We start from the raw sequence: 144,179 nt of genomic DNA, 5'->3' as shown, positions 1-144,179 counted from the left end.
CATTATAAATACGTTACTGGAATATGATAGAAAATGATGCCGTTTTCACAACCTTCGGTTTTATTGTCTGTAATTTTGGCAACAAGAGAATAACAGTTAAAATAGACTCATGTTAATTCCTAGGTTATAGTTCTCTTTACAAGCAAAAAAAGTGTCTACTGAGATAAATCTATGTTTAATAAAAAGTTCTGTCATTAAATTTTGAGCACACAGGATGATAAGCCATTTAAAATTGGCTCATGTGATTGGCTGATGAGGCGACAGCAGCCAATGAGCTTGCTCCTCAACATTTCAAGTCTCTATAAAATCAAAATGAAAGTTTTCGTTGATGTTATCTATTAGTCATCCATAATCTACAAAATTAGCACTTAAATGCTAAGATTTGAATCAAAATTTGCAAGGTGTTTCTGTCAGCAATATGCAGGATGTGTTTAAATACCTTCCACCCCAGCTCCACCTGTGTATGGATCCTTTATAGCACAGGTGTCAAACTCAGTTCCTAAAGGGCCGCAGCTTTGCACAGTTTAGTTCCAACCCTAATTAAACACACCTGATCAAACTAATTGAGTCCTTCAGGCTTGTTTGGAACCTACAGGTAAGTGTGTTGAAGCAGGGTTGGAACTTAACTGTGCAGGGCTTCGGCCCTCCAGCAATTGAGTTTGACACCCCTTAGTTATAGGTATGAGTTTGCAGCAGCCGTATGTGATATTCTTAGGGGCCTGATCACACAGAATCTGTATTTTTGTATTAAGAGGCGCATCTTTTGTATGGTTTCCTAATAGCCGCAAGTGTTTTGCTTATGCGCCCTGTGCGCCTCGCGTTTTAACCGCCTGTTGCACCTCGTATTTATGCCATTGCATGCTGTGTGCTCACTGTTTAAAAAAAGTTACTCTGGGGTGCGTTTCCGAAAACATCTTTGTCCAACTCAGGTTGCAAGTTGCAATGTTACAAACATAGTTCGCTGATTTGGCGTTTCCCAAATCCATCCTTCCAACAAACATTCGCAAACTGCATCGCAAACTACTATCCTTGCAACTACACCTTTGGAGCTGTAGTTAGAAACATAGTTCCTGGCTGTGCTCTATTTCCAGTTATCCCCCCTACGCCCTATTCCTTTAGAACATTCTAACATTTAAACTTGGAATTATTAAAAAAAAAAAAAAAAAAAAGTCATCTCTCTTAGGTTTAGGTTTGCTTTCACATTATTTTTACAAATCAGTTTTAGCAATCTTCATGTTTACAGTTGCGTTCCCTTCACAGTGCACTTGATGTCATTTTGAACAGAGCCGTGGCTCATAACTGAAGCTATAGGTGACCTATTATTTAAAAGTGGAATTTATGTTACGTCTCAAAAGCTGGTGAAAACAAAAAACAAAGCATACGTTAAAGCTTTGAATTTATAGTTATTAAGAAATGTGAAAATATGACTTTTTTTATATGTACATATATTTATTAATGAATTTATATATTAAGGAATGTATCTGTATATAACATGGGCCTGTTGGTTAGAACATTTCTGCAGTGGTTTGCATGTGTCAAAGTGTAAAGTAGACTCTTTAAAAAATAAATAAACTAATAAACAATATCCTACTTCAAATTAATAACTCATTATTTATTTATTTATAGGATTTCTGTATGATATTAGAATACGTTTTAGCTTTTGTAAGTGATTTTATGTTAATTTAGAATGGAATATGTAATGTTTTCAATAATATTTGTAAAGAAAACACAGGCCCTATATATGCCATTTACATATTTTCTAATTAATATGGAAAATGAGTGCATGTTTTTATCAAAACTAATATTGGATTTTTTTAATGCGTGTACATGTAAAACAATATAATTTGCACAAAGAAATGATGGGGTTCTTCTCTAAAGAAGTTGTTACTCCACCCTATTAAAGCATCATTATGAACGTTTTATGCTATAACTAACATGGTTCAAGCGATGGATCTGCGACAGAGAAACTACAAGTTTCTACAAACTACAAGAGAAACTACAAACACTCGTCAATACATCGTTCTTTTCCCAAACTAATTGTACTATGATAGTTCAGCTGCAAGTTACATCGTTGTTTGGAAAATACACCCCAGAGCATAAAAAGTGCATTACAGTACATCAGTGGCGTCTTTTTCATTCTCCAATCAAATGAAAGCACCTTTTTTTTTCCAAGATGTTGTGAGAGGGCTTGCATCTTCGTCTCCTGTTAGTCCATCTGAGGCATTTTTATCAGGCTCTCGTGTTTAGGTTTAGTTATTAGATGGTTACTGAAAAAACTAATTTCCATTCATGCCATTTGAGTGAAATCACTGAACCTAAATGTAAGAGCCTGAAAAAATGTTATTTTAAAACTGTGTGTAAAGTCTTCTCTCTTCATTTAAAGCTACAGTTTGTAAATGGATGAATGAATGGATGAATTAATGATTAAATGATTGATTGAATCAATAAATAAATGAATGAATGATTGCAAGGTTGAATTAATTAATTAATTATAATTATATACAGTAATATATATATATATATATATATATATATATATATATATATATATATATATATATATATAATTAATTAATTAATTAATAATTGAATATATGAATGGCTGAATGAATAATTGAATGAATGAATCGTTGAATGGATGAGATAATGAATAAATGGTTGGATGAATGAATTAACAAATAAATGAATGAATGAATGAATTATTGAATGAATAAATGAATGAATGAATGAATGAATGAATGAATTAGTGATTGAATGGTTGAATGATTTAATGGTTGAATGAATGGTTAAATGATTGAATGAATGAATGAATGAATGAATGAATGAATGAATGAATGAATGAATGAATGAATGAATGAATGAATGAATGATATAACTAACGAACTAAGAAACTAACGAACAAACAAACAAACAAACATTGCAATGTGGATCAAAATGGGCTCAGGCACTATTTGGTACAGGTAAGTAACAATTATAAACAAATAATAAATAGCTAAACAATATAAACAATAAAAACAGTAATAAACAGCACATAATATAAGCAGCACTGGACTATCGTCTAACAACAGTGAGATACATAAAGTGAGCGTAAAGACAGGCAGTCCATTCTAGCAGTATCAGTGTTGCATGTGTGTGCGCATAAATTATTAACACTGTTTGCAGTATAACTGTATATTGTAAACATTATGCAAAGTGAATCAAACACCACCACTTTAACAAAACAAACACGTGGTCTCATATATAATATAAATAGACAGTACGGGCCATGGGTTGATTAAAAAAATATATTGCAGATGTGCTTCTGTTGCTAAATGATTCGTTCTTTTGAACACTGTGATGAAGTGTTATTTACACTGATGATGTACTACACCATCCTAAATGAATCCACATACTGTAGTTCTTTAACAGCTAAAACAATTAACATTAGAAATGTATTTGAGGGTGGATTGGTGGCTCACAGCAAGAAGGTCCCTGGATCGAGTCCCAGCTGGGTCAGTTGGCATTTCATTGTGGAGTTCTCCCCGTGTTGGCTTAGGTTTCCATGTGGTGCTCCGGTTTCCCCCACAGCCCAAAGACATGCGCTATAGGTGAATTAAAGAAACTAAATTGGCTGTAATGTATAACTGTGTGTATGGGTGTTTCCCAGTATTGGAAACACCCATTCATATCCCAGTACATACGCTGGAATAGTTGGCGGTTCATTTCCCTGTGGCGACTTTTAATAAATAAGGGACTAAGCCAATGGAAAATAAATAAATAAAATGTATTTGGTGCATTCTTTGATTGCTAGAAGAAATAGTTGGTTTGTCTCAAATTTGATTACGTTTACTTCTTTCCTAAATACAAATTTAGGGGTTTCACCGGGACAATCTAGGCTTTTTTTTCTCCAAGAAGTTGTGAGAGGGCTTGCATATTTGTCACCTGTCTTTGGCATTTTTATCAGGCTCTCTTGTTTAGGTTTAGTCATTAGATGGTTACTGAAAAACCTCATTTTCATTCATGGCATTTGAGTGAAATTACTGAACCTAAACGTAAGAGCCTGATAAAAATGTCAGTTTAAAACTGCATATAAAGGGCTAACTTTAGAATATTGTCATCCTGTTGAGCATTATGCTCATTTTCTTACTATTATGTAAATAATCAAGCCATAATTAATGTTACACCAATTGATTGACTATGAGTGGAGCTGGGTTACCCTTTAAAAAAAAAATCTTGGTAACACTTTACAATAAGGTTCATTAGTTAATCCATTTACTAACATGAACTAATCATGAACAACACTTGTACAGCATTTATTAATCATAATTTAACATTTACATTCAAGTCCATGCTTGTTAACATTTGTTAATGCACCGTGAGTTAACATGAACTAACAATGAAAAACTGTATTTTCATTAACTAACGTTTATTAACATGAATAAATACAGTAGTAGACGTATTGTTCAATGTTTGTTTATGTTAGTAAATGCATTACTTAACATTAACTAATGAACCTTATTGTAAAGTGTGCCCAATATCTTTAAATTACAATGCAGGCATTTTCTTTTATACGTTTTAGTCCCACTTTATGTTAGGAGGCATTAACTACTCTGTACTTAAAAAAATAAAAATAAATAAATAAATACAATGCAATTACGTTGTTCATGATGTATTGCAGAGCACTTGCGGTGGGAAATGGGTGGGCTTATTCTGTGTTCACACCAGACACTGAACACACGGATAAATTGCGCTATTCGCATGTAAATAGACGCATGAACATTTTGAGAACTCGTTTAATTAGTGCATCAAATCTGCTTCATTCGCACATCACTTCTGTTCTGAAGTGAATTTGGATTTGTGTCATGGGCAGGGCTTCTGTCTGCCAGGTGCCTATAACTTTGTTGCAAAATGGCTAACATGGATTTTATTAAGAAAATTACAGTGTTTATGTGTTTTATGAAGGCTGAAAAACAGTGTTGATATGTTTGGAGCAATGGTCCACTAGATCCTTTCAGAGATGCACCCAGCTCTGTGAGCTCATAAACTCCTCCAGAAATTGAACCTGGATGACGGAGGCTTTCAGCGGTGCTTCTAAATGAGCCGAACCCAGTTTGATGAACTGTTGTCGGTGTGTGCAGGAGGATTTTCCCCCGGGACACCAACAACAGGCGCTACATCATAATCAAGCCCCCCACAAGCGCAAGCTCCTTCGCGCTGCGATTGTCCACTTAAGTTCAGTTTTTCTAATTCGAGTGATTGCATAGTGCGTTGCCGAGCGGAGTTTCTGGTGTATGAATTTATCATTTGCATGCATTTTAGAGTTTTGATTTAATAACAATACATTTGATTCATATTATTTATAGAATGAAGACACACTATACCGCTGAAAGTGCACATCACGTGACCAGGCCCAGATTAGGAATTCAGAGGCCCTTGGGCACATTGTCCTGTAGGGCCCCTACCCGGCAACCCCCAATAGTTAAATTTTAAAAAATTATATATATATATATATATATATATATATATATATATATATATATATATATATATATATATATATATATATATATATATATATATATATATATATATATATATATATATTTAATTAATTTTATCTCTATCAAACGACTCTACAGTCTTTTGAATCTATCAGGTGACGAGTCACAGCGTCAGTACACTGCTTCAATCTTTCGCTTTCACGCTTGTACTTAGTAATTTTAGCAAAAACCTCAGATACGGTTGGTTGGGCACGTTTTTTACCAACCGAGTTTGTCTGCGCCATTATAACAACACAGATCACTCTGCCTTTTCATGCCAGAGTCCCGCAGAAAAAGTAATTGACAGGTGGTAATTTGTGTATAACTTATTTTCATTTATTTATGATTTGGTTATGAGTAAAACAAAGACCATGAGGGTCAGGTAGTTAAAACAGTAGGCTACAAATAATAATTTTTATGAATTAATTAGTTCTTTATTAATAATTCATTTCATTGCTACCTACGATGTCTAATGTTTCACATTAGTCATCGTGCGATCCCAAATTCGTTGACCTGGCCCAACGCTTGTTTTTTTTTTAATTGTATTTATCTATGTCTAAATTGTTTCTTATATGTTTAGCATATGCACTCCCCTACGGAACCATCCCAATCAATCTAAAAAGATACATAAGGATATTTGTATTCAAATTAAATAACAAAATATTGCCATGTCATATTTTTCCAATCTCCTGCAGGCCTAAAGTACATTGTAACAAATAATTAATTTCAGTCTAAGCACATATTAGCTAAGGCCATCTAATATAAAGTGGGACCCTTTTAGTTTTTAAAGAAGGGTACTTAAGATTCCAGCATAACAACAGGAATGACCTAGCTAGACTAAAATTAAACACAGACTTTAATTCTTAGTCCTTAGTTTATCTTTAGAGCGGAGGATAAAAGCATGCACTGAGAGATGACAACTGAAATGAGAGCGAGATTTTCATGTGTAAGCTTGTATAAATTACTGTGTGTGTGTGTGTGCGAGTGTGTGTGTGTGTGTAAAAGCCGAGCTGATCAGCCCCAGCCTTGTCTCTGACAGGCCCGGGGAGGCAGTCAGTCAGCTTTTATGCAGCACCACGGCGTGACTGGAATCTTCAAGAGTTTCCAATTCAATATTTCATAGATGCCCAGATTTAATTGAGAGGTTATAATTCACTTCCTGCAGGCTTGGCCAGCTTCAGTCCCCAGCAAACCAACACATCATTGAATTACAAGTGCCCACTTTCCACCCAGCATGAGCATGGCTCTGTTCTCCAACCCTCACCACAAAGAACACTTCAGATCCAATTTGACCATGTACGATTAAATTAGCTCCATCAAATGGTTAAAGGATTTATTTGTGATTAGTCTTATAATATTTTCATAGTTAGCACTTGGACACAAAATAGGTGCCAAACATATATTTATGCAACCCTCAAAAACTTCACTCGCACTGAAAATATCAGATTCTGTATTTCCCGAACTGCATGATAATGCGGCTGATTTGCATTGAGATCCAGCATTTGGATTAACTCAGGAATAAAATTGTAAAGATCACTCTGGCTTCAAGTTTTGCACTTTTGCAAGTTTTAAAATGTTGAGCTTCAATATGCAAAGAATGCAAAATGACTTGTTTCGATTATGCATTATGATTTGAAATAGAAATAAATCATCCATAAACATCATTGAGCTAAGTAATGTGCTGACATTCTTGTGTGACGCATTTCAACAGTTTCAATGAGCTCTAAAATGCTATTAACTGAAAGAATTAAATGAAATGTCTTTAAAATGTATGTTTACACTAAAGATCAGTTCTCTTGTTTAATTTAGAGCAGTGGTCCTCAACCCCTGGGGGTCAGTCTGTTGATCAATTGGTACTGGGCCACAGAAGAAGCCATTAATTATTTCTGTTTTATTTATTATCTGAGTCTAAACAATCTTTTATATTGAAAAAATTATTTTATTTTGAAAAATGTTCTCTCTCTTACATCTCGGTCACTTGAGCGGGCAAATTTAACCCACAAGCAGCAAAATAAGTAAGAAACAGATGTCTTTGGAAAGTTTCTTTGCGAAGAGGAAAAGGCCCAGTGAAGGACCCACGAACAGCCAAGGAATATATCCGCAACCCATTTGTCAACAAATTTGATGAATCCAGCATGTCTGTGCAAGAAGATCAACTGCTGGAGATCACAAAAGACGGTGGTCATTCACATATTGCGTCTTTTTCACATATTGAGATTGAGCAAGTTTGTTATTTCCAATGGAGATGCGCTACTTGCCCTTACAAGCGGTGTAACGTGCTCGCACCTTCCAGACACACACAGTTGAATGAATGCCGGGAGTGCATCGTGAGTCTCCTGACAGAACTGACCTTTCAGCTTCAGCATGTATAGAATATATCAGCCTGATCTCACGAGGAAACGTAAGCATTTTACGTTTTGTCAGTTTAGTGGCTAATTTGTATGAATTTGTACGAGTTGAGTCGTACAAAAATGTACTATTTAAAAAAGGAGGCATGGCACTTAACCCCACCCCTAACCGTCATTGGGTGATGAGCAAATCGTACTAAATTGTACGACTTAGATCGTACGTATTCATACGATTTAGCCACTAAATCAAAAAGTTACAAATTGCTGTGAAATTGCGTTGAATATACACATTTCGGTAGACTAATTACTTAAGGTTTCTAACTAAACCGGGCGTAAATCTGATGGTTAACAGTTGGGTTATTATTACCGAAGTTACACTAACTGTTTGCGTTACCCAGCTGTTGGGTTAAGGCTGATTCATACTTCAGCGTCAAGTGCACATGTATGCTCCGGTGCAGCTTTCGCATGGTCGCATAGCCCTCTGACGCTGACACAAAGCTCTTAAAAAATTTAACTATACGTCACAACAACGTGTAGCGCAAGCTCTGTGATTAGTCAGCTTGGTAGCTGTGACCAGTGTGGGTGGGACCGAGAGCTGCACAAACCCGATGAAGCAAGTTTTTATAAGTGTTGAGTCCTGTGAAGTAGCTTTAAATGGAAACTATTGTTCCAGCCTCATCTCAAGAGGAAACGTACAGTAACTATTTTATATTTTGTCAGTATAGTGGTTAATTCAAATGAGTTTGTTTGTATTCAGAGGCACAAAATTGTACAATTTTAAAAAAAGGAGGCGTTGCACCAAACACTACCCCTAAACCCAACCATGATTGGGGGATAAGCCAATTGTACTAAATTGTGAGAACAAGACCATATGAATTCATATGAATTAGCCACTAAATCAAAAATTTACGAATTGCCATGAGATTATGTTGTCTCAGACAAAACAACCCAGCTGTGGGTTATTCAGTGAGCAGGTTTTTGAATAATGTTTGGCATTTCTGCCTTTCTCCTGTAAAATATATGTTTTTATAGGCTTTACTTCATTTGTAAGGTCTTTACTGTGCTGTAAATGATTTGTTTAATGAAACAGAAATGGTGAGATGTCAATCAGCTAAACACGTCTACAACAGCAATTTCACATTATGGAAATGGCTTTCACTTAGTCCTAAATAAACTGATTTTATTTGTTATAATAAAACTGAATTTAATTAACCTTGATGTTGAAATATGTACTCACGTCATGGCACTGTTTGTTTATGGCAGGTTATGAAAGCAGTCAAAGCATCTTTCGGGTATTAGTGCAATGTAAGGTGGTTTAAAGTTCAGATTTTAGACACACTGGCATGAAGAAAGATATGCGAATCCAGAAAATTCATAGACAATGCACGCTGTGATTTTTTGGCTTTAGTTCATCAACACTATATGTGACTGACTCATATAGGGAAATATACATTGTAACCCTACGTTGTTTTAAAAGCTGTATTAGAACTATTATAGAAGGTTCCAGAGCAGGGGTCACCAACCTTTTGGAAACTGAGAGCTACTGTACTTCTTGGGTATCGTTTAATATGAAGGGCTACCAGTTTGATACACACTTCCTAATAACAATTTTGCTCAATTTACTTTTAATTATATGTTATTAATAATTAATGATGTTCATCTATGTGAAGACACTGATCATGTTAATGATTTCTCACAATAGTTGTCAACAATGATTGGAACAGATGAATATCAACCAATGCAAGTGTGATTTAAAAAGAATAGCTACAAAAAAAAAAAATAGGTGGAGCTTACTGGTATGTGGTGCTATGGTAAGCTAATTTTATAACAGGTCCACGGGCAACTCATGTGATCCTCGCGGGCTACCTGGTGCCCGCGGGCACCATGTTGGTGACCCCTGTTCCAGAGTGTCAGACATTCTACTCATTTGAAAAAAGTTTTGAACTCAGTATTACAGTTAATTAAATACCTCATTACTTTAGCTTAAATGGAGTAAGTTCACAGTACTCATATAGATTAGTTTTTAGTTGCAATCTGTTTCCTCAAACGGTTTATGGTTGCCTTAACTTATTGGGTTTTACTGTACAAATCAAATTGCTTTGTTTAATCAAATGGATTAAGTTCACAGTACTCATTAGGATTAGTTTTTGAATTTAAATGGTTTGTTGCAATCGGTTTCCTCAAAAGGATTTGAGTTACCTTAACTTTTTTGAGTTTTACGGTGTAGCTCTAAAGTGACTTATGAAGCAGCAACAGTTCCTGCTGTTCTCACGTCAGCTGCAGATGTGTAGAAATGGCAGAAGAAAATACTTCCTTATACAATATGTTTTTATTAGTAATGGTTAAGTGCACCGACATATAAGGTAGCACCATGATTCGATTCCCGGCTCGAGGTCCTTTGCCGACCCTTACCCTCTCTCTGCTCCCATTACTTTCCTGTCTGCATCCTCTACTGTCCTTTCCAAATAAAGGTAAAAAAAAAAACCTAAAAATAATTATAAAAAAAAAAAAGGTTTTTAGACTCTCGTTTTTAATTTCCTTTTTATATACACGATTATGCCGTCGAACTGTTGTATTATACCAGTGCGATATGGCTGTATATCGTAACTGGGTGAACACTAAAGCCTGATTTATACTTCTGCGTCAAACACCGGCGTATGCTACGGCGCTGACGCATAGCCCTTCGCCGTGGCCATCGCCGTCACTGACGTGCACCTCTCAAAAAATGTAACTACACGTCGCAACGACGCGTAGCATAAGCTCTGTGATTGGTCGGCTTGGTAGCGCTGACGAGTCTGGGCGGGACCGAGAGGCGCGCGAATGGCGCGACGCCGTGCGAGCGATTGTTTACAAGTGTGGAGTCCCGTGAAGGAGCTCCGGATGGAAAGTTTTGTTTTGTGTTTACCTCATAGTTAAAGTTGTTGCACGTCCACCGGTTCCTGCCTCAAAATGAGCGAGTTTGAGCCCATTGTACATCCCGGAAGTGTTCAGGAAATGCAAAAAAGAAGCGAAGAAACTCGACACAGAGGAACATTTACACCTCACTGCCAACTAGCGTTTCGGAAGTGTTAATGCAGACCGGCAGAGACAGCGCGCAGAAGTATAAATGCACAGCCACGCGCGTTGCCTGCGCCGTGGGTTACGCCGGTCACCTGACGCAGAAGTATAAATCAGGCTTAAGGCACTCGCCCTGCAGCCTTGAGCCAATGCATGCCTCCCACCAGAACTGATATACAGTCACATTGCACTACTGTGCTACTACTGCAGGGCCGAAGTGGGACTCCTTTTCAGCCCTGGAGTTTCAAGCCTTAGACCGGCCCACCTCAGTTCACGACTGACTATATTAAAATAACGTCATTTCCAATTCAGTTTATCACTTATTACTATCAGGTCTTTTTCAAGGAAACAGCTGCTTTAGAACTTCAAATGTTTTTCATGAATATAAAACATTAAAGTGTAGCCAAATCTCCAACACTATTCTTTAAAACATCACAATGTGCTTTCATGCAATATCTGTATAGAAGTGTCTTAAAAAATATCTAGTCAAATGTTATTTACTGACATCATGGCAAAGATAAAATAAATTAGTTATTAGAAATTAGTTATTAAAACTATCATGTTTAGAAATGTGTTAAAAAAATTGTTTTCTCTAAAACAAAATTTGGGGAAAAAAAATTTACAGGGGGGCTATAATTCAGGGGGACTAATAATTCTGACTTCCACTGTATATATGTGTGTGTGTGTGTGTGTTTATGTACAATGCAGTTTGTAAGTAATATTTTCTGATTGTTAAATATATTGTATGAGAGATTGGTTCTAACTGGATTTGCATTTTAAAGACATTGTGTGAAAGTGTGTTTTAGATTTAGTAACTACACGCTCAAAATCATTGCGCGTAAATCTTCAGATTTTGTACAAAATATTGCACAGAAACAACAAAGGCCTGTCTGGCCCTGATTATCCCAATAAATACAGGAAAAAGGACATTTCAATATGAGCCTAATCTTCTTTTACCTTTTTCTTTTTCTTTTTTGTAAAATACTGCATAGTACTACTTTAAATAATAATGTGTTGGCAAGGAGAGAGGAAAAGAGAAGAATGATTTGCAGAAACTCAGATATAAATCCCCCACATATCTATATTTCTGTGGGAAAGAGTTTGATTGAGAGGAACCTCTGGCCTGTTTAAGTTATTGCTATTCATGGTGCCATCCCTACTGGCAAAGCTCACACAGATAGAATACTTCTTTTTTTTTTTTACTCTGCCATCTCAAACTTACACATTCAGTTACAGTATATTGCAAACCACATACAGCTTTGTACTATACAAGTATGTATTGCTAGTCATTGTCCCATAACACAGCAGATAACTAGTTTTGAAAAAATAAAAATAAAAATAAAAAAAATCACAGTATTGATCAAAAATATCTTAATTAGATTATTTCTAAAGTAGTTCAGCTCTAACACATGCACACACACACAGGCCGGTGCGGTTCATCCACACTGACTGCACCGTTTCAGCAGAGAGTCATTGATATTCCACAGAGATACTCACTCCATCCAGGAAATCAGGAGGCGCCTATAAAAAGTGCATTATGGGGTGCTGGCAGAAAAGCAGCCTGGACACACACATGCACACACACACCCTGTTTAGAACCAGCTCAGCTTAAATCCAGTCCGCTCCAGCTCATGCAGGCTCAGGTCCAGAGCGCATCTGGATGAGTCTGCCTCTCACTGGGGAGAGTCAATCAAAAGTGTAAATGGAAATGAATATATATAAAGTATTGATTAATACTCTGCAGCACAACAGTGCCGATGGAGCCAGCAGAGTTTGACTAATGGTTGGGTTTGGATTTTGTGCACAAATATGATCACTTAGTGTAAATGTACTTTAAATGCATAGCTGCTAAAGTAGTTAAATTATTTGCTTGTTTATGTCTGAATCTGGGTGGCATAGCCACTTTATAACCATTCCTAATTACATGTTATGATCCTTACTAATAATTAAAGATTAAGAGTATGATAAATAAATAAATTAATTAATAAATAAATAAAAGTTTAAAACAACCAAAAAAATAAATAAACAAATACATGAATTAATTAATAATTAAATATATTTTAAATAAATATATTTAAATAAAAAAGTTAAATACAAACATACAAATAAATAAATAAATAATAAAAAAACAAACAAATAAATTAATTAAAATAAGAAACATTTAAAATAAATAGATAAAGAAATAAATAAATACATTTAAAATAAACAATAATTTAATAAACAAAAAAATATTTAAAATAAATAAATACATTTAAATGAATAAATAAACAGATAAAAAAATTAAAAAATAAATAAATACATTTATTATAAATACTTTTAAAATAAATACATTTTAAATAAATAAACAGATAAACACATAAAAAATAAATAAATAAATAAATAAATAAATAAATAAATAAATAAATAAATAAATAAATAAATGCGGAAAACTACTGAGTCCACTTTAAAATTCTATAAATATGATTTAAAAATTTTAATTAAATTCTGATGACATTTCTTCCAAATGTACTATTCATCTTTATTATTTAGATTTGTTTTTATTGATTTTTTTTTTTTTTTTATGAAGGGTGCCCAAACTGAAAGTGGAACCCAGAAATATTAATATTTTACTCATCACCAATAAATTAAGTTTTTTGAGAGTTTCCTTGGTGGTTTTGGATCATTGTCTGAAAACTGAAATGTCCACTCTGGTTTCATCTTCATCATCCTGCTATTGTAGAGGTTGAACTGAAGCAGGTAATACTAATTTTAAATGAGGTAGGGCAGAGGGTTGCTGAATAACTTCTGATAAATTTCAGATGCTGTCTGGGCTTTTACTGCCTTTCTACACCTCCCTTTCTTCATAGTTCAATACTTTTCCCTGTGTCATTTTATTTGATTTCACATAACTTAATTTATATACTTAATATTGTTTTCTTTGGATATATGGATTTCTTTGGTTGTTGCCAACATCTGGTGAACATTTAAAGTCAACAGCGCCTTTAAAAATATGTTTTCTGAGAAAAATGGTGATGTGTTAGCATATGCCAGTTAATATGAACTAATGAATAAATGACTTTTATTACCATTAACTAACATTATAAGATGAATAAATATCGTAATAAATGTACCATGCATGTAAACATATTAACATTAAATATTGCAACGTTATTGTAAAGTGTTACCAAAAATAACAATAGAATATAAAATGATTAATTAAATACCACTAAAATAATTATTTTTAAATCATTAAATCTATTTTAAAAAGTCTTAAGCCATCTGAAAACTCCAACAAGTTTTCTGTTAGAAAGGCACTGCTTTGTGACCACAGGTGACATCAGATTTTACCTTAAAGAAACTATTTTAAGAAATATGCTAATGTGAACTCAAGTCTTGTCCTCAAAGAACCAATGAAATTGTGTGTAACTTCAAGTCTTTCAAGTGCTAGAGCAAGACCTGCCACTGGAATACATTATCCCTAATGAATAGAGCATTATTCAGTTTTGTTCAACAAAGACCATGTGGCCACCATGCCTACAAAAGCCCAAAGCGCTGCTCTCTATGTCTCTTTTATCTCTCTTCTTCTGGTCATCCATTCAACCTGTTCTTTTCTTCAGTTCCATGCATGCAGAATTCTCATCAGCATCTGTAACAATCATTCCTGTTCTTATCTTGTCATATTTCACCATGTATCGATATTGAAATGCCTGAAACAATACCTTTTTTTCCCACCAAATCAATCTCAGAGAACTTAACATTGACTCTTTCCGTTTGTGCTTCTCTCTTCTCAATGAAGAGACTAAATACTGCATGTCAAATTACATCTTTAAAACACCGGCAGTTACATCTAAGGCGAATGCTAAATATAGGAGGATAACATTTCTTAAAGTGACAGCAGCCTAAAATGGCTGTTGTCATTCATGAGATACAAACACACTTAGATCTACCAGAACAACATAGACCCACCGGCCACTTTATAAGGTACACCAGTCCAACTGGTCGTTAACAAATTTCTAATCAGCCAATCACATGGCAGCAACTCAATGCATTTTGGAATGTAGAGATGGTCAAGACGATCTGCTGCACAATACGTCCAGCCTTGCAAATTACATGCCAATTTGCACATAACAGCTGCACATAGAATATTGTATATAGTAATATAGCTCTACATACACTTGTCTATTTGTATATTTTGCATTTACTTCTTACTGCTTTTTTATATATTTGTTATCTGTTTATTGTCCTGTCTCTGTAATTCTGTTGCACTGTAGAAGCTCTGTCACAAAAACAAATTCCTCGTATGTGCGAACATACCTGGCAATAAAGCTCTTTCTGATTCTGATTCTGATTGAGGTGGATGGGCTACAGCAGCATGAAGACCACACCGTGTGCCACTCCTGTCAGCTAAGAACCTTTTTGTCATTCCATTTTTTTTTAAGTGTATTGTCACAACACAAATCCAACTCCCTCAGTCATATTCTAATTAGAACAATAATATCTTTCCTGAAATAAAACAACAGAAGAAATCCAAGCAAAGTGAGGACCCAAGTCTAGGTTTGACGACAGGACCTGAATGGATCTCTAAACAGCAATCCGGCATGTAAGTGATCCCCTTGTAGCCTTTCCTTTAGGACGGCTGATGGTTTCGGTCACAGTCAGAGGTCCCTCCTTTTCCAGTGTGACACCAAATTACGTATACGCAAAGCTGCATCAAAGAGCACATAAAAGCTCTGTAATGTGCTGTGACTCTGTGCCTTTCTCTCGCCTGGATGAGATTTAAATCGATTCTGAACACCCTCTCAGAAATGTCGCTTTAAGGACATTTTAGATAATTACACAGCTGTGGCTTAGCGTTTCTTCCCTTTTTCCCCCCATATAAAAAGGTTTTTACCACCCATCATGAAACTGATCCTGAACCTTTTAAAACAGTCAGCCAATATCCACAGCTGTTTGTAGTAATATGCCTTAAGGATTTGCTTTATTTAAATGCTGAATCCTTAAAATCCACATGAAATCATAATTTACAAAGTTTATTTTAATAGCACAAATCGTTACATTGTTATTGTTAAGCATAGTGTTAAACATAAACATATGTAATCTTTAATCAAAATCTAACCATTTGCTTGCTCTGGAATGGCAGTCCCTCTGTGATGGTGTCAGTTTGATGGTTTGGGTAAATTATGTTTATCCTTGCCATTTCAACTGTTAGTTTGCTGTGAGTAAAAGAAGAGAGAAGGGGGAAAAAAATAAAGCCCTGCCCAATATTCAGTTTGATTTGGAAATATGTCATCATACTTAATAAAAACCAAGTATTCCCCTTTTAATAAGATGTCAAATAATTCTCTGATGTCCTTAGAGTATGTAAATTTTCAGCTAAAAATACCATACAAATATATATTTTTTAACTCTTTGAAACTCTCCCTTTAGGCTTTGATCCAAATCGTGCCTTTTAGGGACTGTCACATTAAATTTGCTGTATGTTCTGACTCTAAAGAGGATAAAAATACCATAATATGTTTGCAGATATTTACGAAACATGCTAAGTGAACATTCTTGTTTATCTGAAAAGCTATGCTGAAGTCATTTTATTTAAAAAAACTGAAGTCAAGTTATTTTGCTTTGAAAATGTATGTTACATGCTGGAACATCTGTCTTTGTTTCAGTCATTTAATCTGCCCAATGCCTGTTTAGCCAATTATATTTCAGCACCCCAATTGCCTTAGTGGAAAACAGAATATTTAAGCAATTTGGCTGTTTGCACTAGACTAAACATGACAGAAATGTAAATACAGCCATTTAGATACACAAATTACTGCACACCAGCAAAATGGTGCTAATTAATACATATAAAACCTATTAAACATTATTTATCTGCCTTTGTTGGTGTTGTCAATCTGGCAACCTGCACTTGCATGCATTTTGAACCAGGGGTGCAATACCAAGTTCAACCATTGAACTAGGTATTGTACATACTGCACCTTTAAATTCCAATGAGATTGTGCTCTTTTCAAAACAGGGCAGGGCTACAAACAATGTGTCAGCACAGTGACAGCTTCAAAACTCTAATGGCAGAAGGCTGCTTCTCACTCAGGACTATAGATGCTAAAGAAGAGGGAGAGATTGTCTTTAGTGGACAGGCTTTTCCCCTCTGAGAATATCAATCGAAGTTTCTGCAGACTGTTTTTATGGTATTTAATTATATATATATATATATATATATATATATATATATATATATATATATATATATATATATATATATATATATATATATATATATATATATATATATATATTTGGATTGTGAAATAAGACATTTTAAGACCCTGCAGAAACCCTGAATAGAAGATAAAAAATAAAAATTAAAAAATGCAGAAACGGTTCTTTTTATCATCTTGTTTCCTCTCTTTTTGCAACACTGTCTGACTGAATTTTGCATGCTCAAACTCTAGTGTGATTGCAGCTTTAGAGTTGATGAGTGAGTGGGTGGGTGGGTCATTTGGTTGGTGTAGGGGTGGAGTTAAATTGATGTAATCCTAGGTCAGGGGTCACCAACCCTGTTCCTGGAGAGCTACCTTCCTGCAGATTTTAGTTGCAACCCTGACCAAACACACCTGTTTGTAATTATCAAGTGCTGCTTTAGGTACTATTAATTGGTTCAGGTGTGTTCGATCAGGGTTTGGACTGAATTCTGCAGGAAGGTAGCTCTCCAGGAACAGGGTTGGTGACCCTGTCCTAGGTACTGATTGTCTGTGAATTGTTTAATAATTGTTTACTAATGAAGTATGAGGTGAGTAAGTATTAGGGACGGGGCCAAACAAGTGATGTAGAAGTAGGTGTTAATTTTGTTCTGTGGAGATGAAGTTTATTCACACTATTATATAATAAAGTGACTCGTTCCAAAAGTGTTTGGGCAGATTAGCATCAATAGCAGTTTTTCGACTACAAATAAGTATTGAGTTCCAAATCTCCAGAATGCTTTTACAATACAATCTCCTCTCATCTGTCAAAAGATCAAGTTAATTTGAATGTCTCAGTTCATAATCCCTTTAATGCCAGGTGTAAAGGAGGCCTGTCTTCGAGGCTCAAAGGAAAATCAGACCATCTGACAGCTCTGAATTCTCCATGACTCCTATGCAAGAGTAACCAAGGCTTGCAGGTCAGACACACCAGATAACCTTTAAAAAGCTCACAGGTTCACATATCTGACAGTTAATTGACTGACATTCATTTCGGGTTCTTCATTACGGACCGTAAGTGCAACCATGCACAAAAACGTCAGACTCATCAACCTTAAATTGATTAATTGATTTAGAAATGATTAGTAGTATCTCACAAATCTTAGTGCTTAATTACTGGTGCATAATTTAAATATATTTGAAATTTCAAAGCAATCAAGGTAGAAACAAGACTGAGAAAGTCCTCGTATATTTGTACGGGTGTCTTGTTTAATACTTTTATTTTTACTTCATAAGCAAAAAATAAATCACAATTTTTCTGACTTGAAAAAATTTAATAAAGCAATAGCTTTTACAACAACAACGAAAAAAGAGTAAATGATTAGACTATTTCAAAATCATAACTTACAAATAGTTTTAAGCTCTCTTTAAATTTTTCTTTCCTTGAGTCTTTATGCATTGGCTCCTTTCTTCAAACCACCATTTTTTTCTACGTATTTATGAACAAGCCTTTTAATCAATTAACATAACAATATGTACACCTTTTAGTGATTAGAAATAAATAACAGTTTACCTAAATTAATCAGTTTAATTTATTAAAAGATCATTATTATTGTACCCTTCAAAAATCTGAAATGTTAAACCACTATACTTATGAATATTCTATGTCTATAAATTGTATTTAATTAATTTTCACAGTTTGTCTGATAATATTTTTTTTCTTCTGGAGAAAGTCTTATTTGTTTTATTTCGGCTAGAATAAATGCAGTTTTTAATTTTTTTATTAAACATTTTAGGGTCAAAATTATTAGCCCTTTTAAGCTATTATTATTATTATTATTATTATTATTATTATTATTATGTACAGAACAAACCATCATTATAAAATAACTTACCTCGTTAATATAACCTGTCTAGTTAACTTAATTAAACTAGTTTAGCCTTTAAATGTCACTTCAAGCTGTGTAGAAGTGTCTTGAAAAACATCTGGTCAAATATTATTTACTGTCATCATGGCAAATATAAAATAAATCAGTTATTATTATTAAAACTATATATACACACACACACACACCTCACTGACTACTAACACTTTATAATTGTTTTTGTATTTTTATTCCATATCTAATCAACAATCCATTTTGATTATATATATATATATATATATATATATATATATATATATATATATATATATATATATATATATATATATATATATATATATATATATATATATATATCTGTCCTTCTAACAATAGCACACTCTAATTTATTAGTTTTTATTAATATATTTTTTCTTCAATCTTCTATCAACAATTCTTTTTTTTAGCTCTATGAACAAAAAGTAATCTGACCATGTAACAATAACTTCATAAACTGAGGTTTGAGCTTCACGGCATTTTAGAATAAGGCTGTAACATAAAAAAACTGTTTAAAAAGTGAAGCTATGAATACTTACCGGATGCACTGTATCATTAATAAATCACAGTCTACTCAATAGTAAACTGTAAAAAAAAAAATAGTTACTAGTTTGCTTCATGAACACAAATGGTCGGACAACTTAGATGACTCACTTACAGAACCAGAATCCAGGTAATGTCTGAATAAAACTGTGATGTGAAAAGTTTGTTCTTGCATTTCAATAAAGTACTGCTAAAAATTTCATATTTCTAATCCAAGTAATTAAAGCTTAAAATCTGCATGAGCCGGAAGTTGCTAAGACTTTTATTTCAGTATGTTAATGTTCTTCATACTGAAATGGAATATTGAGTAGGGGGGTGGAGCTGTCTTTTTGCAAATTAGTCACTTGTAGCAAACTAACTCAAGACTAACAATATTGTCAACCTGAAGCAAATGCACTGATTTTGATTGAAGATTACCAAAACAAAACGTTTTATTTTTAATGGATTAACTTATAAATTGTTCCCCTAAAAGAATAACAATGAGCACTAGCAAAATAATCATAGTAAATGTTGTTTTCACACATTTTTAAAATCGCCCAAATTTCTTACTGCTTGTTCAATGACATTCAAATTAAACAATGATGCTATGTTTTTCTCTTCTGCAAAATGACAAGTAACCAATCCTCTCTTTTAAGCCAAACAAAATCCCACAACACTTTCAGGCCAACAATGATTCACTCCAGCCTTTAGTTTTTTTTAATAATCACACAAACAGTCCCACTGCAACCATTAAAAAGTACAGAACAATATCAACCCTCCAAAGACATTAGAATGACTGAGCACATTTCCTTTCTTCTAGTCTTTTTTTTTCCACCCTCAAAGTACACTTTCAAGTGTCACCGGTGTCGTCCGTCTTGATCTGCGCTTCCCTAAACTGCAGCGTCATAATTCACATCTGCTTTTTTTCTCGGCGCGGTGAGCCTGACAGGTGTAATAGATGAATACATCAGCTCAGATTGATTTATAACAGTTGTCCAGTCTGTGCGACAGCATCAAGGTCAGCGGCGATGGAGGCTTGTCAAGATTCTGACACACTGATGGACTCATTACCACAGCCGTGACACACTCATATCAGCACGTAGAAAGGAGAACACTCATCTGAATACAGTGAGCGATCTGTTTAAAATAACTTTTTTAAAATGGGGGTATATATATTTTTAAAGGTTTTCATAAAAAATACTAATATGTTTCCCATTTTTTTATTCAGTACTTTATACTTTAATCAAAAATCTAATTTCATTCGCAGGATAGAGATAAAAACAAAATGATAGTATTAGCCCTCCTGTGAAAGTTTAATTCTATTTAAAAATATTTCCTAAGTAACGTTTAACTGGGAGTGGATTTAAATACAACTTCTAATCATGCCTTTTTCCTTTGCCATAATTATTGAGAGTATATAACAAGTATATAGTCATTATATTAACAATATAAAATACTATTGTTCAGCTTAAAGTACAATTTAGCTTAATTAGGTTAAATGGTTTGACTAGCCAAATTAGCTTAGTTAGACAAGTCATTTGACAACAGATGCTTATTTTGTAATCAATTACAAACATATTGGGCCTATACCCTGTACACAGCAGATCTCACAACTCGACCTGCAATTAGAGGGATACAAAGTTAGCATTAGCTCTACTATAAAAGATCTGGGTCTTATATTAGAAAGCAATTTAACTTTTAAAAATCATATATCTCATGTCACAAAAACTACCTTCTTTCATCTGAGAAATATCGCTAAGTTACAAAGTATGCTATCCATCTCAGATGCAGAAAAGCTAGCCCATACTTTTATGACTTCTAGGCTGGATTACTGTAATGCTCTGCTCACTGGTTGCAGCTGCTAGAGTTCTTAGCAGGTCTGGAAAATATGATCATATCACCCTAATTTTATCCTCCTTACACTGGCTGCCTGTTGCTTCTTACCCATAAAGCTTTAAATAATCTAGCTCCTGTAACTCTAGCCAACCTTCTGTCTCGCTACAATCCAACCCGCTCTTTAAGATCTCAAAACTCAGGGCTTCTGGTATTACCTAGAATAGCAAAGTCGAGTAAAGGAGGTCGAGCCTTCTCATTTATGGCTCCTAAATTCCGGAAAAGCCTTCCTGATAATGTCCGAGGCTCAGACACACTCTCTCAGTAAGAGAGAGTAAAAAGACCTAAAAGATCTTTTTAGTAAAGCATACTCTTAATGCATCACATAGTGGTTTGATGCATGAATGTGCTCCATGCATCTCGTTTATATACACTATGAACAGCAGCTATGCTAATTAATCTCTTTATTCTCCATTTCCACCTGGGGATAATCATCTCGAGGCCCCCAGAGAAGACCTGTGAAAAGATGACCTCAAGGTTTCCACAATCCCGGACCAGGCCGTGTCCCCGAGCAGCTGCTGTGGCGGTCATGGAGGAGTAGAGAGCATGCGTCTGATTCTTGTGAGACTCCAGGGACAGACGAGTCTTCACTGAGGTCCACATACAACGACAAGCAGAGAACACTCTACAGTTTGACAAATATTCCTGCTATTGGGCAAAATAATGTAATTTAACAGCTTTTTTAGTCAAGAGTGTAGATGTTTACATTGCATTAAATTGTTTATTTATAAAGATTGTGCATTTTTCAAATTATTTATAATTTCTGAGAGACAGTACGTCGGCGTCAACTGGTAAGTGATATTCTAAGTCGATCTGTTTCTTTTGTATGTTGTATTGCTGTATTTATACCAATGACTGTAAAAAATATGGACGACGCGACAGTCCTTTTTCCCATTGAACGCCTTGAGGGCAAAACGCCTGCTTGACGGGCACAAACTGTCGCAAAAGACTGCTGAAATTGGAGCCTTGACATGCGCAGAAGGATTGTCTGATGGAGCCAGAGGAGGAGCCGCGAAAATAAGCAGAGTCGAGCTTCCAATCAAACGCTTTATGTAAAATCAACCACGCCCCCCGAACTTCTCAGCATGCGTTTGCTGTCACATCAACACAAATGGATGTAAAAACGTTAACAAATATGAGGGTTTTATATATTCAATCGCGCCAGCTCCAGGCCGCAGCGCATAACTTACTCGCGGCGTAGCAGACTGATTCCGGCTCGCATGCGGCAGCGCCTGCTCGCTCGGCCGCCGCATCTGGCTCGATTGACTCGGGCTGGAATTGGGTAGTGAGTCCAGGCATCCGGAGTAGGTCCAGCAGAGGTAACGTTAGTCAGTCTGCGCTCTAAGAGATAAGTCTCCGGCAGGCGAGAATCTAGCCGGAACTGTGTTTTGCTATCTGGGTGGCTAGGCGTGTATCAGCAAACTAATAAAGCCCGAAAAAAGCCCTGAACTTAGCGAATAAACAGTGTTCCACCAGGATCATGTATGTCAGAAACTATAGTTTACTGCTGAACTCATTTTGTCATGGTAAAAAAACACAGAAATCGAATAATAACATTTCAGTCTACTTCAGTCTCCTGCCGAAGCTCAGACGCCGCGCTTTGAGAAACTGTCAATCACAGCTGTCAATCACGATGACACGCCCAGCATTAAATTACTGCTAAAAACAAACTGTTTACAAAAATGAAGATCTGCACCTATTTCAGCACAATAACCAGTGCCTTAATCGACCAGAACTATCTTTCGGGACATTTTATTGCAAGTGTAATATTTTTTTTATTTGGGCTCAAGTCTCCTTCATTAACACGGAGGAGGCGGGCTTTATGACTTGTACTGCAGCCAGCCCCCAGGGGGCGATCTAACGGCGGAGACCCTCACTCAAACGCAGGCTTGCGGCACACTTGATTTATACCATATAATTGTAGTGTATTGAGTGTGAAATGAAACTTGCATATCAGGAATGTGTTAATATATGTATATATATATATATATATATATATATATATATATATATATATATATATATATATATATATATATATATATATATATATGTATATATATATGTATATATATATATATATATATATATATATATATATATATATATATATAGAGAGAGAGAGAGAGAGAGAGAGAGAGAGAGAGAGAGAGAGAGAGAGAGAGAGAGAGAGAGAGTTGTTCACACAGCTACTTAACACACAACACTAAAGCTATTACTATATAATAGCTATAACAATATAACAATAACTATTATATATCTATAACATGTTAAATAAAACTCATGTAAATAACTGAGGAGAAAAAAAAATCAACAAAAAGAAAACAGAGAAAGTGAAGTGTAATGCAAGGAATTCTTGAAAGGTGAATTTACAGTTATTCACCATATAACGTTGAAGTCAGAATTATTAGTCCATTCTGTTTTTTTAGTCCCATGTATATTTATACAATTTCTGTTTAACAAAAAAAAATATATAAATATTTTTTTTTTCACATTTCTAAACATAATAGTTTTAATAACTGATTTATTTTATCTTTTCCACGATGACTGTCACAAACGTCAGTGATCTTGCAATCTGGAAAGAGCTGGAAAAGATTCACTGTCACCCAAACTACTGCCACTGAACTGCACTACCTTTTGCATCAGACACCTCACACACATCAGTTCCGGATCACTACTGATTACTTGCACACAGCTGTAGCTCATCAAGACTTATTAGTTTGACTATATATACAACTCACATTTTCACACACATTGCTGAGTCTTGTTTACCTGTAACATTGCGCGTTATTCCTATCTAGCGTTATTCCTATCTAGCCTTACTGTGCATTTTGAACCTTGCCTTGTTTATTGTTTATGATGTTTGCCACCTGCATCGATCTCTGTAGTGGTGAGCAAAGTGAGGCTTCATGAAACACTGAAACAGTCGAAGCAAATGTGTCAAAGCTTCGAAACATTTCGAAACCCGTCTCTAAAGTTACACCTTGTGGTCATTTTTTATGTATTGCTTTAGAACATCTTCAGCAAAGAAACAGATCTGCAAATTGAGGTATTAAACCCCACGTTGTACAGTTGAGACTTTAAGTGATATAGTCAAGTGGTGAGAGTTCCAGACAAGCATGACGAGATAATGGGTTTGAGTCCAGGATGAGGCAGCTATAGATGTTTTTAAATGCTCTGTTCTTGTAGTGTGTTTTGTTTTAACATTGATCTGACATCAGAATGAACACTCTGTGAATAAATGTGTGTTGTTTTGGTCATAAAAAAGTGACAATTAAAATACATCAAGTCAAAATTTATGAGTATTTGTGCATTATTTGTGCATATGCATGGTATACCAGGCTACATGAAGTAGTGTTTTTTTTCCTACCCTGTCAGTCAAACGCAGATTTGCCAAGTTTCGAAAAGCTTCTGAATCGATCAATACTTTCAACCTTTTCAGTCATGTGACCTGGGTGCTTCAAATCATTTTAGTCACGTGACCTGGGTGGTTCAGGTCATTGATTCGTCAGTTTCGCCACAGCCATACTCAGTGCTTAATTTGTGAATTGAGAGGTCCCGGAACATTGTTGCGGTGGATGGCGGAAGAGTGTCGTCGACAAAAGTGAGCGGGGCGGGGGTGTCGAGGACGAAAGTGAAAAGTGTTGAGGAGTTGTGGAAGAAAGTGAAAGTGAACAGCGGACACAGTAGGAGAGCGGTAGAGGAGGGGGATTGGTAAAATGAGGTGCCGGATCAGATTTCACAGGTGCCAGATCCGGATCCAGCGTGTTCTGGCACAAATTAAGCCCTGGCCATACCTATTTGATTACCCTTAAGATATAGTTTGAAACTGCATGTGGATGCTCAACTCCATTGTCCAGCATTCCTACTGTTACAATGACGGTACTTAATATTTTACTAAACATTTTTCAAGATATCAGTATTCAGCTTTAAGTTCAACTTAAAGACTTATCTAGGTTCATCAGGTTAATAGGCAAGTATATGAGTGTATGAGTATATGCAATTAAGCTTCTTGGTGTTGTATTGGATCAAAAAATTAGTTGCAAACAACAAATAAATAATGTGATATCAAAATTATTAAAAACTGTAGCAATAGTGTATAAAGCAAGATTTGACCAGGACAATAAATCAATGTATATATTATATAACACACTTCTGTTGCCATTTATGAGTTATTGTGTTGAAATTTGGGGGAATACATATAAATCTAATTTCTGATCTGTAAGTAACTTGCAGAAAAAAATCATCAGACTGATAGAAGGTTTGGGATATTTGGAGCAGACAAATCCTTTATTTTTTTAAAGTAAAGATACTCAAGTTCAATGATTTGGTTACATTAAAAAAAAGCACAATTTATGTTTAAAGCTAGGAATAAAGTACTTCCAAAATGCCTAAAAAAGTTTTTTGAAGAAAGACAAGGGGGATATAACCTGAGAGAAGAACTACATTTTAGGAGGCTGAAAACAAGGACAACTTTAAAACGTTTGCATATGTCTTTCTGTGGTGTAAAACTATGGAACAGTCTAGATCAGGCTCTTAAACAATGTCAGCATAGTAATCAGTTTAAAAAGTTGCATAAATATATATTATTAAAGGAATATAACGATGAAGATGATTGAAAAAGGATGAAATGAGAAAGGTATGATGAAATGTTAATTAATGGCTATTTGCAGTACTGTTTTTTTTTTTTTTTTCTCTTTCTCTCTCTTTGGGTCTGTGTTACAAAATGTAAAGGTAAAAACGTAAACATATAATATGTCAAAGATGCCAAAAGGATAAAATATGTTTCATGAAAAAGAGAAGATAAGTAAAAGAAGAAATAAGTTTAAGTAATAGACCAATGAAGTAGTATGTGGTAATGGGGTGTGGAAATGTTAAGCTTTTGCTTCATCCGACTCCATTTTCGACCATGTTGAAATGTATTTTTTGTCAATGATATTTTATGTATGATATTTTTTGTCAAAAATAAATAAATAAAATCAAAATCAAAGTTAGGGTAATTAGGTAAGTCATTGTATAATAGTGGTTTGTTCTGTATACATTGGAAAAAATGCTTAAGGGGCTAATAATTTTGACCTCAAAAAAGTGTTTAAAAAATAAAACCTTGTTTTATTCTAGCCAAAATAAAACAAATAAAACTTTCTCCAGAAGATATATCTTCTATATTTATATATTTTTTTCTCCAGAAGAAAAAAATATGATAGAAAATACTGTGATAAATTCCTTGCCCTGTTAAACATCATTTGAGAATAATTTTTAAAAGAAAGAACGTTCACAGAAGGGCTAAAATTTTTGACATCAAATGTATATTGAGGCAACTTACTGTTTAACAGGTTACTTTTTTTTCCTGCAGCATTTTTACAGTATTTCTTTACTGTTCTTGGAATCACAGGCATGTTTTTACAGTGTACCTGCATCAGAACATCAGAGCGACTTCTCCAGCAAACATACTCCCGCTATCATCCACATAAATCCCGCATTAGCTGAATGACCATTCCCAGAGTCCTCAGAAAGACCCTTCATTGCCTCTTCTCCATCTAGCGCTTTTAATTTCCCTGCTAATTAGGAGCCATCTGTGGGCCGTCACAGGCTGGAATGTATGGTGCTGAAGCTAATGGGCGAGATGTGTTGAACCCGGAGAGGGATTTTGACAGGGATGCCTTCAGGCTGGCACCCAGCTTTTACACACACTCGCTAAACTGACACAAAGTGAGAACTTCGGGTGATCGTAACGCTGGCGAATGAACTCTGGATGCCCCGTGTAATTGGATCATTTTTCAATCTAAATTCTCGAGCACTTTGCACTGGCGCTGATACTTTTCTTTTTTTTTTTCTTACAGTGCCAACCTCACAGTCCTAATTACACTGAATTGGCCATTTACAGAGGCGAATGTGTGCTTTTCACTTGCATTGTCATGATGGTCGTGACGATGACAGTTTGTTGATAAGCTGCAAAGCTGAACTGTGACCTTAGACTCATTGGATCGTGAGATCAGCGTTTGGTGATATGATTTATAATTTGTGCTCAGAGATTCACAACATAGTTGTCAGGTTTTATAGTGTAGGTAAGATGTGATGATATGATAACATGAGCCGCATAGAGCATTTCTACTGGTCAGGAAAAGAATGAGGACCAGAAATAACAAACTTAATTTTTTAGAAGTGTTTTTCTTTCTTTCTGTTTATATAATCTACTATTCAAAATCAATAAAATCTGAAATGATCTGACAGTTAATATGTAGTGGGGTTTTATTGTGATCAGAATAAATCAATATAATAATAATAATAATAATAATAATAATAATAATATGCACACACAGACACACACTGCAATTAATTAGTTGAATAAAAATTTATAAAATGTGAAAGTTAATAAATTGAAAAAATAAATAAATATAAAAAGCTAGTAAAAATGAAATGAATGGAATTATTTATATTTATTTTTAAAATAGTACTTTATTTATTTATCTATATTATACACAATCATCAAACCCTATAACCATAGACTTATTATCGGGCTGTTAATATGTGGCAGCAGTTTTAATGATGTTCTTTTTATTCTGACTAGTGTAAACCAATAATAAGTATAATAAGATAAACAAGAACAAGAATAAGAATTCTGCACACACACACAAGCACACACACACACACCCACCCACCCACCCACCCACACCCACACCCACACCCACACCCACACACACACACACACACACAGACACAGACACACACACAGACACTCCAATTTCTTTTAAGAATAAAAATTTTAAAAAGAGAAAAAAAAAAAAACTATAAAGAGAAAAAAAAAACCTAACAAAATGGAATGAATGAACTCAATTATTTGTATTTATTTATGTAATCTATGTGATATATTACATTTTTTTTTATTTTATGGTTTAATTAAAAAAAACTTTAAATAACGGATGTTAAAATACAGTATTTACTGCAAAATAACAGTTTTTTTTCTGGAAATTTACCAGAAATTTAAATTTAAGGACATTTCTGTTATTTAATGACTTTTATTTTACAGTAAATGTCTGTAATTTTACATCCATTATTATACTTTTTTTCCGGCACCCCAGCATTGTTCTCGTTTTTATTGTAACCAAAATAAATGACTAAATATCGTTACTTTATTGTTTATTTAATCTGTATTATACATAATCATCAAATCAGAAAGCTTGTTATCAGACTGTTATTATTTTGCAGTATTGTTGTTGTTTTAGAACAGGAGTTCTCATTCCTGGAGATCCAGTACCCTGCAGGGTTTAGCTCCAACTTGCCTCAACACACCTGCCTGGGTGTTTCAAGCATACCTAGTAAGACCTTGATTAGCTTGCTCAGGTGTGTTTGATTAGAGTTAGAGCTAAAATCTGCAGGACACCGGACGTCCAGGAACAAGTTTGGTGATCCCTGCTTTTGAAATATATAACTAAGTAATTATACGTTATTGTTTATTTCATCTGTGTTACACACAATCATCAAATATGAACGCCTTATTAACCAGACTGTTAATATTGTACAGAATTGCTGTGGATTTTATGTAAACAAAATAATACAAATCTTTTTTTTTCTTCTTCTTTTTTTTCTAATAAAGTAAAATAAAATGAGAAATAATTTTTTTGGCAACTATAGCTGGATTAAAAATAATAACCAATAACTAGTCAATACATGAATAAAAGGGAAAGGCAGAAAGCTAGTCGATTTCTCCAGTCTGCATATCCTGCTATTGAGCTTACACCTCATACAGGTTTGATTAACCATCACAACAGAACAAAGCACTATGTCTTATAACCAAATCCCAATCAATACAAGCCAATATCCATGCCATTTCCTTCTCTAGAGTCAATAAAACCTCAGCTAATTCTCATCAATGGCCCTAAATCAATGGCACATGACCATTTGAAAAGTTCTTTCATGCAAATGCCTTCTCCTGACACTTCTGAATAAATGAAGGTTTGTTCGCTATCCTACACACTCACAGACATTTGCAGATATGAAAAGGTGAAGGGCAGCTGGCTTACAGAGACTGAGACTGACGCATTAATGCACAATTGGCTGCTTAGAGGGTGGAACATGCAGTGATTTTCTCAAGTGCTGCAGGGGCGGAACGTTGAGGACCAGCAAGACACAAACTACAGCTGCTTTATACACATTAATCACTGGACTAACACACATGCTGATTTCACTGAAAAAACAAATAAATAAATAAATTTATCTTGCTAGCGCAGACTGTTAATATTTAGGTTTCTAGTTTATTTATTAGTACGATGTTATTTATTTATGAGTTGGTATTAAGATTATTATTTAGGTATTATTTCACTGGAAAAAAAAAAACTTTAGTCTTAATCAACTTCATGGCTATTCTTTTCTGATGACATCACTTTTGATGGCTTCAGCCACAATATTCTTAGCCACGCCCCACTTACAGTACTGTTAGTTTGCTTCAAGGTTATAATACATAAAAAGAAAGCCCCGCCCCCTACTCAATATTTTATTTTAGTTGGGAGAACATCGACATGCTCAAATGAAAGTCTCAGCAACTTCAGTCTATGTATTTACTTTTGCAAATGCATGCAAATGTACATTTATTCAGTTTTTTTTACTAATTTAGGCAATATTTAGAGATGTAATGATTCAACTGACTCATGATGCGATTCACGATACTAATTAAGGATGTTCATCGTTTTTAATTATGCCAACCAACGACCGCCGCTCATTAACCAAACGTTAACGTTTAACTGGTCAGATTAATATTAAATTATTACTTAATTTTAAAAAATAATAGTAATTGACTTGTCTATTTGTGTCTGACACATTATATATTACATGTTAAAATACTGATTTATTTTAACATGCAAAGATTTTAACAATGGAACATAACAACAGAAGATTTCCACACACCTCCAGTGTTTCCGACAGCATAGAAAAAAAGAATAAACTAAATAAAAAGAATAAATTAAATAGGCCTTTCCTAGATGTTTTTCACTTAAATGACAAATTTAGATTACAAAACAAAAAAAAAACTGACTGAATCTTTTTTTATGAATCGGCATAGGCTGTTTTTTTGCCTGTTTTTTTCCCATCAAATAAAAATAGCAGGCTACCTCAAATCGATCGCTCCACTGAAAATTTGCTTTTAATTACTGCTCCGCTGTAATACTTGATGAAAGACAATGACGGGGCTCTCTTTTTGTCTAGTATAGGCTACTATAGCATATAACAATTTTATTGTTTACATATGATATTGCATTCATTTGCATAAATGTTTAATAAGCTATTAAATCAAAGCCTCGGTGCAGTTATCATAATAAAAAAAAAATTAAGAAAATCTTTGGATTTGTTTGATTCATAGATTATGTAGGCTATTTTAAAAACATATTATATATACTGTATATTATATATATATATATATATATATATATATATATATATATATATATATATATATATATATATATATATAATATACTTATATTATATAAGAACTAATAATAACTGTACTTATCTAAATGGCCACATTGTCTTTTCCTGAAATTTTTGATGCTCTGTGTGATGTTGGGCCACTGCAAAGAGCATAGAATCACTGAAAGGCGACACTCTGTTGCTGTTTGCGAAGCAGCCACTAGATGCCGCTAGTGTCACGCAGCGGCCATTTTGGAATGACAATTCCAATAGAACAACAGCACGGATAACTAACATTAGACAGAATGAGTTAAAATGAGTATATCTCATTTCAAAAGTAACATTTTAAAACTATTTTGAAACAATATCCCAATGAAAACAGACAAATTCTAAAATGTTGACAAGACATTTAATACATCATAAGTTTAATACATCTGATATCTAAAACATCTGTTTCACATATGACATAAAAGTAAGATTAACAAAATAATTTATTTACTTTTTCTTTAAACTTAATTTAGGGTGAACAAAAATGAGTATACAAAACAAAAACTACAACAAAAACTACATTATCTGGTAGTTTCTATAGTCTCCACGACTGTAATGATAGCATTATTAATCATGGATAAAATAAATAAAAAATTATAATAATAATAAATTTGGAGAAAGTAGCTTTTTAAATAAAACCTTTATTAGTCTTTTTTTAACATACAACACTGGAAAAAAAATACTTTGTACTATTATAATTTAATATTCCAACAAAAAGTACTGTAATCTGTTATCAACATCCCAATTTGAAAAGTCATCTTAATTTAATTGAACATGTCAGTTTTAATATGCATCATGCCAGTGCGTAAACTATCAATTAATTATTATTGTAACCTAAAAGTGACAGTTTCAAGAAAGCAAATATGGTTATATATTAAACATTAACTATTAAAAGTGCTGATAATCACCAGTCTATGACTGTGTTTTATCATCATCTTTTTAGGTTGTATTTCAGCTTTGATGCGCTTTTTAAAATTAATAAATAAAAACAAAGCAGCTGCTTGCCATCACGACAGCAATAAGAATTCAAGGAGGCTGATCGCTTTCACTCCAGAATGGCGGAATCGCTGGGCACTGCTGTTGCAATGAAACATTCTATTAAGTGTCGTCTCTTATTGATTCTAAGCTCTTTGGCCACTGTGTAAGAGTTAGCATCCCTGTTTGATAAAGTTAGCAACAGTAACTAGGGGGCGGGGCTTAAAGGGTGGAATATGCAGTGATTCCAAGTGCTTGAGGAGCCTAACACTGAAAACATTAGGAAACTACAGCTGCTTAACACAAACTCATCAATGGAATAACACATATGCTGATTTAGCTGAATAAAACTGACACAATACTGGCACTTCCTTATAACACAGCCGATTGGTATTCACATCGGTGGAGACTGTTTCTGGAAAAGAGGAAAAGCAGTCTTTCAGCCTGTCCTGATATATCCAGCATTCTGGTGGATGCCTTTCCTTATCAGCGCACGCAGATAAGCAACAGACAAATCAAACATGCTGCGATAACCAGTCTCCTGGCAAAGCTAGTCGAACTCGAGAGGAAACATACAGGAAAAATACCATATAAGACTGAAGTAAAAACATTCACATCCACGACGTGGCTATGAAGTAGGTGATGGCTGATGTGACAGGTTGTTTTTATGATATGGATGACAGAAATGGATAATAAATATAAACGGAATACAAATGTTTAGACAGGTACTGTAAATAAAGCAGTGCATAAGTAAAGCACGATGGAAGTTCAAACATTTCTATCAATAATTTCAATCAAAATGCAAACTGTATGTTATTTACTCTCTTCATGCTTTGATAAAAAAAGGTATTAATACGGTCTAAATGCTTTTCTTCAGATTGTTAATTGATTGTTAAAATGTTTTAACATTACATATTACTGTCACGATCACTGACATTGACACTGATGCTGATATTAACTACAACTCCCGTCACGCACCTCACATACACACCAGTTCCAGTTCACCCATGATTGCATACCCACTCTTAAGGACTAATGACCAGGACTATTTATACAACTTACTTTGACACACACACATTGCTGAGTCTGGTTGGTTTATACTCTGTAACATTGCAAAGCATTCTCCTGGTTTAGTCTTTCCATGTTTGATCCTTTCCTTGTTCGCGTTGTATCGACCATTTGACCATGCTTCTGGATTTCCCTGTATGTACCCGTTTGACTATTGCCTGTCTACGTTTCTGAATAGAGCTGCATGTGGACCCTCTATCAGTTGGCAACCGACTTCCTGGTTACAATTAAATTACACAATTTATATTTATTTAATTAAATTTACAAAAATGTATTAATTAAAATAAAAAATAACTGGGTATTAAAAAAAATGATGATTTGAAAATAATATGTCTGTTGGACTGGGCACTATGACAAAAATCCTTCTCAATTTAAGTCAGCTCATATCCTGATAATGATTTAGGGATATTTATTACCATATACCTTTTCAGTGAAGTCAATAAGCTTAGTTTATATATTTTCTTTAGAACAGTTTATTGACTACAGGAAACTGACTATTCATTTTTACGTTTTAATGTATACTCAAAATGTAATCAAATATTTTTTTTCTCACTTTATTTAGAGCTTCAGAACAAATGTTAATGTTATGTTTGATTAATACTGCAGAAATATAAAATAGTTATTACTGAAATATACTTGTGATTACAATCACAAATCATTATTAATGAAATTATGCTTACTAATGATACTATGTAGTGGGCCTATAATACACATTCACTCACCGGCCACTTTATTAGGTACACCTTACTAGTATCAATTTGGATTGACTTTTGCCTTCAGAACTGCCTTAATCCTTTATGGCACAGATTCAGCAAGGTACGGGAAACATTCCTCAGAGATTTTGGTCCTTATTAAAATGATAGCATCACGCAGTTGCAGAAGATTTGTTGGCTGCACATCCATGATGCGAATCTCCCATTCCACCACATCCCAAACCCCCACACCATTACACCACCAGCCTGAACCATTGATGCAAGGCAGGATAGATCCATGCTTTCATGTTGTTGACGTCAAATTCTGACCCTACCATCCGAATGTTGCAGCAGAAATCGAGACTCATCAGACCAAGCAATGTTTTCCAGTCTTCAATTGTACAATACTAGTAAGCCTGTGCAAAATGTAGCCTCAGTTTCTAGCTGACAGGAGTAGCATCGGGTGTGGTCTTATACTGCTGTAGCCCATCTGCGTCAATATTGGATGTGTTGTGAGTTCAGAGATTCTCTTCTACATATCTCGGTTGTAACGAATGGATATTTGAGTTAATATTGCCTTTCTATCAGCTCGAACCAGTCTGGCCATTCTCCTCTGACATCAACGAGGCATTTGCACCCACAGAACAGCCACTCACTGAATATTTTCTCTATTTCTGACCATTCTTTGTAAACTGTAGAGATAGTTGTGCGTGAAATCCCAGCAGATAAGCAGTTTCCGAAATACTGGCACCAACAATCATGCCACGTTCAAAGTCACTTAAATCACCTTTCATCCCCATTCCGATGCTCATTTTGAACTGCAGCAGATCACCTTGACCATGTCTACATGCCAAAATGCATTAAGTTGCTGCCATGTGATTGGCTGATTAGAAATTTGCATTAACAAGTAGTTAGACAGGTGTACCTGATAAAGTGGCCGGTGAGTGTATACATGCTGGAATAAAGTATCTTTAAAATATATTAAAATATATGTATTTAATATATCAGAATAAGTATGTTGTTTAATTCGTACTCAAATATTAGACGTTAGACTAAAATGTTGAATATGGGTCAAATATTTACCATTGTCATTTTATTTTCACAAAAGTTATTAGAAACAGTATATAAACAGTTTTTTATATGAACATAGCAATCATTTGAGTACGTTTAATTTGATGCGGACACCAACATGAGTCATTTGTATTTTATATTGCTCCATTGTATTTCTTAGAGTGAGCTTAGCAGCATAAGCACTCAGAAATAAAAATACATATAAAATCATGAAACGAAAGAAAGCCAAACAGGTTGGGAACAACATGATAGTGAGTAAATGATGTGAGAATTTTTCATTTTTGGCTGTTCTAGTGCTTCAACTGCAGTGTTGGGCGAGATAGTGAGGACAGAGCGCATGCCGTAATGAAAGCCAGAAGAAAATGGGATTCAGGGCTGGTTTGATTCAGTCTCTTTGGCATGTGGCATCCTTTATCATCAGCTTTTCATACATAAAGGAGTTCGACCATACCCGAAGCAGAAACACTTTCCACAGTAAGCGAGCGTATGCAGACGTCACATGCGATGTGAAAGTTTCAGCGTGTGTGAAGAACTGAATTATGTAAGTGTGCATAAATCATTCATTATCTGGGATTCCCTGAACAGAGCCATCAATAAAACACATCCAATAACCAGCTCCAATAAAACCTGCCACAAACAATCGGCTCCAACATTATTCCCTAATCAGCCGAGGGGGTCTGTGGCTCCGTTCCTCTTTTTCAGCAGGAAAAAAAAAAAGATACAAAATCAAATCCATCGGCTTTTTGTGTAATATGCATGTGGGTTTATTTTACAAGACACTGCATACCTTTAAAAAAAAGTGGCTTAAAAAGATGTACAGAATAAATAAATCAAAAACATAATTAAAAAGGAATCGTTTACCCAGAAATAAAAATATGCAATTAGGGTACTGGCCCCATGACTAATCCCACACAGAATCTGCACCAGCCAAAACGCTGCAAATTTTCACTGTTTTTTGAGCGCATTATTAAGTCTATTTACTTACTTAATGTAGATGTATGTAGCATTAGCAATGACATTGACCAATATACAAATGTTTAGATGATTTATGTACAATACAGTGTATCACCAAACAAGTGATTCTAATTGGAATTGCATTATTGATATATCATTATTTGGGTCTGCATTATTTCTATATATTCTGGACTTTGTTCTCCAAAGTTCAGTCGAGCCAAAAGCAAAAACAGTAGCTTGATCGCGCTGTCCTTGATATCTGAGATACAGAAAAGCAAATCACATATTTAAATTCTATAAAATAGGTAGGCTGTTATTAAGTTAATGGTTTGATTTCAAAGATATAAAAATATCCTATGCTACATGCATAAAAATGCTAAATATACTCCAATATATTGCCAAAATGGATGACATAAACCTGTTTTATTTATTTTTTGCTTAAAAAATTGGCATCCATAGATTGAGCTGTGCAGTATTCACCCTTATATTTCCCTTTTAGATGCTGTATAGATTTATTTTTATTTTTTTTTTATATCAATTTCTTGAGAATTTAGTTTGATTCGAACGTTTAGAAACGAAGCTTATGAGACAGTTGCTTAATTTTATTGGTGATTCCAAACATGTATTGTAATTGTAAGCCTAGAATTCCCCCTAGTTTTGGGCAAATTGGTGTTCACATTCAGACAGAATACGCACGCATAATGCTCAAAAGGTGTTTCAAAGATGGCTGACAAGTGAAATAATATGCCTTAAATGGACTTTAACCCCTTTCTTTAACAATCTTATAAATATGTCAAATATACACTTCAAAAGACCTCAGTGTATCAATAAAAGCCATAGGTATTAATATTGGATTTAATTAAATAATAAATTGCGGTGAGGGGGCGGGGCCAAGAGCCATGGGAATGGAATGGAGGAAGCCGCATAATTAAATATACCTGTGGTGCACACCAGCCATGAATCTCATGGAAGGAGCTCTTTGCTTTAAGCGGAGGAACATCGGTAGAGGAAGCTGAAAGAGGTCCAGGCCTGGACAATTATATTCTGTTTGTTTAGGTTTAAACTTCTCCGTGAGAAGCAGCCATCTCTTTTATGAATAAACATATACCTTTCAAGCTTCGTTGGTTCTCTGTCGCCTCCTTCCTTGTGAAAAAGCTGGCCGTGAACTTTATAACATAAATATAATTTTTAGATGTCTGAGTATCCCAAAACTTACATAATCAGTAATGAATGTTTGCTGCGGGGATATATTTTTGTCAGACCAATTGCAGATTAGAGCAGCGTTCAGGGTCAACCATGATAGTGAGCCTTAGACAGTATAATAAAGCAAAAACAAAAATTATCCTAGCTGTATGATTTCTAATTGACAACAGATCAGCAATAGACCCAAAACAACCAGCTCAGACTTCTCCACACAGTCAGCATTTTGCAGCCATGCAAATTAGCATTTAAATGGTAAACATCTGCACACTAGTTTTCTTGGAGGGAAATCTGATTTCCATCACAAATGCAGGACTCCTAACAGACTATTTGAGATGGCGTCTCTGGATCTCAAGGGAGGAAGAAAAGACACACTAAACGAGTGTGCTGCTAAATTGAACTCGCCATTTCTGAATTCCCTCTGAAATGGGCCAAAATTTTAAGAGATGGACAGTGAATGAAAGGAAATTCACTCATAGTGGGTTATTTAAGATTTAAAAGACTTTCAGAGCTTATGTAAAATAACGTCTGGCTCAGTCAAACAACATTTAAAGGTGCTGTGAAGTGCTTTTAAATGTGGATATTTTTATTCAATGCTTGACGTAATCTGAACTGAAAAGGAAGAGAGGATGGAATAAAGAGTAGCTCCTCCCCTTTAAAAAAAAACAGCCAATACCGTTTAGTTTTTTTCACAGCTCTGCCAGTGAGTTGATCATTGATCCTTTGAGATGGAAATGACAAACTGCAAGCTTTAAATGTTTATATCAGTATTATATGTTCTAAATGCCAATGATGTAATTGTTTTGAAGCACACTGTATTATAGATATTCTTAAAACAGACTAAAACAACCCAGACTGATTCTGATTATGTATACAGGGGCAGGGGCGTTGCTAGGGTCGAAAGGGATAAGTGGATAATTGGATTTTATGATAGCACTGAAATCTCGTAGGAAATTTCCATTTTGGCTAAACTAGCTCTTTGTTTATTTTAGTCTTTAATTTTACTCAGGCTTATATAGAGTTTCCCAAAAATAATCCTAATTAAATAAATGCACAGTACAAAATGCTGGGTTCTACACAATTGATTTTGTGTTGGGGTAACATTAAAAAATTAAGTTAACTTATTCGTTTTTACAAATTTAAATGGACTGAGAAGGAAAAAGTAAGTTGTCCTAAAAAAAACTCAAGAATTGTGTTGTTTCAGCTTTAGTAGTTTGGACAAACAGCAAGCATTTTTTTACGAGTGTGCACAACAGACAGGCACTCGCAAATTGTACACAAACTGTGCTAGTTACACATCTCCCCTATCGCTCCTTGGACCCTTTCTTCTCATATTGCAAAATAATTTAGCTCAAATCCATATTTCATGTTCATTCAATTATTTATTAGGTAACTGAGTAATAAGTGATGTAATGTACAATCAGCCAGTAGTTTTCACAAAAATAAAGCCCTTTACTGTGATGCAAGACCCCTGGGCTTTGTGTCAAGGCTGGTTGCACTGTATCCTTAACAGTACATGTTACACTATTTGGCTTTATAGTTTAAAATAATGCGATATGGTTATAAATTATGGATATAGTTAACCATAAAGCTGCACAGTTTACAGTAAGCAGAATGCCAGCATTCAGAGAACTGTCTGCCGCTCATAGTAAAACACATCAACATAATGCCTGTTTCAGCCTGAAGCTAAAAGTGTAGCTTACAATGCAGCAAACGACAATTAGAAAAAAGGCTGTGAAAGACAATAAATTCCCTGTCAATGTCTGACCTCGAGCTTTAAAATGGGGGAAAAAAAACATGTAATTTGTAAATGATCGTGTTAGCATTAACTTATACGGCGCTCTGTGGGGCTTCCGGTAAGACGGTGTGAAATACAGAAATCTTGGGGGGTGTGTGTATGTATATATTGAGCTAATCCACTTATAAGCGCTTACTGAAAATGAAATGTGTGGGAATGGAAGCAGTGTGGTTTTACATTTAGCTTCAGGGATCCATTTTGATTCAGCGACCAAAGGAATGTAAAATGAGACCGGGCTCTCAAAGAGGAGCAAATTTGTCCTGATAAAAGCGGTTCAGTGAACGCTCGCATTCTGTTGCAAAGAAGCGAGTGTAGGTCAAAACATGCATAATGACCTGCCCGTCTATTCTGACGCTTATTATTTCCTCTAAGGATGTGAATATGAACAAATACATGTTCATTTGTGCACGTTTGCAATTAAACAGCATTAACTGAAGCCAGGGTAAGTTAAGCACGCCACTGCATATCTTTGGACAGTGGGAGAAAACCGGAGTACCCAGGGGAAACCCCCATGAGCCCGAGGAGAACATGTAAACTTCACACAGAAATGGCAACTGGCCTAGGCAAGACTTGAACCTGCAAACTTCTTGCTGTGAGTTAATAGTGCTAGCCACTGTGCCACTGTACCACCCTGTCCTAGATTAATCTATGAAATAGGGGGCGGAGTAAGAGTGGATAGGTGATTCTTCAGGGCAAAGATGACTAGGAAAGGTAAAGAAATCTGGTTATTTATGTGTATTTGGATTCGTTTGATTGGTAAATCACATAAAAGCTAATGCAGGACCAGCTGTGGTCAATCATAAGCATGTGATCCTCTCAAAATTAGTTTATAAATAAACATCACTTAATTAAATGATAAATATAATTTATCTGATTATCCCAAAACTTACATAATCAGTAAATAAAGTTTGGGCGGGACTATATTTTTGACAGCAAGTGTAGGTCAAAACACATGCATAATAACCTGCCCGTCTATTCTGACGCTTATCATTTCCTCTAAGGATGTGAATATAGACAAATGCATATTCATTTGTGTGCTTCCAATATTAAACAGCACAAACTAAAGCCAGGGTAAGTTTAGCATGCCACTGCATATCTTTGGACTGTGAGAGGAAACCGGAGTACCCAGGAGAAATAGAAATCTACACGAGCACGGGGAGAACATGTACTCCACACAGAAATGCCAACTGGCCCAGCCGAGTATGAACCAACGACCTTCTTGTTGTGAGGCAACAGTGCTGGCCACTAAGCCACTGTACCACACTGTCCTGGATTAGTCTAGGAAAGAGGGGTAGGAGTAGAAGTGGATAGGTGATTCTTTTAGGCAAAGGTGACTAGAAAAGGTAAGGAAATCTGGTTATTTATATGCGTTTGGATTTGTCTGATTGGTAAATCATATGATGGCTAATATGGGACCAGCTGTGGTCAATCATAAGCATGTGATCCTGTCAAAATTAGTTAAGGAATATACTTCACTTTATTAAATGATAAATATTATTTGTAGACGTCTGAGTATCCCAAAACTTACATAATCAGTAAATAAAGTTTGGGCGGGACTATATTTTTGACAGCGAGAGTAGGTCGAAACACATGCATAATGACCTGCCCGTCTATTCTGACACTTATTATTTCCTCTAAGGATGTGAATATAGACAAATACATATTCATTTGAGCGGATTCACAATTAAACAGCATTAACTGAAGCCAACTAGCTGGGTCTTGAACAAGCAACCTTCTTGCTGTGGGGTAACTGTGCTAGCCACTGAGCCGCTGTACCGCCCTGTCCTCAATTAGTCTAGGATAGAGGCGAAGAAGAAGTGGTGGATCGAAGGATTCTTCAAGGTGAAGATGACAAGGAAAGGTAAGAAAATCTGGTTATTAATGCATGTTTCAGTTCGTCTGATTGGTATGGTTTGGTATGATGATATGGGACCACCCATGGTCAATTAAAATCAGGTGATCCTCAAGAAATTAATTTATAAATACACTTCACTTCACTGAGGCCAGGGTAAGTTTAGCATGCCTTGGCATATCTTTGGACTGTGGGAGGAAACCGGAGTACCAAAGGGAAATCAACACAAGCACTGTGAGAACATGTCAACTCCACACAGAAATGCCAACTGGCCCAGACGGGACTTGAACCGACGACCTTCTTGCTGTGAGGCAACATTGCTAGCCACTAAGCCACTGTACCGCCCTGTCCTGGATTAAAGAGGGGGAGGAGTAGGAGTGGATGGTGTATTCACGGCAAAGATGACTAGGAAAGGTACGGAAATCTGGTTATTTATGCGCATTTGGAATCGTCTGATTGGTAAACCACATAATAGCTAATACCGTGGTCAAACATAAGCATGTGATCCTCTTGAAATTAATTATAAATAAACATCACTTAATTAAATGATAAATATAATTTTTAGATGTTTGAGTATCCCAAACTTACATAATCATATAGTAAAATAACAATGATATAATAAAACGTACATAATTTGGGGCGGAGCTATAGTTTTGACAACGAGTGTAGGTTGAAAAACATGCACATTGACCTGCTCGTTCGCTCTCATTCTGAAGATTATTTCCTCTAAGGATGCGAATACAGACACATACATATTCATTTACGCATGTTCGCAATTAAACAGCCCAAACCGAAGCCAGGGTAAGTTTGGCATGCCATAAGCTTACATAATAGCACCCCGCTAAAAGGCTAATGCCTTCATTGTCATGGTTTGAAATACAAATCTCATTGTAAATTAATCTGCATTTCTCGGAGCAATGCATTTCACAGTGCGCAGGTAGGTAAGAAGTCGAACGGGCTGACAATTGAGCGTACAAAGAGGAAACTTAATGGGAAAATGGAACAGCTTTAGCCCTGAAAGAAATGAAAATCTGCAAAAGGAGAGAACAGTTTTGAAAAGGAGCCAAATACACTGGAGTCATACAAAGAAGCACGCAGGGAGCGGTTAAATATTCCCTCTCTGCCTTCAGATTAAAACCAGTCACGATTTTGCAATCTCTTTTAAACAAGTGACACAGTTCTCACACAAACCAAAGGGAGAACCTCTTTCTGTGGTGTATCCCCTTGCGAGAGTCAGTCGATTTTTGTTCAAGTGCAAGCGTCTGAGGGCCAGGGTTATATAAAGGCAGAGCACATCACGCTGGAGGGTGTAACGCTTCAGCGGGAGGCAAATCAGAGATGAGTCTTTTTCTACTAGCTGGAGTTCATTTGCTTCTGCTTCAGACCAGAGGTGGCATCATCAATGCCTTTGCAAAAACCTGTGACCTCGGGCGCCACCTGGCACATCGGAAACTTTTCAGTCATAACCACGGCACCGGCATGAAGTCCGCACGAGAGACTGTCAGTAGACTTCTCCTTATCAGCCAGGCACCTTGTGTCTTCAAACCGACCTCAGTCTGGGAACACAGATTTCTCTGGTCTTGCATCACTGCGTATCCTGGAGCATTATGCCACCGAACGACTCCGGAAACAAGAGACGGAGAGGAGAAAAGACAAAGAAAGTAGAGAAAGCAGATTGCGCAATTCAAATGATATAATTAACCACCCAAAAAAACCAGGCCAGGTTTGTTAATTAACACAAGGAGCTCCGCCAGAGTTGTTGGCTGATATTGGAAAGCAAGACTTTAGATTAGAACGATTGATGCAAAACCAGTCTCAATTTTCAGGCGAGAAGAGACTAACGCCCTATTCACACGGGGCATCAGCGTCAACGCTTCCCATTCACTTTGAATGGGTGACGTCAGGCGTTGCCGAACTGCATTGTGGATCCGTCGGCGCCGCTTCAGGAGCGTTCCTCGCTGCAGAAGTTGGGACCAGCTCAACTTTTCAAGCGCCGACGGAAGCGTCAGCCAATCAGATCGCTGTATGCAAATACACCAGCTCAGACAGTGGCCTATTGCTGACTGAATTTCATTGGCTGACGCTTCTATGACGATCGTTTCAGCTCCAACTTCAGACACGCCTTCAGTCAAGCGTTGACGCTGAAGCCCCATGTGAATAGGGCGTTAAGGCATGATTACATCAATCTTTGTTCTGTCACATAAACTACAGTTACAGGAGTAGAATATCGATTATTAATAAAGAGTTATTTTGCACAATATTGTTATGAACTCAGTGGCACAGTGGTTAGCAGTCACTTCACAGCAAAAAGGTCGCTGGTTCAAGTCCCTGCTGGGTCAGTTAGCATTTCTTTTTAGAGTTTGCATGTACTTCCCATGTTGGCGTGGGTTTCCTTCGGGTACTCCGGTTTTTCCCACAATCCAAAGACATGCCCTATATGTCAGGGGTTCCCAAACTTTTTATCCCGTGACCCCCAAAAATACAATGCCAGTGACTTTAAATGCCAGTGGTTATAAATATATAAGCACTAATAGCCCAACACACACTAATAGGCCTAGGTCTAATCTTGGTATAATTTTGGAGACCTCCACTCGGAAGACCATCCTCCATGTTCAGTTGAGGCCTGTATTCATTTTTAGTGTTTTAATGTTAAGTTTAATCTGGTGCCATCAAATCAATCTGCTGTATCTGACATCATTGCTGTGTCTTTAATATAATGTAATCTCACAATCCAATGGAAAAAATAAATAAAAGCAAAAGGCTGACTGCTTTTTTATGTACAGTACATGTTATTTTTTTATTTAATTATTACCTACTATTTATTTTCTCCTGTAGGTTACAGATTAAATATTTTAATTCTAATAGTTTGATTATTTAGAATTTTGGAAAACACCAAGCGACCACCCATTCCTCATTGTCCTGCGATTCCCACTTTGGGAACCACGGCTATAGGTGAATTTAAACTAAATTGGCCATAAACAATCCACGTCCACACTGGCGTTTCACCTAGCGTTTCTAAACAGCTCTCTGTCCTCACTACACTGCTTAGAATGCAGATCACGTGACCATACGCACATCCTGATATAAGAGCTCTAGGCAGTCAGCGGGTGCTTTGAGCACAGATCCCCAGGTGAGAGCTGTGCACGTCAGACAGTTCATCAAGAATCTACCGCTGGATCAATTCTCACTATATTTGTTAAACGTCATATTTAATTCATCTTGTCTATATCCAACAACATGTTCCCTGACTTTGGTCTTTCGAATCTATTACTTGTTCTCAGGTAACATGTTATGACTGAGTGCAAAGATAAGTTTATATATTAATTTGTTACCGCGTACTGTTGTTACTTATTGTACGTTATACTTTTATAATGGTCATTATTGATTATTAAAACTGATATAAGACGGTATATTTCATATTTTTCACTTAAAATAAAAGGCTCCATTTTGTTGTAAATATGCATACAGGGAAATAGGCAGTTCCTTATATTATGTTTTCATCCTATTGATAAGAACGAGAAACATTGTTGCCAAGGTGATGCCAATGAGGTTATAAAGTACACTGTTCCCTGTGAAGAGTTACCCGACAAGTCTTCTGGAGTTTGTTTTCTATATTAATCTTGCAAAGTCTGAACTTTGTGTACTTAATATTGAGGGAAATATTCCCTCCATTGTACTGTAGATGTCTTTGTTTTTCTCATCCACACTGACATGGAGCAGCAGATTTTTAAAACCAAAATGGCGTCTTCAGCATTTTCAAAATGCTCCGCTTTAGGTGCTCGAAAACGCTGGGGTAGTGTGGACGAAAGGCGTAACCATAGCAAAACTTAAGTGTTTTAAAACAATAACGTTTTAGTTTAAACATGGCCTAAAACTTATGCTGGAATAGTTGGCGGTTCAATCCACTGTGGTGACCTCTGAAAAAGAGACTAAGTCTGAGGAAAATGAATGAAGGTTATGAGCTCAAAATGCTTTTATGATTGTGTGATTTTAGTATACAATTAGAATACAACTTTGCATCATATACCCAGTATATGGATTTTCTGATGAAACTCACCTGATACTGAACTTTCAGAACAGAACATTGTATATTGTGACTCACAAAAAAAAATTCTCAAAGACTTAGAAGTTACCAAGGTTGCTTCAGCAACCAGAGTTTTTTTCTCTCATTTTTGCTTTTGTTAACATTAACATGGCTTAAGGCCAGTTTACATCAAGGCCATTGACTATAACAACAAAAAAAAGTTGACTATAACAACACAAAAGGATAGCACAGTCCTAAAAATAACACCAAGCTGAAATCATCTTGATAACATATATATATATATATATATATATATATATATATATATATATATATATATATATATATATATATATATATATATATATATATATATATATATACACACACACACACACACACACACACACACACACACACACATATATATACATATGCAAATGAATGGTGAACAGTAACATTGATAATGAACTTTGATTGATAACTGATAATTCATCTGAAATGAAAATGCAAATTAATAACCAAGAGTAAAACTATTTGACCAACAATCAAGATAACTTCTATTTTAAGAATTTGTCTACCCTGTGTCCATTACAATAAACATGACATGTCCGCCTATATTTATTGTGGTTCCTGATCATTTCATCTTATTTAAAGGCTACAGTCCATGAGACTGGACAATTGTCATCCAATCAAATGGCAGTAAGATTCAACTTGTTGTAATTTAAAAAAAATAATAATAATAATAATAATAAACTACACTGAAAAGCTGCATGGCATCACTTCTCTCCAGACACAGAGGTAAACCACATATACAATGTTTTTGTTCAGATTTGTTGATATGTTTGCCAGTATTTCATAGATTGTATGTAAAAAAAGAAAAGAGGGATTGCACTTACTAATTAAAGTTTAAAACCTTCTGTAGCATTGCAAGCTTTAGATCAGTGTTTTTTTTGTTTTTTTTTTCAAATATCTGTCTGTCCATTAGGATGTCCAATGGGTTTAAGAGCTGTAAACGAAATTAAAACTCCAGTAATGATGATTAAATTTTTATATATGAAAAAATCTATATCGATGTACTAATTCATTGCTGAAACAGTTTCATTTGCAGAATATACAGATCTTAAAATTGGTCAGCATTAAACAGATGTAAATATCTCAAATGTGGACATTATGCGGAGTGATAAGGAAAATGAAGATAAAGTTTGTTATAAACGATGCAATCTGTACAACAAAAACCTCAAAATTAAAGTAAAAATGTTACAATCTTAAAGTTTGGGATTTTGAAAATACATTATTTTTTTAAAATAAATTAAAATAAATAAAATACCTTTTTATGTTTCTTTTTTTTTTTTTGTATTTTATGTATGTATCATGTTCGGGATGTACAACTATTCTGACCTGATAGAAATGGACAAAAAATATATACTTAAAGGGTGTTACATTTTTATTATTATAATTTAGTTTCATTTATAGGAGCCTCAAGAACTGTGAAAACATACTTTTACATGTTTCAGAAACTTACTTTTTAGAACATAATTCAGGTCGAAAGGGGTTAAAGTGGCAAGAATGGTGGCACACAGAAAGCTGCTTTGAAAACTGCTGTTTTGAGAAAAAGAAAGCCTTTTGAAAAAGAACTGATAGAGTGTGTGTGTTATCTTTGGTGTCAGAGAACAGAGAACTTTATGATAAAAGTCAGTGACTACAAACACAATAACAAAATAAAAAATAAAAGTTGTGGCAAGGAATTGCATGAAAAAAATGGTTTCAATGGTAATATTTTATTCAAGTCATAAGCATGATTAATAGTTTGTGTTTCTGGTGTAAAGTTTTATCTTAATTATATTTGGTATGACCTACACCGGAAAAACTTAAAGCAAAGAGAAAGAAGATACACAAGGGAAAAAGAGACTTATTTTCAAACAATACATTACACTTTTTTTAACACCACTCAATGTACACTTCATTTCTAACCTTGATATGCACAATATCAAACATAACACATTGTCAGACTTATTTGGAAAACAAATGACATACTTTTAACATTTCAAATATATAGCTGAAGTCAGCATTATTAGCCCAGGGTTGATACATGTTTACTACTAAAATTCCAGAACTTTTCTAAGACTTTAAGAACTTTCCAGTAAATATTCAGGACGTAATGTTTCATGTAATGTCTTCATATATATGGTAAATAATAAGTAAAACAATGCACATTCAAATTTATTACAGCATATCATAAAACATGCAACAATCTATTTTGTTTCAATTAGTTTTTATATCTATATACAATTTATTTAAACAGCACTAACAATGTGAGAGCAAGTTTTTGGCCATGGACAGAAAAGAAGTAAAGACAACTAACCAATATTCAAGTCTGGGCTGCACAGCGTATCATTTCAGCATTGATACCCCCATTGATTTGTTTTATTTCGGCTAGAATAAAAGCAGTTTAATCTTTTTTTAAACAATGTTAAGGTTAAAATTATTAGCCCCTTTAAGCTATATTTTATAAGAGTCTACAGAACAAACCATCACTATACAATAACTTGCCTAAGCCTTTAAATGTCACTTTAATCTGTGTAGAAAATAGAAATGTCTTGAAAAATATATAGTCAATTATTATTTACTGTGTTGAAATTAGTTATTTCAGCACCAGTAGCCTAGTGGTTGAGTGCGCTGACATATATCACCATGATGCTCATGGTGACCCGTGTTCGATTCCCGGCTCGAGGTCCTTTGCCTACCCTAACCCTCTTTCTGCTCCCAATGCTTTCCTGTCTGTAACCTCAACTGTCCTATCTTAATTAAAGGTTAAAAAAAAAATATATATATATATATATATATATATATATATATATATATATATATATATATATATATATATATATATATATATATATATATATATATAAAACAAAAAAAGAAATGAGTTAAAACTATTATGTTTAGAAATGTGTAGAAAAAATCTTCTCTCTGTCAAACAGTAATTAGAAAAAAATAAACAGGGGGGCTAATAATTCTGACTTCAGCTGTACATTTCCTTTTTAAAGTCTCGCAAAACATTTAAGAATCCTATCATGTTGCCACAGGCACATTTTCCAATAAGCTTGGGTTGTAAATTCACTCTGTATTCATTGTGCATGCTGTTCTGTGACCCATCCACCATGATTCGTGAGTTTCTGAACTTGTATTGGAAAACTTTGACATGCTACAATACAGCGGAGGGAGACACTGTGGGTATTAGATATTAATATTGTGTTTGTACAAAACCCACCCAGATAGCATAAGCCTGGAAACAACACTTGCCCCGCGGCAATCTGTGGATGATGCTGATAATGCTCACTTGGGCTGGTGAGGAGTGAGAGGCGGCGTTTGATTGCGTAAGACCACCACATCATCCGCCTCCCCCCTTGGAGACCCGATCTCTGGCCTTCCCCCACACAGAGCCCAAATCCTCCCACTGAACCAGCAAACAGTGAGTCAGCTCTTACTGCACAAAGCAACTACACAAGAAGGGCAGCACTTGCACCCTCTCTTGGGCCGCACCACTGCAAAGTGGAGAAAAAAAAACACATAAGTGTTAATACCATTGTATTAAGAAACAAAGGGATTTATTAAAATGTAAACGGTCCAAATTTTTAATAATGCCTTTATTAACTCACTCTCATAGGTTTGTTAAAATTGTAAACGCAAGATTGATCATGCTTTTAATTTTTCATGCTTATAGACATACAGTTGAAGTCAGAATTATTAGCCCCCCTGTATATTTTTTTCCTAATTACTATTTAATGGTTATTTCAACAATATGTGCCTTGGGGTACATAATGGCCAGACTTAGGAGGAAAAGGCAGAGCAGAGTCCTGCTAAAGACAATTCTAGAAAACAGGTAAAACAAAACCCAAAAAAGTGCAGTGTAATACCCTGGCAAAAGCATGTGGCCATGATGGCTTTTCTCTTTTAGTTTGCTTTTGAAAACACTATGAGTTAGGTTTATGAAGGGGGTGGGTGGGTCAGTTGATATCAAGCTGATATAATATGCATAAGTCAACCATCTTCTTTAATGGACGCCAAGAAAAAAATGTACACAGCGTTTATATATCTGACTGTTTGTATTAAATGACAAAATTGTATTATAAATATTATATAAATATAAATATATTCATACATTTTAATACAAGAAATGCTGCTGTGAAGAAAATATAAAACTGTGTATGGAAAGCACCGTCAATGCACCGTGATGCATCGAAATATCGAATTGAACCGAATCGATGGCATGATAATCGTAACCGAACCGTGAGACTAGTGTAGGTTCACACCTCTAGCACTTATGGATTTATGAAAACAAAACTGCAAGGAAACATAGTTAAGGGTACATATTTATTGATTTTCAAGAATGTAACCCTGGGCACATATTTCCACTGTGCCTGGGTTGTGACACTTAAAAATACCGTGAAAAAATACTGTGAACAATAATATAAATATAAGAATATATATCTAAGAATCTTCAGATTGTTGTATTTGCAGTATACTATAGTAATTTTCCATTTGTTAACATTAGTTGAATTAACTAAAGTCAATAAACTGGCAGCTACAAGATAATGTATTAATCTTTCATCATGCCTTTTTTTTTTTTTTAGTTAATGCCAGTAACATCAAAAGTCATAACTGTTTTATAAAAAAACTCCAGTGATATTTTTATTTAACTTTAACACTATGAAAGTTATTTTTTCACTGTTGATTTTAATGCATTTACTAACATTTACTAATTGATTTTAAAGTGTTAAAACAATTTTCAAAGTATTTTTGGTAATTATACCTGTTGAAGGAATCTTATTTGAAGCTTATTTCAATATCATGATAATTCTTTATAATGTGATAAAAGATTTTAACAAGAAAAAAATATATTGACCGAACCCTACATATAAACACATTTGTTATGCTTGCAATACTCTACAATTTACAAATTAATCTTGGGTTGTAGGTTGCAAGGTGACCACCAATCGATTTCTCTGAGGAAGACAAGGTGATGAAGCATTGCTGTCACTCAGATACAAGTTTTATTTATGGGAAAATGTACAAAGCACTGCAGATTTTAGGTGTTAGGTGAGATAATTAGATACGTGTATATTCCATACAAGCTAAAGCTGATTGGTCAGTCCTTTTCACATGACTCGCAGAACGCTCGCAGGATTTATTTAACTGGTGCGCAAGCCACACACCTCTATTGGAAACACTGAACTTGCACAAACTCTAGAATAGACGCAATATGCGAACAGTCCCTGAAAGACTGTTCAAATCCTATCATTTGTGATCTCCAGCAGTTGATCTTCTTGCACGGACATGGTGGATTCACCTGGTTTGCTGAAAAATGGGTAACGGATCCATTCCTTGGCCGTTTGTGGGTCCTTCACTGGGCCGTTTAACAAAGTAACTTTACAAAGGTTTCTTACTCATTTTGCTGCCTGTGGGTTAAAGTTTAGTGCTTAAGTGACCGAGATAAGCATGAGAATATGGTCATTTTTCAAAATAAAAGATCGTTTAGACTCAGATAATAAATAAAACTGAAATAAATTTTTGTGGTTAAATTTAAACGTTGTGTGTTTTTTTTATTTATTTACATTCAATCATCCTTTCTCTGATTTATTTTAAAACAGCATTGTTCTGAGTGTTAACAGGTCATGTACAGTAAACGTGCAAAAAAGCAAAAAAAGCTGAAAACCTTGATGCAATGCAGCCATGTCCAATTTATGAATGAGGCTTTTCTTTTTTTCTATGTAAATCGGATTAACTGCTTCATTGAAAAAAACGAATCATTCATTCATAAGAGTGATTCAGCTGTCAACTTTAACCGACTGAAATGACTCTGTCTTAGCTGCTAATAGCTTCCTTGAAAAGCAGGTTTTCAGTAAATAAAAACTAAAACGGTGCTTTGTTCATCACACAAATCTATTTTATGACTTGGAAAAACAGTATGCACATCATTTTAACTATGTTTACGATGCCACGTAATGATGCATACCGAACACCAAAAGTGTGAATAACAGCACTTCATTTTTTTCAGTCAATTACTCTTCAGAAACGTCTCCATGCTGTCAAAAGTCACCATTATAGCCGATGTTTGAATGCATCCTGATAGTTTCACTTATAACACTCTCATATGATGACTCATCTTCTGCCAATGCAGCTTTCGACTTTCAGACGTCACAAAAGAATTGAATGTTTCACGTTTTTTTTTTATTGTTTTTTTGTTTTTTCACTCTTCAGCCCTTCCTCTACAATCGTGACTGCACTAACAAAGGGACTTGTCGAGGGAAGTTGCCGTCGATTTGTAGGCATGTTGGTTGCCTGGAAACGGGTTTAAAGTTGTGCGTGGCTGACGGCTGGTCCTCTGCACTGCGGTCTCCGAGCGGGGCAAACGCACGTGCCACAGGCCACATCACATCAGCCAGGCTATTTAACACCTCTGAAACTAGGAAGAGGGGAAAAAAATTAGTTGCTCATCACTGAATAAGGGAGTTTAGGGCAGGGGTTCACAAACTGTATTATTCCAGGACACACCTAGATATAGTATAATCAATCTTGAGACCCATAGAAATATGACGGAAAATGTAGACTGGTTTAGAAAAGATTAGGGCTGGGTGATGTGACAAAAATCTCACATCCCAAGATAAGTCATCTCCCCCATGGCGATATATATCCCGATATAATAACATTTCTGGCTTCAATCAAATAATATATATATACAATATATAACTATAATATATAATATAATATATAATATATAACTATATAAATAACTATATATATATATATATATATATATATATATATATATATATATATATACATATATATATATATATATATATATATATATATATATATATATATATATATATATATATATATATATACATATATATATATAAATATACATATATATATATATATAAATAACTATATATATATATATATATATATATATATATATATATATATATATATATATATATATATATATATATATATATATATATATATACTCACCGGCCACTTTATTAGGCTGTTCAACTGTTTGTTTATGCAAATTTCTTATCTGTCAATCACATGGCAACAACTCAATGCATTTCTAAATGTAGACATGGTCAGGATGATCTGCTGCAGTTCAAACCGAGCATCAGAATGGGGAAGAAAGGCGATTTACAGTAAGTGACCTTGAATGTGGCATGGTTGTTGGTGCCAGACCTGCTGGTCTAAGTAGTTTAGAAACTGCTGATCTACTGGGATTGCCACACACAACCATATCTAGGGTTTAAAGAGAGTGGTCTGAAAAAGAGAAAAAAATATCATTGAGGGGCAGTTCTGTGGATGCAAAAAACTTAATGGGAAAGTTTAGAGGAGAATGGCCAGACTATTTCAAGCTGATAGAAAGGCAACAGTAACTCAAATAACCACTCGTTAAAACCGAGGAATGCAGAAGAGCATCTCTGAACTCACAACATGTCGAACTTTAAGGCGGATGGGCTACAGCAAAAGAAAATCCCACCGGGTGCCACTCCTGTCAGCTAAGAACAGGAAACTGAGGCTACAATTCGCAAAGGCAAACCAAAAGTTTACAATAGAAGATTGGAAAACGATGCCTGGTCTGATGAATCCCAATTTCTGCTGCGACATTCAGATGGTAGGGTCAGAATTTGGCATCAACAACATAAAAGTATGGATTCATCCTGCCTTGTATCAACGGTTCAAGCTGGTGGTGGTGGTGTAATGGTTTAGGGGATATTTTATTGGCACATTTTGGGTCCATTTGCACCAATTAAGCATTGTGTCTCATGGAAAACTCCAACTGATTTCACAAGAGAAAAGTTAAATGCCTGAAAGTCTTTGAATGCCAACAGGTTAGTTCTGTGTGGTCATGTGCACAAAATAATGTTTCATTATTACCAGATTCAAAACTTTGTAGTGCTAAAAACTAGGGCTGTAACCATACACCAAACCCACGATTCGGTTCGTATCACGATTTTTGACCCACGATTCGGTTCCTATCACGATTTTTTTTTTCGTGTGGGGTGGGAAAAAAAAAGATTTTTAAAACAATTTTTTATTAAATAACATTTGAAAAATCTTTATAAACTAAACATCAAATAACAATATTAACTATGCAAATTATTGACAATATAAATAGCCATATATAAAATAAATAAATAGCCAAAGCTATATTACTTTTGTTTTCTTTGTAACAAAATACTGTTGAAAAATCAAACAGAACTAAACTCCACTGTGTAGATGGTTCAAGCATGTTGAAAATTCTTTTTCAATCAAGTTCTCTTACATATAAAAAGTAAATTAAATGGCTACTAGGGATGCTCATTTCGGTTAATTTTGCTAACCGACAACCGCCGCTCATTAATTGGTTATTAACGGTTAACCGGTCAGATTACTATTAATTTTACTATTAATTTTATAATAAACAAAGTAAGAGAAGAAGCGCAGTCCTCTTATGAAACGACTGAATCAGCTGGGTATCGATTGTGCAAAAGTGTTGCTGTATATGTTGTTAAAATTGTAATATTTAATAATATGATATTCAAGATTTGTATATTCATACAGCTCTGGATAACTTAAATTAACGATTAGACCTTCAGAGCGGCAATAATGCGTCCTGAAGTAAAGCGAAACGGCTATAAACTCCAGCAAGATAGAGTGATTATATACAGAGCCATATACCTTTATCTCTAAATAAAGTATAATTATAGAAACTGTGTTCATCTTAACTGAAAGCTTCGTCCTGTTTCCTGGCCTCACGCATCGCGCACCTGTCAGTCAACACGTAACGTTAACTCCCAAAGGGTTAAACAGAAAGCGCACAGCACGGTAACAGAAAAGTTTCCTCTGCAGAGGAGTCGGGGCATCTGGGGAACGCCCATCCCTCTCTGCGCAGCCACATTAACAACAATGCTTTGACAGCATTGGCAATGTTTCTGCCGTTGTCTGTTGTCAAGCGGGGTTAAGTTGGTTTTGTTTTTGATATTCCTGACACATTCAGACGGTCCCTTACTAAGAGCTCCGTGCGAGCTCTCCAGGCTAAACGCATATTGCGAGGGCTTAAACGGAGCAGTGCTCGTAATGTCGAGCGGGAAAAAAAGTGTTTCCTCACGTTCTTCTTCAACTAGCTCAACTTTTGCAGGCACGCATGATGTTATTGGAAACGTAGTCACGGGGTGTGTCGCAATTCTCCCTTATCACATCGCGACACAGGATCGTAGATCTGAGTGTCGCGATTTCGATTTCCTATCGTGTATCGTTACAGCTCTACTAACAGCGAACTGCACCTGTACGGCAGGGTGAACGTACATTTTTATATTTCATTCTAAGCATTCAGTGTCCGCAGTTTAATTCACCAGATTTAACTGTTTTTGCTAAAATGATTGTTGCAATCAAAAAAAAAGAGTAATGTGTATGATTCAGCATAGTGTGAACTTACCTTATATGAAATAAGATCTGCAGAGTCAAGCATTTTTAATTAGGTCCTCACTCCATTTAGCTCTTATGATGGCTGTCAGCTAAAGACATCTGCGGTTGGTATTAAACAGTAGTATATGGTGTACTGTAAAATTTAAGTTTTTTATTTTTGGACCTCCAATTTGGAATCCTACCACACAACACAACATGTCTGCTATTGCAACTAGTCTTTTTTTGCAACCGGTATGCACAGTTGAACCCGTGTGACGTAGGTTGGTAATTCCCCTATTGCTGTACATCCTGTGTGTCCTAAGCAATGTGTAAGCCTTTGGACCTGAAAAGGCAAATAAATAATGTGCTCTGCACTGGACTTTAGACCAGCTTTTAGTTGGTCAATGGCGCAGTCTATTTCAGTTTCTCAAAATAGCTCTGCACCAGCAATATACCTTAACACACCTCCTTTTTAGACCATAAAATCCATAGTCCACAAAGTGGCACAAATGGATTTGCTATATAAACAATGTGGTGCAAAACATTAAAATAAGGGTTGCGTTTTTCTGAAAACGGCAACAAATCGCACCGAACACATAGAGCTAGGTGTAGGATAGGGCCCTTAAAATGCTGCCATTTTCTTTGATAAAATTCGTCCATCATCCAAAAAAATCAAGAAATACATGAATTTTTGTATAAAAGTATTAAAGTATTTAAGAATTTATAAAGTATTTTTAAGTATTTATAAAGTATTTTTGTCAACCTGTCTAATGACAGAATCAAACTCATTCTGTTCTTGGTGGTGTTGGCGGAAGATTTTCATTCTGCCAGCCATAAGTGTGAAGGTGGACTTCTAATATCAAGAAGAACAGCTCCTTCTCTGCATGTGTGTGTGTGTGTGCATGTTTTTTTTTTCTCTCTCTCTCTTTTCATGTATGATAACAGTCAGTCGTTCAGGTCTGACCTTTGCCCACAAGTGTCTGGAAGAAGATTTTTCCATAGCAACACCTCGGATCAAAAACTGAGGAACGCGAGAGATCAAGCAACCCTGCGAGGCTTCCCTCTTTACCTGACCTTTAAAAACAATCAGGCCTTCAGACGCTCTAATGAAGTGCCTAGATTGTTCACCTTCAGCTGCACAACACCCAACACAAGACACCTGCCAACCTATAATCTCACCAAAACAAGGAAAACCAGCCTTCCTAGTTTCAACAACAAAGTCAGCTAAATACAAGAGATGTTCTCTCTCTTCATTGCTTACCATCTTCCTAAAAACAAAACACTGCTCTGGTAACATTTTGACCTTGTTTTGGAGCCTCTGTTCACTTTTAGCTGTTTTCATGCATGTCAGTGACAAAGAATATAAGAAAAAGCAATCAATCAAGATCTCTTATATATGTAGGCTACAGTGTCTCTCAAAAATGTGGGGTCTGTCTGGAAAGCCACAAGTCTTCTGTTCAACATTTTATAAGACAAAACTTATAGCAATAATCATAATATTGTTACATTTTAATCTAATCTTATTTAAAATAGCTGTTTTCTGTTTTTATATATTTGCAAATTATGTTAAATGCCAATTTCAAAAATTACATTAGTCTGCAGTCTGTCATGATTATTTGATTTTGTTTTTCTTGTTCGTTGGTTGGTTGGTAGGATAGTTGGATGGATGGAATTAAACGATTGATGAATGAATGAAATTAAGATTGATGTATGAATGAAATTAAAAGAACGACGGGTGGATGAATAGAACTAAAAGAATGAAGGATAGATGGATATATAAAATTAAAAGAAGGATGGATGGATGGATGGATGGATGGATGGATGGATGGATGGATGGATGGATGGATGGATGGATGGATGGATGGATGGATGGATGGATGGATGGATAAAATTAAAAGAACCATGGATGGATGAATAAAATTGAAAGATGGATGGGTGAATGAAATTAAAAGATGGATGGATGGATGGATGGATGGATGGATGGAAGGATGGATGGATGGAAATAAAACTACGATGGATGAATGATCGAAATTAAAAGATTGATGGATGAATGAAATTTGAAGATAAATGCATGGATAAATTAAATAAAAAAAATAAAATAAAAAAATATTGACGGATTGATGTATGGATGGATGGTTGGATGGATGGATAAAAATTACAGAACAAAGGATGGATGGGTGGATTGTTGAAAGCGTGGATGTATAAAATTAAAAGAGCGATGGATGGATGGAATTAAAAGAATGATGGATGGATGGATGGATGGATGGATGGATGGATGGATGGATGGATGGATGGACAATAATAAACATGAAACTTTAATTTAAATGAATTAACAGTATAATAAACACATTGCAAAGACCCAAAAATAGCACAGAAATTTTGCAATCCGAGTGCATGACCATCCTTCTGTATTTATAGATATCTTTACTGTTATATTAATTATTTTAGTAATGTTAGGAAATTTTTTATAGATGAAATGATTGTTCCAATGACTGGAAAGCACTTTTTCTTTATTGTGTTGTACCTGTGGCAATGATAATAAATTCTATAATATTCTCTGCTACTACAATTGTCTTATGTGTGATTTAGAGGTTATGAACAAAAATATTTGACCACAGATTTCTATGACTGACAAATCAGAATAACGTTTGCGTAACCAGATTTATATCAGCTGTGGCAGTGTGCAAACTCTATACAATCTTAAAAACTGCACAGAGTGTTATCTCAGAAATCGCTCATGTAAGCAATTCACAACCAAAATACGAGCAGGAAAAAGACAGAGTTGCTGCATTTTGAACCCGTTCTCCAGCATGACATGCACCTCCAAGCTGAAGCCCTACCATGCAATGTTTTGAGATGAGCGGTACGATAGAGTCTGTGTGTGTGTGTGTGTGTGTGTGTGTATATATATATATATATATATATATATATATATATATATATATATATATATACACATATATATATATATATATATATATATATATATATATATATATATATACACATAACAACCTAGCACTCACATTTCAGCACACTGAAACTCCTGATAGCATTTAAAAGCAGATGCTCTCGAGTGCATGTATTATTTTCCACTTGACAGTGCTGGTGCTTCACTAGAGAGGCAGCATGACTGGGCCATGGCTGTCAGTCACCTCTGACTCCATCTCCATCATGGTTTCATTTAGTTTTAATTAGGGATGTTGACGATTAATCAATGATTATCCTTTAAAATGCTACTATGTTGCAGAGGTAGCGCAAAACACAATAGCATTAATAAAGCAAACATAAGTTCATAACACAGTGGAAATAGGCCACAACGGAATCGTGTCACAGCACAATGAAAATGTAAAAAGCTAATGTGTGCGGCAACAAAATCCCCCTTTTATACATACAAACCATTCCGGAAAATTACAGGCAATTTTCCGGAAAGGGATCATGTGTGAACGGGCCCTTTTTGAGAATACGAATTCGTTGACAATTCTCCAGAAAAAAAAGTTGTAACATTACCGATAATTTGCTGGAATGCTGCGGTGTGAACGCAGAAGGAAAATTACCAGAAAGAGCGCGTTCACGTTTAGAACGTGCTGACATGAGACGTCTACTCCAGCCAATCAGAACATTCAGATGCATTCAAATCTGTGATGTTTATAAAAATAAAAGCCTTTGAACATTTTTCCAGACACATTTAGCTGCCAGATGTTATTCAGATAACATTTCTATGTTCATTATTAACACCAACTGTGTAAATAATTATCGCAAAAATGCTTATGATAATCCTGTTTGTCTACCCTCAAGCTCTGTTTCAGTTGCTTGACATGTGCACATGAAAGAGTGCTCCACCATCACACACATATTATGTAGATCTCGACATGCGAAAGAGTTCCTCCGTGTTTCCATCAAAATTGTTCACAATACTTCTCCATCCACAGCATTTGTAATGTAGTCAAATGTGTAAACATTTAGCTGATGTTAGCAATTCTGCCGTTGAATGACTCTGGGACAAAGCAGCTGCATACTAAAGCTTTAAATAAAAGTGAAACCATCAACAAAAGCCTGACCCCTTCTATGTTTACAAATACAAGCACAGCCTTTTAAAGGCCATTTCAGGTTAGTGATGTCAGAATTTACTGGCATTTTGGAATGGATATGTGAACGGCCTTTTCCGAAAAATTTCCAGAACGTCCTTGCCTGTGTGAACAGAGCTTTTTTTAATTCACCAGTAAAGTCGTTCCAGAAATTTTCCGTATATTCACCAGCTTCACTGTGTGAAAGGGACTAAAGAATTGGTTCCAATTTGGCTTCCAGTTTTGGTCATGGTTTTGATATATGATATGTTCAGTAAAAAGAAGCACTGTCAAATAGAAATAAAATAAAATCTCAGTATTAGCATTAATATTTTTACTTCCATCTTGGTTATTATTTATATTCTGACTTGTCCTTTTCCTTATGTCCACATTATTAGTAGTAGTAGTATTTCTAGCATTGTCACTACTGAGGTTGTTTTTGTAGTTGTAATAGTAGTGGTGGTAGTAGTAGTAGTAGTAGTATCAATAGTTGTTGTTGTTGTTTTTGTTTCAGTGGTAGTAGTGGTCGTAGTAGCAGTGCCAGTAGTAATTGTTGTAGTATTAGTTGTAGTTACAGTAGTAATAGCAGTAGTCATTTAAAGTAACAGTAGTATTAGCAAAGTCCTGGCAAGTCCTTTAAGGTAAGTCATTTTACTCGGTAGCTATTTTTAAAACGCCTTTCGGGCAGTATGCTCGGGCATTCTGTTTGAATAGGGATACGTCAATTTCTCCAAACTGCTTGCCCTTTAGTTTCATTTGTAATCGTCCACATCACACAAAATCTGCAGAGACTCACGTCTGGTCGAAGCCCCTCCCCCAGAGTATCGTCAGACTATAGCGATTAATGATTTGCTCCAGTACTAGAAGGCGGACTCTTATTACAATATAGTAGGGATGTAACGGTATTGTAAATACCGTCATACTGCAATATTATTTTTTTCGATATTACCGAAGTCGCATGACTCGGTAAAACTATAGGTCTTCTGAGAAAATTTGCTCAGGCGAATGAAGCGAACGGGAGGTACCGGAAACTACAATTCCCATCAGCCCAGGCTTGGCCATAATCCCTTGCGGTCTGTTTCGCTACAGATCCAGTAATACGGAAATGGAGTGTGCTGCTAGAAGCGGGGATCAAAAAGAGCTGGAAAACCCTAAAGCGGGTGTTGTCGCCGCGCGCGTACTGAATAGTGGTGTTGTCGCACGAGTTCTTATCAGCGGTGTTGTCGCGCGAGTTCTTATCAGCTGTGTTGTCGCGCGAGTTCTTATCAGCTGTGTTGTCGCGCGAGTTCTTATCAGCTGTGTTGTCGCGCGAGTTCTTATCAGCTGTGTTGTCGCGCGAGTTCTTATCAGCTGTGTTGTCGCGCGAGTTCTTATCAGCTGTGTTGTCGCGCGAGTTCTTATCAGCTGTGTTGTCGCGCGAGTTCTTATCAGCTGTGTTGTCGCGCGAGTTCTTATCAGCTGTGTTGTCGCGCGAGTTCTTATCAGCTGTGTTGTCGCGCGAGTTCTTATCAGCTGTGTTGTCGCGCGAGTTCTTATCAGCTGTGTTGTCGCGCGAGTTCTTATCAGCTGTGTTGTCGCGCGAGTTCTTATCAGCTGTGTTGTCGCGCGAGTTCTTATCAGCTGTGTTGTCGCGCGCGTACTGAATAGTGGTGTTGTCGCGCGAGTTCTTATCAGTGGTGTTGTCGCGCGAGTTCTTATCAGCTGTGTTGTCGCGCGCGTACTGTAAAGCGGGGACGGAGGGTATGTCGCGTCGCGGGGGCACTTTTGATCATTTTGGAAGGGCACTTTCTATCCAAGACTAAAAAGGGCATGTGCACTGCACAGGTTGAGCCCTGTGTGTGCACGTGCCTGCAAGTTGGGGAATACGACTAATATCATGGGGACTGCAGAAACACAGCACACTGTTCAGATTGATGCAGACATGAGATCTCTATCTCACTCATGGTTTGTCCTCTCAAGTGGGGGAAAGACAATGCACAACGTTACTCACTGCTGTCAACCTGGGCCAAGTCATATCTCTCTTGTCCCAGAAACCTCAGTCCCAAATGAGAGGGTTTTTTTCTGTTGCAGGGGACATTGTAAATACCCAGAGATACCAGCTTTTACCAGATTATATTTATATGATAATTTTCCTTTAAACCCATCTCTATCTAAGTGAGTGAGTGATTAAATGTTGAATGTGATGAGTTTTCAACACTACTAAATTGAAACTTTATTTTTTTTACATGGTTTAATATTTTTTTGTTATTAAAATTGAAGTTCCTGTTTCAAAGCTTACAGATAGATGGCTAATTTGTATGTCATTGACACTTTTGGCACTTTTTTGGAGTATTTTCATAAGTTTTGTTTTTTCCTGTAAATGATTCAATAAATACCGTACCGTGACATTCATACCGAGGTATTACCGTACCGTGAAATTCTGATACGTTACATCCCTACAATATAGCAATCAATGATTGGCTCAAGTACTAGTAGGCGAGTCTTCATTCACCATATTGACAGTTACACTTTTCCCCATACAAAAAACAAACAACATGCCATGTCTTGTGTATTATATAGTCTTTGGTAGTAGTTGCTGTGGTAATAGTCATTGTAGTAACAAGTAGCTGTGTTAGTGGTAGGAGTAGTTGTAGTAGTGGTATCTGTAGTTTTTGTAGTAGCAGTTTTTGTAACAGCACTAGTTGCTGAAGCAGTAGTTCAAACTGATGGATGGATGGATGGATGGATGGGATTAAAAGATGATCGGATGGCTGAATGGAATTTAATAAATGATGGATGGATGAATAAAATTAAAAGAACAATGGATGATCAATATCATCATCTATTTGTTTTTCGCTGAAAGCCCAAATGTAGCCCTTGTTTTAGCCAAGATGACTATGTTTTATACATCTATTAGCTGTCTAAATAAAATCTCTTGGTATTTAGCACTTCAATGAGATTGATGAGAAGACATTCACCTTTAGTGCATGTCTTTTGACTCTTTGCACCCGGAGGAAACCCACACAAACACAGGGAGAACATGCAAACTGCATACAGAAATGCCAAATTACCCAGCAGGGACTCAAACCAGCTACTTTTTTTTGCTGTGAGACGACAGCGCAAAACACAGCGCCACCGTACCACGTGAAGTAGACATTTCTTGCATTATTGAGGTCAATGATTAATTGATCGTATATTTAAACTATGATCAATCAGGGGATTTTGTGGAAATTAACATAACTATTGGTAATGGATCTGTTGAAGGACCCAGTCCAAGGTCCGGCTCCGCTCTAACACACACATTCCTCTCTGGATACGAGGAGCACCGGTTCAGGTGAACTCTCCGTTTCAAGCCATCTGGCCGCTCACGTCAGCTACAAAAGGAAATAAATCAATTTGTCAGCCAGACAGAGGGACGTGCAGCAAACAAGGTATGACCTAATTTACGGGGGCCGTGTCCAAATCGACAATGACCAAACGTTATCAGGCGAATCTGACGGTAATACGAGAGGAAAGATTAAACGCGTTTCAAATGAAGCAATTTGGCCCGCGATTGCATCAGCACAAACGGGGAGTCAAAAAAAGGCATGAGCTGCGTACGTTCAGATTCCCATTGAAGTCCTTCAAAGGGCCCCGTGGCAAACGAGAGTTTTACTTATCAAAGCGCAAGGATTGTGTTGGATTTAACAAGGTAAATATTTCTGCTTTTATTTAACAAAATGAGCAATAAAAGTAATGGTTACGACTTTGAGATTTATGATGAGTTTGCAAATCCTGTGAAACAGTTTGAATGGAAAAGCAGTTCAGAATATGCACAATTTAGCTAAACCAAAACTACTAATTTGCTGCTATTTTTGAAGAATTAAAAACATTTAGAGGTGAAACTAAAACATGAGTCAAACATGGACAAACACAAGTATCTTGTAAAAAGCGTCTGTCCATATATTGCTCCACAATATATCTTATTTCAGCATTGATATTGCAATGTGCAAATCTACAATAGTCACAATGCAAGATCTGCAATGTCAAGTTGTTTAATGGTCATCAGCATCTTAAATCCTTGAAAGTTTTTAATAATGTCATAGATTTTTTTTTAAATATATGAACATTTATATGTATTCAGGTATGTAGTATATCATATTTGCTTCAAATTACAAAAAACAAATTACCACTTGTGTGAGACGCTTCTAATGCAGCGTCTTTGCGACAGGACAGTGAATTTGAATTTGAATTTGACGTAATTCTCTAATATAAATGGGTTAAAACAACCCAGTATTCTGCATGGCTTCTGATGACAATGAGATCTTATAAAGCAAAACTTGCTCTTCCAGTATTTCATGTATTTTGGAGCTTTTTTATTTGCATTTTTACACTGTAGCAGCATGCATAATTCAAGAAAAAAGTAAAAGGGATGAATGCATTGATATTCAAGTCTTTCTTAAATTCATTTGCAAATGACATTTTATTTCGTTGAGGAATATAAGAACATATTTTATTTGGTTGAGGAATATGAGAATATTACTTAAAGCAAACACCTCCTGTTAAATATACAGTTGAAGTCAAAATTATTAGCCCCCCTTTGATTTTTCTTTTTTTAAATATTTCCCAAATGATGTTTAACAGAGAAAGTCAATTTTCACAGTATGTCTGATAATATTTTACCTTCTGGAGAAAGTCTTAATTGTTTTATTTTGGCTAGAATAAAAACAATTTTAATTTTTTTAAACACCATTTTAAGGTTAAAATTATTACCCCCTTCAAGCTGTATATTTTTTCGATAGTCTACAGAACAAACCATTGTTATACAATAACTTGCCAAATTACCCTAACCTGCCTAATTAACCTAGTTAATTCTTGAAATGTCATTTTAAATGTCAAATATTATTTACTGTAATCATGGCAAAGATCAAATAAATCAGTTATTAGAGATGAGTTATTGACTTCAACTATATATATTTTTTTATTTCACAAAATGAGTAATAAAAGAGTTATGACACTGTGCTATATGAAGAGCCCCAAATTGCTCGCATGTCGATTACAATAGTTAGAATGAAAAAAAGAGCTTCTAAGATGCACAAATTTCTTTAAATATGGTTGCTGTAATGTTTCTCTTGAGCCATAATAACTCTGATAAGCCGATATTAATTTTGTGTGACATCTTGTTACTTTAACCATATTAGCATACAATACAATAGCAGAATAACACAACCTAGCATCATGTGTAATGTGTTTTCAGGCTGCTTCGCAATGGTTTTATTTTTTAAATTATGGACTGTTTGTCAGAGAGCACAAGCAGGTCATGAAGTCAGCATGGGATTTGAGGCCATAAAGTCGATGGGCGAAATATGTATCCGTCCAATGTTGAAGATTCCCACTGTGTGCCCTTATAACCTTAAGTCCTATCCCTCGTCTCACACACATACGCCCATCCATTGCACGCGGATTAATTGAATTAAAGCGCTGACCACTGCACAATTTAATCTACCATTCCTCCTGGCGCTGTGACCTTGGCATTGCCTATGCCGAGGTCCCCGTTGGCATGGTAACCACCCTCGGCCTTAAGGGTTAGTCAACCAGCCTAGTGCTCAAAAGCTGAACTTATTAATGCACAATGCGCTCCAGCATTGATTTAACGGGCATTGCAGGAGCTTGCAAGGCATTGCTGTACTGATGTTCCTCGCATATTCTGGTTATAGGGTTTGTTGGAAACCATTAACCCTAAAGCCAAAACAACACTCAGTTTTTTCATGGGTACATTAGTGTATGTGCCCAGTCAAACGGACAGTAATTTCCATTTGTTTGAATACAAATGCACAATCAATAGACAAAGATCTCTGTAGCCATTTAGTTGTGTCCCTCTTTTAATTTCCTCACACATGTACTTAATGTGGGGGTTTATGTTCAGACATTTTTAGACCCTTTTAAGATCATTATGAATTCGATTACAGAAAGGCTAAACGCTAAATCATTTGTATAATGGCCTAGTTAAAATATTTTTAAAATTAAAAACATATTTTATTGTAACTTTACTGTAACTTTGAGATGGTTATTTATTTTAGAGAGAGAACACAAAGAAAAACTCATCCCACATTAAATAATGGGGAGCAAGTTCAGTTAGTTTCAACAGAGAAAGTACTTCTTGAAGAATTTAGTGTCTTTTAATGTTGACAACACATTGTTGATATTTTTTTTATAGTGCTTTTATTAAAAATTATTGCAACATTTTGTGTAATCTGTTGGTATGGAAATGCTTCTGAGGCCCAGAAGAGGTCACTGGGGAAGGTGGTAACAACAGCCAGTAAAAACAAACAAAAAAAAAAGTACTAACTAAGGCATTTATGATTGTCAATGATGAGAGACATCCTTTATCAAACACCTTCCAATTATTACCAGCAGGTTGTTGATACTGTGTTCCCAAAAAGAAAAAAAAAACATTTATACCCCAAGCAATTAAGTTTTTAAATTCTTGCTCCCTCAGTAGCAGTTGATGGCTAGTAGAGTGGATACTTATTTAGAGTAGTGGTTTCTTGTTTTTAAATGATTTTATATATATATATATATATATATATATATATATATATATATATATATATATATATATATATATATGCCAAATGTGATATGTCAGAAGTCACTGTATGCTGCATATGAAATTTCCCTACAGGGACAAATAAAGTTAACTAACTAACTTACTAAAATTATTTAAGATCTACAACACAATATTTCTTTTAATTTAAGACATCTTAAGACCCCACAGATACCCAGATGTTACCCTCTTATATTTACATACACGCAAGCACGCACATTAACACACACACACACAAATTAATTATTATTAAATTTTTTATTAATATCATTTTTCTTTTTTCAGTTTTTTGTTTGTGTATTTGATGTTAAGTGTTGGTGTTTACTGTGTTAAGTGTCATTTTTGTTATATGTGAGGCACCACCATGTCAGAATGAATTTCCCCAAGCTGCATTGATAAAACTTTATAACTTAAATTTAACATTTGCAGTTTAATTATATTTTTATGAGATATTCCCAAACAAAGGCCCAACTTATTGTATTAAAATCTAGCTTACATCTGGGTTAATCTAACAACACTGCTTTTGTCTCTGCTGTGAATACAGTTAGAGATAATGGTCACTATGATGTATTAAAAATTACTATCCTAATAATAATAATTTTAAAGGCTTGGTTGTGTTTATAAGATGCAAAGTAATGGGTGTTCATGCTTCATTGGTAAAATCACGTTATTTTGTTTATTGTTGGAAAATACCTCAAATCTTTTTTTCAGATAGGCCTTTGTAAAATTAAAGTTCAAAACGGTTTAAAACAGTTTAATTAATTTACTGTATATTCTTAAATCTTTATAGATTTTGTTTGTTTTATATTGGCTTATTTAATGTTTTTATCATATCCGATATTTGTATATCTTTAAATGATTTTAATATCTTTAAGGCTATTTCATCTAGATCTATGAAATTGTGTTAAGCCCTTAAAAGCGGACATGTAATTTGAAAAGTTTTATGACTTTCTGTTGTATTCATATGTTTCAAAGGAAACTTAAACAGGTTGTAAACAAGTAGGGAGAGAGCAAATTAAGCCATAGTTTAAATTTGAGGGTGAAATATCCCTTTAAACTGAAACAGGACAAATACATTGGCATAAAAAAAACTAAATTTTTAGGATGGAAACACTTATTTTGCTGCCTTTCTTGTCTATTTTTCCAACTCTCTCATTCTTGATGACTCACTAATACGAATTCTTGAATGAAAAACATATGAAAGAGGGATTGAGTAAAGAATGCAATTACCACGCTCTACATCTGTAATGTTTTTCAAATAACGACCTAAAAACAGTGGCTTGTTTTATTTTTAGAGTCATACATGGTCTCTGACTCCAGTCTGGACGTCAATATAGATGATGCTTCTTCAAAGCTTGCAAATGAGCTGAACTCGCAGAGAATATCAAAGACAAACAAACAGCGAAGAGAGGAATCTCAATTTCTGTCGCCGCACGAAGGATTAACATGTCCTTACTGTCACAAGGACGCAGCTGCCAATCCAACATCTGAAGGACATTTACTCAGTCAACAAACCACTGAAACACAAACGCAATTATATATATATAGAGAGAGAGAGAGAGAGAGACATGTACCAGTACACACCTCGAGCACACACAGACACAAATCACATTTCTTTGTGTTCTTCGAACTAAACAAAGTGAAGCGGCAGTTCCAGGGCTGTCAGTAGAGGAGAATGTGTAATCAAATCAATTATACTGCATGCAGAGTAAACAACGGCAGTTAATTGAATATCAGCATTCGGTGGGAGTATCTGTTCTAAACACACGCCTTGTAATTCTGACATTTGGGCAAGGAATTCAGAATTTTATGCCTCACAATTCTGACTTTTGTTCTCAGAATTCTAAATATTTCACCACAACTCTGACAGTCATTCTTAACTTATATTTTACACAACAATTCCAATATTTGTTATCAGAATTCTGTATCAACACCTCACAATTCTGACAAACTTTTTGCAAATTTTAATTATTACACTACAAATCTGACAGTCACTGTCAGAACTCAAAATTTACACCACAAATCTGACATTTGTTCTCAGAATTCTATATATACAACTTACAATTCTTACAAACGTTTCATACTTGTAAATATTACACCAGAATTTTAAACATTTGTTCTGAGAATTCTAAATTCACACCTCAGAATTCTGACATCTGGGCTCGGAATTAAAATTTTTATCTCAGAATTATAAATATTACACCACAATTCAGACATTCATTCTCAGAATTCTAAATTTGACACCACAATTACAATATTTGTTCACAGAATTCAGACTTTACACCTCACAATTCTGACAAAAATGTACACACCAATTTCAAAATGTTTTGTTAGAATTCTGTATTAGCACTTCACAATACTTACAAACTTTTTCGTAATTCTAAATATTAATATTTAGCTATTATCCTATTATACTGTTGCTGATAACACTAAATGTTTAAATCTTATAATTTGTACAACCCATATTTATTTTTAGTCCCATTTCCAATAAATGATTCAGTTACTCACTCATAAAACTTTGTTTTACTGCTAGCTGTGTCATTTTTGAAGAATTATTCAGAGGCATATTTTTGATTGCTAGTTGTCTCCGCCTATAGGTTAAATAATGTAATTGCTGATTACACCTTTCATTTTTCAGCATCAAGTTAATTGCATATAACAGTGATTTTAATATTTACCATAAACACCAGTGGTTAGATCTTAAACTATAAACTGTTATTCCAATACTTCTGCGTTACTTGACTGTTTGTAAGCAACTCAAAAGACTAAAGACTGAATCTCTTTCTTGATTTTTGCTTCACTCAAACGCAGATTTGAATTAAGCGACTCGAAGGATTAATAAACATATGCAAATTACCATCATTTATAATTTATGTTGCGTGGGTGTTGAGATCCAGATCTTTTAATGGTTAATGCATTAATGCAGGCTAAACAAATAGTGACAGAAAACACCTTTAACAACCTAAGAAACCCACAACATCCTGAATAACCTACCACAACTTCATTCGTCATCATTATATTTTACAGGAAAGCCTAAATTCTTTCATACATGTGATTTTTGCAGGTCACGTGTGTTGTGATCACCATTGGTTGTGATCCGGACGAATCAAGGATCAACCATTATCCATTACACTCCTAGTGCTTAATAAATTGAAGTAGAAGAAAACTGACCAATATTGTGCTTAAAATATAAAGGTTGTAATTTGACTTTCAGCAGTATAGTCAATATAAAAACTGTTTTAGAAAAAGTGAAAAGGTAGATTAGAGGTGCTGTTCACAGTAGGCAGTCTGCAATAATTTAAAATTGTTGGTGGTACTTCAAGCTTGAATGGCTTGCATGGGTCAGATGGCACGATTAATTAGGTTCATTTTGTAACCATGCTTTTTATTTTAAAAAATAATTAATCACACTCAATTAAATGACAGCCCTATAGCAAGCTCGGTTATGCAGAGTCCTCTCACACACACTCTCTCTCTGCGTTTATTCCAGAGATACAGGCAACTTGAGATCAAGAGCTTGTGGTTTTACTGACAGCGCACTTTAAGTTGGGTTTTGGTTGCTCTGATCTGTTCTTGTTGTAAAGCTAATATATATTCTGCATCTTTGAGCGCTGTCTTTATGGATATGGTCCATTGGCACAAACACACAAGCACACACACACAGACACACACAGACTATAAGCATCAACAGAATCATTACATTTTCAGCACTACTAAGGGCAAGATCAAGGCTTGTGTGAGTGTTTTTGTGTTTGTGTGTGTTTCGGTTGGCAAGCCGTTACAAACAGACGTTCCTGAAGGAGCTGAAACTTATCTGAGTGCTGATTTGGCACAACACCTCCAGGCTGAATCAGCCCATTACTCAACGGGTGCTAATTACAATGAGCATGACCGTGTTACTCTGTGTGTGAGAGTCCAGAGAGATACTTTTCTACTCACGTTTTAATGGATTAAATGCGTTCCTTTACTTTTCTCTCCTTGAAGACAGCATGAGTCCTTGACAGGTAGATACAATCAGAGAAAGGCTAGAAAATAACAGGGATTTGAGTCTTCAACTGAGATTAGAAGTTGTTTCATATATTACCAGCTTATTTCAAACATTCAGTGTTATTTTTTTTTACGTAAAAAGTCAATAGACTATATCATTATTATTTTAGACTAACCTTCAAGGCAATATTTGCATGGCAGCACATTTGAGCACTGTAATTTGACATATTTAGGTGACGCAAAACATTTATTGGGAAATAAAGGATTTCTTCATCCTGTTCCGTTTTGGCAAAATTAGGCTCATATTATTGGCCTTGGTTACATCAGTTAAAAAGTCATTTCAAAAGCAGTAATAGTTTTGTTTTTGAAAGATTTGCATGAAGAATTATTAGGAAACTTTTGTTTTCCTATTGGGACGAGGCAGTGGCGCAGTAGGTAGTGCTCTTGCCTCACAGCAAGAAGGTCGCTGGTTCGAACCTCGGCTCAGTTGGCGTTTCTGTATGGAGTTTGCATGTTCTCCCTGCCTTCGCGTGGGTTTCCTCCGGTTGCTCCGGTTTCCCCCACAGTCCAAAGACATGCGGTACAGGTGAATTGGGTCAGCTTAATTGTCCATAGTGTAAGAGTGTGTGTGTGTGTGAATGTGTGTGTGGATGTTTCCCAGAGATGGGTTGCGGCTGGAAGGGCATCCGCTGCGTAAAAAAAAACAACTTGCTGGATATGTTGGTTCATTCCGCTGTGGCGACCCCGGATTAATAAATGGACTAAGCCGACAAGAAAATGAATGAATGAATGAATGAATGAATGAATGTTTTCCTATTGAGAACCACTGTAGAACTGAAATGGAAATGAAAAAGATATTAGTTGTATTTGTTATAATCACACTTCATAAAAACTGCAGAAACACTTTGATTGACCCTTTGTACATGTCATTGGAGGAGAAAAGTCCTGATCGTTAGTGACTGTCTCTCATTAGTATACGGCATTAGACTTGTTTTTGAATCTTCCACCATGCTGACACAGGGGCATTTTAAGCTCCGCCCTCTTTTGAAAAGAGAGCTAGAAGCACAATCTCATTTGAATTTAAAGCGACAGTCATCAAAATGGCACCGTTAACATTAAAGCCTACAAGTTTCAAAGAGTTATAAAGATTACTTGTGTGGTATTTTGAGCTGAAACTTAACATACACACCCTAGGGACATCTCAGACTTATATACATCTTGTACAAAAGGGGTATAATAAATTCCTTTTAATCACAAACCCAAACTTAGCAATCAGCTGTGAGCAAAGTGCCATATATTTGATGCAGTAAAGCCTCTACCAGCCCCTGATTGACTTTGTTGCTCCCAACCAATGCTCAAAAGTATGTGCTGAAGATGTATGTTAAAATCAAAAACGTAATTAGCTGCTAATAATTAATTTATATTATTTTATATAAGATATATTATAAAAATAACCATGTATGCATATACAGTTGAAGTCAAAATTATTAGTCCTCCTGTGAATTTTCTTTTTTTGTTTCAAATATTTTTTAAATTATGTTTAACAGAGCAATAATTTTTCATAGTATTTCCTATATATTTTTTTCTTTTGGAGAAAGTCTTATTTTTTTTCCTTTCACCTAGAATAAATATTTTATTGCTATATTTTAAGGTCAATTTTATTAGCCCCCTTTATAAATATGTATTTTTTTAACAGAACGAACCATCATTATACAATGATTTGCCTAATTACCCTAACTTGCCTACCTAACCTAGTTAAGCCTTTAAATTGCACTTGAAGCTTAATACTAGCGTTTTGAAAAATATCTAGTAAAATAGTATTTACTGTCATCATGCCAAAGATAAAATAAATCTGTTATTAGAAATTATTTACTATTAATAATTATTATTATTAATAATACATCAGGAGGGATAGTAATTCTGACTTAAACATTCAAATATTGTTTAGTTGTCAATTAATTTTGGCTTTAAATAAAATTGTCAATTAACATTGGCTTTAAATTAAAAAAAAATTGTAAATCTCCACACATCTATTTGCTTTAATATATAAAGCTGACTGTAGCTGTTGGAGAACCATATTAAGTCAGTTGATTGATTTGCATTTATACAATTGTATTTGCTTTAGGTTTACTTATTTGCCATGTAAATGCATTTAAAATGCATTATATTTCTGAAAATGACATGTCTTAAGCTTTAACAGAAACATGGATTGAGCTGAATCACTGATGAGAAATGACTCACATGTCTCATGGGATTGGCTTTCACACTTTCAGCTGCATGCAGTCCAGAGTTCAACATTAACTCTTTGTTAAACCCTTAGTTGAGACAGAAACCTTATGTCAAGCAGTGAGAATTGACGTAATTCAATAATAACCAGGTTGTATTTGTTTGGTTCTGTCCTACCAAAACTTACTCTGAAACCCAGAGTTTGTTAAAAAAAAAAAAAAAAAAAAAGAATCCGGTGTGTTTGGTTGCTTGTTTTTCAAATTAAAAAAAAAAAAAAATGATATAAAAAAATACAAAAATTAAATATTGAATCAATATATTGTTTTCTGTAAGCAAATATAAAAGATATTAATTTTGATTTGTTCTGAAATTGTGTAAAAATTACCTTTTTTATTTGCATACAGAAAACAATATATTGATTATTATTATTGTTGTTGTTGTCAAGTCTGGGCTAGTTCTTAAAGGTCAAATTTTCACTAACATACGTAATTGTTTCTCTAAAAAAAACTCAACAATGTACATACAGTATATGTTGCAAATATTATTGTATTATTAAAGCCCCATAAATGTCGATAATCAACTGAAAAAACAAACATCAGGGCATGTCAAAACGTCAAGGCCCCCAGAAACTCAAAGGAAAAAGTTTTTCATATTAGAGCTTGAACATATAGCATAAAAAACATGATATTTTAATTCATGTTCACAGCTAGATTTGTCATATCTGATCAAATATCAGCCTTTTTCTCCATTATTTGTTTTTTAACAAATAACAACAAGTGCATTCTCTAATTAAGTAGGTCAAACTGAAGCCTGTTTTAGCAAATTAAATTCATGTTTTAGGGATCTAAGGTGCACAGCTATCTTTGCAAGCACCACTAATTGCTCACAAATATCAATATATGTCCATTATTTGGTGATTAGCAGTTGTTAAAGCAGAAGTTGTTAAGGTAAAGTAAGTTGTTTACCTATGCGTAGTCATCATGTACATTTTGATAAGTCTCTAATTACATAACTTAATTACATTTCTGTTTTTGATAATTAGGTATAATGTTGAAGTAAAGTGGCAACATATTAAAGGAGTACATAGTCTGAGAAACAAAACCCATCTCCATAGCAAGCTTATTCATAAAATATCTCAATTTGAAAGCACTAATTGTTCCCAAATAGCAAAAATGTGACCATTTTTCTATGATTTCATGATTATTCATTTGTCTCCTCCCTCTCTGGTCAGCTCCAACTGTTAGAAACATCTGTGTGTGGGAGTCTGCAGCTAAAAATGTTTTTATATCACTGAAGAAACAAAACATGTTTGATATTCTGTTGTGTTTGAGTACCAATACAGAGAAGTGGCTCTGAAAAAAAAAAAAAAAAAAAAAAACAAGAGTTTGACAAACCAATCAGGAATAAAGGAACACCACAAATCATCCTAGCGCAACATACATACAAGGAGAGGAAGAGTAATTGTAATTCAGGGGTCTAAACAGTTTGATGTCCCTTTCTTTATTTATGAGACAGACTGTCCCTCAGTGCTCAAAAAGAGAAGTTTAAGAAATGCGCCAGAGTTTAATCAAGTTTAATTTGGCAGCTGTATTCGGTTGTTATGAAGTGTTTCTTTATGACTAATGAATCAAATCAATAAATTAGGCTCTGCTGGAACTCAAGTGCCAAAAGTGCCACATAGAAAATGTTAACACAACCTTCCCTAAAGAGAAAGCAGTAGCTTAGGTGGTAAATAAATATACTTTAAGGAAAAAAATAAACGAAATATAGTGTGGTTTGTTGTACTTTACATTGACACTTTGCCTGTACAAAAAACAAATGAAAAACATAGGCTCATTCGAAAAGCATAGCTTTATTTCCATTTCTGGAGATCACGAATTACGTATCCAGAAGTACTTATGGCTTCATTACTTCTTTAAATTTGAACTCTACAGGTATGATGCCGTTTATTTTGCGCTTACCAGCTGACCGATATGACCATATGGACGGCTTTCCCGCTGTCACCAGTTTGTCCAGTTAGCTCGGCATGTATACAGTGGCAGTTCTTGGAGGTTTGTGTGTGTGTGTGTGTGTGTGTGTGTGTGTAGGGGGGGGGGATGGGGGGTCCACAACATGTCCACTGTTGATTATATTAGACTTTTGTTTTCAATAGCGATTTTAAAATTTTAAATTTTACGTCAGGAAATGCAGTCTTGAATTTACAAACAGTCGGCAAGTACTGGAGAACAGATGTAACACATTTATCAAATGTAGTTTTCAGTCATGCTCATGTAAAAGTAATATTTAACTCAATTAGTTTTGCCTTCATTCATTTTTGTTTTCAGTCGTGACTGTAAGAGAAAAAACACAAATCAATTAATAAAATAAACAAGTAAATAACGGGGAGAATGAGGTAAAATCTGAAAACGTGGTGAAGATCAGACGAGCGCTTTTCTTTTTCTGGATTGCTTTTTAAAACTGTCGGTTGGGATTAGGGAAGTGGGTGGGTGTGGATCAATCTGTGCTTTTAAAAACACTATTGGTTGGGTTTAGGGAAGGAGGAAGGGTGGGTCAGTCAATCGGTCAGTAAGTCAGTCAGTCAAAAGTGGTCTCTGGTGGATTTACACGAGAACAACAGGTGCGGATGCCACTCGTGAGAGAAATTTGAGATCTCAAAGCGTACACAGCAGCCTCTGGTGGAGTCACAAAAACAAAAACAGCAACAACAACAAAAAAAACGTAGCTCCTGGGATGTAGAAATCCTAGAAATGTACAAAGTGGTACATTTTTAGAATGAGCCTGGGTTGAATGATCATTGGATTGTTGGGAAATAGGAATCTTTTTTTTTTATTATTTTTGTCTCTTTTTCTTTTAATCAATTAATTACTTGTATTGGTCATGTAAGGGTCATATATTAACTGAACTTCTACTGTTGTGTGTGAGTGCTGTGCATACTAATTAGCATTTTTGCAGAAATAGATAGATGCGGGTCCAAAATTAAATTCAGCTCTGCAGAAACTTCCTATCTGAAGAAAGGTGGTAAAACTGAACACAGAGCACAGAAAGTTGTATGCTTTATTTTGTTGTGCAGAGAATTCGTAGAAAAAGAGGACTTATGTCTGGGGTGTGGCCAATGGAGGACTGAACAATGACGAATTTCACTAAACTCCACCTGTTAATATCAGCTGCCTATATAAGTTGGAGTCGGGAAAAGAAAGTTATTGCGCACCTCCTTAATGTAACTTCTGCATTGCACTGAGGATAACAGAATTCTGTGAATCGAATTATTCATTTGTATCCAATAAATTGTTAAGATTTTTGACATTGAAGAAAAACCTCTCCTGACCTATTTTCTTGAACACGCATGGAATTGGTAATATATTCCAACAGGATCTGCAATAAAAAACAGCAACAATGCAAGATCTCTGAGGGAGTTTGGGGACCTTTCAAATTGTTCTTAAAATGTGGTGGAGTTGGAAATGTATTGATTGTTGAATAAGAGAGGTCAGAAATATTGATGTCAAATACTGAAGTTTTTTTTTTTTCCTTTTGTTTTTTTTTTTTACTCCTGTATTATCTAATTGTAAAGTACAAATGCAATAAAGATTTAAAAAAACAGCAATATATTTGGCCAAAAAGAGAAAAAGCAGAGAAGATGCTGACAAAAAGCCTGCATGTGTTACATGAATCAGTAAAAAATATTTAATACCCTTTTCAAAAATAATGTGCAATGTCTAAGGAATCAAAGTTTTAGACAATACAATACAATATCTTAAAAAAATAATAATAATAATTAAAAAGCCTGTCTGTGTTAAATGTATTAGTCAGTAAAACATGTAATGCAACTGCAAATTGTGAATTTTCTAAGCTTTGGTTTAAAAGTATGCTATATATTATTAGCTCAAGTCATTTTCTATTTGGTTGTACACTGTAAAAACTTCTGGGTTCCACACAATCGATTTGTGTGGGGACATCAAGGAATAAAGTCAACATAGTAGTTTTTAGTTTGAAAAAAGCTAGTTATTTTTTTTAGTGTACTGTACACTACTACACAGGAACAACACAACAGCTGCTTTTCGCACAGTTACACAAGAAGTATTAAAAGAGCGGATGATCTGCCAAAATGCTAACTAGTTAGCATAATATCTTTGAAACATAATCCTTCCCCTGCTGCCCACACCTCCTGAAACATGAACACGCACCTTAAAGATGACAGTAGACAATCGACTACATGTCATTCGCCAGTTAAGAAACTTTATAGTTCTTAATAATACTACAATTCCAAACGAAAAACTGAATTATATCTGGAACATTTTCAATTGTGTAGCAAGCAAAACTTATATCATAATGTGCAATATTTCATGCATGCAAGGATCGCTGTCTCACTCTGTCACACTTTGTCCTAAAGCCTTCTTTCCACTGCACAGAACAAACGACAATTGACAGGTCGGAAGTCATTCATTTCCAATGGAGAGTAGTCCGGGAGCTGCACGGAGTTCCGATCATCTACGTATGCGGAAAATTCAGATCTGATTTAAGCTGCGGATACATTGAAATATTTGAACTCCTGCGACTAGACCGTATCACAATGTGATGTATTGCAGTGTTGTCTAAGCAGGTCCGTGTGCGGGAGATACATATCTATATCTATATCTATATATATATATATATATATATATATATATATATATATATATATATATAAACATTTCTACATGAGTGGGTTTTAAAAATACCCTCAAAAAATGTTTAGCGGCCTATGAGTTTCTGGTATTCCATTTACTCAATCATAGTCAACGTAGAGAGAGCAAAGGCTCTTGCTTTTGCACTCCTTTATTTCGGACACTGCAAGAACAGTTTCTCTCCCATGGTTCACGACAAAACTGAAAATTCCGTGCGACTGCCACAAGGTGGTGTACTCTGACAGTTTCGTACAAATGTTGTGTGCAGTGGAAAGGCGGCTTAAATCGACTAACGTACTGTATGCTTAGTGGTTGGCCGGCGGGGTCGCAGGAGTTACTCTTATTACTAAGCCATACTTACATACTATTTTATACTGAATATTCAAAGTAAACAATATAGGGAGCACGTCTACACAATCTACATAAGCTTTGCATGACCAAAAGAGTTATAAAACCTACATCAGCCACGGTGTCATCCGTCCTCCTGTGTGCAAAAGTAGCTCTAATATTGATTCCGAATTTAATTTTACCGCTGTCACTCGTGTGCACATACACGAGCAGATCTGAAAAGAGATGCACAGATGTACAAATCTGCATTTGTTGACAGACAGTTTGGGCTACTTATCAGGGTTATAGGAATTATCAGCCAGACAATATTTAATAGTTTTGTTTCATGCCTTACTCAGAATATAAAAATACATATAAATAAATTTAGATCATTTACTTTAATCATTACTATTGGAATGTGAAGAGACTTTAAACTTTAAACTTAAACTTTAAACTTTAAAAGCACAACAATAAATGTTTCTGAAGACAATCACCTCCTGCGCCTTTAAGAAATCTGCAGACTACAAGGAAGCAAAAGCAAGGTGAAAATGAAGGGAAAAACCACAGCAAAGCACTGGAATAATGGATTTATTAAGTTGCTTGAGTATGTCTGATTCATTCATCATTCAGAGAAGAGAGAGATGACAAACTTGGGAAAGAGTTAGTGTTGGCCCAAAGCCTGGAGCAGAGTGATACTTCAATGCCACGACCCAGAACACAGATCATAACCTGACTCTGCCCAGTGTCTAACTCATCTCCTCAACACACACAAGGCAGACTTAACCTGTAAGTGGCCGCTTAGGACCCCAATATATGAGGCCCCCCCAATAAATATCTATACATTTTCATAAAGTGTATATATAATTTTTCTATCATATTTTGTATGTCGAGGGTCAACAAATACATTTCAACGTATTTTTTTTTTTATTCAGCATTGACTACAGAAAAGAAGATTGAGTGAAAAATGTAATAAACAAATAAATAAAAGGATGCAAAAGGACTCAAGGCTGGATATGCTTAGATTGATTTGAGACCTTCAAAATCACTAAATCTGCCCCTTACTAAAATAAATAATTACTAATAAATCATAAACTCTGCTAAAAACAAATAAATAAATCACATAATTTTCATTATTGACCCATATACAGAGGCCAAAAAAAAAGGATTTCTCATCATTCTTATTTTGTAATTCTCATATATATATATATATATATATATATATATATATATATATATATATATATATATATATATATATATATATATATATATATATATTAAATAAGTGGGTGAGCTTTAAATGCATCATGCATCAATATCAATCATTAAGTCATACTTTTATAATAATAATAATAATAATAATATAATAATATAAATATTACTTTTTTGTCCCAATTTATTAAAAGTCCCAATTTACACAAGCTCATGCTTCACTTACGTACCTGTTAAATAATATAACATGGCTATCAGCACTCTGAAGACAAGCTTGAGTCCTTTCAGCACTCTGTAAAGAACTTTACAATCTTTTTGTTTGATTTAAATATTTCACGTTTTCAAATTTCAGATTTAAATTTTAAACATTCACTACTCTCTCTCTCTCTCTCTCTCTCTCTCAGTTAAATTACATCTCCAATTTCACCTTGTAAGTACATAGAGGACGTTTTAGCAGCCTGTGGTTTTCACGAAGGCCTGAATTCATTAGCATAAATGTTCAACTGTGCTGAAGTCAGAGAGTCTGTCAGAGAAGGGCTTCAGATCATTGGAAACCTGGTTAATGAAACAAAAAAAAAAGAATCGCCTTTGGCATTGAAAGATCAATAAACTGTAGTCAAGTCAGGTCATGTTTATTTCTATACGGCGCTTTACACAATAGGCAAAGCTGGCCCCAAGCATAAGCGAACTAAGTGGCTGCTTAGGGCTCTGTGGCCACCAGAGGGCCCTTGAGAGTACATAAAACAACTTTGACTTTTCGTGTTTTAAATTTTATATACAGTACATGTCAGTCAATGGATTAAGGGGGCACCAACAGACTTCTCACGGTTCAGTTTTTCGATTTCACCATTTATTTACGGTATCAAGTTGGATACCAATCGGTACGCAAATTTTAATTTTCAAGATCCATATGTCGGCGCCAATAGTGTATTGGTTGATGCGTCGACACATGGCACTCCGGTGTTCATGGTGACCCAAGTTCGATTCCCACCTCGTGTTCCTAAGCTGATCATTCCGCTCTTTCTGCTCCCCACGCTCCCCTGACAAAAGTCTTGCCATCAGTGCAAGTTTTAGGAACAATAAAAAATAACTTGACTTTTAATTAATCATTTGATATATAAGTGGCTTATATGAAAGGCAAAGGTCTTTAGATTACGATTTTTTACCAACATAAAATATGATCATGCCTTAATTTTTTTTATTAATTTGGACAGTAAGGTTCTAATTAGACAAAAGTCTCGTCACTTAATAGAAATCATGTAGAAGTAGAGCTGCATGATTCTGGCTAAAACGAGAATCGTGATTTTTTTTGCTTAAAACAAAGATCAGGATTTTCTCACGATTCTGTAGATGTTAAATAAAGCTTAATATGAGAAGGCTATTGTTGTTATTATTCCACAAACATGGTAAAACAACCATAATAATATTATGTGTAGGTCTACAGTTGGTTAAAATGCTCAATTTTGAATAGACTTTGAATGGTGGACTTGAACAGACTTTAAATTTGTCCTGGTTGTTAATGCACAGTAATGTGATGACATCAGAATACAACTATTTATAATTCTGACGTTGAATTAGAATGGTTAAGTCATATATTTACAATCTGTTGTTGAGGACATTATTAGACCATTTATTCACTGGTAAAATCAGACATTTGTCATTATCAGATTCCCTCTTGCATTATATTAAACATAGGCTAGAGTAGTTATAGTGACACTGTTGTTGTACCCATCTGAGCCTGGTTTCTCATAGGCTTTTTTTTTTTCTTTACTTTTGCCAACTGGTGAAGTTTTTTCCTCGCCGCTGTCGCCACTAGATAGCATGGTTCTGGATCTGTAAGCTGCGCATCGATGGATTAGCTCTTTAGTGTTTGGACTCACAGTAGTGATTATTAAACCACACTGAACTGAGCTAAACTGAACTGAACTTAAACTTTAAAACTAAACTACACTATTTTAATTTACTATGAACTTTTATGTGAAGCTGCTGACACAATCTACATTGTAAAAGTGCTATACAAATAAAGGTGAATTGAATTGAACTGTTAAACAGTTATTCTCATGCACAACAATGAGTTAGCTTTGAAAGAAAAACATATTTAATGCTTGCCGTAAACATTACTCTAAAAATACTCTGCTTTCGGTGTCATTTTTACTGCTTAGTGCCGTTCATACTTCCGGCGCGGCTCCCAAACAATTGCTCTGTGCCACACACTTAATGTTATTCACAGCCTATGCAGGTTGTTTACTAAAGTAGATGTGCACGCGTCTATCATTAAGTAGGGCATACGCCCGTCTCTTTGGTAACAGCTCACAGTGAGCAGTGAACGTCACGTGTGATTTCGCAGCCGTGAATACATCATTACATGAAGACAGAAACTACGTTTTTGGGTGAATTATACCTTATAAATACAGCATTTGACACTTTCAACATTATTTAGAGGTGTCCATGTCACTGAGCAACCTATGTAGAACAACGTGAAGACTCGTGCGGCAACCTTTTCTTTAATATTGAACTTGAAAATATGATTGACAAAATCGTAAAAAAGCTGGATGTAGAGGCGTCAAATCAAGATAGTGACCTTTTTTCGATTCATTGTGCAGCTCTAATGTACAGTATAGAATATAAAGTCATGGTGCAGTGGAAAAAGAGTTAATATTGTGTATGACTCCCGTGAGCTTGGACGACTGCATCCATACATCTCTGCAATGACTCAAATAACTTAATAAAGTCATCTGGAATGGCAAAGAAAGTTCTTGCAGGACTCCCAGAGTTAATCAAGATACTTTAGATTTATCTTCAATGCCTCCTCCATCTTACCCCAGACACGCTCAATAATGTTCATACCTGGTAACTGGGCTGGCCAATCCTGAAGCACCTTGACCTCCTTTGCTTTCAGGAACTTTAATGTGGAGGCTGAAGTATGGGAAGGAGCGCTATCCTGCTGAAGAATTTGCCCTCTCCTGTGTTGTGTAGTGTAATGGGCAGCACAAATGTCTTGATACCTCTGCTGTTGATGTTGTCATCCACTCAGCAGATATCTTGCACGTGCCCCCTACTGAATGTAACCCCAAACCATGATTTTTCCCTCACCAAACTTGATTGATTGCTCTAAGAACGTTGGGTTCATGCTGGTTCCAATAGGTCTTCTGCAGTATTTGTAATGGTGGGGATGCAGTTCAACAATTGATTAGAAGTCAAGTTATTATTTGTTGCTTTTACAACTAGGACCGATGACAAGACTTTCGTCAGGTAGTGTACAATATCCAAAGAGTTATTTCTGAAAATTAAGCAATAGTTTGAACCTGTTTAGTAAAAGCTCCTTGACTTAAGAATTAAAAACAAGACAAAAACTCGAAGTAAAAAAAGCATGTTTTGCGGCACAGAGACCTCCAAGACAAAAAAAAGGGACTGATTTGAGAGAGAAAGCATGGCATATTCAAGACAGAAGATGACAGGGGAGGTGATTTCAGGTCACATGCCCTCAAAGACATCATGTCTATGAGACTAACTTTGGCTGCTGGCAAGGATATGGCACATTTAAAAGTCCACGTTCACCCTGGAGGCGAGAAGAAAGAGCCATTGGGTCAGCAGGACAGAGCTGAGGGCGACGACAAGATGAGATCTGTCTGTCAAAGCAGGTCTGAGGGACACAAATCCACAGCAGAGACATGTCACACTGCATAACATATGATCCATCTGTATCTCATGCTGAAAACATGGCATCTGATATCATTACTAACATTATAGCAGCTGTGAGTGTGTGAAAGTCTGGCTTAGAGGATGTTGCAGCTCATAGCAATTATAGTTAAATGTGTCCTGAAGTGATGTACATGAATGGCATATATTGTGCTTTTTTAATACTGTAGTTTACCATGGTTAAATTAAATTTTACTCTGTCTTAGAAGTATTTGAATGTAAAAAAACAAAAAAAATTCAAATAAATAAATAAATACATTTAATATTTACCATTTTTATTTCAAATTAGTTTCACAAACTTTTGTCATTGTTTTGGTTAGGAATGATGTGCCTTAGTACATTATCAGTACTGCATTTTATTGTACAAGTACTGTAGTTTAGGCTTTTATATAACCGCCAGCATAGAAAAATACAATATTATTATGAACTAAAAAAAAAGTTGAATAAGTTAAATAAAAAAAATAAATTATTATTATTTTTCAAATAAAGAAATTAAGTGTTATGTCCCTCTACTGTACATTTATCTTTTGCTTCAATATACTTTAAATATTCCATGTCTAAACTTATTATTTTAGATTAAATGTATTGTCTCTGCTGAAACAGTTGCAAGTTTCACCATGCAAATACACAAATTGAAGAAGTTTGGGATTTAATATTAACCCCCATGATAAAATAAAAGGTTAATTTTATGTGTGGAGTTTGCATGTTCTCCTTGTGTTCGTGTGGGTTTTCTCTGTGTTCTGGTTTCCCCACAAGTCCAAAGACATGTCGTATTAGGCTACGTGTGTTTGTGGAGAAACAAAATCCACTGGCTTTAGCGCAGTCTTGCACTCATGGTGCATCCAGCAGCAGTGAACACCCTTTCCTGCGGCTACAGGCCGAGATGTAGAGTTCTGATCTGGCTGATTTTGCAAGTTTTGGGTAGGATTGTTTGTTCAACTTCTACCAGTCAGGAACATCCATTTAATTTTCCATGACAGCAGTTTCAGTGTAGCGAATGGCCTCGTCTTTTTACCTGTCAGGTTGCGGTTTAGGGCTCTACCGTTATACGCAGTGTATGAGCGACCGCCTAAATACCTGGCTGGAATGACCGCTCCTTCTGAGCAAGTGACTGGCTTGACCGCCGTCAAAATTCACTTTTTTTAACTACTTTGTCATCATTTGTTACACCTTTGCAGGGATGGATTTTAATGCAGGGATTTGGATTTTTTCGGGTCTCTCTGGGTTCGGGCAAAGATCTTCAGCTCTAATGCAGACCTCTCGTTCATATTAACTACGTCTCCCTTCTGTTCAGTCGAAACCGGAAATACTGCCGAACCGCAGGACAATTTGGAGCGCGTCGCGTCACGTCACCTTTCCCTCTCCCCCTCCCTCTCTCCTCCACACTGTCCCGAGATGACAACCACACATACGTTTTTGTAGACATTAAATAAAGGATATTTAATACTTTATGATGGTAATACGGTATTGAAACAGACTGTGTTTATACAGACAGCTTGTTATAGCCACCCCCAAAATATAACACTGTGTATGGAAAGCATCGTCAATGCACCGTGATGCATCGAGATATCAAATTGAACCGAATCGATGGCATGATAATCGTAACCAAACCGAGCCGCGAGACCAGTATAGGTTCACACCGCTAGAGCATAGGCACAGCATTATAGACCTGTTGATTTCTGACAATCATTGACTTAGTATGATATAATCTAGCAGCTAAATCAAACTTTATGTATGAGCAAGCATGGGGTGGCGTAATATCACTTAAAGGAAATTACAGTTATATCCTCTTATCCAAGAACCAGAACTGGTGAGGATGCGTGCGTGAGCAGATGTAACTGGCCAGCATACTGACTTTAGGTGACTTCGGGTAAGCGATAAACCATCAAAAAAAAAAAAATTTGATGTTTAGAAAATATTCAAATATCTTGATTCATTCCTCATTTATGGATGAGTTCCTTATTAGGAACACATTCGAAATGTAATGATCACTTGAAGTCATATATTTGGAGCGGGAAACAAATTAAAATAAATTCTAACAAATGAAAATATTTATTTCACCTTCATCTATGCTGTTAGCTCTGTCATAGGACTAATACATGAACCTTTTCATAAAATACCTCCATAAAAAAGGAAATGAACAAATACTGGACTGTCTTTTACAGGTAGTGAAATAAAATTACAAAAAAACACTTAATATAAATGTTCTTTAAATCTTAAAAATGCCATTTCGGATCACTCCACACCACCTAAAATCTGAAATAAGGCATATAAATTTGAATGGCATCCCACAGAATCATCAAACACTATATAATCTGCTCAACATGGTGGGAACCGGTAATCGTTACCCAACACTCATACAATCCACACACAATTTACACAATTCTCTTCAAACATCAAAGCACAAGCGAGCTTCTCTCATCCTGTCCATCAGCAGTGTAAACGGCCCCAAGACTCCTTCAAAAGTGCAAATAAAACCTTTTTTCTTTTTTCCTTTGGCTTGCAAATACCTTAATTCTCCATAGGGTTCAGAATGTCTGATTTGACTGAGAGGCTTGATTGTTGTGCAGGGAGGCTCTTTTTCTCTACTCTTTGCCTCTGTGTGGCTCAGGGCTGTTTCCAGCAAACACTCTTCAATGTGTAACCGCTTTCAATTAGCTGCAATATTCTCTCATTGCATTCTGACTCAGCTGCTCGACTATAGTACATACAAAGAAAAACCTATAAAACGACAGATTGATGTTTTCTCAATATATGAACAGTGATGTAATAACCTTGATTCTTTATGGCCAAATTTTTTTACATTTTAAAATTCCTGGTAGCCTTTTGGACAGGCACTCCTGAGTTCTTGGTAGCTAAAATAAATTTAAGTGGCCAGAATAGGCAATACATTATTTAAACAAATGAAAAATAAAAACAAATACATACATTTACTTATAAATAAATAAATGATATATATTGATTATAGAGTACAGTTGAAGTTTTCTATTAGCAAACTGGCCAATTTTGATACATTAATAAATAAGATAATTTTTTTTTTCTTTTTTAAAGATAGAAATAAATACATGTGAGTACAAAGTGAACAAGTTTATTTGTTTAATCACAATGCTGAACAATCTGCAATGATTTATTTATTAATTAGAGGTAACCACTGCACTTTATCAATCCAAACAACAAACTGACAAGCTTGTAGACGTGCTGATATTTAATAGTTCAATATATCATGATAATGAACATGCTAAATATTGATATCATGGGCACTTCCGACAACCTTGGGAAAAAAAAAATAAATAAATAAAAATAAATAATTAAATAAAAATAAATAATTAAATAAATAAATAAATTATATATATATATATATATATATATATATATATATATATATATATATATTTTTTTTTTTTTTTTTTTTTTTTCTCTCAAGGTTGTTATATATAGTGTTAGTTTGTGTTGTTAAAGTGAATGCATGCAAGCCATCAGCTTCTTTACTCTTAATGCTTCTTTACACACTTTGTACTATAAAATGATTATGGTGCAGTTTAAAGTAAAGTCTGGATCTGGATTCAGATTGGGCGGAATGAAGGGAAAAAAAGGATACAGTAATGAGTTCTCATTTCTGTCCAGCTGATCAGTGCATCTCAACATACGAAGATGATCTAAAGAAAACAGCTTAACAGTGGTGACCTGAGTTCACACCAGTTAGTGGATGTGTGTCTGTGTTTTCCATGAGATTTCTGACTACAGGCCAGTTTACAAGGTCATAACCCGTCAGTGTGAATCAAATCACTCCACGCAGCTATACACACTCACACACACACACAAATACAAGTCTTTTTTAGAGCAAGTCACTCACATAGTAATCTTAGTAATGCCTCTGGGTGACTATTTTCAGTATAATGTGTACAAATACAGAAACTTAATCAAGGAAATAAAATAAAATTATATGAATTAAAATAAAATAAATTAAAATAAAAAAAAATCTGATTTGACTGAGAGGCTTGATTGTTGTGCAGGGAGGCTCTTTTTCTCTACTCTTTGCCTCTGTGTGGCTTAGGGCTGTTTCCAGCAAACACTCTTCAATGTGTAACCGCTTTCAATTAGCTGCAATATTCTCTCATTGCATTCTGACTCAGCTGCTCGACTATAGTACATACAAAGAAAAACCTATAAAACGACAGATTGATGTTTTCTCAATATATGAACAGTGATGTAATAACCTTGATTCTTTATGGCCAAAATTTTTTACATTTTAAAACTCCTGGTAGCCTTTTGGACAGGCACTCCTTAGTTCTTGGTAGCTAAAATAAAATAAAATAAAATAAAATAAAATAAAATAAAATAAAATAAAATAAAATAAAATAAAATAAAATAAAATGCCGCAGTTGGTAGCACAAGTGCCTCACAGCAAGAGGGTCACTGGTTTGGCTGGCTGGGCCAGATGGCATTTCTGTGTGGAGTTTGCATGTTCTCCCCTTGTTCGCGTTGGTTTTCTCTGGGTGCTCCGTCCCACCGTTGTTTAATGTTGATTTTAGTGCAGTTCATAAAGCAAATTTTTGACAATCATAATAAATATTTTTTTTTTTTCAGTAAATATAAAACTTTATGTAACACAAAATGTAAGAGTTTTATCCCTCAACCAATTAACTTTTTTCTGTTTTCATTGTAGATAAAGATTTAGGCATTGTTTGCAGTACATTTGTCTTTTTAAAATCTAAATGTATACTTGAACACATTTAAAGGAATAATATATATATATATATATATATATATATATATATATATATATATATATATATATATATAAAAACTCACAATTTATTCACCCTCGAGTGGTTTCAAAACTTCCAAAACAAGTTTCTTTCTTCTGTTAAACACAAAAGAAGATATTTGGAAGTTGAAAACCTGTAACACTGACTTTCATAGTCAGAACAACAAATAACATGGAAATCAATACTTAATTTTCCAGTTTTTCTTCAAACTATCTTGTGCTAAACAACTCAAGGGTGAGTAAACGATGTCAAACTTTCCAGTTTAGAGTGATATATCCCTTTAAAAACATTTTTATTTAGGCATCAGATATTATAGATATTCCTCACCGCTGTCGCCACTGGCTTGCATGGTTCGGGACCTGTAGAGCTGCGCATCGATGGATTTGCTCTTCAGTGGTTGGACTCTCAGTGGTGATTATTAAACCACACTGAACTGAACTAAACTGAACTGAACTTAAACACTGAAAACTGGACTGACACTGTTTAATTTTTAATGATCTTCAATGTGAAGCTGCTTTGACACAATCTACATTGTAAAAGTGCTATACATATAAAGGTAAAATGAATTGAATTGAATCTAGTCCAACTTAATAAAATTACACATATTTCCTCTGTCAACTGTCAGAAATAAAAAATAATTTCTATAATAGTGTCTAAAAGGGTTTTTCCATGTAAGGTGACTGGCTCTTTTAAAGCCCCATATCCTTTCTTCCAGTCGCCTTAATATACATTTAATGCCTTCCATTAATAATTCAACAAACAGCATCCTTTCTTCACACTGATACAGACTGTAAAGACACTAAACAGGGTCAAATCCTCAGTAAATAGCCTTATTGATCAAAAAGCCACACTCTTCCTGTGATATAGATGACATTTAGATTAAGTGTGATCCGACTTCAACACTGAATCAGCCCAGCATTACAGGTTTTACTGGCCTCCCAATGGAGAAATCCAGTGCACTGCACACAGAGTCAGTAATCCAGCAACAAAAGCAGCTAAGCTGAGAACAATAATATCCTTAATTCAGTGTGTAGAGATTATTCAGTACTGCATCAGAGGTGGTCTGTAGAGGAGATGCAAGAGAGAGACTTTATGAGTAAATCACTTACAGCACCTGCAGAGCCAAGAGAAAAATACAAGCTTGTGCATCCTCCGTAGACAGAAAACCCTTGAGATGTCAAAAATTCAAACAATGAACCTTCCTAACAGTTTTTACACCCAAAAAAAAAAAGCACTGTAGTTTATTTGTGGGGTGTTTTTTCCGCCTCATGGAATTTTTCGACTCGAGTAAAAAAAAAAAAATAATAACTTGTGGCAAATATTTATATTTAAGATTTAAATGATCTGCAAAATCAAGTTCACCCGTATTCGCGCACTTACATTGACATTATATGTAACTTGGTCCTGCAAATACTTAAATCTGCATTTGGTTTAACCCATAATTATGCATGTCTTATGGATTGTACTGCTCGTAGTAAATTCCACCCTGACATGAATGACATAGGCCAACAATATCATATTTACAGTTCTTGGAGCTTCATATGATTATAGTTAAACCACCAAAGTCACATGGAATATTTTGCCAAGGTTTTTCCCAGCAGGCACACAACATCATAAGACGTTATTATTAGGTTAGGTTCGTGACATCACTTGACCAAAATTCAATGTCTAGCCAGCATCCAAGAACAACGTTATTTTGATGTCCAATAATGACGTTAAATGACGTTGATAATTGGTTGATTTTAGGTTGTGTTGGAAAGTGACCAAAATCCAATGTCAAGCTAACATCTTAAACCAACGTCATATTGATGTTAAATAATGGCATTTATTCATCAGGTATTGGTTGATTTTAGGTTGGAAATTGATGTTGGGCTGATGTTGGATTCTGACGTTGACCAGATTTTCATTACCAAACAAAATGCAACGTCCCCATGACGTTGGGGTACAACATCAATCTGATGTCCTGTATCTGCTGGGTTGGTTCCTTTTTGGACCCTGAACGTCTCTTGACTGTTATATTCTATAGAGGATAGAAGAACTGACGTGGAAGATATAGGCCATCAATGTGTTCTTGGAGCTTCATAAGATCAAAGTTGAACCTCTAAAGTCACATTCAATGTTTTGTCAATATTTTTGGTTCCTTTATTTGTACTTTCAACATCTCAGAACTGTATCAGTCTATGGAGGATGAGGGAGCTCTCAGATTTCAGCGGCATATCTTGCTTTCCGAAGATGAGGAAATTGTAATGACATGAGGAGGAGTAATTAAAAACATTGAAAGCTTTAATAAAAACAGTTAATGGCCACACTTTCAAATTGAAGTGCACAAAATTTTAACTGTAATAATTATTTGAGTATTAAAAAAAAACTCTTTAGTATACTGAGCTCACAAAATAAAGCATTATGTGCCACTTTAGAACATGCAGACTAGCACAGATTTTAAAATGTTTTCCATAACAACAACAAAACTGCACATTATGCATAGGCTTGTGAATAATGAACAAAAAGAAAATATTGTTTGATAAAAAAAAACAAGTGTGTCATTTAATTATTTTTTTATGATTATTCATTTATGAAATTTATCATTTATGATAAAGACTAGTACATATTTCTGAAAAAAATGGCTATCCCAATATAGGGCTGCATGAAATTGCAAAAATCTAACATTGCAATAGTTAGTTTTTATTTTCAATATATACTGCTATATGAATATAATTTCACCAGATGATTTGAATATTTCTATTTTGAATGAGTTTCTAATTTTAGATTGAATGGGATGATTATGTAGTGGGTGTGCATCTGCAAAAAACTTTAAAAACAATCTACCAAACACGTATAAACACAGTAGAAAAAAATACAATTGATTGATACAATTGTTTTATCGTTTTCTGACAGTATTCAGGTACAGAAATTAAATAAAAATAATTTTATTAAATTAGTCATTATTAAAATTAAAATTCCTTATGCCTGAATGCTTTTAAAATCTCATACAGTCACATGCCTCAAAAACACATGCAAATGATAGACATGCAAATTATTTTTTGGATTTACTCTTTTTTTTTTAAGGTAAGTGGCTGCAAACAATGTATATGGACTGAAATTAAACAAACACATTAAATTGAGTAATGTTTAACTTAATTTGTTTGTTTAAATTCAGTCCATACAAGTTATTTGCAACCTTTAACCTTAAAAAACATTTAGTAAATTCAATGTATAATTTTTTTCAGTGTAACACTGACTTTGCATATCTTGGGATGTGACTAGTGAATGATCACATTGCAATATCAATACTGAAACTTTGTACTGTGCAGTCCTAATCCCCATTTAAAAAAATGATGATTTTGCACTTTTTTATTTGTTCACACTCTTGGTAAGGTTTAATTTGAGCTCCTGCTGGCTCATAAAAACGCAGTTTCAGTCTCAGAGCAGAAACACAAATCTACCCAGAGACATGTGAAGAAAAAAAAAACCACATGCACTTCAAACTGCCTTTGTGGACATAATCTGCTGAACTTGTACTCCACGGAGCAGATCACTCTTAAAGAGACACCTCAACATTTCTCCACCCATCATGGAAGACTCAGGGCAACAGCTAACGTTGTCATAGTAAAAATAAAATAAATAAATAAATAAAAACAGCAGCTCATTTTAGCAGGCAGGATTATCGGAATGTGCTCTTTCCTGATAAGTGGATTATTACGATATTTCTCCATTTCACTATGCAGGGTTGAAGCACATTAGGAAAAGCGTGTGTGTGGCGTCTGGATTACAGGACTGTGAGTGTATTGCTGTATTTCTGAGCAGGGAAGCCCTCACTCTGCACAGCCATAATCACACAGCAGCCTTCACCACATCACACACATCTCCACTCACGCCTGCAATATTAACATTTATATAAGCACTGCAATTTATAGGGATGATCAAGCAAATGCAGAGACCTCACAAATGTTCTTGGTTTACAAAAAAAAAAGTACCGTGGATGAACCAGTCTGTTGTGGTAAAGGCACTAAAGCTCTCAATTTACCAGTCAAACATTCCTACTCTAACTTTTGGTCATGAGCTTTGGGTTATGACCAAAAGGACAAGATCTTGGATATAAGTAGCCAAAATAAATTTCCTTCGCAGGGTGGCAGAGCACACCCTGTGAGGAGCTCCGAGTGGAGCTGCTGCTCCTCCACATCGAGAGAAGTCAGCTGTGGTGACTCAGGTATCTGTTTCGCATCCCTCCTAGACACCTACCTAGAGAGGTGTTCCAGGCATGTCCTACCGGGAGGAGGCCATGGAGAAGACCCAGGTCATGCTGAAGTGTCCAAGTCTCTTAGATGGCCTGGGATCATCTCGGAGGATAACCCCGGAGGAGCTGGTGGAAGTATCTGAGAAGAGGGAAGTTTGGGGTTCTCTCCTGAGACTGCTACCTATGACCTATTCCCGGAAGGAAGAAAGGAAGGTAGAAAGGGGTGGGAGGGAGGCAAGCAGACAGGCAGGCAGGAAGCAAGGAAGGAAGGAAAAAAGGAAAAAAAGAAAGAAGGAACGAAGGAAGGAATAAACAAAGAAACGAATGAAGGAAGGAAGAAACAAAAAGTCTTTCTAGAACCATTAAGATTTTAACATTATTTTTCAAAACTGGGGGCCCCTATGAAAAATGGCACGTTGCTTCCATACTGCACATGCGTGAGGTGTGAGCGGTTCAAAGACACTGCCAGTCTGCTATCAGAGTAGAGCTGAGGAAGAGGTAGGCAGTGTGTGCAAATAAGACTATGAAACACAGCTAACTCTGCGATCGTTGTTAAGAGAGGCTCTGTTCAGCACCAATGTTTGACGGAGAGCTCATCTGAAGTTGGGGCTAATGTAATCGTCATAGCAGCGTCAGCCAATGAAATATGTCCACAATCGGATACTGTCTGAGCTGGGGTATTTGCATTAAGTGATCTGATTGGCAGATGCTTCCGCTGCTGCTTGAAAAGTTGAGAAATTCCCAATTCTTGCAATGAGCAATGCTGCTGAAGCAGAGCCGGTGGACCCACAATTCAGTTCGGCAACGACTGACATCACCCAATCAAAAAGAATGGAAAGCTTTGACACTGACACTCCATGTGAATGGGGCGCAAGTCCGCCCCTGGCTATACATGTACATTTGGTTAAATTTGCCCTATTTTTCTTATATTACAAACAAAACTACACTATAGAACCTCAAAACTCTTCCTAGATGGTTTAGTTCTAATTACAGTACATTCAAAACCTGCTTCAATCAAATCAAGCAAAACACATGAATAAAAATGCATTATTATCGTCATCATCATTAATATTATTATTAATAATATTTAGGAGTGGTTTTCCCCAAAATAAAAATGATGTCAACATTGTCACATTGATATGTGTAATATTCTGCCAAAACACATTTGGCAGATGATAATGAAAGTGAAGACAGGAGGTTATTACACAAAATAATTATCATAAAGCACTTTATAATTAAGCTATGAACTTGTTGTGACCTAGCCAAATAGAACAAAAAAGTATATAACAATTGTAGAATTGCAGAAAAAGATATGAGAGACCATTTTGGTGCACATTTTTGAATGAAAAATAATTGTATGGCTTCAGAACACCTTGTAAATTATATAATTGTGATTACATCCATTATTAATAATATTATTATTACTGAAAAAAAAATATGTATGTATATATATATATATATATATATATATATATATATATATATATATATATATATATATATATATATATATATATATATATATATATATATATATATATATATAACTTTAATAATCCCTACATGATGTTTTGAACATCCTTTTTTAAATTCTCAATTTAAATTCTATTGAAGCAATAAGATAAAAGTCTGGAATGATATGAGAATGATACAGAATTACTTTTGCATGAACCATCCTTAAAAAATGTTATCTTTAATGCGCTGAAATTAATGCAGAGATCTTATTTTACATATCTGAAACTCTCCTAACATTGCAAATTACCTTTAATATATAGATCTTTGAAGCCGTGGAGCGAAAGCAGTCATAATGTTTATTTTCAGCTTTAGACTGTAAATTGCCTCTATCAGCAAGCGGCTATCTGAAAGCTCGCTTTCTCAGTTGAAGGGAAGTCTTGAATGTTGATTCAATGAATGAGAATGTTACAATAATAGTTTCTATGCGTGGTTATGTAATTGAAAAATAAGGAGGTTCAGGTAAAAGAAAATCTCCTCAAGGACGCACGGCCTGCTGAAGCATGGAATTGTAATTCATATTCATGCACCAGAGGAACAGTGGGTGGCTGTATATCTGAATTAAGGGGTGTGACTAAGAGACGCTCTCTCTTTAAATCGCTACATGCAGAAGCACGGGACAACATGCTGGAGACACAGCCTGATCACCACCTGACATTTCACCTCTGAAGCTGCCATCTCTAGTACATTCAAAAGCATGAGAATATGTTTAGAACACAATACAACATGCCTGCCTGAAGGACAAAGAGTTTGCGCAAGGTTATATTAAGTTTTAGCAGATTTGGGACAGACTAACAGACAGTAAATAGTTTTTTTTATATATATAGTTATATGGATTTTATTGAAAGAAAAACTAGGTGATGATGGATGGATGGATGGAGAACAGTTAAAATGATGGATGGACAGAAAAACAGTGGATGGACGGACAGAAAATAGTTGAACAGATGAATGGAAGGAGATAAAGCACGTACGGACAAAGTAGTTGGATGGATAGATGGACAGAAAAGTCAAATGGATGGATGAACAAATGGACAGAAAAATAGTCAAATGGATGAATAGATGGAGAGACAATAGATGAGGGAATGGATAGACAAAGTAGCTGGATGAATGGATGGACGAAAGGTCGGATGGATGGACGGACGGATAAAAAACTCAGATGGATGGATGGATAGACAGAAAAGTCAGATGGATGGAAGGACAGAAAAGTCAAACGAATGGACAGAAAAGTCAAATGGATGGATGGATGAACAAATAGACAGAATAGTCAAATGGATGGATAATTGAACAAATTAACAAATTAGTAAAATTTATGGATGGACAGAAAATAGCCAGATGAGTGAATGGATAGACAGAAAATAGTCAAATGGATGCATAGAAAATAGCTGGATGCATGGATGGATGGATGGATGGATGAAAAAGTCAGATAAATTAATGAATGGACAGAAAATAGCTAGATGGATGGATGGATGGATGGATGGATGGATGGATGGATGGATGGATGGATGGATGGATGGATGGATGAATGAATGGAAAAGAGTCGGATGGATGGACAGAAAGAAGTCAGATGGATGGACAAAATAGTCGAATGGATGAACAGAAAATAGTCAGACGGATGGACAGAAAATATAGTTGGATAAATGGACAAAAAATATTCGGGTGGATGGACAGAAAATTGTCAACTGGATGGATGGATGGATGGACAAAAAAATCATCAGATGGATGAATGGATGGAGAAAAAATAGATGAGTAAATAGATAGACAGAAATTAGATGGATAGATGGAAAGAAATCAGTAGGATGGATGGACAGAAAAGTCAGATGGATGAATGGACAGAAAATAATCAAATGGATGGATGGACAGAAAAGTCAGATAGATGGACAAAATAGTCCAATAGGATGGATGAATAAATGGAGAGAAAATAGATAAGTAAATGGATAGACAATAAAAAGACAGATGGATGGATGGAAAGAAAACATTAAGATGAATGGATGGACAGAAAAGTCGGATGGACAAAAAAAAAGTCAGATGAATGTATGGATGGAGAGAAAATAGATGAGTTAATGGATAGACAGAAAATAGCCGGATGGATAGACAGAAAATAGCCGAATGCATAGATGGAAAGAAAACAGTAGGATGGATGGACAGAAAATAGTTGAATGGATGGACAGAAAATAGTCACTTGGAAGGATGGATGGATGGATGGATGGATGGATGGATGGATGGATGGATGGATGGACAGAAAAGTCAGATGAATAGATGGACAAAAGTCGGATGGTCAGAAAATAGTCAGACGGGTGGAAGGATGAATAGAAAATAGCTGGATGGATGGATGGATGGATGGATGGATGAACAGAAAATAGTCAAAAGGATAGAAAGAAATGCTGGCAAAGAAAGAGTTAAGAATTCTGTTGTTTCAACTCATTATAAATAAGTAGTTTGAACAAGCAGCAAGTCATTTTCTAAGTGTAAAATGTGTGCTACAATGTTGAGTTTTATAGAAATGAATCCCCAATCAAACTGCAATATCTGTCCAAAAAATCTAAATAAAACAACGCAATTCCATTCTTCCCCAAATCACCCAGCACAGGCAGAAAGGTTACAATATACTGAGCAACACAAAAGCAACTCTCTCCTGTATAACAGAGGTCAGTGGCCAAAGAGGTTATCATTGTAGTTCTGCACGGGGAAGACATTTCCAGACCTCCAGAGACTGAGCGCATTGTACAACTGTCAAAATATCAGGATGAACAAAAGGTGTTTACAGTGGGACAAAGCAGAGAGAGCTTTGGAGGAGGTTTTTAGGAGACAGATGGCTGTTTTTCAGCTTTAAGAATTCATAAACAACATGCACCTTATTTTCATGCTGTGCTCTTCCCTGAACATGCTCAGCACGTACAGCGCCGTCAAAACACGTTCGCCGATGTGCCACTTTACAGGTGGCTTACGAGAGAGACGTTTTGTTTGTTTCATAAAAAGACCTTGAAAGTTTTGAAAGAGCTAAGGGTTTGTGGTTTCATATATTTTGGTTTTCTGCTCAATACCGTCATGTAATCATACCTTGTCCATCTGCTGCATGTATGAGGTTTCGCAATCAATGCAGTTTAAAACAGCAGAGACAGAAGTTGCATGTGTTTCTGCAACCTGCTCAAACTCCCTTGTCACAGCAGACTGAAGCATATTGCACACTAAACTGAAAAACACACTCGCTATCTGGCAAACGTCTGCTCTGATTTGAGTGGTTGACTGTACTTCAAGTGTTTAAGATCTGGTTATGCTAGGTTTTCTCCAGCTTAACCTGCATTTATTTTTTTTTTTTAGCTTTTGAACAATGCAAATCTTTAATCAAACACACACACACACGCACACGCACACGCACACACATTAATGCTTGTAATGCAGATGGATGATAATCTAATCCAGTTTAAATAAATCTAAAAATAAATGTAATAATGCACAAATAAAGGAAATTCTATCTGACAGCAAGGCATAACAACACTGCAGGATCAGAATCTTCAAAATTACAAACGACATTAAGATCAAACGATTAAATCTGATTAAACGGAACAAATTAATAAAACGATTAAACAAAAACATGACTTTTTGACCCCAAATAAAAAAAATAAGCAATTGTGAACACACACCCAAAAACACACACACACTCACCCACAAACACACACACACACACTCACCCACAAACAAACACACACCCACCCACAAACACACACACACACACACACACACACACACGCGCACACACACACACACACACGCACACACACACACGCACACACACACACACACACACTTTTATACTATGAATGAAAGAAAAAGCAATTATGATTGTGTAAAGCAACTTGTAAATTTGGGCTGAACAATATATAGTTTAAGCATCGCAAAGTGTGTATCCGCAATCGTTACATTCCAGGGTTAGATTTTTTATTAAAGATTTAAAATATAGATAGCGTAACGGAGGCCAGCTAGCGAAGTGCTATGCAGGTACACCTCACTCCTCTGACCTCAAATGGAGCTCTAGTGACAGATGCTAGAGGCCATGGTCTTTAGCCTCCTTGTTAGAACGACCGACTCCCATGCAAAGAATCGCCAGTACGATCCCAACTCAGCATGGGTTAGGTGCAGTAGGACCGGTGGGTGACAATTTTATTAAATATTATTTTTATATTATTGAATAAAATTATTTTTACAAGTATGACCAAGTTATTTTACCTTTGATTGTTTAATGTTTTTATTTGAATACTGTTAGACACCCCAAAAAGCCATAAATACTGTTTATTTAACTTTTATTAATGCTAGTGCTTGTAATTTATTCAATTTACGCAGATATGCAGCATAGAAAAAGACTTGTATACCCTGATCAATCTAAATAATGAATAATCTTAATGAAATCTTAATGACATAATCTTAATAATCTTAATGAAATAATCCTAATGAAATCTTTCCAAATAGAGTTATTCAAATCATCTAGTGAAATTATATTCATATTACAGCAAAAAAAATATTGCAACCTCAAATTTTTTCAATATTGTGCACTGTGCAGCCCTATTATGAAACAAATATATTACATAATGTACAGAACACCAAATAACTGACCAAAAATAAATAAATCATGATGACAGAGCAACCTGTGGACCACCAACAAAACTTCCATGCACATCAAATAATTTTCCAAATGTGAAGAATTTACAAATGACAAATATTGTCATTCCATCCCTATCTCAGCCTAAAATTCAAAACAGGCTCATAAAAGGACACACCACATGCTTTAAAGTAAAAACCACCAACTGACTTACCAAGAAAAGCCTCCAATCCATCTGTAGGCCTGTCTTGATCCTTCTTGAAGTCAACTGCATGACAACTGCATTGGAAAACCAATGAATCCCTCATGATGTTTCCAAATAGCACCAGATGTTCCAGAAGTTGATCTCATATATCTAACCACATTTTGACACACAAAGAAAACACAGAAAGCAAAATATCATTAAGGTATTGTTTACAGGTGAAAAGTAGTGTAGTTACAGGAAAGGGTCACACGTTCTATTTGGAAACTTTTCATTGGCTGTCAGTAAATATGTGGTGTTGCGGGTCAGTCTGTTAACATGGACATTTAAGCTCCCAATGGTTAATGTGTATAATATTATGTATACGATCAAAAAAAAAATCATTATTATTATCAATATTACAAATCGTTTTTTATATAATTTTAGGATTCTTTGTTTATTAGAAACTTAAAAATTCTTTTCAGGAAGGATTAAGACTAAAGGCAAAAGGGGGTCCAACCCAGTACCAGTAAGGTGTACCTAATAAAGTGGCCGGTGAGTGTGTAGTGCAACATTATACATCAATGCATCTTTACTAAATTAAATCCTTCTTTCAAAACAATGAATGTTTGACCCATGACAATTGAAATATAGTGAATATTGCTTGTATTCCATTACACTGCAGTAGATACTCACCAGAAATTCAGAAGGATTTTAAAAGCATGAAATGGACTATATATGTCTGTCGGCATCTGGACCTCCTCAGTACTGAGAAGTTTATAGAGGACATGGAGGGAGGGATTGATTTAATGCTTGTTAAAATATTGCTGATTGGATGCTCCCGGATCACTGCACACAGCTACAATGTTATTTTCTTCATAACAATAAAACCAGTAAAATGTCCCATAGTAAACCGAACAGTGCTAAAATATGGTCCATATCTCTGTCCAGTTATCGTGTTGTCCGTGAACCAGTTCTGTTCAATTTTATTGGCTCCCGTTGGCTTTCATCCAGCAAATAAATGTGGCTGTTGATCACAACGGTTTAAAAAGTTGTGTTTTTTGTAATGTGCATCATGGTGGCTCAGTGGTTAGCACTGTTGCCTCACAGCAAGAAGGTTGCTGGTTCGAGTTCCAACTAGGCAGGTTGGCATTTATGTGTAAAGTTTGCATGTTCTCCGCATGTTCGCGTGGGTTTCCTCCGGGTTTTCCAGTTTCCCCCAAAGACATGCGCTATAGGTGATGGGTATGGGTGTTTCCCAGTACTGGGATTCAGCCGCAAACGCATCCGCTGTGTAAAATTTATGCTGGAATATTTGGCAGTTCATTCTGCTGTAGCAATCCCTGAGGGACTATGCCGAAGGAAAATGAATGAATCAATGTTTTTTTTTGTAAGAAATGACAAGCTTTATTTAGCAAGAATTCATTAGATTCATCAAAAGTGGCACTGAAGATATTTATAACACCAAAAGATTATATTAAAACAAATGTTCTCTTCAACTTTATCAAATCATAGCTTACAAGCCTGCTAGCCTGGCATCCCTGGGCTATTGTGTTTTCCAGTCTGGCTACCAAAATGAATCTACCCTGACTGTCAGGCTTTCTTAAGAGGACAAATATATTTCAATGCTTTTGCATTCTCTAACAAAGTGGGTAATTATTTTGTATGTAATTCTTAGGCAACAAGGAGTCACAATCAAAATGTGTTTGAATTGGGGTCGGCCGATGGCGACTGATTTGACATCATACGATGTCTAATGTGAAACATCGCGATGGACGATGGCATCATCATCATCATCATAGGCGGAGGTGAATTATTTATTTATGAGTAATTAATTAATTTAGAACAAATTAATAATTTGTAGCCTACCGTTTCAACTACCTGACCTGCATGGTCTTTGTTTTACCCATAAACAAATCATAAATAAAGTTAAGTTGCAGTTTTTCTGTAGGAGGTTGGTCGGTAAAAAAGGTGCACAACCAACAGTATCTGAGGTTTTCACTAAAATTACTAAGTACAAGTGTGAAAGTGAAAGATTGAACAGTGAACTGACGCTGTGACATGTTACCTGATAGATTCAAAAGACCAAAGAGTTGTTAGATGGAGACAAATTTAACAACTATAGTGAGACGCGATCCAGCGGTACATCCTTGATAAACTGTCCGCTGTGCACTGCTCTCTAGAGCTCAGAAGAGTGCATGACAGTGTGTGTGGCTGTGTGTATGTGTGTGTGTGTGTGTGTGGTCACGTGTTGTGCATTTTCAGCAGATGGAGGGCTGTTCAGAAATGCTAGGTAAAACACGATGTGGATGTGGATCATTTTCGTTCTCAAATGCCATTTTAATACTAAGACATATTAGTGTAAACAGGGCCTAAGTGTGTATTTTTCGCGAGCGGGGTTTGCGATGGGTGGGGCATGACGGAGGGGCTCAGCATCGTGTTGTCTATTGGCCACGGCGATGGGGGATGGCATCGTCTATCGGCCCAACCCTAGTGTGAATTTACATTAGAGCTAACTGGTGTTGTCAAAAGAACCGGCACTTTAGTGCCAAGTTGGTAAAATATGATACCAGGTTTTTCAAGGATTCGGTGGGGCCAGATTTGTGCATTTACATTAGGGTTGCTTCGATAGACGATGCCATCTCAATCCTCCGACCCACCCCTGTTGCTGCAGCAATCTGCTCACGAAAAATACAAACAGTCTCATTTACACTAGTAAGTCTTAGTTTTAAAAAATCCAATTTTAGAACAAAAACGATCCACATCCTCACTGGCGTTTCATCTAGCATTTCTCAAAATATGCACAATTCACACATTTAAAAGACCGGGGATTGTGGTTTACATGCGGGTCACGCTGCAGGCACATGTGCAGGCTCCAGCGGAGTTTTTGTTTCATGCAAAGCATAATGTTTTTATTTTATTTATTAAATAACTATTTACAAAGATAAATTATTAAAACGACACAACTCATTGTCCATATTCATATGATTTTTTTGATTTTGCATAGCTTAGCCTGGTCAGTACCTGGATGGGAGACCACTAGGGAACAGTAGGTTGCTGTTGGAAGTGGTGTTAGTGAGGCCAGCAGGGGGCGCTCAACCTGTGGTCTGTGTGAGTCCTAATGCCTCAGTAAGAGTGAAGGGGACACTACACTGTCAGTGGGCGCCGTCTTTCGGATGAGACGTTAAACCGAGGTCCTGACTCTCTGTGGTCATTAAAAATCCCATGGCACTTCTCGTGAAAAAGCAGGGGTGTAACCCTAGTGTCCTGGCCAAAGTCCCTCTATCGGCCCTTACGATCATGGCCTCCAAATCATCCCCTTCCACCGAATTAGCTCTTTCACTGTCTCTCCACTCCACCAATAGCTGGTGTGTGGTGAGCGCACTGGTGCCGTTGTCCTGTGGTTGCCGTTGCATCATCCAAGTGGATGCTGCACAATGGTGGTGGTGTGGAGAAACCCCCCCTCATGATTGTGAAGCGGTTTGGGTGTATGGTCATACACAATAAATGCACTATATAAATACACATTACATTACATTACTTTGATAGGCCTAACATGAGGTGAACTAATTTACAGATCAAATAGAAAGGCACGTCTATACAATTCAGTGGAAATGTTAAATGTGAAAGATACTTCGTCTTGCTTTTGTTTTTTGTATTTTTGTTTTTTTTAATTGTCCCTAAAAACATTTCAATTTCATCAGGATCATATCACATTAAAGCTTTTTTAGCTGAATATTTTATAATATTATTCTTTTCACTGAATTTTACACTATGTTTCTATGTCATCTGTAGTGTATCTTGGATGCAAAAGGAATACAGGATGATATTAAGACAAGATTACCTTTTTAAGGGTATTTAATCATAATTCATCAAATATTAAAGCTTGTTTCATTAACATTTGTTAGTGAAAATCATTTTGTTGAACAATTAGTAATCAGACAGATTTTAAGGAGTAGTTTGCAAAATCCAGTTATCATTTGTTAACTTCAATGTGTAGTGCAGGCTGCTATTTTAGAATGACCTCAAACATTACTCATCATTAGAATCCATTACTGTTTTGAGTCTTGATTTTAACCCAAGTATTATATAATATGAAGCAGCTGTTTGCATACTGATGCCATACTTAGCATTCATCTGTTATAATAATCAAACCTTTGATTTTAAAAGTATTGATATTTTAAGTATTTTTTATTTTCATTAGTTTAATTGACTCATTAGAAATGTGTGATGTTGATGAGTGTGTGCTCATTAATGCAAACAGTTAATCATCCAATCAGGCTGCAGCAACACAATGCACACAGACGTGATCAAGACAATCTGAAAAAAGAAAAGCCGAGCAATGGAATCAGAAATAAAGGTCATTTGTGTGACTTTGAAAGTGCCATGATTGTTGGTCCTGTATTGCTTTGAGCATTTCAGAAACTACATTTACATTTTACAATTATACATTTAGCAAACGATTTTATCCAAAGCGATTTACAAATGAGGAAATTACAGGATAAAAGCAGCACCTAAAATCACCAAAGACCCACAATATATGGATGCTATGACAAGTGTAAGTTATTTACTTTTTTTTTACCGGCCACTTTATTAGGTACACCTTACTAGTACCGGGTTGGACCTCATTTTCCCTTCAGAACTGCCTTAATCCCTTATGTCATAGATTCAACAAGTTACTGGAAATATTTTTCAGAGATTTTGGTCCATATTGACATGACAACATCCCACAGTTGCTGCAGATTTGTCCATGATGCGAATCTTTTATTCCACCACGTCCCAATGGTGCTCTATTATATTGAGCTCTGGTGACTGTGGAGGCCACTTGAGTACAGTGAACTCATTGTCATGTTTAACAAACCAGTCTGAGATGATTCACACTTTATGACATGGCATGTTATTCTGCTGGAAGTAGCCATCAGAAGATGGGTACACTGTAGTCATAAAGAAATAGACATGGTCAGCAACATTACTCGGGTAGGTTGTGGTGTTGGCACGATGCTCAGTTGGCACAAATTGGCCATGCTTGCTATAGCCCATCCGCCTCAAGTTTTGACGTGTTGTGCACCCTGTTCCTAGAGATTTACCTTTCTGTAGAGTTCAGCTTCAACACCGATTAAACACAACTGAACCAATTAACTGGCCTGAAGCAGCACTTGATATTTACAGACAGATATGTTTGATCAGGGTTGCAACTGAAATCTGCATAAGGCAGATCTCCAGGATTCAGGAACAGGGTTAATGACCCCTGGTTTACAAGAATTCTCTGTAGGGGTAATGTGTTTAACCCCTACCCCAGAACCCAACCCTCACAGGCAAGGATAGGTATCATTAAGGTTTTAACAGTATTACTACTTTTGACGATAACTTTTATCGGTTCGGTATTTTAACGGTTCTCTTATCGGTACTTTTTGTAGTATTTTTGATGAAAAAACTAATTGAACAAAAGTGACAACTTTATTATTATGTTTTTAATGTAAAATAAAACAAAACCAATAATTGTAAAATATATATATATATATTTATTTTTTTCCTTTAAAATAATGTACAATAGTTTGAAGAAAAATGACTCCGTTTTTAACCATTCTTCTGGAGAAAAATCAACAAAAGTTTAATGTGCTCAATGCAGTTGAAAACTCCCACTTTGAGTTGCAAAATGCTGTTAAATGAGATGTTTAGGCTTTTTCATTAACGCATTCACATAAACGAGTTAACGGGGTTTTGAGAGTTAGCTGTGTTTTTAATACAGTTTTGGAGCATCTTGCAATGTAGAAACAAGCTGTTTTTTTATCTGTTCTTAAGCATAGTTTATTATTAGGCTACTCATAGACTATATTTGTAAATACAGCTGATGTAAAAGCATTTTTAATGTTTAGGATTTATTTAGGCTACTGCAGAAATAACAAACTGTTTTCATTGTCACTGAATGTCTTATACAAGAAAACAAGTAATCTGGCTAAGCGGAAATGCAACTTGTTGCGTTTGTTGCAAAGGCCATTGTCATTGTCTACTCGGGGAAATACAAAAATTGGTTCTCTCCGCCACTACGCAAGCTTACAAGCTGCAAATGTTGCGAGCTATGTGTGTGCGCTTAGCACGAATCTCCGCTGAGTGTTCGCACACAGCCGAGAACTGTGAAGGCTTTTATATTTGACGCGCTTGCCAGAAACATGAGTATTTCTCATGTGATATTGCCAACTGCGCAGACAAATATCAAATATCGCAAATTAGGAAAGGTTGGCGAGTTATATAATGCTACTGTGAGTAATGTTTATTCAGCAATAATTCTCCAGTACCGATAGCAGAACCATTACCGTCAGAGCTTATCAACACTTCTGTCGTTTATAATGTAGCAACAATACCGATAATGTACAGAGTTTCGGTAGCCATCTCTACTCACAGGAATACTGTGGCAAAATGTGAATGTCAAATGTTAAACCCTGCTAAGCATGAATGTTTAAAGATTTTAAATTATGAAAACACAAGACATGTTAGAGTGGGCTGATAAACAATATTATATCGAATCACAATAAAATTTATGTCAATAACAATGATAAGCTCTGGACTTTCTTACTTTATATTCAGTAGACTCTATATCACAAAGAGTGCCTGGTGCATATAGAGATTAAAAGAGCTTGTCCTGTACAGTTGGTTTGTCAAACCCACTCACCTGTGTGAGGCACACTCAGAATTTCACAATGTTAGTTACTAATCTACTGTTATTTTATTGCACAACCATCTCTAGGGTTTACATAAGGCTTTTTAAAATGGTCTGAAAAGAGAAAATATGTAGTTACATGAACAAAAAAGCCCTGTTGATGTTGAAGAGCAACAGTAACAAAAATAATCACTCATTAAGTCTACATAAGAGCATTTTCAAACACAAAACACATACTGCATAAACTTTAATCAGGTGAGCTACAGCAGCAGAACAGCACACTGTAACTACAAAATAAGCTACAATTTACAACAAAACCAGACAGCAAACACAGAAATAAAAGATTGGAAAAATGTTACCTGATCTGACTAATCTCTATGCTGCTAAATTCGAACAGTAAGAGTCTGAATTTGGTGTAAATAACATGAAAGCATTCTCTAGATTTATCCTGTCTTGTATCAACAGTTCAGGCTGCTGCTGGAATAATGCTATGGGACATTTCTTTTCTTGGCACACTTCGGGACCTTCAGTACCAACTAAGCATTGTTCCAACACCACAGGATACCAGCAGTATAATGTGGTATGTCACCAAACTCAGATCATCTTAAACTGCTTTCATAAACATGACCGAGTTCACAAAACACAAAAAGTCTCCACAGTCATAAGATCTCAATCCAATAGGGTACCTTTGGGATGTGCCTGAACGTGGGATTTACATAATGCATGTGTGCGCGCATCAGATAAATCGGCACCATCTGTGTGATGTTTTCATGTCAATGTCAACCAAAATCTCAGAGGATTGTTCCAGCACCTTGTTGAATCCACTCCATGAAGAATTAAGGCAGTTCTGAAGAAAACTGGTGTGCAACTGTAACTTGCTATAGAGTGTTGCGCAGGTAAACCTCATTACCCTGATCTCAAGAAGTGCTCTACTGACCAATAGTTAAAGAGTTAGAGCAACTGCCTCCCATGCAGGAATCGCTGGTTTGATCCCTGTTCAGAGCACGTGGGCGGGGAAGTGTTCTAGCGATCGATAGTTAGAAAGTGTTGGAGCATTTGCCTCCCATGCAGGAATCACTGGTGCAACCCCTGCTCGGAGCAAGTAGGAGGTGTAGAACCAATTGGGCTACACAACCAAATACTAGCAAGATACACTAAAAAAATAATTCTGGGTTGTTTTTACACAGCATTCTATCAAATATGGACAAACCCAAAGTTGGGTTATCTTTTAAATACAATTTAAATGATACTTTTTAACCAAACTGTTGGGATTGTAAATATTTGATCCATCATAGGGTTAAAACCAGCCATCATTTTTAAAGTGTATACCTGCACAGTGCACACAGTTTTTTTTAATTCTTAAAAGTACCACGCCAGTGAAAGTTCTCTTTCATTTAAGTCAGGGATCACCAAACTTGTTCCTGGAGGTCCGGTGTGCTGCAGATTGTAGCTCCAACCCTAATCAAACACACCTGAACAAGCTAATCAAGGTCTTACTAGGTATACTTGAAACACCCAGGCAGGTGTGTTGAGGCAAGTTGAAGCTAAACCCTGCAGGACACTGGCCCACCAGGAACGAGATTGGTGACCCCTGATTTAAGTGAATAAAGTTCCCAGTAAGTATATAATATCATAAAACATTTTGGTATTAAATTTCTCACCCAAAGCAATTGCTCTTATTTCTCAAATAACTTTTACAATTCAGATCTGAAGCCCATACTATGTTCACTTTGTTCAAATGAACGAGGACTGCAGAGTTTACATCTACAGCACTGTGAATCTTTTAAAAACCCACTGACTAATTTAACCCTCATCCTTGTCAAACATCATCATCTGGGACATTCTGGTATAGTGGGTTTCACAGCAGATGACTGGGCTCTGTGTTTTGATGTGTGCTAGTTAACAGGGCAGATGTGAGAGGAAGGCAGACGGGCTGTAGTATATACTCCAAACCTCTCAGAAGAGTGCTTGACTATGTCACTGGCTTTAAGAGGACAACTCCACTTCACACGCTCATTTTCCAAGAGATGCCACGGCCATTTGAGCTGCTTACATAATAACTGCAGCACACTTATCCACACAAATCCACGCTCGTCCCTTCATCTGACATCTGCATATGCTCATGGGACTTCCAAATTTGAGTGTTTCTCTCGTTTTCCGTGTGTGAGAGAAGCACATTTTGCATGTATGGTTTCACGCAAAACACCGTTCGCACTCCGAAAAACAAAGTAAGGGTTTTTATCTGTGGCCGTCCTTGCAGAAAAGCAGGCCAGCAGCTAATTAATCATTAAATCTGAAATTAGCATACAGCATCCTGTGCCTGTGTTTGCAGAGGCCCATAAGAGAAGAGAGAAAAAAAGAGAGCGAGGGAAGAGAAGGAAAGCAGGAGGAAGAGAAAGAGGGAAAACGACAGGGAGAAAATAGATCTTGGGTCTTGAGGACTGATTCACTGGGAATTTAAACTTCAGGGGTGGTCACACCACATTTTCAGCATGTTTAAAGCTATTTTAGACCCAGTAATATAATATGATTAATTAGAATTGTGGATTTGCATGCTTTTTGAACGTTTCTCATTTTGTTGCTATGCGGTTGCTAAGGTGTTCTGCCTTTATTGCATATATGTGCACTACCTTTACTTAGTGGTGTAAAGTAACAAATTACAAATACTCAAACCACTGTAATTGAGTAGTTTTCCTCAGGAGTTGTAATTTACTGAGTAGCTTTAAAAACGTGTACCTGTACTTTCCCTTGAGTACATTTTTATTGATACTTCTACTCCGTTACTTTCCTTCAACTTAGGGCTGCTCGATTATGAGAAAAATCATAATCACGATTATTTTTGTCATAAATATAATCACGATTATTCAAAACGATTATCAGTTGAAGTCAAAATTATTCACCCTTCTGTGAATTTATTTTTATATATAAATATTTATAAAATAATGTTTAAAAGGATTTTTTTTTTACAGTATTTATTTTAATAATTTTTTTTTTTTCTTCTGGAGAAAGTCTTATTTGCAGGTTTAAATATTTTGAAACCCATTTTAATTGCTCGATATTAGCCCCCTCAAGCAATATATATTTTTGATTGTCTGCAGAAGAAACTACTGTTATACAATGACTTGCTTAATTACCCTAATTAAGCCTTTGAATGGCACTTTAAGCTAAATACTAGTATCTTGAAAAATATCTAGTAAAATATAATGTGCTGTCATCATAGCAATGATAAAATAATTCAGTTATTAGAAATAAGTTATTAAATCTGTTATGTTTAAACTGTGCTTTAAGCATCTTCACTGTATTTTTGATTTTATTATTGATCAATAATAAAAACTGTCGGCAGCAGAAGGAATATCGCACGCTGTCACTTTAAGAATGCTGTGGCTCTGATATGGTTTCTCTTTCTCGTGTCTTTTGATTCTCAACTTGTTTGTTTATTAAACAAATGAGGGTTAATATGAATAATCACTAAACACCGTGCTCTGACACAAGTGTGCATGTATTTCACCATTAAAGCGCTCACTTTAAGATCGCGTTAGATGTTTGTGTGCTCTGCTGTCCGAGGCTAAGCGCCGCGTGCGCACAAACACACACGCTACCTATCCGAGGCTAAGCACAGTGCACACACGCACAACTCAAAGTCAAAACTCAAAGTCAGGCCTACGTCAATGTCCAACCTAAAATCAACTAAATATCGACATGTAATGATGTTACAGCTTGCTGATACGTTGTGGACGTTACCACTATGACGTCTATCAGATGTTGGATTATCAACTTCATTTGATGTCGTTAATGAATATAAAAATAACATTGTCCTCAGACGCTGGCTAGACATTGAATTTTAGTCACCTGATGTCATGACCTAAATCTAAACTAATATTAACGTCCTAAGACATTGCATGTCTGCTGATATATAACTAAATGCACTACACAATATAACGTTTACAAACCACAAATTACATGTAAACGCATCAGCTTTTTACAGCCTAATACCTACTACTTAGGGGTGTAACGATTTATCGTTGTACGATTTATTGCGATGCAAAAATGTCTCAATATGCATCGTGGCGTTATGACGATTTCATTACGATACGACGTCCGTTTTCTCTTATTAGTTGAGCTGTTTGCACGTGAGCTACGTTCCACCTGCTGTCGCACGTGAGTTCAGATTGCAGCAGCAGTAATGTTAGCAGAACAAGATGAGTGGAGCTGAAATAGAGGATGGCCCATCCTCTCAAAATCAGACGTCTGACAACATTTCGGTTGTACAGTCATTGCTTTAGACTCGTCCGCTTTTTGACACGCATACTGGGTCAAACATCCTAAGTTATAAAGTCTTCACAGTGATTTACATACTTTGCACAGCGACATGGACACCTTCTAATGCTGTTAAAAGTGTCACAGACTGTATTTATAAGGTACAATTCACCCTAAAATATCATTCTGTCTTCATATAATGATGTATTGACGGCTGCAAAATCACACATGACGTGAGCTGACCGTGAGCTGTTACTACAGAGGGCGGATGATAGACGTGCGCGTATGGCAAGCCGTTTTAGCATTTAAACCTTTGATCTGATTATCCATAAATATATTTAGAGATATCTCTAATTATATTTTGACTAGTCATAATTATAATTCGACTAGTCAGAATGACAATTAGAGATATCTGCAATTACAATTGTACTAGTACGAAATCAGATTGGAGATATCTGCAAATATATTATGACTAGTCATATTCCTCCATTGACTTCCATTGAAAAATATTTGCAGATATCTCTAAATGAGTTTTGACTAGTCACAATTGTAATTAGAGATATCTCTAAATGAATTTAATTAAATATGAATTAAATATATTTATGGATAGTCAGAACAAAGGTTTAAATGCTAAAACGGCTTGCCATACGCGCAAGTCTGCTTCAGTGAACAGAACCTGCAGGTTGTGACTAATAAAGTAGTTAACAACATTCAGTTTGTGGAACAGAGTGATCGTTCAGGAGCCGCGTGGGAAGTATGAACAGCACTTAGCAGTGGAAATGAAACCGAAAACGTACACATTATTTAAACAATCATATCGCATTTTACAGTTATGATTACGACGAGCATTAACCCTTTTGAGTACAGAGGTACACAAAAATGCACGTCAACATGATACACTTGATAGCGCCGACATCAGCGACGCCGAAGAAATAGTAAACCTGCCTAAACTGCTGAAAAGAGCCACGACTGTTCTGTGTAATAAAAAGACGGTCACCCTGTCACTCATCATGCTCAACATGAAGACAGCCATCCATAAAAACCTCTCAGACAGATGCACATCAGTTCAGGATTATCTTATAGAACTGCTGATTACCTGGAAATGTGGATTTTTTTTTTTTTTGCACACACAAAAAACGCAAGTGACCAAGCAAAGCCTTAAACTCTTACTGTTAAATTCAATTGAATAGAAAGCTTATTGTTTTTGCACCTTTACTTAAATTGTTCCTTAATTTTGTCTCTGTCATTACAATAATATTTTTTAAGAAGTTTTTAAATTGTTTTATTTTCCAGAGACAGGCCTGTTTAATTTATTTTCTTAAAGAAGGTTCAGTTTACCAAGTTGAAACAAAAGAAATACAAAAAAAATAGTTTACTCTGTAAAATTTGCATTTCAGTTTAATTTTCAATTTTTATTCCAAATATCGTGATGCATATCGAATCGTGAACATTATATCGTGATACACATCGTATCGTGAGCTGAGTGTATCGTTACACCCCTACTACTACTAACTATTTTTGAAAGGTCTTTTGACTCATACTCCCAATATTTACAACACATACTCTACACTTTTAGGCAGGTAATGGTACTTTTACTTAAGTCTGATTTTTTAGTACTCTTTCCACCACTGCCAATACTAATAGTGCAGTGAATGGTGGTTTGGTTGTTATTTGCTGATCTAACTTTACAAATTAAATCAGAAATTTCTGCTTAAATAGAATTACTCTATTTTAATGTGACTATATAGTAAGGGGGACACATTTCAAGCAAATCCCCAATACAAAATAAAGGATTTTGGCTGCTTGTTCAAACTAATTATTTTAAATAAGCTGAATCAACACAATTCTTGACATTTTTGGTTATAACCTAATTATTTTATGTTCAATCCACTTAATCCACTCAAAGTTAACTTAAAGGTGCTGTATGAATGTTTTTCTTCTAAAGCATAAAATTACCATAATATGTTTATATATTTAGATATTTAAGATATTTAAGAAACATGCTAAGTGAATATTCTTGTTGATTTTAAAAACAATGCTTAAGTCAGATATTCTGCTTTGAAAATGTGCATTATGTGCCGGACGCTGTCTTTGTTTTGGTTATTTTAACCCGCCCAATGCCAGTTTAGCCGATTATTTTTCAGCTCCCTGGGTTGCCTGGGTGGAAAACAGTATATTTGATTTATTCAGTTAGGAAGGCTCTCAAAGTATGTGTGATCGAAATGCAACCTCCGGGGGACAGTAGCACACAACGAAATGAGATGCAGATTCAGAGTGCCACATGAGGTTATTAATTAGCAAATATAATAAATATTACGAACATAAACATTAGGTGAGCAGGTTACATTGTAACTGTTTGTCCTAACAACACGCTACACAACGAGATACGAAGAGATCAGTAATTTGGCTGTTCGCACCTGACGAAACACGACAGAAGCCCAGAATAGTGCACTTACTGCATTCCAATGAAATGGTAAGGTTTATAATCTAATTAATGCATATTAAACCTCTTTAACATTGTTAAAGGTCCATGATGAATCACTGATATGTGTTGTTTTGAGTCACAGTTCTAAAGATCAATTTCAAATGGTTTATTTTGTTTTCAAGATCTGAGGTGAACTATCTGCTGCTGCTCTCAGTAGTATAGCAAGCAACAAATGTCTAGTAAAATGGAAACTCACATTATTTACATTGAATACTGAATAAAGCACATGAGGTGTACCTGAGATGATCATTGTCAGTTTTCTGTTGTTCACCTGTGAGAAATTGAAGCCGTTTCTAAAATATAAATTTCAGGTGTGAAATTTATATTTTCATTTTAATTTTATTTATCATTTAAATTTTTCATTTTTATTTTCAATTTCATTTTATATTTTGAAATTTATATTTTAAAAAACTCCTTTTAATATGGAAAATATTCCTTCTATCGCGTGTCGTTGCTTTTATTTTGAACACAACTTAAATCAGCCTTTAGCCTCAATAGTAGGGGTGTCACGATTTCGATTTTTAATCGAAATCGATCGAAATTAAGGCTCAATTTTGATTATAGAATCAAAAAATAGAATCGTCGATGCTGCCACGCCCCCATGTCATGTCAGCTTGGCTTGCCAAGCGGGAAAATAACAGGCTTGTTGAAGTACTTGTTAAACTGCAGAAGCAGGAGACCCGTCGACAGAGCTTAAACCCTCTCCTCTTTCAATGAAGTCGCCGGTGTGTAAGCATTTTGGATTTCCAGTGAGTTATGTTGACAACGCTCGTGTTGTCGACAAAAAAAAACACAGTTTTGCAAGCTCTGCTATGTAGGTATTACGTACGGTTCGTCCGATAGACAACACCGGCATCGCGATCCTCCGCCCCGCACCCGTAGCAAATCTGCTCATGAAAAGTACACACTCAGGCCCGGTTTACACTGTCTTTGTTTTTAAATGGCATTTTAGAACGACAACGATTTGACATCCACAGTGGCGTGTAGCATTTCTGAGCAGCCCTTCTTCCTCTCTACCTCTGAAAATGCACATCACGTGACCACACAGACACAGACGCACACACAGCCATGCGCTCGAGACAGCAGGTCCAGGCAGTCAGAGGACTGCTTCAATCTTTCACTCACTTGTACCTAGTCATTTTAGCGAACACCTCAGATACTGTTGGCTGGTTCCTTTTGGTTTTGCGTCTTTTTTACCGACGCCATTACAACGACACAGATCACTGCCTATTCACGAGTCCCGCAGAAAAAGTGATTGACAGGTGGTAATTATGTCTGTATCCATTTACTATATGATTTGTTTATGGGTAAAACAAAGACAATGCAGGTCAGGTAGTTTAAATGGTAGGCTACAAATAATTAATTGGTCATTAATTAATTATTAATAATCGAAAATCAAATCGAATCGTGCCTTTAGATTTGAAAATGTAATCGAATCGAGGATTTGGAGGATCGTGACACCCTTACTCAATAGTCAGGCTCACTCCTGTTGATGTTGTCAATCTGGCAACCTTGCGTGTGTTTTGAATCAGGCGTGCAATAGCTAGTTCAACCACTGGATGTCAAAGTTACATACAACACAAATCAACTAAAGGTGCAGTGACCATACCTGCCGTTTTTCCTGGAAGTCTCCCAATATACTAAATTTTTTGCCTTGTAGTTAAAAGAGTAAATATTGCATTTTGCTCAAAATCGTTTAAGAGATGTAAATGAACGATTTTTAATCATTTTAATCTCATACAAACTGGAACCACATGCTTGCATTTCCAGCGAACCGCTTGCATTTGAATATGAATAAAGATGAACGGAACATTAAATGTATAGTGTGCATGCTCCTTTAACCCATAAACATGCTTTATGGCATTTGGCCTACTGAAAGTGTCTTTCACAGAGTTACAAATGAGCTAAAGTTGTAGAGGCACTAATTAGCAGGCTCTCGCTCTCCCTCCTCTCTGACTTTGCTCAATGGAATCCATTTACATTTACTACTGAAAGGTCAGCATCTGTGTAAAGCCTGCCTTAATCACATGCACAAATGAAAAGGAGGACAGCAAAGATAACTCCTAATCTAACAAAATAATCCAATAAAATGAGACAAGCATTACCGTAATGCATATATAAACACATCTAGCACACACAGCAGTCACACTTGAGAAAATGTGTCGGGTTTAATTTCAATTAAACTTTATTAACAGCATTTGCATTTGTAAAAGCAAAGGTGAAGATGAGAATGAATATGCATATCTGTGTATTTTCTGAGCTCACCACCCTCCAGCTTTCCACTAGGCTTTGGATTTAAAAACAAAGGAGACATGTTAAACGTAATACTAAATGTAAAGTAAAAGAATATATGTTACAGTCATGTAAATCTTTTAGCCATAAACAATCAATGCTCTTTGTCCTGTTCCATCTCTCTTCCTCTACCAGGATAAGAGCCCTAACACTCCTCAAATTACTGCACTAGTCAATCAACAACAGCCACATCGTAAATAGCAGCCACACTCGTACCAAACAATGCGAGAAGGGCCACAAATAGGATGCGTACAGCACAACCAAACTGTCTCCGCACTTCAGGACGCATGGCCCCCTACAGCAAATGACAAGTCCCTGCAGTTCATGAGGCTTTTTCCAAGAATAGTACAGCACTGAGCCGAAGAGAGAGGACGAGTCCCCGACGGGATTCCTCCAGATGAAAATGTGGAGGTAGGTAGGTAGCGGAGGGTGGCCCGACATCCCAAAGGTCCCTGTGATGTACGTGGAATTCGACAGGGCGTGGAGTTTGCCCACTCTCTGTGGGGAAAGGAAGAAAATAGAGAACAGGACGGATACATCCTTCTGAATGGTGTGCAGAAAATGGAGAAACAGCAGTGCCGGAGGTGGCAGAATTCATATGCACAGAATCAGACATTGGGGCTTCACTGCAGGAGGGAGAAATGAGAGAGGGAGGGGCAGCAAAAGCTCTAGATCCCTCAGATAAATATTTACACAGTAAGAGACGAACCCCCCAGTCATGAAAAAAGAGAGAGAGAGAGAGAGAGAGAGAGAGAGAGAGAGAGAGAGAGAGAGAGAGAGAGAGAGAGAATGAAACTTGTACTTTTAAGATATTGTTAGTGCATTGGTAAGTGTAAGAGCAGCAAAGGTGCATGTACACTTTTTTTTTACTTTGGTCTTTTTTAGCATTGAACAGGGTAAGGATACAGCATACAGGGTCTCGGCGTAAAGAGAATTTGCACTGAAAGTCCACTCTGCAGTGACCAAACATGAATCAAAATGCTAGGGTAACCTTTGCAGAGGTGCATGTTGTGTTGAAAGAGAGCTGGTCCAAAGTTCACTTTAGCAATAAATGTTTATTCTTTTGATGAGCATTATTTCTCTTAACATATTTTTTGTTTAATTCACAGTATTTCTACAAAGTATATTGTATACTGTAAACTTGCAGACGTTTTTGTCACATCCATAACGCATGTTTATTTTCCTCTTTTAAAATATTATTCTTTTTTTTAATAATATCATTCTGCTCCCACAACTCTGTGGCTAGTTGTTTTGAAAAAAATAAAGAGAGGTTTCAAAATAACGTTAACATATTTCTTCTCTGTCAATTTATGTTTTGAGATTTTACTGCAATTGTCATGAGCATAATGCTGGAATTGGTCATTAATTTTTATAATTTTTTTTTTCATATTGCTTTATTCTAAATCTTTAGGAAACATTTTTGGCACAACAAAAGGTATAGTTATTCTGGCCACCCAACAAGCCACTAAAATTCAGTATTAAAACTATAAATACTTAACTTTGTAGCAAATAGAAAATGAGCTGAATAACTGCAAAAATGCCCACTTTTTAAGAAAAAATATCCACCCCTTTCACCAGGCTGGCTACGGGCCTGCAAGCTCATCTGGTACTATGAATTAGGGCTGAGCAATATGGCAAAAATGTAATCTCGATAATTATTTTCCATATTGAACGATAATGATTAAGGGTATCACGATTCTCCAAATCCTCGATTCGATTACATTTTCGATTCTTAAGTCACGATTTGATTCGATTTTCGATTATGAATAATTAATTAATTAATAACGAATTAATTATTTGTAGCCTTCCGTTTAATCTACCTGACCTGTATGGTCTTTGTTTTACCCATAAACAAATCATACAGTAAATGAATAAAGGCAAGTTACACACATAATTACCACCTGTCAATCACTTTTTTTCTTGTGAATAGGCAGTGATCTGTGTCGTTATAATGGCGTCGGTAAAAAAAGGCGCACAACCAACAGGAACCAGCCAACAGTATCTGAGGTGTTTGCTAAAATGACTAAGTACTAGTGTGAAAGTAAAAGACTGAAGCAGTCTTAACTAGGTTAATTAGGTTAACCAGGCAGATAGGGTAATTAGGCAAGTTACTGTATAACGATGGTTTGTTCTGGAGACAGTCTGAAAAACAATTAGCTTAAGGGGCTAATAAATTTGACCTTAAAATGGTTCATAAAAAATTAAGAACTGCTTTTATTCTAGCCAAAATAAAACAAATAAGACTTTGTTCAGAGGAAAAAATATTATCAGACATACTATCAACATTTCCTTGCTCTGTTAAACATCATATATTTTAAAAAGAAAAAACAACAAAGGGGGGCTAATAATTCTGACTTCCACTGTATATATATTTACAGTAATTTTTAATGTTTTTAAGAAAACTTATTCAGTTCATAAAGGCTACATTTATTAAATGTAAAAAATGTTAAATTGTTAAATATTTATCAAAATTTTAAATAACTGCTTTGTTATTGTATGTAGTTTCAAATAAAATTATTACTCCAGACATTATTGCTTTTATTACTATTACCATTAATAAATATAATAATAATTAATATTAGTGATTTCTGAAGGATCATGTGACTGGAGTAATGAAGCTGAAATTTCATCTTTAAAATCACTGGAATAAATGAATAAATTAAATGATAAACTACTTTTGAACAGTTATTTTATAGTGCAACATTTCACAATTTGTATTTATGATGAAATAATTGCAGCCTTGGTGAGCAGAAGAAGCTTAGTTTAACATATTTAATCATACTGACCCCAAACTTTAGAGCACTTGTGTATAGAATATTTTATAAGTGAAAATGGGCACTTTAATTTTAACAACCCACAGACATTGTCACCGAATATAAAGCAGAGGTTAGACTTTCTCATACATACAGAGCCTCATTTCAATTGTCAGGTTTTATAATAATCGATCTATTGAATTAATCAATCTATTAAAGAAACGTTGGCTAGAATTCTGCATTATAGGCTTAAATTATAGAGACATAGCAGATGAACAGAGACTGCATCAGATCAATGTAAATCTTTCTTTCGAGCTGTCAGTGTGGAAATTAACAAAACAACAGGCCTAATACAACATATTATACGATTAAAATATGGAAAAATTACCAGATAGTAATTTCGGTCAATTTTCCTGACGAATAAAGTAATATTTCAGCATGCTTTCACTTTCGCATTTACCGGTAAGAATGACATCTCGCCCGCTCATCATTCTCTCTTCATATACCCGTATATATGGCTATTACACGATCATAATACACTGTGATATAGCCTAGGACGTTAGTTCGTTGCATTGTTTTCTCACTACAATCGATCCGCTCAATAGGGCAGAGACCGTCTCATTCAGCCGATCTCGGACTGATTGATTTGGCGCGGATGCGAGCGCAACTGCTGGATATAAACAAACCGCGCTAACGGGGGAAACGAGACAGATTCCGAAACAAACGTCTATGTGTGAAAGCACCGTAAGATTGTATTTGCACACAATTGACAGACAGTCGCAGCATGCAGCTCTGGCTCGATCTGTCAGGCATCAAGGCAGCACTGTACACTGACCCGAGCGTCTCGCACGCTGGCCCCAGGCTATCGGGCAGTCCGAGCCCTGAAGGTTTAAGTTCTGTCGACGGGTCTTCAACAGTTCAACGAGCACTTCAACAAGCGTGTTTTTTCCTGCTTGGCAAGCCAAGCTAACGTGACATGGGGGCGTGGCAGCATCGACGATTCTATTTTTTGATTCGATAATCGAAATCGAGCATAAATTTCCATCGATTTCGATTAAAAATGTTTGAGACATTTTGTTCTTTCTGCGAGCTACAATGTTTACAATGATTACATCTCAAAGTTGATCTAATTGTTTAGTTCTTAATAATTTCATCACAAAATAAAGACCTTCAGTCTTAGTGTCTGGTATATTCTGTGAGAACAACTGGCTAGATGTATATTATCCCTTACAAAAAGCTAAGTGGCAGAGTGAAAGCCCTTCCTATGCAACTTCTGATTTAGTCAATTCATCTATCAGTGCTGACTGACAGACGCACTCCGTATAAAAACACTGTTCTCAGATCAGCTTCTATACAGGTTCTGTAAGAAGAGTGAAAGGGATTTGGGGGTGGTTTTAAACAGTCAAATACACTTAATAATATAAACATGTCCGTCCTGGTGTGTTTTATTCTAAACACAAATAATTTTATCTTAAATGAGCATAAACAGCTACGAAAGTATTCGAATGCTTACATTATAGATCAGTGCATACTTAAATATATATTTATTGTGCGTTTACAATCATTTAAAGCCAATTATTAAATATGGATTATCCCGTATTTTTACATTCCAATGTTGACAGGTATGGAAGCTACTTCAGCATATTTTTTTTTTCCATCCTTGCATTCAATACCCAATCAGCAAGCAATTTTCATGCAAGACAACCCTTTCATGCAGCAAAAAATGTAAAGCAGTTCTGCAATAATAAAGGGGCCAGCCCAGAGTCCTGATGTAAACTGGACTGAAAAACTAAACACTTACAACTAGGCAGGGGACAATAACCGCGTTCAAGGTATACTGTGATTTGGAAAATACCGTAATAGCGTATGTAAGGTATATGTACAATTTTTTTTTTTTTACTTTTTGTTTGTTTGTTTGTTTTTTAGGACAACAGAATATCCAGCAGTAAAAAATATCCAAAGATTACGTTTTAAATTGTAAAGAAATCTAAATTATTTAGCCGGACATGTTTACTGCTTTATAAATATTTTAAATCTTTAAAAAAATAAAACAATGTTTTCATAGGGGAAAAAATGTTTTTTACCCAGAAATTTAAAAACAATATATTTTAGAGCAGTAATCACAATACCGGGATACTGTAAAACCGTTATATTTTTATCCAAGGTTATCATATTATCAGAATCTTATACCGGCCCTCGCCTACTTCCAACTATTTTTTGACTCACAAACATTTTATTTGAAACCTTCAATCAACACTGTTCTCTTTTTTTAACTATCATTATCAGTAATCAATATGTAATAGCAATAGTAAAAATTGTATATGGTTTTAAGAATATTAAGATTGTGTGCGAGATAAAACACACTTTTTTGATTTGGCTTTTTGCCAAGAGACTGAACTTCTTGGAATTTTACCTGAATCCAACTGGCTCTATACTAGTCTATCCCTTAAGGCAAAGGGCCAGAACTCAACCAAAGCAAACACAACAAATAATGTTTTTATGGCTACAGTATTGAGTTTCCTGTTTGTTTTGTAAGATCAGTAAGTTGGACAAAAAAAAGGTCTTCTCAAAGTACAGTATGAATGTTTGATGGTCTGAGGCATCAGAGCAGAAAGAGGACGGTGAGTTTTGACAGCGGATTAGAGAGTAAAGAAGTCGGCGAGGTGATGACAGAGCGAGCCGTGCTCCAGTCTGACAGCGGGGAGAGGAGGACGGCCATATGCGCCATCTCTCTGGGCCCTCGGGGAGACAGGAGACAAGGTGACGTACTGAACACGCACGTCCCTACAGGAGCACTGGAAGCTGATCAACAACACGGGCCTGACAGTCACTCCAACAAGCAGACGCATGCGGCGAAACGGCGGGAAACGGGACGAGATGAACGCAATCAAAAGTTACAGTGATGAAGTCAATGATCATGTAAGATCATTAGTCTCGGCTCATCAGCTTTTCCTTACAAGACCTTGTGCACAAATCAATGTGCTGTATTTCACAAAAGATTAAAGTCTACAGAGAGGGTTTAATAAAGCCCCCTACAGATGAATGAATTCTCTCGCTCCGTCTCAACAAGAACATGCTTGGCTTATTATTGTGGAATCATCTAAATCAGACATATCTCAGCTGCAATGGCATACAAAAACATAAGAAATGGGTAATACCCTACATGCTGGATGACAGATGTATAGACAGACAGAAAAACAAACAGATGGTAAGACAGAATGACAGATAAACATACAAGGACAGACAGTACATAGATAAATGCATAGGATGGATGGAGAGATGGACAGTAGGGTCGTTACTAAGGGTGTCACGATCCTCCAAATCCTCGATTCGATTACATTTTCGATTCTAAAGGCATGATTTGATTCGATTTTCGATTATGAAAAATTAATTAATTAATGACCAATTAATTATTTGTAGCCTACCGTTTAAACTACCTGACCTGGATGGTCTTTGTTTTACCCATAAACAAATCATACAGTAAATGAATAAAGGCAAGATACACACATAATTACCACCTGTCAATCACTTTTTCTGCGGGACTCGTGAATAGGCAGTGATCTGTGTCGTTATAATGGCGTCGGTAAAAAAGACGCACAACCAACAGGAAACAGCCAACAGTATCTAAGGTGTGCACTAAAATGACTAAGTACAAGTGAGTGAAAGATTGAAGCAGTCCTCTGAGCGCATGGCTGTGTGTGCGTCTGTGTCTGTGTGGTCACTTGATGTGCATTTTCAGAGGTAGAGAGGAAGAAGGGCTGCTCAGAAATGCTACACATCACTATGGATGTCAAATCGTTGTCGTTCTAAAATGCCATTTAAAAACAAAGACAGTGTAAACCGGGCCTGAGTGTGTACTTTTCACGAGCGGATTTGCTACGGGTGCAGGGCGGAGGATCGCGATGCCAGTGTTGTCTATCGGACGAACCGTACGTAATACATACATAGCAGAGCTTGCAAAACTGTGTTTTTTTTTGTCGACAACACAAATGTTGTCAACATAACTCACTGGAAATCCAAAATGCTTACACACCGGCGACTTCATTGAAAGAGGAGAGGGTTTTATGCTCTGTCAATGGGTCTCCTGCTTCTGCAGTTTAACAAGCACTTCAACAAGCCTGTTTTTTTCCCGCTGGCAAGCCAAGCTGACGTGACATGAGGGCGTGGCAGCGTCGACGATTCTATTTTTTGATTCGATAATCGAAATTGAGCATAAATTTCGATCTGTAGTCTTTACAATACTGGAATTCGGTACCAATCAATACTGGCCTTTTAAAAACATCCATTTCCCACAGATACAGGGAAACTGGAATGTTTTAAAACCGCGATTCATCAGCAGATCACTCGTATGCCAGCTTATAGACCAACCAGCTGATTGAAGTTACTTTGAAATGCTTCAGCGTACCTGTCTCTGTGGCAGTCACAGTCATTTCTGTTGAGCATCTGTTGAGCACACAGGAAATAGGCGTTTTTAAAACTTTAGTATTTTAAAAGTTTTTCAAATTTAAGACACCTTCAAGTGGTGTTAAAAGTGTGACATACTGTATTTGTACTGTACTTATAAAACAACCCAATAATTCATGGACTCCTGAGAACTTCATTAAACCATCTCTCTATGGTACAAAACTTCAGTAAAATTACAAAATCTTCACTGACAACATAAGCATTGCAGACCTGTCTGTCCTGCAAATCTTTCTTAAACCTGCAATTAGTCTGTCAGCTTCCTTTGAAATCTGTACTAAAAAAAATGGCACTCAAGAAGCACAATGTTTACTTAAAACATATCTTCAGATTTTTTACATTACACAGCGCTCTTTAAAACAAAGGTTTAAAAAAATGACGTTTAAATCAATGTCATGTCAAATAAAGCTGCTACGCCACTCATTTCTCAACAAATGACACTAAAACGGTTAAAAAAAACATACATTAACAAACTAACCAATGAACACTATTCAGATGCCATCTTTATATTTTTCTCACTACGGTCACAGGATCAAAAGCACATGATGCACAAATTTTTGCAGTTTTTTTTAAACAATCAAATGAAGTTATCGGTCATAAGACAGGCAAAAAATAAAACATTCAATATAATGTGCAAGAATCACTGTAACATCTTCACTTACATGAGCAAATGAGAACTAATTTAAAAACCATTGAGTAACCATAGAAACAAAAACTAAAATTATAAAAACTATAAAATATATATGGAAGAGGTCAAATGCAAAAACCTCCAAGTGCCGTCTGAAATGTTCTTCTAAAATAAGCATTTTCCTCAGCCTCTGTTTATGTTTATGTTCAGTTATTTCACTTCAAAGCAGCATTCAAGACTGAAGTTAACAGTGCATTTTCCACCAAGGTAACCCGGTGTGCTGAAATATAATTGGGTAAACTGGCAGTGGGTGGGTTATAGAGTGCAAAACAGACTTTCTGGAACAGAATGTTAATTTTCACAGTGGACTTTTGCATTTTTTTTCCAGATAAACAAGTACGCTCACTTAGCATGTTTCTTAAAGATCAGCAAACATATGGTAATATGGTATTTTTATACTTTGGAAGAGACAAAAATGTCTATACAGCACCATTAGGCATGGGACGAAAAACGCTTTCAAGGTATACCGTGATTTGGAAAAGTCAAGGTTTTAAAACCGCAAAAGTTTTCTCCTATACCATTCCTAAGGTACCTGTAAGATTTTTTTATTAACAGAATGTTTTTGTTTTTTTAAGGGCAACAGTATCTTCAGCAGAAAAGATATCTCAAATATGCCATTTTAAATTGCAATAAAATCTGTTTTTGAAACTAATAAAGACAGCAGAAGTCAATGATTAATTTGAATTATTTAGCCTGACATGTTTACTGTTCCAAAATACTTTAAATGTTTCTCAATATAAAATATATTGTGTCAAAGGGGAAAGGTTTTTAAATTTTTTTTTTACCCAGACATTTAAAACAGAACATATATTAGAGAAGTAGTCACAATACCGTAATATTTTTAAGGAATTATCATACCATCAGAAACTTATCCCGGCCCATGCCTAAGCACCATATACTGTATATATGAAGCCTTGTTTGTAAAAATCACATGACCTTGTCATGTATGCTCTAAAGCGCTAATTCGAAAGGAAACATTTGTAAGAATTCAAAGGCTTCTTGAAGCTTTGCTTGGAAAGCAGACTACACAGGAATGCAACATTTTTTCCATTTCCAAATAATGAAAATGTTCCAGCTAACTTATCTTGTTCATCTGAAAGGTTTCATTGATGTTTTGAACCTTTATATTTGAAAGTGTATCGTGTGCACATTCATATAATTCCATGGACTCACTTTGCATATCTTCATGCAAAACACTAAGGCCCAATACCAATTCAATTTTTTACCCCTTCCCCTTGGCCCTTGTGAAGGGGAAAAGCTTCAAATTCTACCCCTAAGAAATGGGACAGCACTACAACACCTGCACACGTCATCATATGTCATTGTAATCCCTTAATTCATATGTGATCAATGATGATAACTGCTAGTTATTCCAGTTGCATTATTTATTTATCTTTTGGTATTTATCTTCAGGAAACCACTGAAGGCAACAATATAATGCAATCATAACAATATAACCTGGCAATAAACTCATAACATTAACATTATACCAGGCACTGTAAAAAGCGAATTCCCAGCCACTAGACTTATCTGACGGGGAATTATTTGAGGGTCTACGAGTGACAGATGTGAAATTATGTTGTGGGACTACTATACAGAACTTATGGATTATAGAGAGCAAAATTTAGTTATTATTATATATATATATACATACATACATACATACATACATACATATATATATACATATATATATATATATATATATATATATATATATAATTTTTTTTTTTTTTATGTATTAAAATATTACGCTTTTTTGTACAAATTCACAACAATGACAAAATACTAAGTTGTGCATCTCCTCCCGTGTGCTGCCATGCTGTTGTTGTAGATGATGTATTCGGGGAAATTTTCATACCGCTTGGTTTGGAGTGAGGTTTTGAAAAATCACAATTTCAAGGGCTATCTAGCCCTTCCCCTTAGCCCTAAGCCTTCAATCTAAAGAGAATTTGGACTGCCCTACCCCTTTACTTTAACGCGCAAAACAAGGGGTAGAGGTAAGGGGAAGGGCTAAGGAGTAAAATTGGGCCTAAGTAATGGCGAGTTCAGACTGCAAGATTTTAGCTACAAAGCAGACAGGTTTTGAGAAATTGGCGACAAATGTCAGGGAAATCGGTGCTTTTTTTACGCGAGTGACCATCACACAGTATGAACTATCAAAGAGAATCACAGACGAGTCGCTGACACCCGTGAGATAGAAGAGCAGCATCCACTAGTATGGGTATCTGGAAGAAGTTAAGGGCTTCTTTTCAGTCTTTTTGGACCCAAGAAATGGAGGAAAAACTAGTGGACATTTGGCAGGAGCACCCAACATGGTTTGATGCGTCATCTGAGCAATACCACAACCAAATCGAAAAAGGAAAAAAGTTGAAAAGAAATTGCTAATTCCCTTTAAAAACCCAGGTGAGAAGAAGAAGTACATTTTCAACCCCACCAAAGGCTTCTTTCTCATTAGCTAATAACAAAAGATATAGTACGTGCTAGGGTTGTCAAGATACTGGAATTTGATACCAATCAGTACTGAATTTCTAAAAACGTCCTCCACGTTAAGAACGTGCTTCACAGTGTTTAAATGTTCACAGGAAATTGACTTTCAATTTCAGTGTAGACTGGAAGCAAATTCCAGTATCTTGAAAACCCTATACATAACATCACTCGTGTTTGGTTGAGAGACGCAGTTTGCTAGACTTGTAAACCTACACTGGTCTCATAGTTCGGTTACGATTATCATGCCATCAATTCAGGTTCAATTTGATATCTCACTGTATGAAAAGCTTCGTCAATGCACTTTTATATTTTCTTCACAGCAATTCTTGTTATTTATATACTATTTGTAATACAATTTTGTCCTTTAATACAAACTACGTAAGCTATAGTAAGCTACGGCGACATATCGCATATGAGATAAATTATGTCAGTACATAATAACCGAATATAATTATTACTGAACCAATACCGAATTGTCTACGTCTGCACCGAAAAAGTTTAATTTTGACAACCCTATAGTTTGCGGACCAAGACAACGTTTTTGGCAATTCTTCCTATTGTAAAGGCATGCAGTATAAAACCTCATGTCAACGATCCACCCTACAGTGTAAACACAGCAGCGACGGAACGCCACCCCAGACAGTCATGCAGTGTGAAAACATCTGTGACAAAACTACTTTAAAAATCATGCTCAACTCTGCATTAGGAATTGAACTGAAAATAACCTCAGCACACTTAAGTATTAATATTAGCCTAACAGCCAACCATAATGCAGTTGCAGACAGGGTTTGTCGTGTTTTATACATAGTCTTTTTAATTATTCTTATATCACTAGAAAACTGTTCAAATAATTTAAACTGAAATCAATATTTCACATGCACATACGGTCAGCCTATCTGCTGCATACACCACCATCATTAAACACAATAACCTTTCCCTATCAGTCTGTCCCATGATGATTAACACCGAGAACCCGGTCATTATTAAAATCATGCCTGCTCGGAGCACAATTAATGGTGATAAAATCCATTAGCTGTGTGTTTACTGTAACTGCAAGACATATCAGACCCTCCGCGGTGTCTCTTTCCCTGTCTGTCCTCTGCACGGAGCTTAGATTAAATAATAAATGATCAATATCCACCCGGCAATCGCCACAGTGACTTAGTGCAGCCATCGATCTGGAGCCTGGAGGGACGTGATGAAAAAAAGAAGCACCGTGACAGGTCGCATCGTCAGGCTTCAGCTCCCCAGACTGCCGAAGATCTGCAGCTCTGCTAATCTAGAGCGGCATCTAAAGTCTGGGCACACTGCCGAGTGCAGGAGCTGGGCCGTTTGTGTTTTTGGGTGAGGGAATGTGATTTGAGAAAGAGATGTGATTGAAAGAGCGATGGTTTGTAGGGGGTGACAAGGTATTGGTGCATTACCGAGTGCATTTGAGAGCTCGGCAAAGGTCACTCGCTCACAGGCAAGAAAAGATCATCTACACGTATTCTGCCTGTCTACCTGAGCTGTCTGATGTTGGATTTAGATTTATTCCTGTATCGGTTCTAGCTGAAAAATAAAACCCAAAATAAAGAAGTATAAAGCTGCATGGTATTCCAGCATATGAGCAAATCCCGCGTTATGGATGTGACATTTGCAATAGATTCTCAAAACATAAATTCACACAGCAAGTATATGTTTAGGAATGCAACGATTAACTGCTTTCACTATTAAACACGCTTTAATCAGTCACGGTCAATTAATTGTAAGTCTTCTTAACATCGCGTTTCTGCACGGAACAACACTGCAACTTAAAGTAATGCTAATTGTGCACTAGTTCAAAAGTTCTGAGCTTGTACACTGAGGCTATTACGCACACACACTACATTTACTATGACTGAGGCTATTAACTAAGGGTCATTCATATATCACTTATATCACATAAGTCATTACTTCCAATGGAGGTACGTGGTTTGTTCGTGCATATTGGGAGTTAAGGTTGGGAGATGTCTACCAACTTGGCATCTTACGATGTCTCATGTGAAACATCAAGATGGACGATGACATTGTCATAGGCGGCGATGAATTAATAAATTTATGAATAATTAACTCATAACAGATATCGTTACAATTACCTTACCTAGATGGTCTTTGTTTTACCCATATCCAATCATAAATAAATAAAGATGCTACACACAAATGACCACCTGTCAATCACTTTTTCTGCAGGACTCTAGCATGAATAGGCAGAGTGATCGGTGTCATTATAAAGGCGTTGACAATCTTGGTAAAAAATGTGCACAACCAACAGAAACCAGCAGAAACCAACCAACAGTATCTGAGGTTTGGCTAAAATTAAAAATTGAAGCAGTATACTGACGCTATGACATGTTACCTGATAGATTTCAAAGACAAAAGAGACGGTAGATAGAGACAAGATTAATTATCACATTAAACAACTATAGTAAGACGCAATCCAGCAGTACATCCTTGATAAACTGTCGGACGTGCACTGATCTATGTGGTTTTGTGCTCAGACCAACTCAAGACGCGCGCTGCAGCGCATGACAGAGTGTTGGAGGAGGGGTGGGGGCATGTGATGTGCGGTCACATGATGTGCGTTTTCAGTGGTATAGTGTGAAAGTAAAGCTGTTCAGAAATGCTAGGTGAAAGTGTTGATCGTTTTCGTTCTAAATTGCCAATTTAAAACTAAGACGTATTAGTGTAAACGGGGGCTAAGTGTGTATTTTTCTCGAGGGGGTTGCTGCTATGACAGGGGCAGGGCGTAGGATTGCGATGCAGGCTCAGCATTGTGATGTCTATCAGTCATCGGCGATGGACTATGACATCGTCTATCGATCCAACCCTGCTGGGAGTGACATGCTGCACGACGTGCTCGCTTTCCAGGTGCACTTAGCTGAACTGAGCTAAACTGAACTGAACTGAACTTAATCACTAAAAAACTGAACTACACTGTTCCAGTTACTATGACCATTTATGTGAAGCTGCTTTGACACAATCTACATTGTAAAAGCGCTATACAAATAAAGCTGAATTGAATTGAACTTAGCTGAAAGAATGCTGTGAGTGCACAGTGAGTCATGTGACAAGAAATCACAGATCAGCTTCATACTTTGTATGGAATATACACACTTCTACTTCAAGGAGAATTAAGATTCAAAATGAAAATACCAAACAACTTTGTAATACATTTTATCAAAAGTACCTTTAAGACAGAGGTTCCACAGACTACATTTGTTCTCTTTAAAAAGGGAAATACTTAGTTAATATGTAGCTTAGATTTACATTAGACAAATACAATTGATTATTTTATCCTTATTTTTATGTTTATTTATTTATTCATTCATTGTTCTGTCATTTGTTTTGACTGTAAAAGTATTACTTATGTTTGAAAGCTAAAAACTTTTTTTTTTACTTATTTTCAGTCCAAAGAAAAATGAACTACTGTTTGTTTGTTTTTTATTATTTGTGCTGTATTATTTGGTTACTGATTAGTAATAAATAACTCTTTAGAATATAAGTTTATAGAAGAATATAGTTATAGTTTATAATAGAATATAAGAGTGTTTATGTTATTTTCTAAACCAGTAGTGTTTTAAAAATAATGAACGCATAATAATTGTGAAACCATGACTATAATTGTGCAACCAAAATGTATAATCCTTGCATCGCTACATGTTAACATATATAGGGATGCAGTGATATAAAAACATTATATTGTTATTTTTTTATTTTATTTTTTTCCTGTATCGACCAGCCATATGCTGAAAACCTGTAAACCATTAACTTCACTCTCAAGTAACTGTCCAAAAGGATTTGATTCAAAGAACTCAATACTACAATTCAACAAACATTGAAACAGACAGGGTTCAATAAATGCATCCTACAGCATAATAAAGTCATGAAACTGAAACTCATTTTGATGCTTTGATATTCTGAAAAGAGTGATTCAAGACAGCCACTCATCAGAGGATTATCTCATCTGGTTTTTGAGGCCTTGATTAGTGTCTGATTTTAGCGATGTTGTTTTCGTGTGATTCAAGCTGAGAAGGATGCAGAGACACTCGACAGACTTGATTACACACATACACGCTTCACATTCATTGGCTGAGAACGTGCTGCTCACGCTTCGCTGAGCGCTGGAACGGAAAACATTTTAAGAGGCTGACGATCAAAGGAAAATTTCCCATGTAAACACTGCTGTCAATCAAAAAGACTGGCACACAAACGTCACTCATTTCAGCTGGCTTATTTTCCATGTAAGCTAATTAATATTAAAATTACATTATCAGCAACAACAAAACAACAATATTTTTATTTACATCCCATTTTCATCAACATCACTTGTTTATAAGATAGCATAATTTATTGCACTGTGTAATATTGACATTGCACAGTTTAGAAAAAGACTATTCTAATTTCCAAATTATAATGTTGGTTCTTAGTTTTTGTTGGTTCTAACCTGATAAAATTATACTATAGTAAAGTATATTCATACTTTATGAATATACTTTATTATTAGTATACTTTTATACTAAATACAATAAATTAAACAATAAAAACAACACCACAGATAAATAATTTGTGTGTTTATTTTTTAAATACCAACACCGGTCACTTTATTAGGTACACTGGTCCAACTGCTCGTTCTAATCAGCCTATCACATGGCAGCAACTCAATGCATTTAGACATGTAGACATGGTCAAGACGATCTACTGCAGTTCAAAAATGGGGAAGAAAGGTAATTTAAGTGACTTTGGCATGGTTGTTGCTGCCAGACGGGCTGGTCTGAGTTTTTCAGAAACTACTGATCTACTAGGAATTTCACGCACAACCATCTCTAGGGTTTACAGAGAATGATCCCAAAAAGAAAAAAGATCCAGTGAGCAGCATTTCTGAGAGCACAAATGCCTTGTTGATGCCAGAGGTCAGAGAGGCAACAATAACTCAAATAACCACTCGTTACAACCAAGGTATGCAGATGACCTTGAGGTGGATGGGCTACAGCAGCAGAAGACCACAGCGGGTGCCACTCCTGTCAGCTGAGAGCAAGAAACGCTACAATTTGCACAGGCTTACTGAAATTGGACAATAGAAGGTTCAGGCTGGTAGTGGTGTAATGGTGTGGGGGATATTTTCCTGGCACACTATGGGCCCATTAGTACCAGTTGAGCATCATGTCAGTGCCACAGCCTACCCGAGTATTGTTGCCGACCATGTCCATCCCTTTATGACCACAGTGTACCCATCTTCTGATGGTTACTTTTAACAGGATAAGCCACCATGTCATAAATCAAGAATCATCTCAAGACTGGTTTCTTGAACATGACAATGAGTTGTACTTAAATGGCCTCCACAATCACCAGAAAATATAAAGAGTGTATAAAAAAGAAACATAAATTATATAATCTTTTAAAATTCAAACTTCAAAACAAAAGACAATATACAGTTTAAAAAGCAAGAGCTTTGCAGCATAACATGCATAAAATTGACACTTTGCTTTCAATTTTACATTGTCCTGTTTTTTGGGAGTATGCTGATGTGTTTTGCACTGTCCTTGTATTTGCACTGTTGTTGTATTTGCACTTTTCTGTACTGTCTGGAGCCAGCACCTAAGCTTTTCAATCATCATAGCACACGTGCTGCTAATGATGTGACAATAAAAGTGAATTGATTTGATTTGCAGGAACTGAGGGAAGTAAACACAAAATGATGTGTAACTAAACAAGACACAGGTGAACATAATCAATAAAGCAATAAGCAACTATTGAAACAAACAGGAAAGAGAGATGGTCTGACTTTAAAAGATTTTTAAAAAATCTATGGCTTAAATATTGGGGGGGGGGGGGGTGGTAATAGCCAACTTGGATCATGTGTGCCTTTTATAACCCAACTCCTAACTTTCTGCCAGAGTTGTGCAACAGTCAGTGACAGTTTGCAGAGGACAGAAGAATAAAGGATGGAAGGAATGACTTACACATTCTGTACTCAACATGTCACAAAATTGCCATAAGAAAACTTGCTATCAATCCAAACTACTGTCCCTATTCCTAAAATGAGGGGATTGTTTTACCCACTAAAGTAGTTCATTCATTGTAAAGACACCCTAATTAATATCCATGAAAATAAAACGTGCCTCTTGTCTGCTTAATTGTTAACCAACAAAACCTGAGCAATAGATTTAGCCATTTGCATTTTTAAAAACAAATTAAGGTTACAGGCTTGCCTCCCAAAGCTTTTTCAAGAAACTGGAACATAGGAAATATGAATTTAACATAGGAAAACCAAGTTAATACAAACCAAATGTCTGAAGAACAGATACTAAATTAGCTCCACAGTGAACTCTTTACGTTAGCAGGTTCTTTGAGTTGCAGTAGGACACCTCAAAGCTGATTATGTAAATATATAGCGCATTATATACAGCTTTCCCATAAAGATTCATTCGATAACTTTAGTGAACGTCCTTATGCGGTATATAGTGACTGAAAACGCATTCAAGAGTAAGAACGCTGAAGCCTTATAATATGATTTCGGTCCATACTTATCGCTTCTCTGCTCTGTTAAAAGCACTTTATCGTTTTCTCAGATATCTCTAAGAGCATTTCCAAGCAGTGGAGGTGTATAGTTTTACTGCAGTAATACATTTGAGCATTTGTTAGTGCCCATTAGACTTACTCAATACCCTCTGGTCAAACTCACAGAAGTAACGATGACCACAAAACAGCAAAACTAACTGCAACGCCTCTCTCTCTCACAGAAATACACACATGCAGTGATAAGCGAGACTACAGTGCTCCAGTCACAAAGTGCTTGGGAATAGATGACAAATGTGATTAGTGTGAAACGCAATATTATACGTTGCTGCAGGTGTGTTTGAGACTCGACGAAGGATTGGGAATGGCTGCGGCTGCTTTGGATCCATTGTTTCTCAAATCACCTGGGGTGCATGACAGACGGGCAGAGGAATTAACAAAGGAGTAATTTAGGTTTGTTGGCTTCTTTTCTTTCTGGAACTCTATGGAGACTTCATAAAACTCTCATCCCTGGCAGCTGTAGTTAAACCATCACAGCCTCTGTTTGAAATACAGGAAACCACCACGCTTACTAAAATAGAATAAATCAGTGGCATACAGTGTGATTGCGAGCAGCACTCTTTATGTTAATGCTTAAGGGTTGCACAGCTAAATGCAGCTTCAATATGAACGAAAATCACCAAATCTGTTCAGCAGCATTATATTGAGAGAAAATTATTTCAACAATTGTATCACAGGCTGTACGCCTAGCGTTTTCCTTGCAAAAACAAACATGTACTGTATTGTCTGGGTTTTTTTAATAGGGATTTGATTTATACAGCCTGGCTGTTGAAAATTGCAATGATATATATGCACATGGACTTTTCATTTCAGCCAGTCAGCTTCAGCGATCCCGACGAACGGTCTTTCCATTATAAAATTGCCATGTTTGGTCTGATTTCTTTAAAATTCAGTGATCTTCACTGCCTGACAGAGATACAATATGAAGTGGGTCTCAGATTGGACAAGTAGCACTGTATTAAATTAGATTTTCCCCTGCCATGTCCTTAAAATAAGACAATTTATTTTACCCCAGAATTTTTACTGGAGTTTCTGCAATCACCTGCTTATCCTGACAGTGCTAGTGGTTTCATCTCAGTTCATGACAACCGATACCATGTCTGCGATGCCTCACGACACCATCGCAGAAAGTCTAGCATATTTAATTTTCTGAAGCATAGCAAAGTGTTTTTGAAGATGTTCTCCATTATTTTTGTTTACATATATATTTTATATTGCAGCCTCTTGTGATTAACTAACGCAACATTTCAAATTGTGATTTGATATTGATTAATTGCACAGCCCTACTTTAAAAGGAACCTTATGTTACTGGGAATAGTTACATTAAGCTTTCACCGGAAGATTATCATTGACTGAAAAACACTAGGGCTGCGTCTGAAATCGCCTACTACTCAGTAGGAACTGCATTTGTATTTAAACATAGTACTCTGCCGTTAGAAAAGTATGTTCTATACAGTATGAATGGAACTCGGACGCACTACATCAACCATTTTGTCATCATCACGTGACTATCTGCATCAGTTGCGTCGCTTCACTCATGAATTCTCTCATATGGCATCATGGGATATCGTAGCATCTATCCGATGCGCACTTCAGAATCTTGCTGGTTGTAGTAGATCAACCAGGTACTTCTCGCATACTTTTTTTCAAATTCTAAAAATTTAGACATACCACTCGGCTCGCATACTGTTTTTAGTGTAGTACGGAAGCAGCGACAACCAGGGACAACATGATGTTACTACAAAAAATAAATAAATAAATAAAAAATTATATATATAATTAATTATATATTTATTTTTTTTTAAACCTTTTCAACCTAAACCATGTTTTGTCACACTAACAATATTAACATGGTATTTATAGTAAATAGCCTACCATACAAAAGGTAAATCGGGAAATGTATACTACACTTTTACTAATATAGATCCATGGCCAACTAAGTAGTACAATTTTTGTCATTCAATTTAAAAACTCGTTTTTCAGTGATCCCTAAAAATGGAACATTTCATCACACAAGCGAAGTTTATCCAAAAGCTTTCCGGCTGGTTTGTATTATTGTAGTTAGTATGTCATATCAAATACATAATCTGAAAATGATTGCATCATGTAGGCCTACCAAACAGTTTTCATGCTGGGCAAGTTGATGCACATGCGTGTTACTTCCTACATTGAACACTGCACATTAAAAAGATTTGTGTGACAGTCACTTATGGTTTGCAAAGAAGAGAGGATGGAAGAAAGGTAGGAAGGACTTATTAATATGTACTCTACATGTCACAAAATTTCAAGTGGCTAATAAAACTGTACTTTTCCCAAAAGAAAACTATGAAAATATATCAATCCAAACTACTTTGCCTATTCCTAAAATTGTAGAGCTTTTTACCCCACAAAAGCAGTTTATTCATAATCTGATAACGATTGCATCATGTACTAACGTTAGGCCTACAATATTTCCATGCTGGACAAGCTGATGCGCATGCACGTTACTTCCTACATTGAACTGCACATTTTAAAGTATCAAGCTGAATTGTATTCAAATACATAAAATCATAGTACATTTAACTCTAGGATATGGGACTGCCCGTATTTAGCATTATGAAAGAAATCATTGAGAAAATGCTGCTTCATAGTGCCTAGGGTAATCACAGCCAGTGTCACAACGATAGGTCACAACCGATAGAAAAATAGTTGATATAGTAACTTACATTGTCAGCCATACAGTCAATTGCATCCTTCGGTTTATTTGTTGTAGTTAAAGTTGCGAAAATTATTCCAAACACAGCCACAACCGAAGTGTCCAACGTGCATTTGGAGCACCACGTTTGAATCATTCAAACGACTCACTGGTAGGCTACTGAATGAATCAATGAATCTGCGAGAACGATTCAGCAGTTAATTGTTGCCACCTGCTGGCTTAAAGATGTAAAAATAAATAATGATTAAAAAGAATTAACTAAATATACAGCCAAATACGACAATAACATACTACATATGCCAATACCATTTCCATTTTATGTTTTGAAAATCTACATACGCAACAAATGTTTAAGAAAAAACTAAATCCATTATGTAAAATAGCCCAAAATGCTTAAATGTGATGGTAAATTGTGATTTAGTTAGTAGGCTTATTGCTGTGTGACTTATTTTTAAAACGTTTTAAACCATAAGTTGACAATAACAAAACTGATATTTACCACAATTGTCTGCTTTAGCTCAAGATGCTAATCATTTTAATCCAGATACCACATATAATTTCTAAAACAGAATTGGATGTTTTTAATATATCATTGTTTTTAATCAAGTGAATGAGAAATGCACTGAAATATCAAAGTAACAGAGTTGACAAATAATTATTCTAGTAAACATTTTCCACAAATTCATGAGAATAGCAATGCCATGTCTCAATTCCTTCAAGAGTTTATTTATTATTATTTTATTTTGTTTTGTTTTATTTTATTTTATTTTATTTTATTTTATTTTTTGTGAGTGGAAATAAAATTCATTGGAATAATTGAAATTTTTTTTCTATCAGTGCGTTACAGGTTTTCTGCCTTTTTTAAGGACAGACACAAAACACTTTTTTTTTAATACAAACAATACAGAAAATAGATGTTTCATGCAAGTTTCTCCCCGTGTTAGCGTGGGAAGGGCATCTCTTGTGTAAAATATATGCTGAATAAGTTGGCAGTTTATTCTGCTGTGGCGACCTCTGATAAATAAAGGGACTAAGCCGAAGGAAAATGAATGAATGAACGAGGCTGAAATTGTTTCCCAATACCGGGTTGCAGCTGGAAAAGCATAGGCTGCTTAAAACATATGCTGAATAGGTTGGCAGTTCATTCCGCTGTGGCGACTCCTGATAAATAAAGGAAGAAAGCTGAAGGAAAACAAACAAATGAATGAGGCTGAAATTGTTTCCCAATACTGGGTTGTGGCAGGAAAAGCATCCACTGCATAAAGTATATGCTGGAATAGTTGGCGGTTCATTCTACTGTGGAACGGTGAAACACACACAAAAAAAATAAATAAATTAGAGTAAAATATTTCATCATAACTGGAGCTGAAATTGTTCTAGTACTGGGTTGCTGGTGGAAGAGCATCTGCTGTGTAATACATATGCTGGAATAGTTGGCATTTCATTCTACAGTCAACCTCTGAAATTGAGACTAAGCCGAAGGCAAAAAATTAAATGAACAATGCTGAAATTAAGTTTCAGGAGGCAGAGAGAGTCAAAAAAAAAAAAAAAGATATAGGGGAATTATTTTCAAAACAAAATGTCCATAAATACACATACAAACAATATTTTTGGAGCTTACTTGATACATCTTGATTTATTATTCAAAACAAATTTTATTCAAAATTAATTAATTAATTTATTTTCCTTAGCTTATTCATTAGGGGTCGCCACAGTGGAAAGAAACCACCAACTTATCCAGCATATGTTTTAAACAGCGGATGCCCCTCCAGCTGCAACCCTGTAACGGGAAACACCCATACACACTCATTCACACTCATACCTATAGTGCATATCATTGGGCAATGGGGGAAACCCATGCTAACACAGGGAGAACATGCAAGCTCCACACAGAACTGTGCTGCCCTTGATTCAAAATATATTTTGATTTTGAAAAACAATAGGTTTATGAAGAAGATGCTACATACACACAGACATCAGCCTGGCTGACTGTGCATGTGTTTATGTGAGCAGAATCGCTGATGTTGATACACTAAAATCAAAGATGCAAAACATTTACCTTTAGTCATTTAGCAGACACTTTTGTGCAAAGCAACTTACAGTTGAGGAGGCATTCAGCGATACAACAAGAAGAGGCAATACACACAAGACGTGCTAATTATATAAAGGAACTCTTTCTTCTCAGTTATTATCATTTTGAGAGAGAAAAGTGTTTCTACACGTGGTTTGTCAAGCCCACTTACTTGTGCTTTTTGTTTGCTTGTTTTTTTGCGTGTGTGTGTGTGTGTGCAAGTGTGTGTGTGCATGTGTGTGTGTGTGTGTGTGTGTGTGTGTGTGTGTGTGTGTGTGTGTGTGTGTGTGTGTGTGTGTATATATATATATAAAAGAAAAAAATATTATCAGACATACTGTGAACATGTCCTTGCTCTGTTAAACATCATTTGGGAAATATAAAAAAAAAGATTAAAAATATATAAAAAAGAGGGTGGGGGGGGGGGGGGGGGCTAACAATTCTGAGTTCAACTGTAAATGGAGTGATTATCAGTGTTGGGCAATAACGCATTACTAGTAATGCAATACTTTAACGGCTTTACTTTTGACAGTAACTAATACCCTAATGCATTACTTTTTAAATATATAAACTCTGTTATTGTTACAACATGATGCGTTTGTCCGTTACTTGGTAAATTAATTAATTTTGGCTGCAGTCTAGCCTACATTTTTCTATTTACAGCACCGATGCATTGTGGGATTGGTGGATGCCAACCATAAAAAAGATGTGTCGTGTAGGAGGTGCCAAACTCGACAAAAGTTTCAAGAGTTCACACTTAGCTTATGATTATTTATAAAGCTTGTTTGGCATGCTGTCCTGGGAGAGAGCCCTGAGCTCATAAGATCCTCGAGCCCAGGGCTCCCTCTTGTTGCAGGCCGAGAGGAGAGTTTGAGCTCAGGTAGATCTCGAAACTCCCCTGCTGTAGTAGCTAATGAACAGATTGGGTTTGCTCTTAAGAAATAAATACTTACTAGGAGCATGTCTATAGTGTCAATTTGGATTAATCAATTAACTTACGTTGCCAGTTTTGGTGGGAGAAAACCGGGGAAACCCATGTGAACACAGGGAGATCGTGTAAACTCTGCACAGAAACATCAGCTGGCTTGTAAAGGACTAGAACCAGTGACGTTCTTGCTGTGAGGCAACAGTGCTAACCACTGGACCACCGTGCCACCCATCTAGGAAAGGAGGAGGAGTAGGGGTGGAAGGGGGATTCTTCAAAATGAAGATGGCTCTTATATGGAACTTAGGGTATTTATAGTGACTTAGGAATCGTCTGATTGGTGAATCATAAATTGGGTAATAAATGACCAGCTGTGTTCAATCATAAGCAAGTGCTCCTCTTGAAATGAATTTATGATAGACTACACAAAGCGAAAGCAGAGAGACCCGGTGTGCGCGAGATTGCGAGATATTTTTTTCTACAGGTGGTTTGTCAAGCCCACTCACCTGTGTGAGGTAGTAAAAGAGGTGAGCAGATCTGAGCTTCTTATAAATTCTCTTCACATTTCCAAACCAGCCAACTTCACCTGGAAAGAGAACGCCTGGTCCAGTGATTTCAGATGCTGCTGATGTGTTCATGTTGTGTGATGCAACTGTCATTCAGAGAGAACGGGCTGCAAGAGAAATAGTCACAATGGGTCAGTGGCACAGCTCATGACTCAGCTCTTCATCTGAAAATGATAAATGGAAGCGTCTGTAAATCCAGCTTTTGAAAAAATCTGCTTCACCGAGCAGTTGTAATGAGATGATACAACACAAAGTGCTCTTGAACGCAATGACTTTCTTGTATGGGAGGCTCAGCGCATCTGTTTCTGGGCAGAAAACGTTCGATCGCACAATGAACCTCGTGGTGAAAGATGTGCTGAAGGTCAGTGCGATTGTGTGTCTAATATACCCCAACACAATTGACACACTGTAATACTGAGCGCGCGTCAATTCCAGCTTTTAACTTCCAGGGCTGTTGAAGAGGCTCAAAAGCTTGTGGAAAAGCAAATGAATTGTCGTCTGTTTCCTTGACTTTCTTAACAGCAAGCCTTTGTGGACAAAGACTTAAATGTGAGATTGATCTTAGTTAGTTTTAGGGGTCTGAAAAGGGATGAAAGAACTTTGCTGTATACACAACAAAATGTCTAATGTCTTATACTGATTTTTTTAAAATAATTTTTGTAGTCATGAAAGCATTAAATTATTTAACTATATTACAAAAGCATGGATGAAAACTACAAATAAATGATTCTTTTCATTTGGTTCACTTAAGCTTAATCAGCCTGATCTCACAAGAAAAAGTATTTTACATTTTGTCAGTTTACTGACTAATTCGTACAAATTCGTACGAGTTCAATCGTATGAAAATGTATGATTTTAAAAAGGAGGCGTGTGTCACTCCACCATCTTTTGATGCATGGATAAAAGAAGTGTTTACTTGTATTAAATTGGAAAAGATTAGACTATCACTTACTGGTTCTTTAAAGACCTTTGACAAGTTGTGGCGCCCCTTTTTAGATTATCTTCTAGCAAACTCTCTTGATTCTTAAACTGAGCAATAACATAGGAATAAAAACATATTTATCATTTATTTTCATCTTTTTTAGTTATTTATTTTTATAATTTTTATTTTATTTTTTTCCTTTTTATCATTATGGTTAATTATTAATTTTATTTATCATTATTATTATTTTTTTTTTTGTTGTTGTTGCTTTTTTCCTAATGAGAAGTCAGAGGCTGTTGAGGGAGGGAAATGTTCAACTGCGGTTGGGGTAGGGTAAACACTAACATGGATGGATAATTATAAAATGACTGTTATGGTTGATATTCCATGTAAAAACCTAATTAAAGAAATGTAAAATATAAAAAGGAGGCGTGGCACTAAACCCCACCCCTAACCCCAACCATTACTAGGTGATTAACAAATCATACTAAATTGTACAAATTAGATCATAAGAATTCATACGAATTAGCCACTAAATCAAAAAGTTACGAATTGTCGTGAGATTGCGTTGGCTTAACACGTTTTTAGGGGAAACAAAGAATGATCAAATCTTTTATCTATGTTTATCTTATTGGTTGTACACACAATGACATTTTGACAGAACACATGAGGATTTTAATGTGTTTCGGCTGTATTCCACTCACCACCCAGGGGGCTGTTTCATAAAAGTGTTAGAGAATAGCGAGGATTAAAGTCAAAATCCTGACTTCAATGAGCTGAACTAAACGTCCACACTTAAATTGGTTCCATAACAGCAAGTTAAAGATCATTTGATCGAACTAATCTGAGTTCAGTTTAAATGATCTAGATAACTGCCTGTGCATATATACTGTCATGAAACCTTAAAGGTAGAGCATAGATGCATAGATTATGTTGTGTACTACTATGGCAACTACAAGAACTGAAAGAGCTCTGAAATGAGAGACAGCTGTTCACAGCGGGTAAGCATTTTTAGAGTTTTTAGAGTTCGAACATATAACAACTTCAACATAATAATCAAAAACTATGCAAATTGTCTACATATGTAGTAATATATTTTAAAATTTAGGTTATTGTTTAGGTCTATTAACATCAAATTAAATATTTATCACAATACTGTGTGCGTGTGCGAGAGAGGGAGAAAGAGAATATGCACTTACTGCCAATTGTTGCTTGAAAGAAAAAGTTTTAATGCATTGCAGACTAACTGTAACATACAAATGCGCTTAAAACAAGTATATTAAGTTTAAAATAATGACAACAAAGAGCCGTGCACACACAAGCGGCGGAATTTTTAATTTGCTGCCGAAAATGCTACTGCACTGCCTGGATCACCTCCTGATTATTCCACTCAGGGTTTGCAGCTTTAACGTCGTTCTTTAAGAAACAAAGCCTACTTCTTTATATCAGTCAGTGCTTTCTTGATATTTTTTTTTTCTTAATTAAATTACTGTTATGAATAATACTACATATACTACATATATACTACATATATAGCTAACTTAGCTACAACCATCACAGATCTCTCTTTTAATTTAATATTTCCTAGAGGACGAATAACAGTAATATATTTGTTCATATAAATTAGATTATTCAGTACCAAAGCAAAATGTTGAACTAATCTAACAAAAAAATAAAGTGATCAGTAAAAAAATGTGTACACCCAAATGAATATGTTGGGGAAAATATTAAATACAAGTTTATTAAGTGAATTAAAATATAGGCCATTATTTAGGTTAAATTAATATTTGTCACAATACATTGAAATTGTTCTTGCGCACGTGCATGAGAGAGGAGAGAATGCACTCTTAGCCTACTGCCAATTGTTGCTTGCAAGAAAGAAGTTAATGCATTGCAGGCTCCCTGTAACATTCAAAATGTGCTTAACGACACCACATTAAGTTTAAAATGATGGTTACAAAGAGTCGTGCATGCACAAGCGGCAGGATTTTTAGTTGGCTCCCCAATCCGCTGCAAATTGCTGCTTTCCCTTTGACACTTGTGTTTTCCGCAGCCCATGGGAAAATATCTTTATATTAAAGTGAATCTACTGCTCCGCCCAGATCCATCTCCCGATTATCCCAACACAATCTCACGGCAATTCGTAATTTTTTCATTTAGTGGCTAATTCGTATGAATTCGTACGATCTAATTCGTACAATTTAGTACGATTTGCTTTTCCCCCAATGACGGTTGGGGTTAGGGGTGGGGTTAGGTGCCACGCCTCCTTTTTAAAATAGTATCATTTCGTACGACTGAAATCATACGAATTCGTACGAATTAGCCACTAAACTGGCAAAACGTAAAATGCTTACGTTTTCTCGTGAGATCAGGCTGATTATTCCATTCAGGGTTTACAGCTTTAAAGTCATTCTTTAAGAAAGCCTACTTCTTTATATCAGTCAGTACTCAATCTGGAGTCGCCACAGCAGAATGAACCGCCAATTTATCAAGCATATGTTTTATGCAGTGGATGACCTTAAAGCTACAACCCATCACTGGGAAACATCCATACACACTCATTCACACACTACAGATAATTTACCTCACACAATTCACTTATACATGTTTTTGTATTTGTGGGAGAGACCGGAGAACCCGGAGGAAACCAACGCGAAACAGCGAACATGCAAACTCCACACAACGGATCCAGCCGGTGCGTGAACCAGGGATCTTCTTGCTCTGAGGTGATTGTGCTACCCACTGTGACATTGTAACACCCTTTATAGAAGTCATTAAATAAAAAAATATATATCTTAAGCATTAATAGAATACTCCAAATAAAAGTCTCAAAACTGCATGCTAAAAACGCTGGGTTGTCATAATCCAATGTTGGGTCATATTTGGACAATGTTGATTTATTTTTTTTCCAATCACAAATAATTTCCATTTTTAACCCAACAGTTCAGTTTGTCCATATTTGACCCAACATTTTTATTACAACAACCCAGCAATTTTTACCGTGTGAACACATATTTCAATACTGTCATGTTAAACTAATCATCTTAACTACATAACAAAGATCAATCATGATTATTTTTACTCTGCTAACAGCCTCAGCCAACATCCAATTATAGAATACAAAAGCATTATATTTTTGTTGTAATTTCATGCGTCATTTCAGCCTTCATCTGTGCAAACCCAAAGACCTCTGAGAGTGAATGAGTAGCTCATGATGCTCCTCCTGTCATCTCCATAGAGATAAAATAAGCACCTCTTCTCTCCATGTCATCATTACCTTTGTGCAATAATGCCCAAAAATATTTAGCATGACGCACTATGGATGAAAATAAACAACGTTGTGTGCTTTATAATGCCATGCGAAATGTGTTGCAGGCTTGTCAAGAAGTACTCAGCCTGTGGGGTTGGTGTTAGTTTACATCAATATTCATGCAAATAGCTCTTAGACCGATGGCATAAACCCAGTGTGAAAATACCCTCAATATCTAGTTATGGAAACAGAGTTAGAATCTCTTTAAACCACATGTCCTTCATGTCCCAGAATGCCATGGGCCACCCATACTGCTGCATAAATACAGCCCTTTTCCTAGAAGATGGCCACATTCACAAATACTGCATGTACACACATTTAATTTTTACAGTAGGTATTAATCTGATGTTTATAAGCTCTCCCACACTTGTCCATGCATGTTGATGACAATGAGAGCATATCACACTTTATGAGGTCCCATTTTATGAGGTGTGCCATAAAAGTTGTGAAATAATTGCCTAATAATAACGGTACTGCTGCCAGTGTGTTGTACAAAACCAAGATTACAATTACCTTGGCTGATCAGTGAGAGTCAATGTCAAAATAAATCGAAGATGTACAGTATTACTAACATTAAAGAAGAAGGAGAAAATAAGATTGTTTTATAGGTTTACACTTTACAGTTTTTTACCAACTGCTTACACACGTTTTCAAATGTTAAAACTTTAAACACAATTTTCCAAACTGCACACACAAAATGCAAAATTCCTCACATCTGCTGCACATTGTAACACTTCAATAAAATGCCATAAACACGTCAAAATGAAGCATTTGCATCAAATTGCAAACACTTCTTTCATAATTTAACACTTTTGGATATAGCATGTAACACTATTGCTCTAAATCAAAAGCTCTTTGCTCTTTCTAAGGTTTATATCTACATTCAATGCTTAACAGTGACAGTAACCTGCTGAGAGGACTATCAGGTATACTGTAAACACCAATGACATGAAGAAACAGAAAATATTTATTAGGGCAAACAATGCTGTTGTATACAGTAGCATACAACAAAACCATAAACATACTGGATGTAAAAAAAAAAAATATATATATATATATATATATATATATATATATATATATATATATATATATATATATATATATATATATATATATATATATATATATATATACACACACACACACACAGTTGAAGTCAGAATTATTAGCCCCCCTTAGATTTTTTTTTTCTTTTTTAAATATTTCCCAAATGATGTTTAACAGAGCAAGGAAATTTCCACAGTATGTCTGATAATATTTTGTCTTTTAGAGAAAGTCTTTTTGTTTTATTTCGGCTAGAATAAAAGCAGTTTTTAAATTTTTAAACACCATTTTAAGGACAAAATTATTAGCCCCTTTGAGCTATTTATTTTTTTTGATAGTCTACAGAACAAACCTTTGTTATACAATAACTTGCCTAATTGCCCTATCCTGCTCAGTTAAACTAATTAACCTAGTTACGCCTTTAAATGTCACTCTAAGCTATATAGAAGTGAAAAATAACAAGTAAAATATTATTTACTATCATCATGGCAAATATAAAATTAATCAGTTATTAGAAATGAGTTATTAAAACCTTTATGTTTAAAAATGTGTTGAAAAAACAATTATCTCCGTTAAACAGAAACTGGTGGAAAAAAAATGAACAAGGGGGCTAATAATTCTGACTTTAGCTATACATGTAGTCACAGGCGTAGGGTTATCCATCATACATTTTACAGAGCCTAAAAACAAATGATGTTTGACATAGCAAGGAAATTTCCACAGTATGTCTGATAATATTTTGTCTTTTAGAGAAAGTCTTTTTGTTTTATTTCGGCTAGAATAAAAGCAGTTTTTAAATTTTTAAACACCATTTTAAGGACAAAATTATTAGCCCCTTTAAGCTATTTTTTTTTTTAAAGTCTACAGAACAAACCTTTGTTATACAATAACTTGCCTAATTACCCTATCCTGCTCAGTTAAACTAATTAACCTAGTTACTCCTTTAAATGTCACTCTAAGCTATATAGAAGTGAAAAATATCAAGTAAAATATTATTTACTATCATCATGGCAAATATAAAATTAATCAGTTATTATAAATGAGTTATTAAAACTATTATGCTTAAAAATGTGTTGAAAAAAACAATTATCTCCGTTAAACAGAAACTGGGGAAAAAATGAACAAGGGGGCTAATAATTCTGACTTTAGCTATACATGTAGTCAGAGGCGTAGGGTTTTCCATCATACACTTTACAGAGCCAGGCTGAGAAAAATTTCTCTTTTCTAAAGGAATTTAGAATATGTGGGTAGGTAGAAAACTACAAATTGTGGATGGCTGGCAAACCTATACTCAGTAAAGCACGATCTGTCAGTGATCATTTAAGAAATTAGTGTTTCCACATTTGAGGAGTGTGTGTGTTTGTGTGTGTGACTGTGCGAATAAGTGTAGCATTTTGATTGGTTGTGTTTGGAAAAGAAAAGCAAATAGTTTCCAGTTAGATTCTTGTATTGTAGGCAGAGAGTTGTGTGTAGAGTTTTGAAAAAGTGTTTAATGCAATTAAAAACCGAGTTCAAAGCTGAGAAACAGCTTCTGGTTTTGGAGATTCGAGGTTTAGTTTTGCATTTTGAGTGAGAGACTTCAGAATAAAGTGGGTTACAAGAAGAGATTTTGTGAGTAAGCAGTAGGTAAAAACTGGAAATGTTCGGGAAATCACTTAGTTGGAATCACATTGTCCACATTTCCAACCACTCAAACATTAGTAAACCACACCAGATCCAACACAATCTCATGGCAATTTTTGATTTAACTTTTAACTTTTTGAATTAGTGACCTATTCGTATGATCTCATTTGTACAATTTAGTACAATTTGTTTATCACCCTGTTTGTTGGGGTTAGGGATGGGGTTGTGTGCCACGCCTCTTTTTTAAATTCATACATTTTCGTACGACTCAACTCGTACAAATTAGACACTAAACTGACAAAACGTAAAATACTTACGTTTCCTCGTGAGATCAGGCTGGCAGATCACATGCTTTCAAAAAAATAATATTTGCTATTTGTTCAAAGTCCTTATTTAAAATGAGCTGAAACTACACAATTCTTGAGGTTTTGTAGGGAACAATTTAATTGTTGTATGTTCAATCCACTAAGTTAACTCAATTTATTTATGTTGTCCCAACAGAAATCGCTTGTGTGGAACCCAGCATTTCATTGACATAAGCCCAAACAAAACATCACAACGTGGCAAAAACTAAGCAATGATCTTAATAGAGATTTGCTAATATTATTTGCTAAAGACTGTAACTTTGCTAATGTTCCAGAATTTCAGAATTTGCAGATCTAATAGCTGAAAGTGTGAGGAAATTCATTGAATAGAAATAGCCTTTGGCCACTGTCCAATCCACAGCACTCTTATAGCTCCTCCTGTAGTGGTGACTCCATATGAGGATGGTACAACATCCCTCCTTCATTCTGTGCCTGAGTGGGTTCCATGGGTAACCTGAAAGAAGCCAGTTGAGGTGGCTCAGAAATCTTTTTTCGATTGCTCTTGGATACCAACCTGGGGTGTGTTTCCCAAAACCATCGTTAGCCAACTAAGGCCGCAAGTTCCGTCGTTACAAACATAGTTTGTTGATTTGCAGTTTCCCAAATCCGTCGCTCCAACGAACATTCGCAAACTGCAACGCAAACTTGAGCACTCACATCAGCTCTGGAGCTGTAGTTAAAAACATAGTTCCTGGCTGTGTTCTATTCCCACTTATTTCCCCTGTGCCCTATTCATTTAGAACATTTTAACATTCAAAGTTGGAATTATAAAAATAAAAAAGCAAATCCTGTGTGCCAACTTAAAGATGTGGCCACCTCTGCCAAACCCAGGCCATGTTTGGCCCACATGCTATATGCCAGTGCCGGATGAATGCCTCCTGTGCCAGCTTTAAGCCAAATCTGGTACAGAATTCTTTGCTACCTGGGGGGTTATCCGTCCCAAATCATAATATATTGTACTATATTATATACACATCGATTTCTAGATTCTGGCATAGACTATGACTACCAAGTAAGGGTACTACTGCTAGTGGAAATGCAAGCATGATCAGGGTTATCTATCCCGAATCATAATTTATTGTACTATACCAGTGATTCTCAATCTTGATCCTGATGGTCCGGTGTACTGCAGATTTTAGCTCCAACCACAGTCAGACATAGCTGGGCTAGCTAATCTTACTACTAAGCTAACTACGCTTTCTAGAAACATACTTGCAAGTGTGTTGAGGCAAGCTGAAGCTAAAATCTGCAGGACACCAGACCTACAGGACAGAGTTTGAGAACTCCTGTACCATACCGATACCGCTTGGTAGAAACGACCCATAAAAAAAAAATCAGCACTCGTCCATCAGGATCTTATTGCCTTAGTTTTTCCTCACATGAGTACAATGTACAATCTTTCCTCTTCTTCCCCAAAAAGACTCTCGTGTGCTCAGTGATTGGGTGAACAAGCCGTCAATCTAAGTCAGCCTGTGCCTCCTAGGCCCTTTATTTAGCCCCGCCATTTCTTTCTACAGCCGCGGTGACAGGAAGTGAATTTCTGTGCTCTACTCTCCCATTCCCAAAGTGTTCAGCTTGCATTAGGTGTGGCACCAGCTGATGTCCAGGCCTCAGAGATGACCCCAGCGCTGTCAGAGCTAGTTAGCCTCTCGCTGCTGATCCAGACGGGAATTCTGCATCTCCTCGCTGTTTCTGAACAATCTGACTTCGCTGTGCCCCGAGGCCCCCACTGGAAAGGAGAAGCATGGAAGAGAGCCGTGCTGTAGGACTCTTACCATAATTACAGCTGAGTAAGTGCTCCCTTCAGAGCCTGCCATTCGGACGTTACTGCATGGCTTCGGAGACTGTAGGTGATTAGAGCTCACAGTGGGGCAGCAAGGGGACAAATCAGTGCAGAGAGAATCAGTGCAGGCTAATAACGTCATATAAAAATGCTTAATGAGATGGGGGCCCTTTTCCATAGCACCAAAATATTCTCTTT

At 35.8% G+C, this 144,179-nt stretch overlaps 1 long non-coding RNA gene across 4 annotated transcripts; it reads right to left on the bottom strand.

The window, feature by feature from the left end:
* Positions 1-47,072: 47,072 nt before the first annotated feature.
* LOC137488255 (uncharacterized) lies at positions 47,073-131,516 on the bottom strand. Of its 4 annotated transcripts, none has more exons than XR_015514749.1 (3): positions 131,380-131,516; positions 96,027-96,167; positions 47,073-48,054 (listed from the first exon to the last, which is right to left on the bottom strand). It is a non-coding gene; the product is annotated as an uncharacterized LOC137488255 (long non-coding RNA). The 4 variants fall into 4 exon arrangements; XR_015514747.1 differs by lacking the exon at positions 47,073-48,054 and adding an exon at positions 48,872-50,975; XR_015514746.1 differs by lacking the exon at positions 47,073-48,054 and adding an exon at positions 50,076-50,969.
* Positions 131,517-144,179: the final 12,663 nt, after the last annotated feature.

The sequence above is a fragment of the Danio rerio genome, chromosome 18 (assembly GCF_052040795.2).
Source record: "Danio rerio strain M-AB ecotype USA chromosome 18, GRCz13ab, whole genome shotgun sequence".
Classification (NCBI taxonomy): domain Eukaryota; kingdom Metazoa; phylum Chordata; class Actinopteri; order Cypriniformes; family Danionidae; genus Danio; species Danio rerio.
The sequence above is the reverse complement of the archived record's forward strand: the minus strand, read 5'-3'. Positions and strand labels throughout refer to the sequence as shown.